At 40.6% G+C, this 143,695-nt stretch overlaps 7 protein-coding genes across 10 annotated transcripts; 3 read left to right on the forward strand and 4 right to left on the reverse strand.

Annotated features, from left to right (window-relative positions):
• Positions 1–2,695: 2,695 nt before the first annotated feature.
• On the forward strand, positions 2,696–50,414 carry crebbpa (CREB binding lysine acetyltransferase a). Of its 4 annotated transcripts, none has more exons than XM_026170303.2 (31): positions 2,696–3,616; positions 15,549–16,267; positions 27,022–27,198; positions 27,383–27,653; positions 31,453–31,566; positions 32,810–33,079; positions 33,192–33,291; positions 33,479–33,616; positions 33,763–33,880; positions 34,064–34,235; positions 35,342–35,404; positions 35,691–35,812; positions 35,975–36,187; positions 36,493–36,801; positions 37,161–37,340; positions 37,746–37,917; positions 38,361–38,479; positions 38,630–38,869; positions 39,199–39,287; positions 40,144–40,224; positions 40,784–40,840; positions 41,788–41,865; positions 41,971–42,038; positions 42,393–42,543; positions 43,179–43,325; positions 43,437–43,550; positions 43,685–43,850; positions 45,103–45,270; positions 45,621–45,782; positions 45,950–46,231; positions 46,436–50,414. In XM_026170303.2, the coding sequence occupies exons 1-31, from the start codon at positions 3,529–3,531 to the stop codon at positions 48,710–48,712; spliced, it is 7,425 nt and encodes a 2,474-aa protein (XP_026026088.2). In that variant the 5' UTR covers positions 2,696–3,528; the 3' UTR covers positions 48,713–50,414. The 4 variants fall into 4 exon arrangements, with proteins under 4 accessions (XP_026026088.2, XP_026026089.2, XP_026026090.2 ...); XM_026170304.2 differs by having other exon boundaries at positions 36,496–36,801; XM_026170305.2 differs by having other exon boundaries at positions 27,386–27,653.
• Positions 50,415–53,238: 2,824 nt separating this feature from the next.
• slx4 (SLX4 structure-specific endonuclease subunit homolog (S. cerevisiae)) lies at positions 53,239–67,116 on the forward strand. Its single transcript, XM_026170307.2, has 14 exons — positions 53,239–53,423; positions 53,643–54,154; positions 55,273–55,480; positions 55,927–56,157; positions 56,231–56,457; positions 57,164–57,459; positions 57,726–57,972; positions 58,328–58,497; positions 59,510–59,656; positions 60,038–60,207; positions 61,010–63,285; positions 64,351–64,450; positions 64,677–64,979; positions 66,473–67,116. Exons 2-14 carry the CDS (start codon positions 53,686–53,688, stop codon positions 66,810–66,812), a joined length of 5,184 nt encoding a protein of 1,727 aa, XP_026026092.2. The 5' UTR covers positions 53,239–53,423; positions 53,643–53,685; the 3' UTR covers positions 66,813–67,116.
• mcrip2 (MAPK regulated corepressor interacting protein 2) lies at positions 66,874–72,253 on the reverse strand. The gene is made up of 5 exons (XM_026170308.2): positions 71,665–72,253; positions 71,434–71,503; positions 70,508–70,641; positions 68,834–68,941; positions 66,874–68,148 (listed from the first exon to the last, which is right to left on the reverse strand). Exons 1-5 carry the CDS (start codon positions 71,717–71,719, stop codon positions 68,078–68,080), a joined length of 438 nt encoding a protein of 145 aa, XP_026026093.1. The 5' UTR covers positions 71,720–72,253; the 3' UTR covers positions 66,874–68,077.
• Positions 72,254–74,148: 1,895 nt separating this feature from the next.
• Positions 74,149–81,540, reverse strand: gde1 (glycerophosphodiester phosphodiesterase 1). Its single transcript, XM_026170311.2, has 7 exons — positions 81,406–81,540; positions 80,969–81,288; positions 80,054–80,229; positions 78,309–78,414; positions 77,452–77,544; positions 76,083–76,294; positions 74,149–75,761 (listed from the first exon to the last, which is right to left on the reverse strand). The coding sequence occupies exons 2-7, from the start codon at positions 81,236–81,238 to the stop codon at positions 75,614–75,616; spliced, it is 1,005 nt and encodes a 334-aa protein (XP_026026096.2). The 5' UTR covers positions 81,239–81,288; positions 81,406–81,540; the 3' UTR covers positions 74,149–75,613.
• A 101-nt stretch (positions 81,541–81,641) lies between these two features.
• Positions 81,642–83,729, forward strand: tmem186 (transmembrane protein 186). Its single transcript, XM_026170312.2, has 2 exons — positions 81,642–81,766; positions 82,515–83,729. Exons 1-2 carry the CDS (start codon positions 81,764–81,766, stop codon positions 83,178–83,180), a joined length of 669 nt encoding a protein of 222 aa, XP_026026097.2. The 5' UTR covers positions 81,642–81,763; the 3' UTR covers positions 83,181–83,729.
• Positions 83,730–85,414: 1,685 nt separating this feature from the next.
• hmox2a (heme oxygenase 2a) lies at positions 85,415–88,561 on the reverse strand. Its single transcript, XM_026169272.2, has 7 exons — positions 88,432–88,561; positions 87,769–87,880; positions 87,534–87,651; positions 86,976–87,143; positions 86,506–86,829; positions 86,260–86,392; positions 85,415–85,961 (listed from the first exon to the last, which is right to left on the reverse strand). The coding sequence occupies exons 2-7, from the start codon at positions 87,858–87,860 to the stop codon at positions 85,834–85,836; spliced, it is 963 nt and encodes a 320-aa protein (XP_026025057.1). The 5' UTR covers positions 87,861–87,880; positions 88,432–88,561; the 3' UTR covers positions 85,415–85,833.
• Positions 88,562–118,291: 29,730 nt separating this feature from the next.
• cxcl12b (chemokine (C-X-C motif) ligand 12b (stromal cell-derived factor 1)) lies at positions 118,292–137,829 on the reverse strand. The gene is made up of 8 exons (XM_080302208.1): positions 137,632–137,829; positions 135,019–135,136; positions 129,612–129,695; positions 127,388–127,409; positions 121,851–121,973; positions 119,830–120,095; positions 119,412–119,685; positions 118,292–119,284 (listed from the first exon to the last, which is right to left on the reverse strand). Exons 1-8 carry the CDS (start codon positions 137,696–137,698, stop codon positions 118,739–118,741), a joined length of 1,500 nt encoding a protein of 499 aa, XP_080158334.1. The 5' UTR covers positions 137,699–137,829; the 3' UTR covers positions 118,292–118,738.
• Between the last annotated feature and the right edge of the window lie 5,866 nt (positions 137,830–143,695).

Genomic DNA, 143,695 nt, shown 5'->3' on the forward strand with positions numbered 1-143,695 from the left:
TTTCTTTCATTTTTTTTTTACCAAGCTGTCATTACGCAGAGGATAGATTGTGATTGTATATTTGAGAAAATTAATGGTCATTGTGTGCAGGTTTTGTTTCTTTTTTGATAAATTCCAGATACTTTTTTTTGTGCTTCTTTCCAGTTCTTTCCTCCTGACACAGACCAGCCATCTGGAAAAGTGTGGTGGTGCTCCCATTAAATCGCTTGCTCGTTTTTCTCTTTCCTCACTTCGTGCTTTGTCTTTTCTCCTGAAAGTACGTGTTTCTCTCTTATATTTCCTAAGTGTGTGAGAAATATAAGGTTTTACGTCAACTCAATCATATAAAAAAGATCGAAATGGGGACAGTTTGCTATTGCCTTATCCATAGATTATTCATTTTCAGCTTTCACCACCACATGTTTAAAAAATTAGTCAGCAGTTGGGTTAGATGGACTTTCTCTGTTCACATGCAAAAATGACAAGAAGGATGAGTTATGTAGCTGTCGGGACCTGTAGCAAAACATGTTTATTTACCTCTTTCACTAAGCTCTCTGGACGTACACAGCCTGTGCCTTTTGAATGTGGAGTATGTTTAATCATAGCATCAACTTTCATAATCGTTGCAGCATTAATACCCTGAAAATCCAAAGAGGTTTCTCCAGAAGCCGTCACTGCAGACGCTGAAATAGTTAAACGAGTCCTGCTTTTGTTGCCCAGAATCATTACTTTTTGAAAGATTTACACTACTTGTACATTTTCTCCACTTGCTCTTGTTTGCCAAATCTAATGAAGCATAGCACACAATGTAACACAAATAAAGGAGAATATCGAGTATCAGCTGTGAAGGAAAGTTCACCGTCTTGTTGCCTTGCGTTGTTAGATGATCTATGGGATTTTCAGGCCATGTGCCTGCAGCCCTACCATGCACAGCAGTGACACTAACTAGCCATAGATCTGAGGTGGCGTAGGAAGAACTCCACAGGTTTGTGGGTACACATCCTCTCCAGTAGCACTAATCTGTACACACACATATGAATAAAATATTACACGCTGCTGACTTATGTGATCTGGGGTGCAGTAGGGGGAGATGTGTGTGAGTGAGACTTGTTTGCATGTGAGTAGTTTCCTTCTTTGCTAGTCTCTCTATTTTTTGTTTGATTCTGTACTATACTGTCATCCTATTTCATTTCAATGTCATTCTACATATATGTTAATTATTATGCATATATTTCCAGTATTCAGGAAATTCAAATCACTAAGCTTTGCTCATTACCTGAATACTGTCCTTCTTTGACAGTGTATTTATAAATGATTTGTTTCAGTTTTGGCAGAAGCTAGTTCTCCCGTTTTAAAAAAGGATAAGTTCATGGCATTCAGTCATCTCTTTTTTTTTTCTTTTCCTTTTGGAGAAGTGTGATTCTGCTTTATGACAGAAATAAGGGAAATACATAAAGGCATAGAGTGTCAGCACTTAAGCATCACATTGTCACTCATTTTAAATTATGTCAGCTGCACGTCTTTTCATTATAATTTGCAAGTAAATTCTACCCGTATGTGTTCTAAGTTACACTGGGACAGATTTTAAACAGTGTTGTTTGATTTGAAATGTATTTGTTTTATGTTCATGAATGAGATGTATAATGTACGTTTTGTGCACATTACCCATGTATCATTTATCAACACGTGATAGTAATCTGTACACATTTGCACAAAGCACTCAGTGTTTGTACATATGCAGTTATTTTGTCACATATGATTTTTTTTTATACATGTGCATGTGTCAGATTCTGTCCAAAAACAATGAATAAGAGACACGTATTATCAGATTGATTTTTGTGTGTGTGTTTGCTTATGTGTGAGTTATATGACTTTATTCCTCTTTTTTTTCAGTATGAGAGAAATAAATCTCCAAGCAGAAAGCTTGGACTGTCTAGCATACTGTAACGTGTAAAGTCACGTGGAGTTGAATTTCTGTGCATATAATGAGTGATGACAGACTGTACTGTCATTTAGTTTTGTATTATTAAAACTAAATAAGAGGTGAGGGAAGCAATTTAGAGATTCTCAAAAAGGCAACATGCAAATTAGCCAGGTTTTAGGGAGGATTAGGCCTAACCTAAAAGGTCTCAAAATTGGAGACAGGGTTGTGATCTTCATCAGCAGCCAGCTGATGACTGAAGTTGGGGCACAGTTTATATTAACCAAGTGCATTTTAACTGCAAGAAGGTATGTTTTAATAATTTGTTGCAAACTGTTAACAAATTTAAAAGAAGGTTAGTAAAACACGATTTCAAAAATGACAAATAAGTGGCTAGAAACTGACAACTTTTGAGTATTTTTTTTATTGTAGACGGAAAAACTCCTATATGATGCAGAGATTCATATTTTTCCAGTTATTAAAGGAAATTCAGATCCTTGAAATGTACATTTCATATCTAATTTCTTTTTTCCAGAAAAAATTACGTGAGTTTGTAAAAATAAGGTAAAATATTTAAGTTAACATCTTAAAAAAGATATTTTTTATTCATTAATGTATATATTTTGCCCCGAGTTTACAAAAAAAAGATGGGATCAAATGGGTTGTAAAGTGCATGTGTGAATCACTGGTTGTGCTGTAGCGCCCCCAGCGGTCAGCGGTGACGGTGTTTTCACGTAGGGCGTGAATGCGCGGCCCCTCCCCCTCTACAGCCGATCTGGAAAAGAAAAAAAAAACTTTTTTGTACCGAAGGAATCAACAGCCGCCATCTTGTCGTGGCTCGGAATTAGGATTTCGGTCCAACACTGGGTTTTACGTAGAAATCGAGCATCCTTCCCGTGATATGACAGCGGCCTTCTGCCGAAAACGAAATCGTAATATCGCTTCGGAGACATTTTGTGCGAAAAAACGGGAATTGGATTGGTGGTCGTCGGGCAGAAAAGCTCCGTATATCTGATTTCCCCTTCAGAGTGCGGTGATTCAGCCCCTGTCGCCGTTCGGGAGCAGTATTGTTTACCGTGGGCAAGCGGTGAGCAGATCGTGACTTTCGAAGAGATTTGCAAAAATACGGCATTTTTATGCAATTGTGCATTTTTGTGGAGCTTCGCGCGATTTTTGCATGAAGAAATTTGACGTCACGCAAAATGGGTACTTTGAACATCTAGAAATTACGACTTTTCTCCCGGAATGCAGCAATCCACCTGATTTAACTGGATCGTCAGTGTGAGGCTCGATTTTTACATGGGGAATATTTTATTTTGGGGTATTTAACGATAATAATGTGGGTGTTGGGTGTTGGATTATCATGGGGTGAATGGCGGTGGCGAAGCGGGGCGCTATTGCATCTCTTTTAAAAGACACTGACTCTCACGGCGAGGAGTAGCTAAACGCTAACAGTTACTTTAGCTGGTAGCAGGCAATTAGCTAGCTATTAGCCAGTTAGCCAATGTTAGCAGGCTGTCAGCTTGCTAACGTGCTAACCGGGAAGGTTTTTGGTGATTGAACAACTTTCTACTAATAAGCTAATCAGAATCATCAACTTAAGCGACCGGCCAGGCAAGATTTCAACTATGGCTGAAAACCTGCTGGACGCCGGACCTCCACTCTCTAAGCGGCCGAAGCTGAATTCACCTGCACTGTCAACGTCTGATGGACAAGGTAAAGGCCTCGACACTGTCGGCACACACAAACCCAAATGTAATGAACATTTGCACTGAAACTTCTCTTTTACTACTTGGCATTAAATCAACCAATGCCCGTGTAGCAACGTTACACGTTATCCAGTCGGTTGATTGTTCTTTCGGTAGCAGTTAATGTGGTTTTACCGCAGTGTTGTGGTTTCATTCTGAGGTGAGCATTTACTGCACCTACCCTTAATACGCTAATGCCAGTCTTTTGGTACACTCTCCTTAACTTCTGCAGCAAACCTTAACACAATACGATCAGCAGAATAACTAACTTGAGCGTCTAAAATGGTCATGGCTACAATAACTGTAACTTTTGTTATCTTCAGAGGTGTTGCATTAGCTTTGCATTGGTCTACTGTAACGCTTTCGTTAGTAAAGAGAATTTGATGGGTCATAGTTTAAAAATCAAAAGACTAAAATAATAATTATTTCTCGAATCAGGTGCAAAGTGGTATCTTTTGTGGTAGCCTGATACTGCATTAACAGCAGGTACACATGGCGTGATAGACTCACAGAGGCAACCTAGGCCCTAATTAGCTTAAATAATATTGTCTTCAAAATCACAAATCACATACGACTTAATGCCAATGTTTGTACACCTGTAAATTCTAAGTCTGACAATGTTTGCATCCATTTCCATTTATTTCAGGTACGATTTTTGGTGTGTGTAATCACCAGTCAGAGAAAACGGTAAATGTTAACATTTAGTAGTGCCCACCTGGTTCAGCTTGTGGCTATAAAACGAAGTGTTAATAGGCAAAAAAACAACAACCCAAAAACCTAGTCTCAATGGCCACTCCATCTATCCCTGAGCAAGCCTACATAGCCACACTCAGTCTCGATGGTGCTATTTTCCTTTAACTCACTGAATTCTTGCAGAGAGTGCAGATAGGGTTATAACGTCACACATCTCAGCAGACGTGTGCCCTGCTGAAAATAAACGTGTAGAAATGCAAGATAGAAATCTGTATGTGTGCTCTGAGTATTGGAATCTGAGTGATTAGGAAATGTCTGTCATATTTCTTGTAATTGGAAAGCAAAGATTGGGGATGCAAGTTCCCACTTGGCCCTTAAAAAGTTCATTTGTATTATAAAACAAGACTAGTGCTTATTTTAAATCAACTTTTTGACTTGTTCTTCCAAACTTTATAGCTGAAATTATAAAGTCATCTGGAGACTTAAAAAAATCCCTTGAGTAACATGTCTTTTTTCTTTCACCTGGTAGATTGTCCCTGCTTGTTTTTGTTCAGGTGGTTTGTGAGCCCTCAGTGAAAACCTGAGTTATTGCAGCACTCTTAACTGATCTGCTGTACTGTGTGGCAAAAGTGGAGTAGCTGAACTGCATTTCTGCAGCGCTCGCTGTTTCTGTGATGGGAAAATGCTGCTCCTGGTATGAAGATACAAAAATGAGTTGATTTCATATTTTCACCATAATTGGAAAGTAATGTATGCTTTACCTGCAGAAGCACCCCCAATTAGAGTTAAGCTACGGCTCAGCAATTAACCAAGTATAATTTCAATTCCAGTTTTTGTATTTCAGTGAAAACAAAGTGTTAGGGATAAAACTAATTTTGACTGCAAAGCTCTCTCTCTTATCTTTCTCCTGTGTGCTGTACATCAAGCACAGACCTTTCATTTATAGTGCATATTTTTGCTGTTTGGTTCACTTCACGCCACAGTGACATTTTAGCTGGAGTCCAGCGTTAACCAGATCTCTCTAGAGTAGTTAAAAATCTCATTGTTTCCATTGGTGAACTTGTTGAATGATCATTAGCAGTTACTTTTGTCACTGTATCACTCAAGGTCCTTCATCTGGTCTGTTTTCTGTGCAACAATTGCACTTCCAAACATCCCCTGGGGATTTTCCACAAATTTACAGGCTTTACAGTCAAAAATACCCATTAGTCTGGACCTAAAATGTATTATCAGACTCCCATGTGTCCTTTCTGCTCCCTTTACCCATTGTTTTGATTTTATTTATTTTTTTAATTTTAAACATATGAAAGGCTTCTGTGAAAATACACTGCATCCAAAATCTTTTTGATGTGGGTAGAAACTCTGGCTTACTGTATTAATCAAAGTCATCTTTATTATGATTTTTGCTGTAATCGAGGCACATTAGGTTCCGATGTAAAAAGTCCTATTTGTTTGGCTGGTGTCTTGTATGTTTGCTTTTTAACCAAGAACTGAAACTTTAGAGCCCAGAAAAGAAACATTAAACTAATGTGTTTTTCAACTGTATCGTTTACAGCGTGTGGCACATTAACGTCTTGAAAACAAAAGAAAGCTGTTTTTAGTGTAGATGCTATTAAGGGTAGCTGTTGGCCCTCTGTTAGTGAAGTGCTGCTGTTAAGCCTTGAGCGGAGCATTTTTGTTTTGACCACCTTTAGCGTTTTCGAGACCAGACTTGACTTGCAAGGAGCGAGTTTAACTGTCAATCTATGTGATTGATAAGTTGCTAACTAATGGGCATGTCCTGGATAATCCTTCTTTCTGACTCTTAGAGTGACCATAATTTACACAATGAAGTGACTGAGCCCTTAAAATGATCACTAATGTATGTTCACTGGGAAAGAAAGCCATGGGATTTCCTTTTTCTCTTCTGCCATATATAAGTGGACGTCTTTTGCAAGTTTGGGGTGTCCCTGCTAACCATTAAAAAGAATCAAGGCACTTTTGTGTTGGCTTTACTCTCACGGTTGCTCTTTTTTCCAGCTGTGGATTAGGGAAACGAGACCTAGGACAGCAATGTTTAAAGTTGGGACATGTGTGACTACAGATGTTGAAATGTGGTTACTACTGCTAGTTGGCTCCAGAAATATTAGCTGGGTTAAATGCCGTCTAGCCATTGAGTAGTGCTGCACATTTCTGCTGCTAACACAAGTAACAATAATCACAGTAGTTTAGAACCATATACAGTGCAGAATAGGTTCAATATAACGATATATATCGGATGACAATATGAAAACGCCTATCATTTCATATTACGCTATCGTTTGTTTCGTGGTGTTGCAAAATAAACTGTTTTCGGCAATATTGTTTTCATCGTTTTGATGGTCACTGTAGAAATTCTTAAAGTTCTCTCTTTTTTCTTCTATTTAATATAACCACACTACGGACGGACAAGCGACTGTTTTTATGCATTGCCGTTAGCAACAACGACGGTAAAACCATCGTGTGTCTCCACCGTCCGCTTGTTTATTTTCCACATAAACCTTTCACAATAAAGCTGAAGATCCTGTTGAGATTTTTCAAAATAAACTGAATCACGTGAAATAGTATGCAGAGTGTTTACGGACGAGAAGCTAAAAAGAGCCGTCAGGTGCTTAAAAAAAATAAACCTTAGAACAGGCTTTTCCCCGCAGCACACTGTGTAATAAATACTCCCAAAGAAAATTGCGGCTGGTTCAACTTCATGCACTTCATGCAAGTCGAGTTGCCCGAAATTCACAGAATTTACAGAAAATGTAAAATTTTTGTGATATTTATCGTTGTTGGGATGATAAATGTTTTATATCGACATGAGATTTTGGTCATATCGCACAACCCTAGTGCAAAAGATATTTTAAATTTCCTATGATAGGGATTTGTTCAAAGCGGAAATACTCATTGAGCAACAAAAGTATGTTTACTTTTGATTCTACATTTGTTTACACTGTCATTAAAGGCATTACATATATAAACTGCCAAAAAAGGTGTATGGCTTACTAAATTTGTGGTATTTATTATTTGCTGACTTTAAGCCCAGCCTCACAGTCTGCATGTAGCCAGAAAAAATAGTTTTCCTGTGTCTGTCATTTGCACATGTGCCTCATTGTGTTTGATTTTGTCAAGTCTTCAAGAAGACCTTTCAGGAACAATGGCAGTCACAACATCAGTGATTATAAATTACAAGAGCTATCACACATGACAGAGCCACCACATGTCTGTAATCCATCAATAAACCTGCCACACCCCCTCTTTATACTTTTTGCCAGTTGCAGTTGGGACTCAATGGACCCCCATGGGACAGCGCAGGGCAGCAGTAACATCAGCTGTAAATTACTGCAGATAAAGAGCTGGCTTTCCCTCTTTGATGACAGTCATGCCTGGAGCTTTATATGCAGCACCCATCTGCCCTAACATTTGGCCTTTCCTCTTTCCCTTTTCCTAACATATAGCCTGGCTTTTTGTATGAGAAAAATAGCCAAATTTTAAAACGAAATGAAAGCATTAACATACGTTGTTGTTCTCTTTGTGATGTCTGTATGCGTGAGCAGTCCTATTTAAACCTTTGTAGCAATGGGAATTGAGAACCAGTTCCAGCTGAGATCAGATTCCAAATTGTTCACTTAATTGCAATTATATGACGCCGTGTGTGTGTGTGTGTGTGTGTGTGTGTGTGTGTGTGTGTGTGTTTTTAATCACCGCTGGCATGTTTTCTGTCATACAGTGTAAAATTATGTCACAGTTATGGTGATGAGGCTTTTCCACACCTAAGATGAATGGTAGTAGTCTTTTTTTTTTTTTTTTTTTTTTTTTTCTCTCTCTCTCTCATGCAAAAAACTGGCTAAGATGAAAAGTCCAGCCTATAAGCAGAATTAGTAATGGTATTTGTATTGGCATTATCCACACCCTCAATAACGGCAGCTGGTAAGGAAACAAGACCAGAGTATCGCATGGTATGATTTAGTTTTGTTTCACAGCAGATAACAGGTCAGAAAGACAAATGAGTTAAAAATGGTTTTAATAAAGAAAAACATTTTTGCAGTTCAGTGAGAGGTAGAACATTACGAGTAGTCAAGTTTTTTTGTGCACTTGGGGAGTTTTTTTTTTTTTTTTTTTTTTTTCTCAAATTGGTGGGGCAGAACAAACATGAGCCCCTGTCTTTCTATTAAGGCCATCTGTTATCCTCCTCTTCTACCCCTTTTATTCACAAAAAAATGTGGTTTTGCATGCACTTTATGTGATCTAATCTTTTGACTATTTTTAATGAAAGAGCAGGGTTTTTTTTTTTTTAAATTTCATTGTTTAAGATTCATAGTCACCATGTTTGAATTTTTTAACTGTGCCCTGTGGATTCTCTCACATTCTCTCTATAAATATGTAGGTAGGTTGGGCCTCAGGATATCTGTGTCTGTCTTAGGTTAGAAAACCTGAAATTTGCGCTGAAACCTAAGAAAAATTAGTATTTGGTACTCGTTTGCGTCTTAGTTCTGTTTCAGTTGTCAGTCAAAGATTTGTCAGGGACCTCCCAACCCCCAGACGTCCAGTTTCTTGCTCACTCCTGCACAAATGGCACTTCTAATATCTAAAAGGACAGGCGGTAAGCTTGCAATGCAGCCACTGATTGAGGCATTTATGCCTGTGCCTTGGGGCAACCAGAGAAATCATGAGAGAAAGATGGCGAGGATCAGCAAAATGGTTAAAGGCAGATGAAGGGACTTATTACCACCAACCTACTGCTTTTAGCTGACTTAATAAGCATCAAAAAAATGGGCGACATGGTATTTTAAACGCCACTCATTTCTCATGTCTGTGCTTGTATTTAAGCTTAAACAGACCATTTGACTGTTCTATTTTTGCTCATTATACTTGGAACAACTTTAGCTTCATGAGGTAGAGAAGAGTTAGACTGAAGCTCAGTATGTGTTTTGTGTTTGCAGAAAACCTAGAAAACTAAACTAAATCCCCAAGAGGAAGTAGGAGTACTTGAGGAGCTCCACATGACTATAATTTTACCAATGGATGATGTTTCTGGTTGTATTTTCTTAAGAAAAACAAAATCCACAAAGTTTAAAGGTGAACAATACCATCTCTTCCTGCTGATTCAAGCAAGCCAAACTAAAGAATGTAGCTGTGTTAATGCGATGAGGAACACAAACAGTACAGATCACTGGATCATGTTGCAACCACAAACGAAATAATGAGAATGCATTTCTAAACTGGGTGCAGACTTCAAAAACTTGGTTTCCCCTGTTGTCATCAAATCTCCCCCAAAGCAACCCGCCTAGAGGAAACAAACCTGTGGGTCAGATGTCATGTATCCAGTTGCAGATTCCATGCAGGTGTAAATGGATCTTAACTGCTGTTGCTAAATTAGTCTGTTTAAAAAGGGTCTGTTCACCATAGATGAGATGATGGTATTTGTTAAAATGGGGAGGGAAGAGAAGTCTTCCTGTTACAGATCCACATTCACTCCCTACCAGAGACAAAGCTGAGTGTGCTTTAGATAGAAGTTCAGCATTGACCAATCATCACCTGCCGCTCTATATTAAAAAGCCAAAAAATAAAATGATATATTTCAGAGTTTTTCTGGCACCATTTGGCAAGGGAAGCAACATTAAAAGTCTGGTTGACTAGTTGCATGCACACTTATTGCTACTGCCTCTTGGGATAACTTGCTAGCTAGTTAATGCATTTGATTTAATAAAATGAAGTGTCATTATTACTCTTAAAATCGTCTTGGCTGTACTCTGCTGTTTTTTACTTTTCTCAGTATGTTTGTGCTTGCCTTCAATGTAGAACTGGTGATTTCAGCTACCAGCACATTTTCATATAAAGGAGGAAAGACACGTCAGATTTTGCTTTAAATGACAATTCTGATATGGCTGAGTACTAGTGGTGCAACGGATCAAAAATCTCACGGTTCGGATCGGATCACAGTTTTAACTCACGGATCGGACCAATTTTCGGATCAGCAAAAAAGACAAAATTTTAACATTTACTTATTAACTTTTTAAGTATTTTTTACCTATTAAAAACATTCAACTCAAGACTCATTCCACGCAATTATATAAAAACAAATTAAGGTGCAATATAGGGCAGTACAGGGCTTTATATCTACCACTCCGCTGTGATATAATGAGCGGTCACGGTCACGTAGCTTTCCTTTGACCTGGAGGTCCACCCGTTTTTAGTTGAGCAACAAAAGATGCGTAGGACAGTTCAGCCATAACTTTAAACTTTTCCTGCTCATGCATGCCTGGGTACGATCTCGTCACTGAAGTGGACGCGCAACGGGATATCATAGCGTGGCTCAAGCACGTTCATCATAGTTTAAACCCCTTGTTTTGCACAACGGAATACGGCCTCCCGTCTGCAGCTAAACACCCCAGTAGCTTTTGAAATAGCTTTAGCCCGGTCGGATTGGGGAACAAAGGGCTGCTTAAATGCCGCAAACTCCTCTGCTCCTCCACTTGGACCGCTAGCGCTGGCCATAACTATCGCTGGCCATAACTATCGCTTGACAAACTGACCACGCGCACCATACATATACTTTTTTTTCCCCTTCTTTTTCAAATCTTTGGATCACGTGCGTGCCGAACCGTGGAGTGGGATTGGTTCAGATTACGGATCAACCGTGATCTGTTGCACCACTACTGAGTACTAAATTCAGCAAACAGTTATTTTCATATTTTCTGTTTTTGATTTGGCACAGGCTCTCAAGGTGGACTGTAAACAAAGCTATTGCAGTTTAACTATTGTCTGTAATAGAAGTAGTCTTGTTGGATTTAAAAATGTTTTAAACTGAAGGTCTGTAACTTTTCTTGACTTTTTTTTTTTTGAGTGTCTCTGGCCACAATCAGTATTTATTTACTCAGTGAAGTAATTTTCCTCTGCTGTTCTTTCCAACTGTTGCAATGGCATACTTTCTTGGAGGATTTATTACTGCAGAAAGGAAACCTAAAATAAGAGTCCCTTTCCACTATTAAGTGGATTTGTTTTGCTATCCACCATATTATATTGAGCAACAATTAAAAGAATGCCAGTAGCAATGTTGCACCTGTCCCTCTGAGAGCAGACGCACATGGCTTTAGGGCAAGATGACAGAAATCTCCAGGCGGGATCACTGCTGGGGCTGCTTTTGTAGATATTTATAGCCATCACCTCAAGACAGTGGCCAAAGGGGGGCGGGGGAGAGAGTGATAAAGTCAGCTATGGGAGGGTGTAAAGGAGCTTTATGAACGACTATGTGAAAAGTTGACACACTGATTTGTGTGTATCCACTTTTGAGTAAATCACACATTGTTTCCCGAGTTACGTGTTTTTGTGTTCATATTTGCCCTCATGTAAGTGACCCTTCTTTACCTGTGGATGTTTTTCTTCTGCCTTTGAGACAGTGAAATGGTATGGAAAGTGAAATGTAATCGACGTTCCCATGTGAATTTTTCGATGAGAATTCTCCGGATGGTTATCACATCAATTCGCACACTGGTTCAACTTTATGCAGACTCTGTCCAAGGGAGCTTTTATTGTAAGGTCCGATTTAAACTTTCACATATGTCTGAAGAAAACTTCAGGGCTGCAGTGCATATGTTAAAACGGTTAATGCCCACCTTCCCCCCTCCTTACGGTTGGGGTTCCCCAGACTGCATGTGGCCATACCCAACCAAAACATTGCTTTGCATTTTTGGTATCCAGCCAACACGCTTAAGGGCAAGGTTACGGTGTGTTTAGATTTCCATTTTGAAATGAAAAATGCAATGCCAGGCCTTAGCGTATGTAGTTGAAGTGAATACAGCTGCTTGAAGAGCATCCATGTGCCTGCCTGATAGATGGCATGGGCTGAGAGGAGTGAGAGAGGAAAAGATGGATTGTCCCTTCAGCCTCAAACAAGCTTCCTCCACATGGAGCACCTGCGTGCCTGATGCTAGGGACAGACAGCGAGCTAGCAAGGGAGATCTGCAAGCCTGTGTTTACTCAGGGAAGTGTGTAGGCCAAGTGCCCTCATTAAAGTCGGGATCCTGACTGAATCTCAATGAAGACATCCAGCAGCAGTGCTCAGTCCTGTAGCATTAAGGTCTTGTTCGTCTTATACTGAAAAGTGATTTGCTTAACAGCGCCTTTCATACAGTGACATTTCTTGGCTTCATTACTTTCAGTTGCACAAATTCAGTAAATTTGCGCTTTTGTGGAAGAAATTGTCAGTTGCATACATTCCAGTTATGTCCTCCACTCTTTACAGAAGACCAACAAACCGCTCCACAACATGCTTTTGAAGAAACAAGTTAGCCAAATAAGATTTCAGGTAATATTTCTACTCTCGTCAGGCACGTTGTACTGAATAGGCAAGTTAATGTCACTTACAGAGGGGAAATGAAAACGGGAGAGCTGCAGTGTTCAAAGCTTGTTTCTTTGGTGATTTTGTGCCGTTAGGTGAACTCGTGATCAAGGCTGTGGAAAGTGATCTTGTTTCAGTTTGTCCAGAGAGTTGATTCTTCTTGGTGATTCAAAGCTGTAAGGCATGCACAGCTCCTGTGCTTTTGTCACCATCTTAATCACTAATTCTCAAACAAATCGTGGCTCCCTAGGCTCTCACCATTATGCTCACACCTCTGGATGGTGTGACACAAATATTCCTACGCCACCCAGCAGGAACCCCGAGTGCTGCTGGATTCTCTTGTCACACTGTGTTTGTCAGCCAGTAGCGATGCTTTATCACGCTTTATGCTTATTTTGTCTTGCACTGCAAGGGACAAGGCCACAGTGGGACAAGGCCAAGGCAGCAGCATTTAGCATGTTGGCTCATTAATATTTCATAATTAGAATGTTTGTGAACACTTGGACTGAGACCAAGGGTCAACTGAGGAGTAAGAGCCCTTTTTTTCTTTTTTCAAACACAGCAGGATTTTTCATGGCTCAGCCTTTGGGTGGTGACTACAGTCCATTAACTAAATGTATTGAATCTGTTATTTGATAAAAATCACGTCCCCCCCCCCCCCCCCCCCCCCCCCCCCCTTCTGATCATTTGATGAGCAAATGCCTCTAATTCTCATAAAAATGAAAACTATAACTGACAAAATTGGTTACAAAGTTTTATTACCATGCTGGTAGGGCTGCTCAATCGAATTTTAATCTCGATTACGATCTGGGCTTTCAGCGATCATTAAAAATGACTGAGCCGATTATTAGCCCCTCCCTCGTGCTTTACTCTCGCGCTGCTCCATGTGGCAAATCGAGCGCACCTCTCTGCATTTCGAACACGTGTCACAACAATTAAGAGCAGCGGTCCCCAACCTTTTTTGCGCCACGGACCGGTTTATGCCCGACAATATTTTCATGGACCGGCCTTTAAGGTGTCGCGGATAAATACAACAAAATAAAACTAGTACCGGTACCGGAAATTTTTTTTTATTCATAACACACGTGAAAAGACCAAAGAAAACAGAGTTAACGATAAAAACGATAACAAAATAACGCTGAAAACCGATAAAAACCCTGAAAACTACATTTCACACCTGAGCCTCAACTCTCGCGGCCCGGTACCAAACGACTCACGTACCGGTCCGAGGCCCGGGGGTTGGGGGGCCTACTGATTAAGAGGACCCGAGGGAAGCTCTGAAAGCTAAGCAGAAGTTATTAGGGCTGAACGATTTAAAGGCGTGAAATTGGACGGTCTAGCCTTCTGATTAGCGTCACCGCTGTCTCGGTGGAGTTTAATAAACTCGGCCGTCTGCTTCTTGCTATCTAAAATATAACCAGACACTGGTGTAAATTCTCGACTGTCTCATACTTCTGTTTAATAAGTTTTCTGTTTGACGTTTAGTCAGCTGTGTGAAAACCAAGGAGGAACCCACCCGGGGGATTAATAAAGTTTTATTTTATCTAATCTAATAACTTTAATCTCAGCCAAACCGATTTACTCACGAACAAACAAAACACTGAAAAAAGCCCAACAATAACATTTTTAGGTTGTCTAAGTGACTTATATATTACGTTTAACCCGAGCAGCGAAACTCCGCGGTGATCTGAAAATGATGTCCCGGGAGTTGTGCCGTTCTCGGCCGCATCAGTAACCCTCGAGCTCCCGGCTAGCTGTCGAGCTGGTGGGTAGCAGACGCCTCTGAAAACGTCGAAGCACTTTTGCAAATATGGGATATCTTGATAAACCGAGCAGATATTTGATGTTTACACAACTACTTTCTCGCCTGAAAATATGTTAAAAGTTTATTTTGTGACCCAGAAAGATTAGTATGAGTAATTTTAAAACTTAGTAGCGGCCGCCATTGCTGGAAACTGGAGTTTGGCTGGGCCGCGCTATGAATTCTGGGATATGGTAGGCCACGAAGGACACACCCGACCCATCCTTCAAATTCGGGGAAAAGGAGGACGCATTTGTCGACTACATTCGGAGGAGTCTATGAATTTGGACAGCCTTCGGCGCGTCGCTGTGACGTAATCGGTCTACAAATGAGGCCTCAGGAGGATGCAGCCCATGAATTTGGACATGTCCAGAGTATAATCGCAGCCTTTGCGGTTAGAAAATTGCACTTGATCATGTCGCGATATTATCGCAAATGCGATATATCGTTCAGCCCTAGAAATTATTTGGAGAGGAGAGTGACTTTATGGGTTCGCGGAGTCGGACGTGGATCAAGTAGACATAGTGTGTAAACTTTGCTACAGTGTCGTAGCTGTACCACAGAGCAACACTGCAAAGTTCACTAAACATAGATGTTTACATTTTTCATTTATTTTTTATATTGCAAACATTTGCACTTTTAGCAGTATTTGCACACTATTTTATATTATTTTTTGACAATCTTTAAAGTCATTATTCAATACATTGTTATTGTTAAATAAATGTCGTCAAATAATCGAGATCTCAATTTCAGTGAAAATAATCGTGATTATCATTTTTGCCATAATCGAGCAGCCCTACATGCTGGCTGTTTTTCTGCTGTGGTTGGAATGTTTATGGTGGGGACTCAAAACTGTTAAAAGGTAGAAAAAAAATCTTCCCACTGTCATGTGTTGCATTGTAGAATAAGTTGCTAGCAGTAGATAAGATCTAGATGCTCTGGTACTCAGTGATTTGAGTACAGGCTTATTTGAAGCAGAGGAGAATGAATGCTTGGCACTGAGTCACATGGTTGTATAAAACATTTTGTGACATTTTGCTTCTCTATCCCTTCTCATAGATCTTGGGTCACTCTCCTGGGACGATTTGGAGAATGACCTTCCAGATGAGTTGATCCCCAATGGAGGTGATATTAGCCTGATGGGCGGGATCCCTTCAAATGGTGGAGCAGCACCTGGAGCTGGCGGACCAGGAGGCACTCAGTCAGGACTTGGCGGTGGCAGTGCCTCTGCCGTCCCAGATGCAGCGGCCAAGCACAAGCAGCTCTCAGAGCTGCTTCGGGCTGGTACTACTTCTAATATAGGCACAGTTAGCTCTCAGCCAGGCAGCATGGGGCCACAGTTAGGAGCACCACTGGGTAAGAGCCCTCTTGGCCAGGGCTCCCCCAACAACCACCCGTCCCCTCAGGCCCAAAAAGCAGGAACCCCAACTGGAGTAGCAGGACAGAACAACAACAACAATACTGCAACTATGGGCTTAAACACAACTGGGTTCAGTCAGGCCATGATTAACAACAACCAGGGCCATACTGGACTCCTGAACCAGGGAGGGCAGCCGCAGCCTGGGCAAGTGATGAATGGTGGCCTTGTACCTGGAGCTGGGAGAGGACGTGGGGCAGGGGTAACAGGCATGCAGTACCAGGGACAGACAATGCAGGGAACTGCAACAGGACAAGGAGGATCAGGTAGTGCATTGGCAGAGACGCTCACACAGGGAGGGCAACAGATGGGAGCTCACACTACCCTCAGTACTGCTCAGCAAGCAGGCAACATGAACAAGGTGAGTGACACTTATTTTATTATTTTTGTTTGTTTTATATCAAGTGTTGGCACATGCAAATTGTGAGCCCCAAGTATTTTTTGGCACACACGGGATATTTCTCTGGCACTGATTTTTTTTTTGTTTGTTTTGTTTTGTTTTAAATTGCATTGAAGTATTCATTTTTGATTAAAGAAAAGGTGTGTTGGAACAACTTTAACACTGGACACAAACTAGGTGGTCACTCATTGTATAGGCGAAGTCGAAAAGCTTGTTAATGTGGCATTTTTGCATCTTGTCATTCTGGGCCCAGTTTATGCTGTGATCCTCTATTAATTGACGCTAACATTTAAGCCAGTAAATTATTTTGTAAAAATTTTAAACTATGCGGAGGCCGGATTTGTTGAGCCATGCACAAATGTTCGCACTTATTTGGGAGTGAAAGCAACATTATTGGAAAGCAACTAGAGCAGGGCGATATGGCCAAAAATATTTATCACGATATATATTTGAAAATCTGCGATAACGATATAACTGACGATATAATTGATGCGAGACAAAATACAACTCCACAACATTACTAGCGCAAAAAGACAACCTTCCATTTATTTTCACTTAAATAAGAAGCTGGTTTTTATGTACATTAAAGCTTTATAAAAATGTAACAGTGCAAATGCAAATTCCTTGCTGAAAGTTTAACCAAAAGGCATTTCCAGTAGAAATGGGCTGACATATCCTGAGCATAACCATGTATAATATCCACTGAAGTTAAAAAGAGGTTCTTTGCAACATTAAACTGCAGTGTGCAGTACGTATTTTTCGGACCATAAGGTGCACGGGATTATAACGCACATTAAGCGAAACAAAGCAGTCAGATAAATCAAACTTTATTAAACTCATTCTTATTGCTTCCTCCACTTCTGTACCATTGATTCATTAATGTTGAATTCTCTGGCAGCTGCTCTATTCCCATGTTGTTGCAGTATATTAATGACTAACCTCGTATTGTGGATGGATTATCTCAGTTGTTCTCCTGACTGAAGTTTGGTCCGTTTACAGCACCCTGCCATGCGATTGCATTTGTCTCTAATTATCAGGAACTTTAACGTTAACTTTTATAAGTGGAAAAGTGTTAGTGTTCGTCCTCCAGCTTCCCTGTTTATGTTATGCTAACATAGCTGTGTCGCTAGCGATTACGTAGCACATCATTATATACCAGCTAGCCCAACTTCAGTAACCCTACAAACGTCACTGCTGTTTAGTTTTCTGTCTTCATTTATGTTGGAAGTGATAGCAGAGCTGTACGTTTGATTTTTTTCAGAAATCTCTCAGTCAGAACATGCTATATCATGCTTAGGTAACTAGCGAGCTAACTTCCGCTAGCTTCCTGCTAACTTCTAACTCTGTTAAATGTAATAAATTTTGTTTTAATGGATGCCTGAAAGTTAAACTTCATAGTTACACCTGGTAAAGCAGCAATGCTGATCGTTTTATTAAAGATGAAAGAATTTAGACAGTTTTTAACGCTCAGTGATGCTGCAGTGTTCGTTTGAACTGAAGCATACGGAGTTTAGGACCCAGATTACTCCCAGATTTAAGAGCATCTTAGTCCGACAAATACGACAATAACGACGGCCGCTTGCATGTTCTGCAAAAAAATGTGCTTTGTCGTGTATCTGACGGACAAACACCAAACCAGTTCCACATCACTGAAGTTGCACCATTTTTACAAACCAATTCTGGTTCATCTGTTTCACTCAACAATCGGCCATGTGCGTATGAAAACAAAGGCACTGCGCATGCGCGTTTTACTCATATTCTATCGCGATATTTCATTTTCCTATCGTTGCCTAACATTATACCGGTATTACCGTGAATGGTATAATATGGCCCAGCCCTAAAAGCAACGTCCTTTTATGTGATCACCTGGCACAGCTTTAAAACTGTGCTCATGGAGTAAAAAAAATTTTTTTTTTTTTTTTTTAGCACTACAGTGACACAGCAGAAATTAAAACTGTTGTTTGAAGTTTATATTGTAAACAAACAAAGGTTTTGTTTCTCCCTAAATATGACATGTAAAGATCCACCACAAAACTATGTTAAATGTTCTGCTACCTCAGAAAACATCTGTTTTAAAGCATTTTACATGTTTGTGCCTTTCTCTTCAATTTTTTTGGCACATACTTAAGATCTATACTGTTAATTTTCATTAATAACCTTTTGGATAGAAATCATATTTAAAAACTCCTGAAACAGCTTTAATTAAATTGAATTGAAATTGCTGGGTTTTTTTTTCTTTAATTCCTTTTTTATATGTTTTTGCTAGTTATCAGTTTGACCTGTCAGTGCTAATTAGGGTGATTTTTATTTTTAGAATCTCATTCACAATTTATCTTGTGAAATATGGAGAATTGTTCAACTTTCCTAAAATTTGTGGCAGATCCTAACTGAAAAGGAACTAGCATTAAACGAGGTCTATGAAATCATGTTTTTATTGCATTATATTTCAGTTCATTTTTAATATGACAGCTTACATTTTCCTTATTGCCCAATCCCATTATAAATGTTGTTTTACTTTGCTTTGTGTAGCAACCTTTCATAAATGGCAAAGTTACAAATCTAGACTCGTGGAATTAACAGCTCGCAGTAGGACAGGGCAATATGGCCAAAAATATTCATAACGATATATATTTGAAAATTTGCGATAACGATATAATTGACTCGAGACAAAATACTTAACAACTCCACAACTTTATTAGTGCAACACCCCCCCATCAATGTATTTTCACTTAAACAAGCAGCTGTTTTTTTATGTGCATTAAAGTTATGTAAAAATTTAACAGTGCAAATGCAAATTCCTTGCTGACAGTTTAACCAAAAGGCCGACATATCCTCAGCATAACCATGTATAATATCCACAAAACTTCAAAAGAGCTTATAAACACGAATGGTTTGATATCCTCGTGTTGGTGTTGTTCCCAGACCATCATGAAAATGTTGTTCCAGGTTCAACATTGCAAGTGACCAATCACATTGTTGTGACGTTATTCCTTTGCGCGCCAAGCCATTCGCCGGTTTTTCCCGAAGTCGCAAAAGTATGACGTCACAACATCTGATTGGTCACTTGCAATGTTGATCCTGGAACAACATTTAGTATGATGATCTGGGAACAACACCAACACGAGGATATCAGATCAACCTTATAAACACACACAATGCGGTAATATTATGTTGAAGCACAGTACGTATCACTCCGCGAGGCTCCTGACTACGGTAGCCGTAATGCCCCAGCAATCCATCAAGTGGTGCGCCTTCGTAGCTTACCAAAGTCGTACTAAAACTTTTTTTTTATTTTTTATTTTTATAAAAGATTTTTGAGCGTCGCGTACCACATAAAATCGGTTCGGTAATAACGGCGGCCCGCTTGCATGCTCTAACAAAAAAAGTGCTTTGGTCTGCATCTGCCGGACAAAAGCCAAACCAGTTCCACACCACTGAAGTTACATCATGTTTACAAACCAATTCTGATTCATCTGTTTCATTCAACGATCCGCTTTCGCCCTTATTCTCCGTCGCCGCCATGCTTTTTCCACCATGTGTGTATGAAAACAAAGGCACTGCGCATGCACGTTTTACCCATATTCTATCGTGATATTTCATTTTCTTATCATTGCCTAACATTATACCAGTATTACCGTGAACAGGATGATATGGCCCAGCCCTAGCTCGCAGTTATTCTCAAATGATATAGGACACAGTTTGATTTGCATAGACAGTTATTTTGAAATGCTTTTTGTGCATCTGAAAAAATTACTAGAGCTTAGCTTTATATATAGCTTTTAATTGGCTGTGTAATGAGATGGAGATTCATCTCAAATGACTTTTTACATTCGCTATAGCAACACACCAAAGCTTTTGTTATCATTGATTAGGAGCTTAATTGAAGCCCCTCCTCAACACACACTCTGTGTGATGAAGGTAGGCACGAGTGCATCTGTATCTATACACTTCGCAAGTCACGTTTATGGTTCATCTAAACAGTTCTTTCTTCCAGTCCACTTGTTTATAGCACTCAAAAATGCATACTCCACTGTTGGCAGGGAACTGGTACACTGCTGTCAACTGTTCAGTTGTTGTTAAGATTAGTCTAGGGATGCATAATTATGTGTGTGTCTATGGGAGAGTGTCATTTGCGGCTTACACGTACACTTGTCACCAATGTGGTTTTGCAGGAAATCACTAGGAAGCCATCTATTTAACTGGCTGTGTCAAAGCCAAGACACCAAATTTGTTCTTAACCACAGCACACATACACAGAAGCTCCAGTCTTCTGAGAAGAGACTTACTGAGATAGTGAATGTGTGTCGAGTCATTCCCAGCGTCTGTAGACACGATTTAACCACAGAAACAATTAAAAGCTGATGTCGAAGTAACAGCGACGGGGCTGTCAGCATTTACAGAAACGGGCCTGTTTTTTGTGTGTATGCCTCTGTCAGGGATTTTTCCTGCACAGATTTTGGTGCCTCCCACAGCCAGTTAATGCCAAGAAAAACCAAAAGCGTCTAAATGATAGCAATTGAGACTAATGTAAGCCGGGCGTTGCTTCCAAGCTGTTTTCGAAACTGTTTAGCGTATCCCAGTTTTATAACTAAAGTCATCTGACAGAGTCACTATTCACATGTTAAAAAAAGCCTAGAATGATCTTTGATTTCATAATTTTGTTCTGAATCATTATTTTGCATGAGAATACAGATAAAGCTACATGTTGCTGAAGCTTCCCGTTAGCAGCTACACTGACAGTTTGTAGCCCTCAGGTCAAGAGCTGAGGTTACACAGTTAACTGCTTCATTTGTCAAATGCCAACTTTCTGGAAGGGGAAAACAGGAGCTAAAGTGGAGTGGTGTACACGGAGAGTCCACGGATATTCTGCAGGTTTAAATATAACCCAAAAAGGTGGTGGTTTTTTTTTGTTTTTTTGTTTTTTTTTGCTCTAGCTGCCCATCATAATTAAATTATGGGCCAATTCACTTTAAGTCAAACTACAGACCCCTACTTGGTGAAAATTGAAATTTTTTGTTGAAAATAAAGACTTTTAATTTAAAAAAGAAAGAAAGAAGGAAAACCTTATTTTTACCCCATGACTTACGGGCAAATATGAATCATAGCTCAGCGTGTCTAATCATATAGGGTTTGTGTTTAACCCTTTAAAACCGGTTGGAGAGGGCACACTCCGTTTTGCATAACTATTTTTAAATCTCTGTAGAACTGGAACCATGTAAGCTAGCGCAATAAAAAAAATTTTTTCGCATATGAAACCGGAGGAGTTATACTTACAACTTGTGCCATTAGCTTGTCCTAGGTCACAGTTTCCTTCCACATATAGCTTCCCAAAAATTGCATAAAAAGCACTTGCAGGAACAAAAATATAATATTCCAGAAAAATGCTTTGCTGATCCGATCAGCTGTTCGTAACACTTCCTACATTGGAATAGATGTCAGCGCGAACTATCGCGTGTCCGCCATTACCTGCCCGAAACCGGAAGTGACGTCATTTTCGTGGAAAATGTAGGTTTTTTTGTTTTTTTTTGCCTTCAGGGCCTTATAAGCCTGTACTGGTGTTTTTAAAAGTTATATTTGACTTTTATGCTTTTCTGTATTGTTTCTGGGATGCTTAGAACTCAAATTGCACTGCTGGAAATAATTTATTTTGATGCACATGCTTTTTTTTTTTTTTTTTTTTTTTTTTTTTTTTTTTGCAAATTTACATTATAATATTTATATTTGTTTTTCCTGCAGTATAAAAAAAAAAAAAAAAAAAGTATGGGTGGCTGTAGCTCAGGTGGCAGAGCAGGTCAGCCACTAATCAGAAGGTCGGTGGTTCGATCCCAGGCTGCATCCTGGCTGCATGCCAAATATCCTTGGGCAAGATACTAACCCCATGTTTGCCTACTGGTGGTGGTCAGAGGGCCCGGTGGCGCCAGTGTCCGGCAGCCTCGCCTCTGTCAGTGCGCCCCAGGGCAGCTGTGGCTACAATGTAGCTTGCTATCGCCAGTGTGTGAATGTGTGTGTGAATGAAAAAAAACGGGCAGCACGGTGGCACGGGCAGCACGGTGGCACGGTGGTTAGCACTGTTGCCTCACAGCAAGAAGGTCCTGAGTTCAATTCCACCATCAGGCCGGGGTCTTTCTGTGTGGAGTTTGCATGTTCTCCCCGTGTTTGCGTGGGTTCTCTCCGGGTACTCCGGCTTCCTCCCACCGTCCAAAGACATGCAGCTTGTGGGGATAGGTTAATTGGATAATCCAAATTGCCACTAGGTGTGAATGTGAGTGTGAATGGTTGTCTGTCCCTATGTGTTAGCCCTGCGACAGACTGGCGACCTGTCCAGGGTGTACCCCGCCTTTCGCCCTATGGCAGCTGGGATAGGCTCCAGCGCCCCCCGCGACCCTGAAAAGGATAAGCGGAAGCGAATGGATGGATGGATTTTCCTGCAGTATATAAAAATTGGCGTATCTCAAAAATAAAACTAGGAAGACACTCAAAATAAATTCCGCATGATTGGAAACTATTTTGTGCAACTTTTTTGTATTTACAGTTTTGAGGGATAAGCCTCTTACATTACTCTAACTAGAAATATATGTTTAAAAAAAACCCCAAACGATTTTCAATTTGTTTTTTGTAGTTTATTGCACTTTTTTTTTTGCAATTTATGTAGTTACTATGGACTTAATGCATACATATTATTAAAATTTGGGATATACCTGTTGTATTGATGTATAGCAATTTGAAATGCTCCCACAAATGGCACTACAGCATGTAAAAATATAAAGATAATCTCTGGCGGACTTGGTTCTATGGTAGGTCTTAAAGGGTTAATCTATTTACTTATAGTATTTGCTTATTAACAACTAAATGTATAGCTTTCATTCAAATAACACAACACAACACAGACTCATGGTGGGCTGATTGCATTTATGGCCATGCGTAGTCACCCACTCGAGGCCCGTTCTGAGCCAGGAGAAACCTTGTCCGTGTGCATGTTTTAGGCTCAGCTGGTCCTCTGTGATTATCATGTCACCAACTGCTCTGAAGGAGAAAACCACCAGACCCATTCTTTGTATGCAGCTTCCTCTATTGTCCTTTAATCGCAGGTTGTAAATCTCTTTCTGGGCATTTGTGTTGGTGAGAAGCTCCTTACCGCCACATGCTCCTTTTGTTACTGTATACGCATGAGCACTCGCCCAGCCTTCTCCAGCTTATTGGGTGGCTGCTTACCATTTCAGTGATGCAAAGAAAGACAGGTATTGTAAACCACTTAATAAGTTGAAATGACAGAGGCGGAGTACACTTGGGATGAAGGAGGGAGGCTAGCTCAGCTGAACAGTCTCGCCTGGCAGCAACGTGGTGAGATGATAGTTGGCAACTGTCCTGCCTGTCGATGTGTGGAGTGTGTCAGAGAGCGGGGGACTGAATGGAGAGAGTGAAACGAAGGGGGTGGGTGTGGGTGTGTGTCCGTCTGCTCAGCTGTGTTGAAAGCCTGCCAGTGTCTGGTCGTCTCAGCTGGGTCTTTTTTATCTGGTCTATTGGAGCGGTGTCAACAGCCTGAGGGGGATACAGCCTGGCCTGGCATGGCAGAGTCTGGTCTGGTCTCCCAGCAGCTCTCTGGATGAGAGAGCAGCAGCAAGTTAATCAGTGTATAATGCAAGGCACTAACAAGGATTTTATTCCCTCCAGCGGCACACATCTTAATGTATGCACTCAGACTTCTTGAGCGTGAGCGCTATTTTGGTTTGGATGTAGTTGGATAAACCCTTCAGTCAAACTTTGAAACTTACGACAGTCATGGCTGCTGTGCTGATTTGGTTTGTTGTGCTCTCTGTTTTAGGCTCTGCTGACAGCGGTTTGGTTTATCTAGCCCATTCAAGTAGATTAAGTTGTGAATGCACTAGAGCTCCAACGATTCGAGTAATCCAAAAATAAAAAATTCTCGACAAACATTCTTTGCTTTGATGCTTCGTTTAACACGTGGCTCTGTGTTATTTCACACACATTTGCGACTGAAAACAGACCTGCAATAGAAATGTATTTATGACAACATTAAGCCCACGCAGCCCCCAATTTTAAACAAAAACCAATAACACAACAGCAACAGGGATGATGACACTGGCACAGTTTAATGTGGAACTGTTTACACACCGCGAAGATGTACTCACCATTAAAACATTTAATGTGAGGGGGGGCATGTGGTGTACTAGACCAGATTAATTTAAAAGCTTTGGGAACATTTTTCAGATTAAAAGTGAAGTAATCAAAGATATTGTGTTCATTAAATTGTAATAATATGTAAAAACATAAAAATAAAAGTATTTTTCACAAGCCAATAAAAATGGACATGGACCAGTAAAGCTCTGGACGCTGAATTATTATTAATATTAATTAACATCTAAACCATTATGCATCTGTTTTCAGCTGCACAGAAACTTTGCGTCAGAGCGCTGGACAAACTTCAGAATGCTGATGTGCTCGCTTTTCTTCATTGCAGCCACCACATTCTCCTTTGAAGGCTTATAGATGCAAACTCACTTTTCGCTTGACTTCTTCACACTTGGACACACATGCACAACAACCCATAAACATGGACACACAACAAATCTGCCTCATCCAGGATATAAAACTCTGCCAGAGAGAACTTGAGTGTTTATATATTTTTGCATTCAAGACAATGTTTTCTTTAAAAAATAAAATTTAATATGGCATGTAAATACAATCAAAGGGTTTTTTGTTGGGGTTTTTTTTGTTTTTTTTGACAGATGTTATATGCAGTTAAACTTACAACATTGCAATTTCTAGTATGGAAACCACTTTATCTCTTATCCAATTACTCGATTAATCGGACGACTAATCAATAGATTATTCGATTACTAAAATAATTGATAGCTGCAGCCCACAATTAGACCAGTAGTTGTTTGAACTTTGCTGCCTGCTTCATTGTGCACTAGAAGAACAGGTTTACTAAATCCCTTATTTGTATTTTATAACTATACAATGATGGTTGCAGTTGATTTGATTCCAAACTTTTGTGCCCATTGAAGTTGCTTAATGTCATTAACATTTCGGTTGCTGTAACCAGAATGTTTTCCTGTTTGGATGTCTTTTAAGATGTTACACAGACAGTAAATGGCAGCAACTCTGTCTCTGTGATGGGAAGTGGTAAACAAGGAATGTGAGACAATCTTAAAAACCACAGAGCAATCTCTGGAGCGTAAAATAATGGCAGTATGGAAGTGTCAAAAACTGCAGTTTCTCTTGTAACCATTTGCGACTGGCTCCAAAAGCAAGGTATCCCCCTTAGACTCCTATGTTAAAATGCACAATATTACAGCATTAAAAAAGTGTATTTACAGTCTGGTACAAGCTAAGTTTTGGCATCTATGAAGGATTTTCTTCCTCTTAACGGCTCTGAGTCAGCTGAACTTTTTGTACAATTCAAATGCTTAGATAGGGGAGTTGGCTGCATTGTTGGATGGTTGTCCCAAATAGGAAGCTGGTGCTATCACTAGCGCTTGGAGAATTTTTAATGGTTCATCTGATTAAAGTTATGGCTTGTTGTATGATATATATGGTACATTTAGGCTTGAAAAACAAATATGCCGTATCACATCAAAAGTTGAGACTGTAGAGTCCAAAACCAATAGATGGCGTCAGAGCGGCAGTGTCCATCTTTTATACTGTCTGTGCTTAAAAACCTGTGCAAACTTGGAAGAGGAATGACTGTTTGCGGAGTTAAAGTGGCACGTAACCACCTTCTCCAAGGGTGTGTGGATGTTAACCTGCAGGTGAAATATGTTGGCATTAACACAAGCTGCCATTGGGCACACTGATGTGAAATTGTGTTTGATGCCACACATTTCCAATTTCAAATGGTGCTTAACCATGCCCTTTAGACTGTGGCATTGTTTTGTTTTAGTTGTTGAGGGAAATTAGTTGACAGGAACACCTCCAGTTTAAATAACAGGTGTACAACCCCCACCCACATATGTGATAAGAGTCGCATATGTAAGACTGCGAAACTGGGTCATAATCTCTTAAGATAAATTGTGTTCCTGACAATTTGTGCAGATTTGTTATTATACAAGCTTTTCTTAATAAAACTTAGTAACAATTTCTCCTACAACCCAAAAGGATCTTGAGAACACAATTTATGATTAACTACCTGTTGAAATGGCTAATTAAAGAAAAAAGCCAGAGTAGAAGAGCATTTTTCTGGTGACTCATGTTAATTGCTGCATTGTTAGTAAAGTTTTCAGTTGTGCCATGTCTACTAACTAGCTTAAGTAAAGAAGGGAGCAGGAGGAAAAATGACTCAGTAGTCAAGAAGTCTTTCCTGGCAATAGCTTGTGTCATGCTGAGTTGACAGGATGCCAGAGCATCACTGTGCTGCTTAGAACAGGACCAGGCACAATTATCCTGGCACAGCTACGCAAGTGCTTGTCTTGGCAGAGGGGGTCTTGTAATGACAAATTGGCATTGAAATTGAGGCAGAACCTTTTTTTGGCATGTTAAGGCTGTAAATGAGGAACTAACATAATCCCTCAGGTAAACATTTAACCACATTATATCAAATGTTTTAAACTTGTGAATGCTTTAATCAATCTGAGTCTGTTCCTTCAGGATTCTGGACTATAAGCAGTTTTGTTTTGGGGTCGTCGTCCCCCCCCCCCCCCACAACACTGCTCAATTACTGTGCTGACTTATTGGTCATTTGTCCGTATTTTCAGATGGGCCTGGGTAGTAATGGTCCGTTCGGGGCGCAGTCCTATGGTCAGGGAGCTACAGGACCTGGCCAGCAGCTAAACCCTCAGCAGCAGCTCCAGAACAAGTCTGCCCTTGCCAACAGCCTGCCACCCTTCCCTAATGAGCTCAAAGGAGCTGCTGTTACTAGCGTGCCAAACATGGTCAGTACTTTTTAGACATATTCAGATATTACTGTACACAAAACATTTATTTTTCTTGTTTTTCTTTATAAATACCATTTACAAATAAATTATCTCCTTTTTGGCACCATTTCTGAGTCACACTGTTGAATTGCTGATAACTTATCACAACTTTGACATTTATCTGCCTGTTTTGTCCGTGCAGCAGCTCCAGCAGCAGCCGCCTCAGCAGCAGGCAGCGATGCTCCCGCTGGCTGGCGGCGGAGGTGTGGCAGTGCCTTCGGCAGGCCCCACAGCCGACCCTGAGAAGCGCAAGCTGATCCAGCAGCAGCTGGTCCTGCTGCTCCACGCACATAAATGCCAGCGACGAGAACAGGCTAATGGGGAAGTGAGGGCCTGCGCCCTGCCTCACTGCCGCACTATGAAGAACGTCCTTAATCACATGACGCACTGCCAGGCTGGCAAATCCTGCCAGGGTGAGTAGAAGCATTTGAAATGAAGTGAAGGAAATGAACGATAATTTCCAGATGGACAGTTCATGGAAGTCGACCCCTTTTTACACTGATTGAGACATTAAAGGGTCAGAACACAAATAGCTTAGCTCTTAGTAAACACCCGCAGCTTTTTATTCAAGCTGCTTTTAACAAAATTTTTTTTATTTTATTTGTTTATTTTGCATTTTTTAAGGCCTCTACTGCCCTTAACAACAAAAAACATGGTCTATTTTATCTATAACTGTGTCTATTTAGTATTAACTTGTTTTTACCCCTCCTACCCATAAGAGTAGTAAAACAAATGACAAAACAACATACAAGCTAGAAATTAAAACATCATAACATCACTTTTTTAAGCCACAGGAATTTGAGCTACATAGACTGGACTTTCCCCAGGGAAAGAATCTGCACTGGGTGAGATTTCTTTGCTAAGATCCAATATTGGTAACTGAATCTAAGGTTTATTTAATTCAGGTTGCGTTGTGTTGACAGCTGAATTTGCAGATTCAGTTGCTGTGTTACCATTTCTGAAGGAAAAATAGTTTCTTGAATAGATTGGACAGATCACCGTGCTTTCTCTTATCCTTATCAGGGTCGCAGGGAGGGCTGGAGCCTATTCCAGCTGTCATAGGGCGAGAGACAGGGTACAGCCTGGGCGGGTCGCCAATTTGTCACAGGGCTAACGCATAGAGACAGATGATTCACACTCACATTCACACATATGGGCAATTTAGAATCATTAATTAACCTAACCTCACAAATTGCATGTCTTTGGACTGTGGGAGGAAGCCAGAGTACCTGGGGAGAACACACAAACACAGTGATAATTCTACTTATTTTACACACAAACCTGATCAGTAACTGCCTCAAGAAGAAAACTGCTGACATTTGAGCATGATAACGTTTTTTTTTAGCAGCAGCTTTCTTTTCATTTATTCTCGTATTGTGGCCATCTGTGTTGCTATTTTTGGTAGAAGTATGCCTTTCTGTCATCATCCTGAAACAGCGATTAGATTCATGGAATAAATTTAAAATCGGATTTCATTCACAAACATTTTCAGATGTATAAATCTCCATGTAGGAGCCCCTTTGGTAGGAACTGCTTCTTTGAACATCCTTCTTGGCCAAGTTTCCACAAGCTCTGTGCACCTTGATCTTGGCAGTTAAACTAAGAACACTCACAGAATTGTCCCAAAGCTACTCCAGTTGCATCTTGGCAGTATGCTTTGGGTTATTGTTGTGCTGAAAGGTGAATGGAACAGTAGAAGTGGGTTTTTGGTTACCAAAGCCGTTCTTGTTTTGTCCAAATTTAGAAATTCAGAAATTCCTGCCTTCATGCATCTCATGGTTTCTGAAGCTAGTGTGCTTCTAGAGACACCCAAAGGTTTTATGGTTCATGCCTCTCCATCATTTTTAAAGAGAGACACTGAACTTGATGTTTTGATTTTTGTCCTCTCTATTTGTTGGATCCATCCATCCATCCATTCGCTTCCGCTTATCCTTTTCAGGGTCGCGGGGGGCGCTGGAGCCTATCCCAGCTGTCATAGAGCGAGAGGCGGGGTACACCCTGGACAGGTCGCCAGTCTGTCGCAGGGCCAACACACAGGGACAGACAACCATTCGCGCTCTCATTCACTCGCACATTCACACCTAGTGACAATTTGGATTATCCAATTAACCTATCCCCACAAGGCAGCACAGTGGCATGGTGGTTAGCACTGTTGCCGCACAGCAAGAAGGTCCTGAGTTCAATTCCAACATCAGGCCGGGGTCTTTCTGTGTGGAATTTGCATGTTCTCCCCGTGTTTGCGTGGGTTCCCTCCGGGTACTCCGGCTTCCTCCCACTGTCCAAAGACATGCAGCTTGTGGGGTTATTTGTTGGATCATGAACATAAAATTGAGCTTCTCAACCCTGTCCCCCTTTGCCTCAGGTACTTTAGAATTTTAAAAATTCTACAATCGCCTACAGGTTAGGTTTTCTTCCTCTTTGTTCTGTATATGTTTGAAATGTATATTTTGTGATTAGGTTATTTGAGGTAAACTAATGGACGTGTCAGCTTTATCAATTTTGCAAGTTTGCAACACAGGGGAACAAACAGTAACAACATCTCCTAACTCAATATATCTTCATAAGTATTTTCATACATCTCTATTGTGTGGTTTGTTTGTTTGTTTGTTTGTTTTTTGTTATTCATAGATGATATATTAGTTATGATATATTTAAGTCCAATTTATGTCCATTTTTATCATATGCAAGTTTGATTGTTGCTGCAGGTCTATTTATCTTAACCAGACTTTGCACAAGGGGAACTCCCACACGTATCGTTGTTTGTGACCAAGTCTGCTCCTGCTCCTTCCAAAAGTTGATTTCACTCTGTTGGTGAATTTTTCCTTGTTTGTTTCTGTCTGCTCCTTTCTGTGTCGGCCCCAGCATTCCTACCATGAAAAATTCCCCCAAAGCTACTCTCATTTAAATTTGGCTCTGTGCCCTTTGCACAGCTTTTGGGCTTGAATGCTCAAGTTCAGTTGCAAGCCAAACACTCAAGGGGCCAAGGTGTGTTAAGTGTAAAGGAGTCTGTGTCTGCTCTCTCCATACCAGCTCATTTCCTTTTGGTTTGGATCCTTGCCTCTCAGCACCACTGAAATAACTGTGTAGTGAGATTTTGTTCCCCGACACACAGTTATCACTAACGTTATAGATTTATCTGAAGTCTGTTGGCTCCATTTATTCTCGAGTGAGAAACCCCAGAGTCTATAGTGTGAGCAGTTCGAGTCGTGCTTGGATTGGCAGTGGACTTAAATATGAGAGCCTTTCTTTGCATACTGAATTTATAAAAAGATACCAGTATGATAGCAGTACTTTGAGTCTTCGCCAGCTCTTTTGGCTTTCTTACAAAAATAATAAAACATAATTATGTTAATTTCTGCCTAGCCCTTGAATCCATGTAGCAGTTTAATGTGGACCAGCATTTACTTAGTGCCAAGGAGCAAGCAAGCGCCAGGTTGTGATTTCTTGTCAGATTAGCTCCTACTACATTAGCCTGGCCAGAGATGAAATGAAGTACCCCGGTTTGTTCAGTTTCCCATTAGCAAATGCAGTGTAGGTCCCCTCTCCACTAGGCTCAACCAGCAGCCTTTCAAGAGGGAAAATTACTGCAGTGGGCTGAAATGGTGAGCTAACTTCTTGGACTGTTCTCGAGTGTCTCTCATTTACTGTGTCAGTATGTTGTGATTTTCTTCTTTTTTTCTCAGAGGACAAGTAAACAAGAGTGTAAACAAGTTTTTGTGTGTTAGTGTTCTGTGTAGAATTTTCTTATGACCAGTTGTTATGCAGTTTGAGGAAGAAAAAAAAACTTTCCCAAAAGAGGCAAGCTTGAGGTTAGATGTGCAATTAGCCAGTACATTACAGAACCCAGTAACAACTGTGAATCATATGTTAAATGAATGATCCATCAAGAACGTCCAGTCTGAATTGTTCAACCTGGGTCTTTTGAAGTGATGTAATCTACCACAAGTGCCTTGTCTGTGATAGATGTTATTCAGATGAAGTAAAAACTGCAGCTGGGGATTCTTGGTAAACATAAAAAAGGAGGAGGAAAGAAGCGATGTTGGTTACAGGTTGACTAGTGTGGAATAAAATGAAATTAAATTTAATGTCGTCTTACTGGAATAAATGCAACAACCATAATGAGTTCAAGTTAGTCAGGTTGGATGTGACCAAATATGACAGATGGTATCACAGTTTTCAACCTTGTTCCTCTCTCGTCTTCTCTTCTTGCAGTGGCTCACTGTGCGTCGTCCAGACAGATCATCTCCCACTGGAAAAATTGCACTCGACACGACTGTCCCGTCTGCCTGCCGCTGAAGAATGCCAGCGACAAGCGCACCCAACAGCGTAAGTAGCTAAGTAGCGATCTCTGGCCCACCATCACCTAAGCATTGTCAGGACACTTATATCTGCAGAAATCAAAAACTAGGCTGAAATTGTTTTCAGAGATTGTTTTTGGTAAGCAAGATATTGAAACCTGGTGAGCTTTCTGTCAACGGCCTCAATTTGTATCTCAGTCATTACAGGATTGGTATATTGAGCTGTAATGGTCACAGTAGTAGTTTTTAGAAAGGCTCGCTTTCGAAAGTCAGGAATGTGTGTGTTGGAATTATGTATATCTTGGCATTCAGAGTCAGTCAGGCTATTTATTTCTAGGCCTTTGCTTCTCTGTGATGACTAAAAGCACTCGGCGAATAAGAGTGTGGTCCTGCTGGGCTTGTAATCTGACACACAGGAGGTATAGCAGTGTGATCGAGGGTGAGAGAGGATGCAGAGAGCGTGTGCTCATGGAGTCCGACAGAGCAATTGGCTGTTGGGTTATTTACTTCTTCTCTCTACCAGAACAGAGCTGAGTTTGATGCTCTTTCCAACACATACTGGAAGCTTCTGTTGTTCCTGTTTAGTGTTGATTCTCTCATGTACCTGCTATCATCTGGCTGGTTTGCTGTATTTTAGGTCCTATCATCTCATTCTTCTGCCTAGATTACTTGGATTTATTTTATTTTATTTTGGCACCTCATATTTCAACACTTAAAGCATTTTAGTCTTAGTCTTCCCCAGTTTGGCTTAAATGTTAAAAAACATGATGTTGGGGCTTGTGCTCCTGCCAATGCAGACGGTGTAGTTTTTCTTTGTTCTGCCTCATTTGATTTGAGTCTTTGCGCATACTAAGAGATTTGGTCTTTTAGCCCAACCAACACCTGAACCCGGAAAAATATGTGAACACTCTTCCCCTTAAAGGGATTTATAGATTTATTCAGTCCCTGGCTTTATAAAGCATTTAGCCTTACACTAATGTTCTGATTGTATCATGCTGCCGTGTTGTGACTTAATCTTGCCCGAAGTCAAAGCATGCAGATGTATGTGTGTTTTTGTTTTTATCTGTTGAAGTATTCTTTTTAAAATGATGACTGCATTTGAATTATTTCTATATTCAAAAAAATGGCTAGTAGTATTCACATGTGCATTTTGTGTACAGACTTAACTTGTTGCAGTATTAGTGTAGAGACAGTTTGCAGGTTGTTACCAATATAAAACAATATGATGTCATGTGGATGTTGTGGGCTGACTTTTTGATATCCCTCCCCAGCCATGCTAAGCTCCCCGAATACAGGCCTCCAGAACTCCATGTCCTCTGTAGGCGTGGGCCAGCCTAGTACTCCCACCATTAGTACCTCAGCCCCCATAGACCCCAGCTCAATGCAGAGAGCTTATGCGGCACTTGGGCTGCCCTACAGCAGTCAGGCCACTGGACAGGCTCCAACCCAGCAGGCTCCAGGCGCAGGACAGACAGCAGGTGCACCGAACACCCAGGCTCAACAACAACTTCCACAGCAGATGAGACCCATCAGTGCACTTGGTAAATTAATTTTTTATGCTTAAAAATGACAGTTCATACCCATATTTTATTCACTGAGTTTGATTTTTAAATCAAGGGAGTGCCGTTTGCTCACTGTATTCTGTATTCACAGGTAACCAGATGGCTCTTGGAAATGCAGCAATGGGTGTGCCCACTTCAGAACAGACAAACCTGCACACAGACTCCCTTCCCAACACACTCAACACTAACAAGTCAGTCTCTGTCAAGTATAATAAGAATAATTACATTCATTTATTAAAAATACTTGTTGGCCTGTTTGTTTGGTTTTTTTTTTTTTTTAAGGTTTCTTTTTAAATTATATATTTTTAAATTGAGTAACCACAGGAATAGATATCCATGGATGTGGGATTTCTAAATTTTCTTCATTTGCACCTGCAGTCAGCTGCTGTCAGATGGGTCAGCTGTGGGCTCAATGAGCAGCCTACCCACAGCAGCACCTGTCTCTGCCACAGGCTCCAGGAAAGCCTGGCATGAGCACGTCACTCAGGACTTGCGCAATCACCTCGTACACAAACTGTAAGTGTATACCTCATCTGGAGAGATCTTACCTGTTAGGCACCTTTTGATTTTGTTTGAAAGGCTGGATATTTAAGGCAATGGTTTGAAATTAAATAGAAGTTATCAGAAGTTCTATTTGCTTATCTTGTGCTTTCCTGCAACAGAGTACAAGCCATATTCCCTACCCCTGATCCGGCAGCTTTGAAGGACAGACGAATGGAGAACTTAGTGGCCTACGCCAGAAAGGTGGAAGGTGATATGTATGAGTCAGCTAACAGCCGGGTAAGTATCCTGAAAAACCGCATCAGGTTGTTGAATTGACTGACTTGAATTGCTCAACTTGACACATTCAACATCAAACGCTTTTCAAAGGCTTTTACCATAGTTCAAAATTTCACAGAACATGCCTTTTCCCTCAGTGTTTCATATTGCCTTTCTTCATCCCTCCAACCTTCTTCCTTTTAGGACGAGTACTATCACTTTTTGGCTGAGAAAATATACAAAATCCAAAAAGAGTTGGAGGAGAAGAGGCGTTCAAGGCTTCAGAAACAGATCATCAACCAGGCACCTATGGCTGCCCAGGGAACCCAGCAACCAGTCCTAGCCCAGCCCAATGCCTTGGGCCCACGACCACAGAGTAAGTGTAAGATTATATGAACGTGTTTTGGGTAAAATCACATTGTTTTCAAATTGATTTAATTACCCAGTTATGGTTATATAAAAATACCAGTGGTTCACCTGTACAGCCCTCTCAATTTGAAAGGCTTATGGCAGAATTATAAATTGTACTTTTAGTCATGTTTGTATGCCCAGAGGCTTTATCCATATTGCCCTATTATTAGGGCTGTTCGATATAACGATATATATCGGATGACGATATAAAAACGTCTATCGTTTCATTTTACGCTATCGTTTGTTTCGTGGTGTTGCAAAATAAACTGTTTACAGCAATATTTTTTCATCTTTTTGATGGTCACTGTAGTGGCTATATTCATTTCTTAAAGTTCTCTTTTTCTCTTATATTTAATATAACCACACTACGGATGGACAAGCACCTGTTTTTATGCGTTGTTGTCGTTAGCAACAACGACGGTAAAACTATCACGTGTCCGCTTGTTTATTTTCCACATACCTTTCACAATAAAGCTCAAGATCCTGTTGAGACTTTTCAAAATAAACTGAATCGCGTGAAAGAGTATGCAGAGTATTTATGGATGAGAAGCAAAAAAGAGCCGTCAGGTGCTTAAAAAAAACCAAAACCTTAGACTCAAACGTTAGAACAGGCTTTTCCCCGCAGCACGCCATGTAATAAATACTCCCAAAGAAAACGGCGGCCGTTACAACTTATGTCTAAAAATGTGTAGTTTCATGCATCGGTAAAACACTCGACTCCAGCTACACGACGCTCAGCTGGAAACACTTCAGCTACCAGAGATTCACAGAATTTACAGAAAATGTTAATTTTTGTGATTTATATCGTTATCGGACGATAGATGTTTTATATCGGGATATGAGATTTTGGTCATATCGCACAGCCCTACCTTATTATATATGTGCCTTAACAGGTCTAATCACTTTCAAAAGGTCGTTTCCCCCCCAGTCTAAAATTGAAAATGGATATATGAGCTGAGCTCAGTGAGCAGCCTATCAACAGCAGCATCTGTCTCTGATGTTGCAATGTATTTATTTTTAATTGTTATTGTTGTTTTCTTTTAACTGTACAAGTTTGTTTTGTTTTTGCAGATGGACCTATTCCTCTTCCCAACATGCCAAATCAGATCATGAGTCGCATGCAGGCTTCACAAGGTACATTTTTAATAATACATATGGGAGTTTCAGAGTGCACAAAAAGTGAAATAAAACAACTGGTAGAATAGACAGGATAGCCAGACATGCTTATTAACACTGCATAAAATGTATGGTACAGGAAATAATGAGCTGCATACAAGAGAGGCAAGAAGAAGAATGGGGAAGTTACAATTGAACTTAATCAGGAAAACATTTCTCTCTACCAGCTTGGCTTTGGGGCATATTTCTTTATTCCTATTTGTTGTGCCAATTTCTAAAGTGTCTGATTTACTCCTCTGTACAGGAATCAACCAGTTCAACCACATGACTCTACCCAATGCCCAGATGTCTCAAGCAACAATGGGACCCCGTGCTGCCTCACCCATGAATCACCCTCAACAGATGAACATAAACTCAGTCCCAGCGGTAAGGGGGCAGACCGCGGGCCACAAAAATCACACCCACACATGGGGCAGGCGTGTAACATGAGCTGGCACCCAGTTACACGCTCTCAAGTAATGCATAAGCTAACTTAGGTGTACAAATAAGATTACTGCACCTAGTAATATCTTCTTTCCTGCCTCGTAGATGGGAATGTCTCCCTCTAGGATGCCCCAGGCCCAGGGCATGATGACTGGACACAGTGGAGGAAACATGGTGGGTCAGACTGCCAACCAGGGTCAGTTTTTGCCTCAGAACCAGTTTCCTCCAGGATCTGCTCCAGCTGCTGCAACGGGTGCGATGAATGTCACAGTGGTGCCAGGCATGGGTCAGCCACAGGCACAGGCTGCTGTCACTCAGGTGAGACACGAATGAGGTGGCGCTGTAGTTACCTGAGCCGCATAATGGTTTTGGATTGGCTGATTTTGGTACAGTTGTTCAGAGTTCGCCTAATTGCAACTAGTTGCTGAAGAACTAAACTCAAATTACTTCACCATTCATACAACACACTAATTACTCTTAAATTGTTTTTACCAATCACAAGGTGCTTTCTAAACCCCAAATTGTGTGCTATGTTGTGTTTGTCTGTTTGACCTTATGACTGTATGTTTGTCTGCTTGTTGTGTGTGTGTGTCTGCCTGCTCTTTGTGTGTCCTTCTCTCCAGCAGCAGCAACAGCAGCAGAGTGCTAACATCCCCATGAATGCACTTGGCCCCTCGCTGGGCCCACAGCTAGCCTCTTCCCAAACCCCCTTGCACTCCACGCCTCCGCCTGCTGCCTCCTCTGCCTCTACGGCTGGGGGGGCCACTAACCTGCCGCTCCCCCAGCCCTCCAGCCGCAGCTCTACCCCCACCCTCCCTGCCCCAGCCCCAGCCCAGGGTGCCACCCCGCCCTGCCCCACCCAGTCCCAACCCCAGACGGAGCTCCCTGCAGCAGCACAGACGCAGCCCCCACCTCAGCCCCCTACCACGCCGGTGAGACTGAGTCTCTTCGCATGCCCTCCACTTTTGACTCCCTCCTCCCTCCCGTGCAAACTCCCATCCCTCTGCCTGCCATGTACCAAACCATCCCATCCACATCCACCTTTTCTATCTAATAACTTCATTTTCACCACTGTTTGTAAGCCCCCCCAATCACAATGGGAATATTACACCTCTCATCGTAAGGGAGCAATGATATGTATACGGGGAGGTGTGCATTCGTGTCATAGCCTCAGAGCCCTGCATGCAAAACAAAACAAACAAAAAAAAGTTGTTGCAAACACATGACTGTATTTTTTCTCCCTCTTTGCCCCTGTCCTTCCCTGTCCTTTTTTCCCTCTTTTGTGTTTCAGCTGTCTCAGCCAGGAGCCAGTCTGGATAATCGGGTGCCCACACCAGCCTCAGCCGCCAGCGCCGACCTGCACTCGCAGCATGTTGGAGCAGACCTGCCTACCCAAGAGGTCAAAACGGAGACGCACCATGATCAACAGGAATTTGAGGCTGCTGGTGGAAAAACTGAGCCCAAGATGGAGGTGAGCTGTGACTGCAATTTAAAATGAGTAAAGACCTAAACTATAACTTATTTATGCTTATAATTTTAATTAATCTTAATTAAGAGACACCTTATCTGATAGTTGTTCATTAGATCACGACCTGATTTGGATTCACTTTTTTTTTGTGAAGAAAACAACATGCCGCCTACACCATTGGCTGGTTGAAGCTAGTGAGCTGTCCTTGGCTGTCAGCATTAAAAAATGCCATATAAAGCATTTGGTCAACTTAGAATAACAAAGTCAAGGGATTCACAAATAATTGAGCTCATGAGGTTATAAACAAGAAAATCATTATTCTAAAGAGTATTACTGTCATGAGTAGATGGCTATTTCTATTGTTTACATGACTGTGGTATGAAATGTCTTTTACCTATATGTTTATAGACTGAAGATGAGTCTGCTTCAATGTTGGCCAAGAAGGAAGAGCCAGAGGAAAAGCCGGAGCCCATGGAGGTGGAGGAGAAGAAGCTGGAAATTAAGACGGAACCCAAAGAAGAGGAAGAGGGTGGAGCTAACAGCACAACCACCTCATCCCCATCTCAGTCACGGCGGAAAAGTGAGTCTAGGGCCAGGGAATGAAAAACTCTGCGTAAACTCTGACTGAGGTTTCCTCAGTAATCAGGGAGGGTTTTAGTTATTGCTGTTAATGTATACAATGATAAAGTCAAAATACCATCATTAGTTGCGCTGACAGAATTATGTCCAGATACTTTTGCGATACTTTGAACTTTAATAATAAACTTTGTAATATAGAAACCTACAAAGAGCAGAAGTGCTGGGAAATGTAAATGAAATTGTAGAACTCTGGTACAGTGGGGGAAAAATTGTTATGCTATTGGTTATAATTTGGAAAGAAGTAGTTTTCCCTTACAGGCAAAAAATGGGGGTAGTGTCAAGTAACTAAACGTACAATATAGAAACATTTTTGTGTCCTTTTTTTTCTCTTCACCTTTACCCAAAATTTCCCCTTACCTTGGCTTTCCATTGTATATTTTTCAGTTTTTAAACCCGAGGAGTTGCGCCAGGCTCTGATGCCAACTCTGGAGAGTCTGTACAGGCAGGACCCCGAGTCCCTGCCCTTTAGACAACCAGTAGACCCTATGCTCTTGGGTATCCCGGTATGTAGCAAACAACAGCTGGCTGCTTAAACACAGCAGCACTTGTAGGTGTTTCAAAGTGTTGCTTGTACTTCTGGTGTGAACAGATAATTGAGATGCACCATCTTAACTCTTAATCGTGTAAAACTTTCCTCTTTCTTCTCTCTTTAGGATTACTTTGACATTGTGAAGAATCCAATAGACTTGTCCACAATAAAGCGCAAGCTTGACACAGGCCAGTACCAGGAGCCCTGGCAATATGTGGATGATGTCTGGCTGATGTTCAACAACGCCTGGCTCTACAACCGCAAAACATCCCGTGTCTACAAGTACTGCTCTAAGCTGGCTGAGGTGTTTGAGTCCGAGATTGACCCTGTCATGCAGGGCCTGGGCTACTGCTGTGGGAGAAAGGTGAGATCGAGTGGGTGGACAATAGATTATTGAATGCCTGCAGTTTTATTTCAGGATAATATTCTTTGTCTTCTATAAATAACTGTTTGGATATTGTTTATATTATAAATGTAGTGTTAAACTCTGCTTCTGCTCTCGGTTTAAATTAATGTTTCATTAGGATGAGCCCAAGTTTTACCTGCCCACATTTTGAGTTCTCACTGAAATTTGGCAAAGATTTTCCAAACCAAAGCCCAAACTCTAAATTCTAATCTTCAGACTCACTTTTTTCTTGAACAGTTTTATTTGGACCTTCTTGACCTTTCTTGTTGTCTCACTTGTGTTTACAGTACGAGTTCTCCCCTCAAACCCTCTGTTGTTATGGCAAGCAGCTCTGCACCATACCTACTGGAGGCACATACTACAGTTACCAGAACAGGTACCTTTTTATGAATAAATGTACTTAAAGTGTGTGTTTTGTTCAACTAGGTCAAAAAACAAATGTTGGGTGAGCACATGCTTAATCTCACCGAGGAATCTCATTTGCATTGCACATTTGCATGCACAGTTTTGATGGACCAAAATTGCAGCTATTTGAACTGTTGCGCATCCCCTTTGAGCCCGGGTTCTGCTCATCTGTAGCTGTAGTGGGATCGCTGTCATACCAGTTACGGTTTTAATGGCTCTGCCTTCAAGTCCTGGCACAGTATGAGACTTCAAAATGGTTTTGCTCGCATTTATTAACTGTTAGGTTCCAGCGTCATACATTAGAAGAAACACCCAAATGACCATCAGACAAAAAGAAAAACAAGCCATGTGTTAATTGTTTTTTTTTCTCTCGGCATCTGTCAAGGGGACTATGTGAATTCATTGTCGCTGCCCCCTGTGTTGCGTGATGACTGAAAATATAACGCTTTAGTTTAGGCCACAAGCTGCCTTCCCCATCATTGACTTCTCTTCTCAGTAGAATTCAGCACATTGCTTTACACAGTGTACCTTGCACCCCCTCCTGTATAAACTGTGGAACTGCAGCGTTTTTGAGCAGCGCAGCAGCACGGCATGAGACTCCTGCAGCGCAGTCCATTTACACTCTCAATAGGAGTTCAGGGAATCCCCGCTCTATATAAAAATCTAGTGTTATTTTGTACAATTTGCCTGGGCACACTCAATCCTATAGCGTAACATCAACTTTTGCAATATGACTCACATTTGAATACAACGATAATCTTGTATCCTGGTATCTTTATCATTTTTAACGTGCTGAATTTGTGTTTGTTTGGTTTTTTTTCTTGCAGGTATCATTTCTGTGAAAAATGTTTCAATGAGATCCAGGGGGATAATGTGACGTTAGGAGATGATCCTGCACAACCACAGACGTAAGTAAAACACTGGCTTCTGCAGATCTTTAAAATCCTACAACACTAAATTCATTCTAATAGAAAAACAATCCCTTAAAATGTCTCTTAAAATACAGAAACTAAATCAACATCAAGATTTTGCTTCATGGTTGAAATCTGTACCAGACATGCATAAGAGGGAGATTTTGTCTGATGTTCAGTGTTTCCAACTTGGGAATCGGCACAGTGTAATCCCACATAATGTTTCCAGACTCCAATATTTCCTGTTTGGATACATCCAGTTTGTTGCACACACCTTGGTCAAACCACAGAAAACAACTGCAATCCAAGATCATAATATTTTTGCTCTCAAAATTAAAAAAAAGTGAAGTTAACAATTTGTTTCAGCAGAATTGCTTCATAGTTAAGATGCGAACATCCACTGAAATATTGACATCTCTAACTTTAAAACCATCTTAATGTGAACACATTGCTTGAAAAAAGATTTTACTATTCAATATCTGTGTTATTTATCTACTATTTTATAGTCACGGTATTACTTGGTTAACTTTTTCTGGTCGTTTTGCCCACACTTTAGGAGGATATCGAAAGACCAGTTTGAGCGGAAGAAGAACGATGTCCTCGACCCTGAACCGTAAGTCAACACAAACCACACACCCTTCAGTGAAAGGAACTCAGAATGGTCGGTCTTTGCTTCTTTTCCCAGAGTTAATCTCTGATGCCTTTTTCTGTTCATGTGTTGCTGATCACATCTTTAAACAGTTTTTTCCCCTGCCACCCACATCTGGCTTTGTTTTGGTGTGTTTTTTTTCTGCACAGTCTGCATATTTTCTCTCTGATCAATCTCTTTGGTTTCAGTGAAGCCCAAGGGCAGCTCAGCAGCACCACCTGCTGAGTGTAACTTGATGTCGAAGTTCTCTCTTTCTAGTGAGGGCTTGGATTAGAGAGCACAGGTCATAAAGTAGCTGTCTTTTAGATTGGTCACTGTGATTTTTAGATATGTTGCACAAATGTTATGCTAAACCTCCCACAAAGGCGCTCTTGTATTGGCTGGCTTGCACGAGCGTAACGACTGGAGGAACATTGACGTGAATGACGATCTCTGTTGCTTGCTGCCCGAGCAGTAAAGATATCAACATTCATACAAATGATAACCACGGGGAAACACGACTGGAATAGTGTGTATTTTGTAACGATGTGTGAGAACTGAGTGATATTTTAGTTCTGTTAAATTTTGTGTGCGTTTCTTTTTTTGTATTTGCATTTTCTTTGGTTTTAAATTTGAAAAGTGAAAGCATCCCATGCTAACTCCACACAGAGGGTTCTCTCTCTGTACTCTGGCTTCCTCCCAAAGTCCAAAGATATGTGTTGGGTTCGTTGGGGATGTGAAAGTGGTGATTCAGAATTAGCTGTCGATGAGAATCCACAAACGGTTTTCCATCTCTTTGTGATTCCCTGCAACAGACTAGTGATGTGTCCAGCGTTAAGCCCACCTTGTGCCCCGTGACAGCTGGAATAAGCTACAGCCCCACTGATGATGATGAATATTAACGATTTTTTTGTATGTTTTCTTTTTTTAAGGTTTGTTGAATGTAAAGATTGTGGACGGAAGATGCACCAAATATGCGTCTTACACTACGAGGTCATTTGGCCATCTGGGTGAGAATTTTGACCGCCATTGCTTTTTGTACATTTTTGCAAATTTGTATTTCCGCTAACAGTGTGTTTAACCTCCCTCTGTATGATATGTTGTTTTTTCCTCAGATTTATCTGTGACAACTGTTTGAAGAAAAGTGGAAAAACACGAAAGGAAAACAAGTTCTCAGCAAGAAGTTAGTACTCCTTCCTGTTTCAGATGTGAAGTCTTTGGTTCATCTTTCACGGCTATTTATTTGTGGATTTTTCAGAATGTGCCCATGGTCTGCATACATCTCAGTGTGGTGTTAGCCTTGTAGTTTAATTATCAGTTTAGGCCTGGAGGACCATATCTGACTTTGATGGAATATGTTGGTGACATATTGGTGATCTGAAGTTTTATAGTCTAACATAGACCATCGATAGTGTCCTAATGTTGTTGTTCTCTCCATGCTGCAGGTTGTGTACTTTTTCCTGGAAAAATGAAGCTCCTGCTTCAGGAAACAGATTTGACCCTTTTCAAACTTCTGCCTTGTGCTTGTCTGTTGTAGGGCTGCAAGCAACACGACTGGGAACGTACATAGAGGACCGTGTGAATAAATACTTGAAGCGACAAAACCACCCAGAGGCTGGGGAAGTGTTTGTACGAGTGGTGGCAAGCTCTGATAAAACGGTGGAGATTAAACCAGGCATGAAAGCTAGGTAAGACCATCATTAACAGAGGAGAAAGTGGGATAGGATGTTTGGATATTAGAATTTTAAAAACAATGTTTTCCATTGAAAGTAACATATTTTGTACTTGTCTACTAGGGTTGCCTTAGTCAAATAAATGAACAACCAAAGAGTCAACAGTTTGGGTGAGGGTAGCCAAACCTCCTTAATTTGTAGATAAGCTGGCAAGGCTTGTGTTTTTCCCTAGCTTATTTTAATTGCCATAAAGAATGCAATGTCCTCTATAAAGATTTTACACCCACTCAGCGTAATTGTGAAACATGCCTGTTTGATGAGATGTCGTGCACACCCTCCTAGGAGGCCTTACGGTGTTGTTAGATTCACCATGGGATCAAAGTCAACAATGCGTGTCCTATCTTTGTAGGGAGGAGTCCCTACTCCAAGAGCCTGTTATCTTAAAGTTAAATGATTTAAGGCTTTTAGCTTTTTATTGACTAAAGGCAACTTGACTTGAATCGTCCCATTGTGTTCTTCACATCTGCTGAAAGCTACTGGCTTTCCACGTCTGTCACTGATTTTAGCAGATGTGAAGAACACAGTGGGACGATTCAAGTCATATTTTCATGGCTATACATTTTAATATTTCCTTTTGTTGGTTTCAACAGGTTTGTAGATACAGGTGAAATGCCAGAGGCCTTTCCTTATAGAACCAAAGCACTTTTCGCATTTGAGGAAATTGATGGTGTAGACGTGTGCTTCTTCGGCATGCACGTACAGGAGTATGGCTCTGAGTGCCCATTCCCCAACACTAGGTCTGTGCATTCAATTATGTCACACAGCAATAAATAATATTAACTTTTCTTTGCGGTTTTCTGTGGTTCACGTAAGATTTAACTTGTCTTCTTTCTTTTTAACCTTTGCAGACGGGTCTACATATCATACCTTGACAGTATTCACTTCTTCAGACCTCGGATTCTACGAACAGCCGTTTACCATGAGATCCTTATTGGCTATCTAGAATATGTCAAGAAACTTGGGTAAGGCTCACTCTATTCTTTGTCTGTTCTTCCTGACGACTTGCACAACTGGCAAAAGCCTCAGTAGATCCAGGTCTCAGGGTAACGTCATCACTGTCTCTTTGGCCTGACTTACTGTTCACGTGTGTTCACAGATATGCCCAGGCCCACATCTGGGCATGTCCTCCCAGTGAAGGTGACGACTATATCTTTCACTGCCATCCTCCTGACCAGAAGATCCCCAAGCCTAAAAGACTGCAGGAGTGGTACAGGAAGATGTTGGACAAGGCTTTTGCTGAGAGGATCCTGCATGACTACAAGGTAACAAGGCAGAATGAAGGACTGCATATTATTACTAGAGATGTCATATATATATATATATATATATATATATATATATATATATATATATATATGTATGTTCTAAAACTCCCAGCAAAAATAATAATAAGGAACCACTCCCCACCTCATGATGCTTAATCAACGTAATCAACTTCAATTTGATGCAGTGTGAAAAAAATGCCCAGAAATTATTTTTCAAGAATAATTAACTAGATTCAACATCTTTCTTCTACAGAATTGCAGACTGCACAGATGGTATCTTCCCAAAGGAAAAAGTACTATAGCTTACTAGGGTATATTAGACTTAATAGTTACTATATACAGTAATGGACTTCTATACATTTTACATCAGATTAAAACTTTGGGTGTAAGATTCAGATAATTATTTATTAAAAGCTAGACATTTTAAATGAGAATAAGAAAGAAAAGTATGTCTTTGTGCCCCCTTTTCCCTGTTAATGCCCTATCGGCCCCCCCTGGCTAAACTTTGCTAGATCTGCCCCTGCACAGTTACCAGCTGTCAGCTGCGTAGAAAAAGATCCTGGTGTAGAAAGTAATAATAAATAAATTCTAACAACAGCTTATCAAGGTTAAACGTGCTGCTGTTGTTCAGCCACTGGTTTCTTCTTTCTGGTGCAAAGTGGGCCAAAAACAAAGAAGAGAGACGGACTCGCGACAAAATAGCCGATCAGCTGATCATTGATCAGTTTCACGATTGAAGTAGCAGCAGGAGAGGGAGAGAGGCAGTCGCTCCATATATCGGTTGTTAAGCTTAACGCGGGAATGCTTTACAAACATTCAGAGATGAACTTACACACTTGCTTTACTTCTCCCCGGGATAACTTCCTCTGAGATGAAATGCTGGCTTGGTAGCAAGGCTACAAATACACACAGCCGCTCTATCACGTGATGCATACTGCTGCGACGTGCTACGGTTATGAGCCGAGTTACGCCATGTTGCAAGTTTTGTGAGGTGCTTTTTTGATATTTAATGGATCGGGTTACATTTTTTATTTCTCTCCGATATCCGATCCAGTAATTTACGTCAGTATCGGACCGATACGTAATATCGGATCGGTCCATCTCTAATTATTACCACATAAAAGCTAAAGTGACCAAATTGTAAAGGGCAGATGATAATGTTATTGACTACTGAGGTCTTTGTTATATTAATCAGATGTCTCACTAGCTGTTGTTGGGATTAACCCAGTGTTTTCCATCCGTCTCTCAGGATATCTTCAAACAGGCAACTGAAGACCGACTGACCAGCGCCAATGAGCTGCCTTACTTTGAAGGTGACTTCTGGCCTAATGTGCTTGAAGAGAGCATCAAGGAGCTGGAGCAGGAGGAAGAAGAGCGGAAGAAGGAGGAGAACACAGCTGCCTCTGAAACTCCAGAGGTATGATTATTATATGAAGGTTTGATGTAGTAGAGCACCAGAAACTCCACTATCTTGTATTGTGTTACTATCTTTGTCTTTCCATTGCAGGTGAATGATTCGATATAAGGAGTTTAAAGAATTAAAAAATGTATTTTTATGTACTACTACCTTAAACATAGGGATATTTGAATCAAAATAATTTCAGTGGAATTTAATGAGATTAAGGTGACATCAAACCAAGGCAGAGAGTAACTAATGAACTGTGAAAATTTGTGCACTCTGTGCTAAGTTTTAGCACTGGAAACAGTGAGAATATATAATGATGGAATAATTCATACATAACATGTTTTCTTTAATATATTTTTTAGGGAACACCAAGTGACAGTAAAAACGCTAAGAAGAAGAACAACAAGAAGACCAATAAAAACAAGAGCAGCGTGAGCCGAGCCAATAAGAAGAAGCCTGGGATGCCAAATGTAGCTAATGATTTGTCTCAGAAGTTGTACGCCACCATGGAGAAGCATAAAGAGGTCAGACTTGTTTCTTGTTTTTTTTTTTTTGTGGTAGTGAAAATTGGGAGGTGATGAACAATAATTTTATGGATGTGATCAAAAGGTTAACTAGTGGGAAACAGTCCGAATAACGAAAGTAAGTCATACTTTATTTTGATTTTTTTCCCCCCTCTCCTTTGCTTAAGGTGTTCTTCGTGATTCACCTTCATTCTGGGCCCATGGTCAACACTTTGCCGCCCATCGTGGACCCCGACCCATTGCTCTCCTGTGACCTGATGGATGGCCGTGATGCCTTCCTGACTCTGGCAAGGGACAAGCACTGGGAGTTCAGCTCCCTCAGGAGGTGCAAGTGGAGCACCATGTGCATGCTCGTTGAACTGCACAACCAGGGACAGGATCGTTTTGTCTATACTTGTAACGAGTGCAAGCACCACGTGGAGACACGCTACCATTGCACTGTGTGCGAGGTTAGTTTCCACTGCACTGTTGTTTTTACACTCGATTATTTTGTGTCAGTTTGGAACTAGGGAGAGAGGAAAAAAAGGATGATTGGAAGTGGAAATCTGTCAGATACGTGGAATGACGTACATGAACTGAATAAACTTTTTAGTTTACCATCTTTGGTTGGACTTTAATTACTATGTCCCCTTTTCTTCTTTTTTCCCTCTTAGGACTTTGATCTTTGCATTAATTGCTACAACACAAAGGGCCATGAGCACCAGATGGTCAAGTGGGGTCTTGGCCTGGATGATGATAACAACAGCCAGAGTGGGGAGGCCTCCAAGAGCCCACAGGAGAGCCGGCGTTTAAGTATTCAACGGTGCATTCAGTCGCTGGTCCATGCTTGTCAGTGTCGCAATGCCAACTGCTCTCTGCCGTCCTGCCAGAAGATGAAGCGAGTGGTACAGCACACCAAGGGTTGCAAACGCAAAACCAACGGTGGCTGTCCTGTATGTAAGCAGCTTATTGCTTTATGCTGTTATCACGCAAAGCACTGCCAGGAGAACAAGTGTCCTGTCCCGTTCTGCCTGAACATCAAGCACAAGCTTCGCCAGCAGCAGCTGCAGCACAGGCTCCAGCAGGCCCAGTTGATGAGGAGAAGAATGGCCACCATGCAATGCAGAACCATGCCGCTACCATCCCCACCGCCATCAGCTGCCCCTAGCACTCCCACTTCCCACACTCAGCCCAGCACTCCCCAAACACCCCAGCAGCCTCTTTCCAACCAGCCGCAGACCCCCAACTCAGCAGGCGTCATGTCGCCGTCTTTCTCCAATGCACCTCGCACTGCCCAAGCTCAGGCACCGGTGTCTCAGGGCAAACCTGGGCCCCAGGCCTCCCCTCTACACCAGCAGCAGTCCCCTCTCCCTCAGCCCCCCCAACCATCACAGCAGCTATCTCAGCAGCCACCTCCCATCGCTGCAGTCAAGATGGCACAGCGCATCGAAATGATGGCGCAGGCCCAGCAGAACCAGCGGAACTACCGTGTCAATGTGAATGGTTTGCCCATGAATCCCCAGCAGCCACAACAGCGCATGACGGCACCAATGCAGCCAGCAATGCAGATGGTGCCTGGGCCCCGGGGACCACCAGTCATGCAACCTGGTATGGCCACTGGACAGTGGGGTGGAGCTTCAGGCCCCATCCAGCCAGGTCAAACTCAACAACCAGGTCTTGTTCCAGGCCAGTCCCCACAGCAGCCCATGACCATGCAGCGAGCCATGATGCCACCAGGGCAGCAACCCCAGCAAAGCCAGAGGATGCTGATACCACAGCAGCCCGGTGCCCGGCCACAGACTCCCCAGAGAGCTGGAGCTATACCTCCAAATGCTCTGCAGGACCTCCTCCGCACCCTAAAGTCTCCCAGCTCACCCCAGCAGCAGCAGCAAGTTCTAAACATCCTCAAATCAAACCCTCAGCTAATGGCTGCGTTCATTAAACAGCGAACAGCCAAGTACCATGCCAACCAGCCGCAGCAGCAACAACCGCAACAGCAGCAACAAGCAGGCCAACAACAGCAGCCTGGCATGCCAGCAATGCAGAATATGGCTATGTCTGGAGGGGCAGTGCAAAGGACGGGGATGCCACCACAGCAACCACAGCAGCCTCAAGTGCAGGGCATGGCTGCATTAGGGACTCAAGGGCAGCTGAACACCGCGCACAATGCAAACCCCCAGATCCAGGAGATTTTCCGCAGGCAACTCTTATTGCAGCAGCAACAACAGCAGCAGCAGCAGCAGCAGCAACAGCAGGGAGTGTTACCACAGAGCCACCCGGGTCAGTTTGCTGCTCAGTCGCAGGGTACAACACCCACCTACTCCCAGCTCCGAATGCAACAGCAACAACAGCAGCAAATGCAAATGCAGGCAGGGGCACCTGGGGGCCCCATGGGTCAGCTCCCACCAATGGCTCAGATGGCCCAGTCTGGCATGGGGATGGACTCGACCCAAAATTTACTGCATCAACGACTGCTTCAGCAGCAGCAGCAACTTCCCCAGCAGCAGGCTGTCCTAAAGCAGCAGATGGGCTCCCCTGGCCAACCAAGCCCCATGAGCCCTCAAACCCACCTCCTGGCTGGGCAGACTCAAGGCGGAGCCCACCTCCCCAGCCAACCTGCTTTAGCCAACGCCCTCAGCAACCAGGTCCGCTCCCCAGCACCAGTCCAGTCCCCTTGTCCACCCTCGCAGCAGCCCCCACATTCCAGTCCTTCGCCGCAGGTCCAGAACCAGCCCCAACCCTCACCTCAGCACCCACCCCACTCGGGTTCACCCCACACAGGGCTTGGGGGCCCACTGCAGTCGATGGAGCAAGGACACTTGGGGACACCAGAACAAAGCGCCATGCTACCGCAGCTTAATACGCCCAACAGAGGAGGGCTGAGCAATGACTTGGGGATGGTAGGAGATGCTACAGGGGACACTCTGGAGAAGTTTGTGGAGGGATTGTAGCATTTCTGCTGGGAACTAAAGAACATATTGTCACTCCCACGGACCTGTCCTCCCACTCCTCTTCCTCGTTTTCCCTCAAACTCTTTATTCCGTTAGAGGGCTTTGTTTGTTCTTTGTAAGGCTGACAACGGTTTTTGTACTGACATGTAAAAAGTTTCAAACGTTGCAACAAAACAAGAAAATTTGGTTCATTTAAAATAAAAAATAAAAAATTCAAAACCTTTAGGTAATGTAATTGTTTCCTAACCCTAAATGGTAGGTATTTCTTCCTTGGGATGTTGAGGGATTTGCAAGTTGCTTCTTAAAATGAAATTAAAGTCACAAAGAATATATTTTTTTGGTTGAGACCAAATGTGTTCAGTACTCATTTTTAAAAAAAAATTTTGTTTGTTTGATTTCTTGTTTTTTGGGGGGGGTTGTTTGTTTATGGGTTCATGCCTTTCTTTCTTTTTTCTTCTTTTTTTTTCTTCTTTTTTTTTTTACAAAAAATGTAAAGTTGCATTATATTATTCATATCTTTATTTTGTACCTTTTTGAGAATTTTTTTTTCTTTTTTTTTCTTTTTTTGGAAACTGTAAAATATTTTGTCTCTGAATTGGGCCAGGTTTTTGTTATCTTCACAAGCTGTCATTCCTGGCAATTGTAATCTAGTGTTGTACTATTACTGCAAGAAGATGCGTTCAGGGACAATGACCGCTCCCATTCTTTTTGTGTGTATGAAGAGCACTTATTTGTATTAAAGTAGGAAATGGCCTGCAGCAGTTTGTGTAAACAGGCATGTATGCAGGAGCACATGAAGACACTGACACAAACCCTCACCGTCACTAAAGCCGCGTTTCCACCACAGGAACTTTTACCAGGGACTAGGGACCATACTTTCAGTTACGTTTGGGGTAATTATTTAACCCCCCACCAAAAAGGTCCCTGCTTTGGGTGGTTTTGAAGCGCTGAACATTTCTGATTGGAGTACCCGTCTTTACCACCAACTCCAGGGTGTAAAAGCAGCCGTCTCTTTTTATTATGTCAGCGGATTTTTCTTTAAATTTTTTTCTTTTGCTTAATTTTCACGGGCCTTTTAAACATTTTTTATTTCCTTGGAAACAAAAATTTCTGTGACTACGACTTCCGGGTACTTTTGGGTGGACACGCGGCTTAAGAGATATACAGCTGATTGGTTCACCAATAAGGACTGCAGCCTACAACTCAGTGGCCTGGAATTTGGAAACGTCTTGCAGGTGTAGAAAGTTGTTGCTTTGACATTAAAAAGAATTTGTCATACTTTTTGTCATACAAATGTTGTAAAGTGTAAAGAGATTGTGAGAAAGAGACCAGCCCCCTAAGCTGAGGTGGAATGAGCAGTGGTTGTTTGTAGGCAATGTCTCTGATGCTGCCCAGTTCTCCAAATTTTACACTAAGTTGTGTGCTATCAGGGGATGAAGGGCACATTTGAGATTCACCTGGAGGAGAACTAAATGTCATCAACCCTCATTCCTCTCACAAAAAAAAACTTGAATTAGGGGGATTTACTTTTTCTCCTATTGTAAATCAAGTTAAGCAAAATACTATAGATATAAGGAAGAGCAAATGAAATCACTGTATAAACTGGTAAAAGACTCATTTCTTACTTATATACCATATTGTTAAATAAACTGTGTGCAACAGAAGAACTCCAGTACTCTGTTGACTAAATAATGAGGCATCACTTCCTCCTGTTGGTGTGTATTCATTTGTTTCCGGTGTTACATTACCAGCAACGACTGTTCGGTTTTCATGTCACCTAAAATAACATTTATTTTAACTTTAGTCCTCATCCTGAACTTTTAAAAAGATGGAGTTGAATTGTTGTGTTTAGTAAAATGATATGTATCGATGCAGCACTTTACAAATAGTGACCGTCCGATGCCTCTTTTCCACCCATGTGAATCTGGTGCCTGAGCTAGAACCGGATTCATGCATTTCCACCAAAGCCAGACTATTGTCAGCAAAAATTGGCACTTGGTTTTATTATTAGCAGGAATGTAAGACCCCCTTCTTTCAGTCGAAGTGCAAAGCATTAATAAGTAACCTGCTAGGCTCTACAAAAAGTCTAGTGAGAACCTGTGCGATTACAGAAAATACTCATTTTAACCACTATGTCAGGTACACATTTGCTAATTTTTTTAGTGTTTTAGATTGAACAAGTTGCTGGAAACATTCCTCAGAGACATTTGGTACATGACGGCATTGTGCAGCACATTCACAATGGTCTGTGAAACCTGTTAAGTACATTTTAGTGCACTAAAGTAATTGTCATTTAGAAGAAAATAGTCTCAAATTATAAGAGCTTTATAATGTGCATTAACCTGCTAAAATAGCCATTAGAAGACGGAAACACTGGTCATAAAGACATGGACATAACGAGCAACAGTAGTTCAGGTTGGCTGTACCATATAAATAATGGGTGATTGGTGCTTAGCAGTCCAATAAGACATACACCACACCATTCAACCACCATCAGCATCGAGAGTTGTTACAATGCCCATTAAAGGGGAATCCAGACACTGATTTTACCCATTTGTTTGTGTTTTGGCTACCACCTTATTTGTTCTTTGGAAACAGAAGTGGTGGAATGATGGATTGCAGGTGGGTGCAAATTAATACCCTAAAAGGCCAGTGCCGCTTAGTGGCTCAAAGTAATCATTAGTGGAGGAGTCAGACTTAATGGATATAGCTGTATGTGGCTACACCCATAATTTTAGATGTTAAACTTTTTAAAAAAGTAAGTTATTAAAAAAAAAAAACAGTCCTTATGAAAGAGTGTAGAAATCTGTAGGGTGCGATTTTGATATAAGGGGAACTGACTCACGATTGCAGTGTAGATGGCCTTGTGGCTGGTGGAGGAACTACAATTTTTGGCACTTCGTGTTTAGGTTAATTTTTCAGTCCCAGATGTGACCTTACAATCTGAATGTGGCAGCATCAAGACTCATCAGAGCAGGTAATGATTTAGCAGTTGTCTGTGTGTCTGCCGGTGCAGCATAATCACATCCACACAGCTGCACAAATATGAGTTCTGGTTCTTTCTCTTAAAAGACAGCTTGTTTGGCACTCCATACAAATGTTTCTGATCTTCTGGAGATCATCCTGGTTGCAAAAGTCTTGCACTGAGTCTCTGCCACTTGAATGGCTGTGGGAAATATGCTGTGATGCCCAGTTGGTGAAGTCACACTCATAAAGCAGCCAGTTAGAATCTGAATGTTCATTTACAAAATATATAAATTGCATTAAGAAGTGAAAGTGTAATGAAATTTTCAGTCAGGTAACATCATTTAGTCTCTGTCTCAAATTCAAGTCATGAGGTTTGGAAAGATCTTTTAAGTGTGTATTACTGGAGTCTTTTTCTTTAAAAAGTCTATGATGTCTGAGTCGGTGTCTGTCCCTCTGTGTAAACTACAGGCACAGAAGTACACTTAGACACAAAGAAGTAAACTATAAACTCCTCTGTGTATAGTAAATCTTACTGCAGATTTATAAGATGTATCTGAATTTGCTTGCTTCCTACATGCCTTCACATTCTAACAGTATTCATCAAAGCCTATCCACTCACCAGTCGCTTTATAAGTCATACCTTGCTAGTACCTGTTTTGACCCCTATGCCTTCAGAACTACCTTAATTCTTCCCAGCAGAGATTCCTTCGAGATTTAGGTCCATATTTATGATGACAGCATCGCACAGTAGCCGCCGATTTATCGGTTGCACATCCACGATGTGAATTTCTTGTTCCACCACATCCCCAAACTCTGGTGACTGTGGAGGCTATTTGAGTACAAAGAACTTATCCATCCGATATGGATAAAATCTTTACACTGTGGTCATAAAGTGATGGACATGATCAGCAACAGTGCTCAGGTAGGCTTTGTGAACTTCTCCATTAGCTAATCTGCTTCAAGGTGTCATGCGTGCAGAGATCCACTTCCCTCGGTTGCAACAGCTGTTTGAGTCATTGTTGCCTTCCTATCAGCTGGAACAGTCTGGCCATCCTCCGCTGACATCAACAAGTTCCAGAGAACTACCACTAACTGGATATTTTCTCTTTCTCGGCCCATTCTCTATAAACCATAGAGATGGTTGTTTTGGAAAATCTCAGCAGCTCAGCCGTTTCTACATACTCAGACCATTCCGTCTGGCGCTAGCAATCATGTCGCATGCCAAGTCACTTAAAATCACCTTTCTTTCCCATTGTGGTGGTATGGTTTGAGCTTCAGGTCATCTTGACCATGTTGACATGTGTAAATTCATTGAGTTGCTGCAGTGTGATTGCTTTAAGGAACATGTTGATCAAGCCTGGGTCTTAAACTGGTTTTTAAAAAATCATTATTTAGTTTAAAACAATTAAAAAAGTGTTGGAAATCTTTAATAAAGCGTTTATAAATGATTATATTAAACTGTTATTTACGGATTCCGTCCAAAGTCACTCGCTTTAGTCACATGACCTCGACAGCAGCCAGTTATTCGTTGCTTTCACCGTCACATGACCGGAAGTTTTAAATGAAGCGGTTTGGGGCGTAGCTTTGAAATGAAAACAAGTGTTGTTTGCTGTCTTCTACGCTTTTTAGTTAATAAAAAAACTCTATAGAATTACATATGGTTTTAAATGAATGAAAATAAACTCTTCGGCGGCCTCTGTAAACAATGAGGCAGAAAATTAAACAGTTAATTCTTCAAATATGGGTAAGTATAGAGGTGCTAGCATAAGTAGCTAGCTGTTGTCAAACATCTGTGCCACATATAACTATTTCCATTTGTCTCAGTGTGCATGTAATTATAGCATCGCTGTTTTTATTTGAATACAGAATTACCCGCGCAAAATTTACTTACATGCAAATTAAACCTTTTCCCTCCATCGTTTCACATCAGTGGATCCAGCTTAAACTAGTTGTCTTTTTGCAGGGTGATCGTAAAAGCCTCTTATTGCGAAAAAAAATACAGTATAATGGATGACTCGGACCAGGATTTTGAAGATTTCAGCTCGAAGCATCTAAGACGAGTCCGCAAGAAACCAGGTGAAGCCAGACAGGCGAGGAAAGCAGATAAGCAGACCTCCAGTCAAGCAAGCGAAGAGGATAAGAGAAGGAGAAATAACAAAAAAGCTCTTAACTCTATCAAAAGGCTATCTTGGACGCAGCCTGCTTCTGCTGCTGGTGCTGGCGATGATGGTGGAGGAGAAACGCGTGTGGTCAATGGAGAGGCTGGATATCAGTCAGGGGATGCTTGGCCATCAGCTGAGCCTTTAAAGGAAGCAGGGCCAAGTCCTCAAAGCGGCCTAAGAGCGAAAGACAAAGTGCTCCTGAGGATGAAGCAGTTCAAGAGAGATAGTCCACAGAAGATGGTGCACAAAACTCACATCCAACCAGCAAACCACGAGAACAACTCTACTCCTTTTACACAGCAAAAAAATCAGGGTGAGATGACAGAATCCTCTCCAGTCTACTGCATCCCTTACTTTGATGTGCTCTCTTTTCCTGCTCAGTTTTTGTTTTTTCATTAGTTTTGTTTGTGTTGTGTTTGTGTTCAATTTAGGTTCAGGCAGTTTAGAGTGGTTTAGTTTTTATAGTTAAAATGTTTAGCTTTGGTTTTTATTATATTCAGTTTTCCTTTGTTATCTAATGGGTGGTATTTGTCAGGGGCAAGAATTGCCAGGCTCAGAACTGCACAGTAGAGAAATACAACAATATAAAAATATGAATCTCTGCTCTCTGGATTAACAGATGCACAAGAGTCTGATCAAACTGACTGCAATAACAAATTTGATCAAACTGACAAAATCTAAAGACATTTGCTTTACATTCTTATTTTATTTTACTTAGTTTAGATTTTATTTTTATATTACATAATTAAAAGTTTTTTTGCACACCAAGTTTTAGCTTTTAGTTCAGTTTAGTTTAGTTTACTTAACTATAATAAGCATACACCTTCTTTCTTATGCTTATCCAGTTCAGGTTTATAGGGTTGAAGCTGTTTCCAGCTGTTATAGGGTGAGAGACGGGCTACACCTTGAACAGTAGAGGTAGTAATGGTGAATGAGTTTAAATACCTGAGTTCAACCATTAAAAGCAATGAGCAGTGCACAAAAGAGCTGAAGAAGACAGTGTTGACAGGATGGAGTGTTTGATGGTGAGTGTCAGGGGTGATTTGTGACACAAGGATAGTATTAATCTGCCTGACAGTCTAAACATGGCAAAAGCAGCAACATTATGAAGACAAAGGTAGACCTTATAAACACTGTAATATTTTATGTAGGGTTTTCTGTGTCTGTATTGATCCGAGACATATTTTTTCCCAAATTTTACACTTTAAATTTGCATCATTATATTTCAGTATATGCCACATAGAATTTACCTTGACTGTTGACAAACTACTAACAACCTGTTACCCAGGGACTGAGTTCTATCGTTGAAAAATAGGAAATGTGGCCCATACCTTTTCCTTATTTTGAAATCCTGTTTTCTGAAATGTTGCTGTGTTATTCTTGCTATCCCTCACTTTAACCCGTATATTTCTGTCTCCGGGCTGTTCGCAGATACTCCAGATACCTTCAGCTCTGCTCTTCCTCCAGAGCCTCAAGACAACGATGAGGCTCTTGCTCTGCAGCTGCAGCAGGAGCTGGACAGAGAGGCAGCGCAGGCCCAGATTGTGGACTTGGAGGATGGAGGGCTTTTCTTCTGTCAGATTTGCCACAGAGACTTAACACACATGACAGCAGAGGGTCGCACACAGCATCTTAACAGGTCTGAGGATTTTGATTGCATTTTAGATGATAGCTTTACATACTAGTGGACACACAGGGAGGCTAAATGACATTAAAAAGTTTGTCTTCACTGTTACAGCACTGTAAGAGAGTGTTTATTGGACAAGTAGCCTCCATGTGGAGTTCAAGGATTCCACTCATTGAGTGCACCAAGTTGCATTTAAATGATTTGTTGGAAAATAAAACAATACCTTTTCTAATTTTCAGGTCATAACTTCATAAAGTATAATGACAAACATCTGATTAAAATAATGAAATCCTGGGGTTATAAGAGTTTTCCACAAATAAAAAAAAATCATCCTCAGTTTCTGTGTTTTACAAAATGTTTGATTTCTTTGCAGATACATGAACTCTTACCTAAAGTGTCTCTCTGAATAATCAGAATATATATATTTTTTCATTTTTGTCAAAAATCTCTCTGTACAGGTGTTTGGATGAGAGTGAAAAGAGTGGCCCTGCGGCTCCTGCACCTCCTCCTCCACCACCTTCTGGTGTTCCTGATTGTCCCATCTGTGGTAAGAAGTTCAAGTCCCAGAAGAGCCGCTCGGTCCACTTGAAGCGCTGTTCTTCAGATATGGACGTCTCACCGGCTGTGCTGATACAGGCTCTGCAGAGACAAGCTGAGGAAACCCAGAGTGCTGCCACTGCTAATTTACTGTAAGTCAGACGATAACTTTGTTGCATAACTAAAAGATAGATGACATCTAACTCTAGCCATTTTCTTCTTCAGCATTCAAGCTGTGGGCACCAAAAGGAAAGGCCCAACCAAGCCAGGCCTGCAGGCACGGAAGAAGCCCAAGAAAAAGCCCGAAGCCCTGGATGAAGAGACCATGGTGGCTTTGGCTCTGTCCTCCTCCCTGCTGGAACAAAAGAAAGAGGAAGAGAGGCAGTATCACACAAAGACTGGCACTTCTCACACGTCAGTGACTCAAGATCTGAAGTGGAGGCCAGACGCAGGTATCTGTGTTTTTCAAAAAGCAGGGAGAGGGGAGAAGATAAATAAAGATAGATAAAACTCGAGTACCAAATTCAAATCTTCTCCTACAACAATTTCTTGTTCCAGCTTCTTATTCTGTCACACCTCAGAAACCTGCAGCTCCAGAGACAGAAATGCCTGCATTAAGCAAGGTCACAGTAGGAAAAGCCCAAAGTACAGAAGAGATAAAACACATTTACATTTACTGAATTCCCAACTCAGTTTTCAAAGTCAGAAACTTAGGTGTGGTTTATTAATTTGACATTTGAGCTTTAGTTTAATATTTAATTATCAACACACCCTGCAGCCAGGATACCCTGCCTTTGATCTTGGTTTAGCTTTGTCTCTAATAATGATAGCTGATCAGGACCGGTCATTTCTCAGTTATCAAACCAAGTCAGAATAAATACCAGTAACAGCTCAAGAGCAAACGTGAGCAAAGAAAAGGTTTAACAAGGAAGGTTTTCGTCCTGTTTTTGTCAATGAGTAACAAATATTTAACAGTACAGTTGGTAGATTGTGGGTTTGCATACCTGTTGCTGTTTTAAAGCCCTGCAGCAGTGTATATGTGACTGTCTATTAGATATTTAATAACTAAAAGGTTACATTAAGTTGTTTTTTACTCAAATTTAATGAGGAAGTTTTCAAATATCGGCAGGACCTAAATCCTCTGCTCCCCTCGTGCAGGTAAAGGGCGTGGAAAGAGAAAAAAAGGAGTCGCCCCTCGCCCTGCTCCATTACTTCTCATTCAGGATGCTGAGGGGGCACTGAGGAGGTTGCAGGAACGTGTTTCTGCTCTTCTCCTGCGCAGCCCTCCAGACTGTCCCCCAACCCCGCCTCGCAGCCCCAGCACTCTGCATAGCTGGAGCGGTGCTGCCCCCCTCTGGGAGAAAAGCCGACTGCTTGACGGAGACTCCAGCTGTCTGTCTGATTTCTACGTTCCGGAGCTCAGGGAGTTCTTCTCACCCTGGGTATCAGCAATGGTGAGTGAGACCTAAGACATGTTTATTTTTTATTGTGTTATTGCGTCAGTTTTCAACTAAATGGAGGATTTAATCAATTCGATTGAATGGAAGCACCTCTTTTGATCATTTGTTTTAATCAGATGCAACTTTAAGCACAGATAAAACTGTTGAGAGAAAAATGTTGTGTTTTGGAATCACTAATGGGTCCCAGTGGATCTTCATACTGAGAAGAGTGTGATCTTGCATGTCTTACAATATCTGACCAAAAACTCCTCCACTTCTAGACTGATGCAGCCTCAGAAGGCTCCAGCGACAAGCCCGAGTCTTGTGTTCAACCTGTGGCCAAAGGAACTCCCACCACTGGGTTCAGGACCTCCATCCTACCATCCTCTGCCAAGACGGCTTCCTGCTCCCCGGCTCCCTCCACGCCCGGTACAGGGCAGCTCTCAGTGAGCAGTCAGGTTCTTCAAGACCTGATGGACCTGGCTGACGAAGGCATGACACTCACACAGTATGGATACACAGCCAAAGGTAAAACACGCGGACAGAAATTATGTCCTAAAACATTTTTTTATTTAAAGTGGAGCAGCATTAAAGCCTTACCTAATGTGAAAATTGTACCAATAAGTTAACTGACAGTTTGACATTTTATATGATATAAAATTATGATGTTATTACCTGTAGAGTTTAATTTGAACATTTAAATAAAAGGCAAAGCGCCTAAAATATGGTGAACACATCACATACACACCTTTGTTCACTGTCTTCTGTTCTTGCTGTGTATGTTGAAGAAAAACTAAAACTGTGGGTGTTGGTTATATAAGTTTTATAAACATTTTAACATCGTGCTAAACATGAGGCTAAACTATTTAACCTTTTTTTGCAGACAACGCCAGCGAGAGCGGCTTCATCCAGGAGGAATCAGAGGAGCAGGCTGACCTCTGTGCCAGTGGCTTCCTGCCAGAAAGGGCCCACACTCATGCTGAGGAAAGACATAGTCAAGCGATGACAGCAGCTGAGCAACCAAGGGAAAAAGTTGGAGACAGCCACCTATCAGTAAGATGTTTCTTAACATTTCCATTATGTTCATTAATTTCATCTATCCAAATCTTTTAAGTACTATTTTTGTAGGACCGCTTTATTTTCTTTCAGTTAGATCTGTAGTAAGGTCCCTAGATGTTTTCAGGCCAAGTTTAATCTGGCCCTCTTGTTCTGGAGTATAAACAAGGGTTTGTTGTAAAAAGCTGCCAAATATAAAGAGTCGCCTCCAGATATTTTATTTGAGTGAACAGTCATACGGCTACTTGTCAGTAAGTTGTCCAATAAAGATACCTCATACGCTGGTACGAGCCGCTGTGCTGGTGAAGAGCAGCCACACGACCTGGGCACCTTGCAGTCATTGATTTGACCATAAACTCATCTGAATAACAAAGTATTTGTAGAGTCAAATTTGAGCCCACCTCTCTCGCTCAAACTGGGTCATGCAGCAGGACAGTGATGCAAATCTGCTAAAAAAAAAAAAAAAATAGAGTCAAGGTGTTGCAGTTGGCCCAAAATTCTAATCTCAACCTGATTTAAGTGCTGTGGCGGGAACTTGCCAACTAATTCCCACAAACCTTAATGAACAGAAGCAATGTTGTAAAGAAAAGTGGGACAAAATTCCTCCACAGTGATGCGAGACAGAGACACTGATACAGTCACACATATAAAAGAATTATTTCAGTTGATCACTGGTAGATATGCTTCTACAGCCTACTGAGTCATGGGGTGTAATTCGTTTTTTCATATGGTTGCACAGAGTCCTATAACATGACTCATGATGTCATGTTTATAAACGATGTCATCTTTTATAAGCTTTCCAGCAATGCACAGTTTGGCTCAACATCCATCTGCCCAGCTGTGATGCAAACCGTTCTGCATGCTGCAGGCTAACTTTGTGATGACACAGTTTCTAAATCACCTTAATTCATTGTGTTCTTTTAAAGCAATAATTATAATAAAATAAATATCAGGACCTAAATAACATGTTAACATACGTCATTGTATTGTGATGGTTTTCCCCCTGTAGCTAGCGCTGTCCACATTGGCGTCAGACCTGAGCAGCATGGTGAACAACCCTCAGCTCAGTGATGTCCAGCTCCAGGTGGACAGTGGAGAAGTCTTCTTTGCACATTCCTTCATGGTGTATGCTCGCTGCCCCCTGCTGGCAGAAATGGTAAATCAGTTATTACTGTGTTGCACATCAAAGCTCTGCTGATGTGCAACACCAGGGATGCATTATTATGCATATTGTTCTGTCATGTTTTGCAAGTATGAAATATAATCTAATTAGTGTAAAAATTGACGCAAGTAGTATAAATAATAATAGTATGATTGTAAGAGGTAATTAAAGGTCTACACTGATGCATACTGTAGTGTGCGATGCTCCAGGTTGAGATTTCATTTTGCTTGAAAGAATAAGCCGTGTGAATGTGATTTTATTTCAATGCTTTAAAAACAAATTGGGAATTTTGTTTTGTTTAAAGTTGTTTCTTTAGTTTCTTATGAATTAATTCAGCTTTTTCAGAGTCGATTTGCTCTTCTGCTCGCGTCACAGATGCATGAAAGTGGTTTTGGGGTGCAGGAGGAAGGCGTGCCTCCTGCTCAGAGGGTGTTGATCAGCGACGTCCCGGCCCAAGCAGTGTTTGCTCTTCTACAGTATCTCTACACAGCCCACTTCTCCTTACCGGCATCGCTGCAGCCTCATGTGCTGGAGCTGGCACAAAGGTACTAGGAGATGGAGGATGTAAAGTCCAAAGCACAAAATACAAAGCAAAAGTTTATGCGTGCAGCAGTGGCATAAATACATGCAGACTGAAAATGAGAGAGAAACAAAACAAAAAAAAGAATGCCGCTCGGAGTTCCCCTAGTAGCCCGGGGCAATAGTGTCACAACGATGGGGCGGTTCAGGGTCACCTGAACCAGCAATTACAGTATGTCTTATTAAAGAGGGAAGTTTTAATGGCAAAACCTAAAACTAGAGTGGATGTCTGCTCCCACCAAAAAGCTCAAATGCCTTAAACAGTCGATATTTCATCCTATAAACCAGGATCTTGTTTGTTGTCTAGCTTTGTTCTTTATTAAACAGAGCTGGTTCTCGTAATTGCACTTAAATTAGAAGCCCAGATGTTTTTAAACATATACACATGGGAAACATCTGGAGAATGCAGTCAGGATGTGGTTCGCAGTTATTCTTTCTCACATGTAGGACACACGAGGAGACGGCGTACATGTGAGAGAGCGTGTTGGAAGCTGGCAGGTTTGACTGTGATGTGACTGAGTCAGATAATTGACTTCTCTCATACAGCTGCTTTAGATAAGCTGAGAAAGGTTCAGGGCTCTAATGCATGTGTCAAAAGAACTTCTGTTAAGAGTTTCCATTTTTTTAAATAAAACATTAAAATCATATAAAAAACAATACTTAAAAAAGTATTATTCTTTTTGATATTTTCTGAATTTCATGTAAGAACTCTTAAAATTTGACGCTGTTGTGAAAGCTTCTTTCTTTCGTTTCTCTTTCCTGTTTCAGGTTTGACTTGCAGGAGCTACAACAGCTTTGTCATCTTGGGCAAGAGGAGACTCTGAGAGACGAGGGCAACTACTTAACCCAGGAGGAGGAAACAGACCAGGCCTTCATCGAGCTCCTCCGCTCCATGTGGAACGAAGACGATGCTGACGGTGACGACGGGGAAGATTCAGACAGAGGAAGAGATGAAGGCCTGGAAGTGGATCATCAAGCTGATGAGGTCACGTCAGGCGATAGAGAGATTCACGAAGAGAAAGTGAATGAGGAAGAGTTGGAGGAGATCTATGAGTTTGCGTCCACGCAGAGAAAGAGGGAGGAGGAGGAGGAGGAGGCGCTAGATGAAGAAGAAGATGGAGAAACTAAAAAAAGCTTAAGTGACAAAAAGCTGCAACCTGACTTTCAACGTGAGCCCGACCCCAGCCTGGATCGCAGCTACAGCCGTCTCTTTTCAGATTCGTGGGGGGTGTACGAGGAAGCAGAGCCTTCCTCCTTAGCTTCTACCTCTGGTCTGCCAAAGGTGCACCTTTCTCAGCAGTCCCCTTGTAAACCATCATATGAATTTTCAGGGAGAGCTTTGCTTCAGTCTTCAGCAAGTGTAGTTAGTGATCCTTCCATCAGTCCTCCACCAGGGACATCCAACTTGCCAGTTCCAGGTGTGTCCCCTGGACAAGTAGGTGACATGGGTGGCAGTGGAGACAAGGGAAAAAATCCAGTTGAATTGAAAATGCCCAAGAAAGATCTATTGGAAGAGATGAAGCGAGAAAGCCAAGGTCCTTATAGTATTTGCACCCCTCATTCTCCTGATTCAGCCCAGAAAAAAGACGAACCTGAGCTCATAGTTTTGTCAGACTCCAGTGAGGAGCTTGAGGGGGATGTTGCTGTTCTTAGTTCCCGTAGCCCCTTACCACGTTCTCCCGGTTATACAGAAATCAAATCCAGGCACAACTCAGCACCCAATGAACCAGCTTTGAATAAAGAGGCCAGTAGTTTGGGGCACAGTGCTGGTGATCAATTAGACTGTTCTCCAGAAGTTTCCTGGCTGATCCCGTCCACACCTGTCCGTCCTGGCAGCGGCACCAGGAGCAGCTCCACTCAGACCAGAAGCAGCATGTGCAGGACGCAGCTGTTTCGGAGAAGTCAAACATCCCCATCATCACCCTCTGTTTTTTCTTCTCCTACTCTTAAGAGCACCCTTCACCCCTCCAACAGTGAAACCAAGGATTCTGCCGACACCGACCAAATGAAGGGCAGTGTCTCCAGGTTGAAGATAGAAAGGAACTTCAGCTTTTCTCCAAAAAGAGAGAATAGTGATGATTCAAGGAACGATGGAGAGCGATTCAAAGTTCCCCTGCCTCAGCCTAAACTGTCAAATCTCTCAAGCTCGACTCACCTTGATTCTCTCCAAGCTTCTTCAAAGCGTGATATTCCTCTTCAGCGCCACCCCCAACCTTACAGCAGTACTCCCTTACAAACGGAGCTCCACCATTCCCCTATGCGTCTTGCTTCCTCCCTGCTTCACACTCATCCCAGTAAGCAGAACTCAATGGGTCAGAAAAGGGAGAGAGCACCATCAGATAGCCCAGAGAAAACAGACCTGGGGAGCTTTCACCTCTCCCCTTTGTCTGACCCTTCAGGCCCACGCGCTTCGTCTTCTCATAGTTTAGAAAGTTCGCCGAGGCTCACCGTGTCTTCTAGTCAGAGTCGATGTTCTCTTAATTCCAGCATTTATGAAAAGAGGTTAAGGAATGAGAAGGAAGGAAGAGAGGCAGATTCCGATCATACTGAAGAAATGTTCAATGAAGGACAGGAGGGAGAAATAAAAATAGAGGCAGATGTTGAAGAATCTAGTTTTCAGCAGAGTTTCATGGCCATGGATGAGCCTCCCATAGCGTTCAATGATTCATGGGGACTCGATGTGTGTGTAGACGCTGATCCAGGATGCTTCAGTCTGAGGCTGGAGGACAGCGGGCAGCGAGAAACAGCCCAGTCGTTAACCTCTCCCACCAGTCGACCTGAATCGTCCAGACACAGCAGCGAGTCTTTAAACCGCTGTGGTGGCGTGACTACCCCTTCCACACCTAAATGTCACAGCTCTCAGGTGCACGCAGGTCCCTCCATCACCACGTCCCCACCTAAAGCCAAATTGCTGACCACACCAGAGATTGACAACGGCCTCCTGGACTCCAAAATATGGGACAGCTGGGAAGAAGAAGAAGAGGAGGAGGAACACCTTCCTCTCTCTAAGAGGGTGAACCCCTCAACCTATCATAAGACCCCAGGTAAGTATTTCTATTGTGTAATTTGCCAGCATAAATATAAACTGCATATTACTAAATAATATTTGTTTTAGCCTAAATTATAAAAACCATCCCAATATGTATCAACAGGTCTTAATTTTTATTAAATATCAAGAAGTATTTTTCCTCTAATACATAATTTATACTAGAGTTGCTTCAAAATCTAATCAGATTCTTCACTCTACCAGACAACCTGTGCCTGAAGTAGAAAGTTATTGTCTGTATTCACAGGGTTGTACATGCTGTACCTTTGTGGTTGGGACGACAAGCCTGCACAGGGCTACACATACTATAAAAATCGAGTGACAGGCTTAAAAACATGCTCTTCTCCACCAAGACAGAAAGAATAGAATAGAATAGAATAGAATAAACCTTTATTATCCCCAAAATTAGAAATTTTAGTGTTACACAGCTCTTATAGCAAGAGAAATATAGACAAAGTAGTGCTATATACATAAGCAACCGACACATTCCAGAGCAATAAAATCACAAAAAGACAGATAATTATTATTATCGACCACAAGTTCTCAAACAGCCTCCACAATTAATTCAGTTTGTTTTTATTTAAAAAGCACCAAACAAAAAAAATAGGCATCTCAAGGCACTTTATATTTTAAAGTCGAGACTCTGCAACATTAATTAATGTTGTGCTCGTTAACTTTAATAAGCACGAACTTGTTAATTGTGAAAGAATGTTATATCTGAGCCTCATTTCAAGGTTAAAACCAAATTGACTGGTAAAAGTTTGAAGTATTGATTAAATTCAAGTGGAAAACAAGGAATAATGTGTTGTTTGGGGGCTTATTGCTTTATCAGGTTCATTTTATCTATATTGTTTAATATCACCAATTCATTCAAATGCTTTACAATTAGTATAACTTAAGATATGATTGCGGGCTATTACAGATATATTGCTTAATTTCTGTTGAATAAATAATTAGTTGGGATTTTTTAAAGGACTGCACGCACTTGTCTTCTATTTATGAACTTCTAGTGTAGAAATTAGACTTTGTGCCTAAACAGTGTCTTCTTCTTGTGTTTCATCAGTGTCGTCTCACAGCAAAAGGCAGCGCACCTTGGTGCCCATCACTCCCATGCCCCACTACTCTGACATGGACACGCCGGAGCTCAAGAACAAGCTCAACAGGTCAGTTGGTTCACTCTCATCCTCTCGTTAAAGATTAGATACAAGGCCAAGTTTTTTTTTTCTAACTAATCACAGCGATTAAGTGAGGTATCTATCCGATTAGCTCCCCTGGTGTCACTGTCAATGCAGTCTGTCTGGCTCTGCTCGCTGTCAGGCTGTTTTCCTTCTGTCCATCTGTTAGTCCGTCTGTGCCTCGCAAATGCCTTTAACTTTCGCCTCTGTGCAGGTTTGGCGTTCGGCCTTTACCGAAGCGCCAGATGATCCTAAAACTGAAGGAGATCCACCAATACACACACCAGCTGGTCAGCTCAGACTCTGAGGATGAGGCCTCAGTCTCAGGAGCCACAGCTCAGATGAAGCCCCCTGCCAGCAGGCCAGTGTCCTGCGCCCAGACTGTGAAGTTTAAAGAACCCCGAGCACCTGCTGATGTGTGCCCTGTGAAGCACAACGGTGATGAGGTGGCGGAGCCTCTGTCCAACTCACAGGGCTCCAACACCTCCTCAGCTGGAGCCAGTGAAGAATCGGAAAGGTACTCCGCAGCGTGTAGATCATCTTAGGTGTTACATAACAGAGCGCTTGACTATAGACTCAGTCAGTGGCCTGTGTTCTCCAGGAGCCATGTTTCTGATGGATTCAGAGTTGCTCGCCTGTGTGCACCTGTACTAGTGTTGGTAACAAATCAAATGACATCAAAGGTTCACACCAAGTCATCTCTTGGCAGTCGTGAACATTCAGAAGATAATGTCTTAGTTTAAAGATGTGAAGTCCATCAAGAGTCGACACAATGCATGAGGATTGTGAAGAGGAGGATGTTAGACACCATTGCCCTCCTTCACAGCTGAATAGCACCAGTTTGTAACCTGCTATGGTCATTGTGTGTAATTTGCTGTGCTGTTGCCTCAGAATGACACCAAAGTGTTCACCTGTGTACATCACAACCCACAGCTATACAGAGGGTGCTTACATTTTTAGTGTTTTTATTAATTGAGCTCTAGAATGTTGTTTTTTGTTCCTACCTGGGAAAACAACAATGAATTTAGTCAGTAGTGACTGCACAGCTATAAAGTCAAGATAAACAACCTTTATGAATGAGATTCTTTGGGGGAAATTTGAAATGTATAAAAATGCCATTTTGTGATTTAAAATACTTCATCTAATTATGTCCACTATCTAAAATTACATTAACAGAGTGGAGATAACAGCCATATAACGATGAGTCAAAGACTTGTGATGTTAGTGCTCCTGAGAGAAAGAGCTTAAAATGCACAGAATGGGGAAAAAGTTCAAAATGATGCTGATTATATGTGATATAAACTTTATCAGCAAATGTGTTGAACGCTACTGTAAATTGCTTTTATATACTATGAAGCATTAATTCAAATTCACACACAGATATTCTGTATCATGAGCTGATGGCGCTGATATGAACTAGAATTTAAGGTAACTTGCCTGAATGCTGTTTTTGTAACAGGTAACAGATCGGTGTGTAGAAAAGCACCACTACTCACCCGCTCAGTTCTCCTGGAAAATGGGATTACTGTAGTGACGCTTGGTGGTTGGATTAGCAGGGCAATAGTATTCAGGGACCTTTGGCTTCTTTTAACACAATTACAGTGTTGCACAGAAAGAACAGCAGCAGCTCCAGTAATGCAGGACAGAGAGAGAAAACAATCTGCACACATCCATCAACTGAGTTTCTGGATCAGATAATTTAGCCAATATCAGGAGTTGCTTTTAGCCCATTTTACAGGTACAATTCCTCATATTTGGGAGGTTAAAACTTGATTTCATTCATGTTTTGTGATTGATCATTTGGTGCCAACATGACCCCTTACACGACCACACAACTACTGACATGTGGCTGATTGGAGACATTTTGGAACCATTGAAGTAGCTTTCCAGTTCCAGCTGTTGCTTAGTGTGTGCACGTTTGACCCTCAGATATACAAGTTAGATACCAGACACTCATTTTAAAAATCAGACACTTAGAGTCTATAAAATTAACCGCTTCCTTCTCATCAGGTCCAATCCAGAATTATGCATCTCGTCCGACGGCGACTCCGACAGCGATGGCGGGATTTCTGCCTCTCAAGCAGCGTCCCGGCTCCAGGATCGACTCAAAGCCGTGCGCTCCTTCATCTTGTCCGACTCCAAGCTGTACAGTCAGATCCTCCAGTATAAGCCTCTGGTTCTGTCTCAGCTTCAGGAGCAACTCAAAGCAGCGGGGATACGCCTGGGGGCCGCCAAGCTCATGGACTACCTGGACTCTCAGTGCATCACCTTCACCACAGCCAAGCCAGGCCGCGCCGCACCGAGCCGCAGGCGGGTCAAGAGGACAGGCAAGGCGGGCAAAAGTAGGTGAAAGAGAGGCAAGCGAGGAAGGAGGCATTACAGTCGCACTTTTAAACTCACTGCAAGAATGATTTTATGTAGAAACTTAAAGATAGCAGATTTTATTTCTGTGCTTGGAACGTTTGTCTGATAACTGAAAAGGCCACAAGAAAATCTAAGTGATCAAGACAAAGACTGATTATTCCCAGGTGAGAAAATCTTTAGTAAAAACATGTAATTATTGACACCGTTTTTCCAGGACCGGGTGTATTTTAACTGTTTTTTTTTTCCCCCCAATGTTGCATTTATTAAGAAAATAAATCAGATTAATGACGGCTGTAGTGTGGGGTTGACAAATGGCTGCTTTAGCCCCCTTCAGACATGCACTCCTGTTGCACCTTACAAGGTGTCCGAAATGAGCACCTGGGTCACTTTTTCCATAAAAGTCATGACAGGAATTTTAAGAAAGAGTAACATTTACACATCAGCCCAAAGAAGAACAGCCTGAACAGCACAACATGTCACGTACACCCTGCTCTTTGTTCTCCTCTCCATTGTCACTAACATTAAAAAGTTGCCATCCACTAAGTTTATACTGATTATAGTCAGTCTTTCCAATACTGTCACATGTCTGTCTGAATGACCAAACTGTCACTTTAACAGCCAGTAAAGTTATATCTGAAAAGGGCTTTTGATTTAAAAATTTCAAAACAGCAAAACCACTTGATGTAATAAAGTTGATATTACACTTTGTCCGCCCAGTGATACAAAGTTAATCTTCAGTGTGTTGTATTGCACAACAGTCAGGTGTTATGTGTTGCAACAACAAAATATGAGCCAGTTAAGCGCAAAGAAATGCAATCTCACAGAAGTTGTTGAAAAGGCATTTTGTGTGTTTTTTTTGTTTTTCCTTATCCAAAGATTAACCAAGATGCTCGCAGAGCTGAACACACTTGAGAAAGGAAGCAGGTTGTTGAACAAGGGGAAGATCTCATAGCTTCTGATACATCATTCAAGTAGAGAGAGAGAGGGGGAGAGAGAGAGAGAGATCCGTTAGAGCAGCACAACATAAAGTCAATGCTGTCAAGAGTTCCCAGTCAGGTCGCTGTGTTTGCATCGTTGTGCACTCAGGTTTCTCGACAGCAGTTGTGAAGCACGAGGCATCAAATCACATTCCAAATTAGACACAACGCTACAGATCCCAAAGACGGGCTCGCCTCCTTTCCACCCGTGTGGCAAGTTCTGGATGCATCAGCGCGGTGCATCTCCTCGTCCCGGCTCGATGCCTCATCACAGTCATGAGAGGTTGGCAATGTTGGCAAGGAAGCGCTGAGCCCACCACTCCTCCAGGTCTATGGGCACAAAGTCTGCACAGAGGGGAGGACGGCAGGAGAGACAAGAGACGAAAGCTTAACTTCAGATTGAATCAAATGAGCAAGTACGTTTTCTACACGTGAACAAAATGTTACATTAACAGCTGAAGAATTCCAGCCTGCCTCTTTAATCGATTCATTGTCCTTCACTTGAATGGAGAGCTCCTTTTGTCATGTTGTTAATTTCTCAGATTTGAAAAGCTTTCGGTCTTCTTAAAAATAAAAAATATATAATAATATTTTTTTCTTCACATTCTAAAGAATTCAGGATTAGAAACCGGTTTGGTTTAAGCTTTTCGGGGTAGCGATACACAAAGGAAAGCGGAAGAGGCAGGTAGGTGTGTGCTCTACATTTGGTCGTCACGGCTGGTTTATCTGGAATAGCCAGGTTCTCAAATTAAAGGAGGTTAAAAATTAAAGCAATACTATTACAACAGTTGCCCTCTGCCTTGCATGCTGTTCATTCAGAGAGATGAAAATAGCCAATCGGTTCAGGGGTTTAAAGGCCCAGACATAATAAATGCATAGATTACAGGTTCAAAAGCTGAGCAGCTTAATGAGTAGGAAGAGGTTTATCTGTTAGGATGCCATAAAGACATACGGTAAGATTACATTAAATGAGTGTGGTCACGTTAGTTTCTAAATGACTGGAGGCATTTTAAAAGTCATGGGAACTTACTCTTCATCGCAGCACTCGGGGTCTTCTCGGAGTACTGAACGGGCCCTTGGCTGCCAGCCAGCTCCCCTCTGCCGCCGTCCTCCAGCTTCTGCTCCACCTCCTGCCACACTGCAAACAGTCACACACGCGTGGAGTTGTAATTACCATTTGGATGTTGGATGGATACACTGGTGTATTTTTTCCTGTAATCTTTGAACTCATACAAAAAGACACTAAAAATAAAAATAAATCTTCAACCAGCAGCTGAGCTCAAGGGCACATCTACACAGCTCTGACCACTATTTATCTAAATTCATTTGAAGGCTGCAAACCTTGAGAGGACTGGTCTGGTAGGCGGATTGTGTTTATCAGCTGAGGGTGAAGGTTTTTCCATTTAATAATCAAGATAAATCTCAAGGTTTAGTTTCTGTGGACATGTCTTCTGCTTACTTGGAGCTCCAATAGTCAGCCAAACATTTAATGTCTAACGGCTTTAAGGATGTTAAACAATAAACCAGTTGAACGTGTGCATGCGGGTGCATAAAACGCTTTCTAATCATGTCTGCAGGTTACATTTGTTACAATTTTTATCTTTTTTGTGTGAACATGTTCAACTGGAATAAACCGCAGGAGGTTTTCTCTCTTCGAACAACTCGACAGAGCGTGAGAGCGGTTCCTCCTTGTGTCTGAGCAGAGAACAAAAGTGAAGCGCTGAACTTTGTGGTCACAAAAGGACGCCACAGAGCAGTCTTTACTGGCAGCAGCCCAAGAGTAACACAGATAGCTGGCTCATGCCGATTCAGCTCCACAAATCATTCAATCCGAGCACGGCATGAAATACTGGCCGGCGCTGAGGTATGCTGGACAATCTTCCAAGACGGGGGTGAATGTTGCAGGGCCTGGACTTAACTCATTGTTAGGGTTTACTGACTAGAAGCAGCACTCGTCTGAGACCTACTGACAACTAGTTGAATTTTTTGCAGTAGTCCAGGTATTTGTCATTAAAAAAAAAAAAAAAAAAGGGTTATTAGTTTGCAAAACAACACCCAACATTACTGAAAACTACCTTAGGATATAAAAGGATATAAATTCTGAACCTAAGCATATGAAGAGAAATTTACCAACACGGTAAAAATACAAACAGTAAATATTACAATTTTGCACATCTGTATATCCAAAGCTTCTTATGCAGAGGAGGACGTGTATTGCAGAAGATCATCTGATTTCCAAATTATCATCAGCCTATTAAAGACGCTTATTAAAGATGACCAAAGTGTCAAAAAAGTGAGATCACTGATTGTACAAGTACCAAAAAGCTTGGGCTCTAAACTGCTTGGTTTCAGACAGAGTGGAAAGCCCCAGTATGATCCCCTCAGGCAGACAGCTCTGCCTCTGAGCACCGCAGGTCCACCACTTGCTGTGCAAACTTTTGTGAGAGGCCGCCAATAGGAAGTATTAAGAGGTCTTAAAAAGAAGAGGAACTGGAGCTACAATGGTTTAAGAGATGAACTGAAGGGCTACACTAGTACCCAGAACAGGTTGAAAAGGCTCATTATAAACTATGAATCATGTAAAGCTACTCTAGTAACTAATACCACCTCCCCTTTCAGATAAAGATCTGACTTTTTGTCTTGGAGGGCTCACTTTGCACTCTGACTTACATCACCACCCATCTATTGGTCCCCTTATCCTCACCTTCGTATACAAATCGGACATTCTCCTCGTGTGCAGGAGTGAATCCCTCCACTGGGCTTTCAGACTTCTGTGCGGCCGCACTGTGGTACCGTTTCCCGTTGAGGCGATTGAACACGATCTTTGGAGGAGGAGAGCTAAGGAGAAAACACAAGAGCTAATTGCAGAGGAGCGGCTTTTTGGATGAAGACAGTCACAGGAGTCACGTTACAAAGTGAGAGTAAAAGTCTTATGTTCATTTAGCAGCTTGGATTACTTGGTGAAGGTGTGGCCACTTTGATTATGACAGGACAGACTGACTTGGTTCTTCATGGGCAGGGTGAACATGAGCTGAAAAGGGCATCCATTACCTACTTGGTGTTTTCTTGAAGGTGGGGTGTTATATATTAGTGCAAATCTAAGTGTAAATCTAAGTCTTGCACACTTTCACACAAGAAGGTTTTCTTAGAGTGGTCAATTTTTTCCTGGACATTTTGGAGACTGCAGCTTTGTATTGGTTAGTCCACCTTAACTATCTCAGTACATTAAGTTAGTTTTGCCATTTGTAAGTTTCAATCAAGGCTAGATTTAGGCTTTTCTTTATATTATTTTCTTTATATTATTTTCTTTATATTTCTACACCTTAATAAATCACAGCAGGCGAGGTGGGTTGGCCCCTCAGGTAGCAGAGCTCTCGGCTACACCATGCAGTGTCACACCTCAACTAATGGCGCCTCTGATTGGCCCGAGAAACTGACGGGCCGCCAGAGAAGTTGTGTCCGATAATGGAACCAAGCCACGCCTACGTGTTATATGATCGCGCTCGCGGTCCACGTGGAAAGTATTTTGAGCTCGCGCTGCTCAAACAGCAGCACGCCCAAAGCAACCCTCAAAAAAAAAAAAAAAAAAAAGGTAAACATTAAATAAAAACACAAAGTAAACATACTCACTTTGACGTGATCCAGGACGTCGGCTTCAGTTTCAAGTCGCCGAACTTGCTCTCGACCTGCTGAGTGTTACCTGGGGCAAAAACGGAAAAATTACGCGTTTGTAGACTCGATGTAACCCAGCACTCAAACATGTCACCTTACGAAACAACCCCGAAACTTTCGCTTTCTTGAGCCAAAAGCAGCCTGACGTTACATTGCATCACGCGTTAGGTAATGGCCACATTCACTCACCTGTCCTCCGTTGTGTAACGAGTTTGCTGGGACCTCTGGTGATTGTGTACATCATGTGAACGCCGATACCCTCGAGAAATTCTGCACTGCCCCTTCTCCTTAATTGTCGGCCTCAAGCATTGAACGCTGACTCTGAAACTTGTAGCTCTTGTCCGGTCCTTCTGAGGCTGCCCCCCGAAATGATTGTTGTCCAGGTCAGCTGCTCCACAGTCAGCTCGAGGCCTGCCAGAGACTCGCTTCGACTTGTTGCCCGCTGTGTAGACCGCCCGCTGCAGCTCCTCTCCGGCAGGTGGTTCAACTGAGATGAAACGACGTCCAGGACTCGTGCAATAGGTTGTGTGTAGGTCATTCAAGGAGAACGCAGTTCCACATGCCGGGGATCATTAATGGGAGCCGGGGGCAAGCTTCCTGACGTCCCTGAATTGTGACACTCTAAGCCGGACACTCCTACCCTCTCTCATCTGCTGGTGCTCCGGAACCGACTGTACCACCTCTGATTTCTGACAGGTTACAAGGGCACTGCACACTTTATTCTCTTCAGGACTGAAAGCGAGCATGCTGGGCTAGCGTCAAGCAAGTCCAAATGCAGAACAGGGCTTCCGCCTGAACATTTCAAAATAAAACTAATTTTGGAGTATACAAGCCTACAGCTACTTTAAACTGAAGCACCATTTAAAATATGATAAGCACAATCTTGAGGTGACACCATATGTACTTTTATATCACATTAAAAACTACACAGTTATATACTATTGATTATCATGCAGCTACAAATACTATGCACTTAAACACTGATTAGCCACAACATTAAAAACCCAGCCTAATGTTGTAAAGATCTGGACCAAACAGAGCATGGACTTCTAGGGATATACTCCTCTAGTGTCTGACTTCTTGTGGTCATTGGGCTTCTTGTCATGTTCCATAAGCAGTTGTTTTCAAGTGTTTCTGTTTGCGTTTTGTCTTCTTCTCATCAAACATCCCTCTAGAATTGGTTATTCACTGAAAATGAGTCAAGGAGGTGCCACTATCCAAAGAAAAGATCTAAAAAAGCCCCGAGAAGTATTGCTCAGGACCACAAAAGAAAAAGAAAAAAGACACAAATTGTAAATAATAATTACAAGAAAACCTGGGTCCTTGGAAGTAAAATAAAGTTTTGCACAGCACTGTATTTTATTTTAGATTTTCCATTTAATTATTCTCTTTTGTATTACTTTAACAAAATGAATAAAACGTATCATAGTTTAAATTAATTAATAGTTTTAATTAAGTTGGAATTAGTTATAATAACAACATAAATTATACATAGTTAAGATTTACACACAACAACACCTTTCCATTATTTTTATTATTCACTTTTTTATTACATAGTCCATTATTATTTAATGGTGAATTTAGAGTTTAAATGTACATGTATATTAGACTTTTACTATACTTATTATACTTATACTTTATTCTTTAGTATACTTTTACTTTATTGTATAGTTATTTCAGATTAGGTTTGACCTTTTTAAGATTTATTTTTCATTGTTTTCTAGTTCACTGAGCTTCATGCTATTTTAAGTATATTTTTGTTGTGTTAAACTTAATATTTACATACTGTTTCCTAACCTTGCGATTAATTAATTGCATTTATTTCTAGGGATCTTAAAATTTTTCCACACTTTGAAAAGCCTTTTATTTTGAAGTCGGAGCTGCTGTGTTTCCGGTCGCGTTGTTTCTATTTACTTCTGGTTAGTCCGCCTGTGCGTGACGTCACTAAACGCCCCTCAGGCCGGGTTTTAGGAGCCGCGAAGCGCTCACCTTTCACCTATTAAACCAAATTCGCAGATCTCCAGGCGCTTTGACAGTAATAAAGAAAGCTGACAGGAAACTTACATTTTGGTGCAGTTTGAAGGTTTGGTTACACACTTCAAAAATATTTATTAGACAATTATTACGAATGTTTGACCAATTGTGAGCATTAAAAAAAACCTCTATTAACAAGGATAGGGCTTTAGTTTTTAAATCAGCTTTTGGCACTCACCATAATCTCTCTGGGGACTTATCGTCATTGTTATCCTTTGATAATTTCTACCTGAAATCTAACATTTCTTTCTTTTTCTTTTTTTTTAAACACGCAGGTAAACTGATTCTTTTGCTCAGATAAAAATTAGCTGAGTGCCTCCAAACTGCCTGAGCTGAAATTCTGCATTTAGCAACTGAAGATCAGCCGGGACAAGAAGCGGCTCAGACAGGCTTAACCAGGGTGATATCCAACACTACACTTCTCACTCAACCCCCATTCATCTGCGCTATCTGGGTCAATCGTCTGACTCTGCAGGCCCAAAAGCTAATAATCAACAGTCCCCACTACACAAGCTTAGCATTAACAGCAGGGCCAAACAGTGAATGCATGAGCTTTTACACTACACCTGAACAGTTTTATGTTCTCCTGAGACAGTATGTCCAGGTTTTTGTGTTTACTGAATGATGCGATGCAAGATATCAGCTCAAACCGTTCACCTTTATTGATCCATTTTAGTGTCCAGAGCCGTCACATAACGACACAGAACATGACAGACCAACATTTTCAGTCTGCCAAGCAGCTCTACATTCCCACAACTATTACAAAGAAATAAAAATAAAAAATCAAGTAGTTATTCACAAGAGAGTCCGTGTCACCTTACTTTAAACTGTTGATGCATTTTCCTGTTATTTGGAGCAATTTGATTAGTAAAAATAGATTTTATGGTTGAGTAAAAATTTTATATCTATTTTACCTCCAAAACCGTTCCAGTTTCTAATATGTCCACCTAGGAAAATTAATTGTCCACCTCTGTTGTACAGTAATATCTACAGTGTATAGATATAATGATATCATCAGATACTAGAATGTGGTGACCACCAAAATCTGGCAGTCATTAGCCCCAAAAATCTAGAATCAGTCAGGCTTATTAAAGTCATTTAAAGCCTTACGGCAACACCAAATTGTGTAATTTACATTTTGAAATTCTACACTCAAGTTTAGGGATGAAAAAAAGTAAAGCCAGCTTACTTTACATTCAGCATATATGAAATGCAAAAGCACGAGGTTGATTTTCCAGACAAACAGCAACATCAAGCAACGTCTAACTTTAGTTTTTACCCATTCAAGTAAAGCAGTTACAAAACTGTCATACTGCTAAAAAATGGTTTACTCTTTAAAAACAGGCACTGTGTTATTGGTAACACTCGAGCCTTACACAAAGCCATGCATTAACTCCATTCGTGTATTTGTGCCACAATTGATCCCTCATAAATGTCCTTGTGGTTTCATATACAGTACAGTACAAAAGTTTGTTTTCTCCATACATTAACAACATAAGTAATCACCAAGCCTACTTATTATTAGTTTGTCTATGCTGCTCTATAAAGCATTTATGTATGTTTCTTTAATAAGTAGTATTCACATGTCATAAATGACAAAAAAAAAAAAAAAAAAAAATCATCTCAAGGTAGATTTCTTCAGATTTTAGTGAGTAAAAAGTGCACACAGTGCTCTGCATTATCTGAAAGACTGTATAAACACAACTAACATGACAAACATACAAAAAACAAACAAACAAACAAACAAACAAACAAACCCCCCCCCCAAAACCCCCAATGTAGTCCTGAGTGGATGAATACATCATGTTGCTGCAGGTCTATTATAGACACATATTACCAGCACCTTGCATTAACAAGTCTGTAAATATAACAGGCGAGTTCATCATTATTCATTATTAAAGTGATTTAGTCGTAATAAAATCTGTTACTTTGTATTTTGTTATGGCGCCCAGTTAAAATTCTTCAGGAAACATACACCCATAGAAAAACAGTCTTCTTGGAAATAAAAGGAGTATATGATCTCTTGCTTGAGCTTACATATGGGTGACAGTTTCTTTTATCTTTAATAAATGCCAACATTTTGTGGAGTGGATTTATGTGTACGTCAGTAATGAGGGTCACAGTCTTCCACCATGCTGTCTGTGATGTAGTTGACTTTTAGCACCTCCTGGTAATACTCCTTCTCTACTTGTGTGTTGACGGTCCAGGCTACAACCTCGACACCCCTCTGGGCCCAGTACTGCACATAGTCCCTGCAGACAGGACACACAATCGGTGAGTGATGTTCATCTGGTCTGAATGACCCAAAAAGAACTTTTTAAGGATGAGTACAAAGCAACGATAACTTTTTTGGTATAACTTAAAAAAAATAAATGTAAAAGTGAGATACTTAATATATACAAATATATGTAATGTTTAGATTTCCTCCTATTGATGATCCACAACAATAAACCCGAGCATGGAATAAGACAGTTAGCAGTGCCATTGAAATGTACCTCTAACACATCTGTATTCTAATGAAATCTAACGCATATATAGAATATATCACTGTATGTTCCAGCTACAAAACTCACTGTGAGACAAAGTTCTTCTGTATCAGGAACGCCGAAACGCCACAGAGCTTCCACAAAACATTATGGTGTGCCCAGTCCAACAAGATGTCCATGACAGTCATCCAGTGATGTTTCCACAGCGATGAAAAACGTGGGGCACCGTCCCCGAACCGGCTCAGGCTCCAAGGCCGGTGGGTCAGTGCCGTGACCACATCTGGGTCACTCTGTCTCATCTAGACACAAAGTGTTGGTGAACATTAGCATGCTGTTTTGTTAGAAAGCAATTTGTGTATTTGTTTCCCCACTCTTTCTGAGTCAACACTATTTATTACAATACGTTTTTAACTTAACTCTTAGACTGTGCAAAAATAACTACAATTAAAACTGTAAACTACTTTGAGCCACATGTCAGCTGATGTCAGGTCATCTTAGCGTTCACTTTAATTGGTAACAAATGAATGAAAATAGGAACCAAGAGCTAAGGCACTAAGAGCTGTGTGCTCATACTGTTTAATTAGTCTTGCAATCCATCACCTAAATGTGTCTCGGAGGTGCAAAGTGTAACACACAGATATCCGCTTATCCTACTCAGGGTTGCGGAGCGGCTGGAGCCTGTAACGGCTGCCACCCTGCACACCCTGGACAGGTCTCCAGCCTGTCGCACTGTTAACACAGAGGCATACTTACATCCACACCTACGGCCAATTTAGAATCAGCAATTAACCTACCCCAAAAACTATGGTAGGAAGCCAGAGTACTCAGAGAGAACCCACAGAGACATGGGAAGAAAATGCCAACTCCACACAGAAAGGCCCGGGCCAAATGCTTGATTTGGACCCAGGACCTTCATACTATGAGGCAACAGCGTTAACCACGTTGCCAATGTGCTGCAAGTTTAAAAAAAATAAAATAAAATAAAAGTTCTGAAAGTGGTCAGGGTTCATAATCATGCATAGAGAACTTTGAACTTCTAGTTTATAGCAGAAGTTAATTAATGTAGGATAAATAAGATAAGCTGACCCACACAAACTTGTTTCTACATTTCTTCTTGTGTTTTTTTTGTTTCACTGTGTGCAGCCAAACTGTCTGAACTTTGTGCATCTTTATCTTTTGTACTTTTTAAGGGTGTGTAATTGCAGCGTTGAAATTACCCCTTTGGGAACAAACGGTGCTACGTGACCTGACAGTCACCAGAAACTCTTCATGTCTGGAATTTGATTCTTTATACTACATATTAGTTTACCTCGGTGTATTTTCTTCTAAATTGTAATTTTCCTCTAGTTGGACTAGATCGTATGAAGAAAACCACAGAGAAAAATCCCCCCTGAAAAAATAGTGTGTTTACTGACATGAACTAAGCTTTAAACTCTTCAGATATGAGCCGTCTTACCCTGTAGATGACTTTGGGCTCGAAGGAGCAGACAATGCTGCTGTTGTAGAGGACCGGATATTTCTTATACAATTCCTTTAGAGCTGCGGCTGCCTGAGTAGGAAGAAGAAACAAATGGTTATCGTAGGTCATTCAGCTGTTTGCAGATTTAATGTTTTTGCTTGTGGGTGTTCCTCTCCGACCACTAGGTGGTAACTAGCAGCTGTGTATGCACAGGCATACGGGCCCGCAAATCATAAATGTCAGTACGTGAGCCTCCAACCACAACTGCAGCTTTCCCTTCCTTAAAAACGTGCAAATGCTGCACTTAAGGAGTTGAGTGAATACCCTAACTTTAAGCTAAGAGACTACTGCCCCTGGCTCAGTTTTTATGTTGCCAACACAAACAAAGTTACATTTGGTTGTTAAAGAGCAAACAAACAAGGAACGTCTAACAGCATGCACAATGTTACCACACAAACAAAACATTGCTTATCAGTGGTGCTGTCCTCAATCTGTGAGAAGCTGTGTGTGTGTCCGTGTGCGTTTTAGGGGTTTGTTATTTGTTTGAGTACAGACAAACCTGGAACATGTGTTCTGGACGTCTTAAAGTGCATCAGCGTTAGTAGTGTTTCTCTTCTCTGGATATTCCCCGGTATGACTCTGGCTTGCCACAACTAATTTTAATGATTAGTTTTGTGTAACTAATAGAGTGGTGACATGTATTATAGTGCCATTCTATTGGTAATGAATAAAAAAGTAGAAATGGCGGACTTGTGATCAGTTTGTATCAAGCCATCACTAAAATCAACACGGGCAAACTGTGACGATGATGATGTGCAATCTCTCAGTTATGCAGGCAGTTTTGTTGGCGTTACCTCATCTGGATGACCTTTGACATCAAAGTAGATGGTTAGCTGCAGTTTGATGCATTCCTCCACTGCCTCCTCCAGGGTGGGGATCTTCTCTCCTGCAAACTTGTCCCTGGTGGAAATAAAACAAGTAAGGCTCGTTTTAACTGGATTTCTTTTTATATTGTGCCAGTGATCTTTCATACGTCTCACTACACAGTTTGCCAAAGTCACTTATATACTCGTTCACTCTTATCTAGCATAAGTTTCCGGTTCTCCGCCGTTTACCTGCTCCGATATTTCCCTGGGCTATATCTTTCAGTTAGATATTTGATCCTTGGCACATCCAATCTACATGCCGTCCTCGGGCAAAATAGTGTTTATCTAACACAGCACAATCAAACTGTCGTAGAGAAAGTATTATTTGAACATGTGTGTAAATGGGTTAATTTGGGGTTTGTGTAAGCAAAAACCTATGAACTTCTTGTTAAGAGTCTGAAATTATTCGTTTAAAACGCTTATACATAAGCATGAATTATTCAGATGTGTAACCACTTTGCCAAGGTCTGGACAAAGACACACACAGTCCATCTTAGATGAGAGGAAATAACCCAGGAACCACTGAGGCTCAAACCTGTCATGAACTGGAAACTGCTGGAATACCAGTGTCACAGTGAAGCATAGACTGAGAGGGAGCTGACTAAGAAAGAAGACACTGCTCCAAAATTGACACCTTCAAGCTCAACTGCAATTTGCAGCTGTCCACATGGATAAACCAAAAGCCTTCAAAACAAAAGTTTTATGGTCTGATTAGACAAAGATTGAGCTCTTTGGTTACAATGCCAAGAGATGTGTTTGTAGGAGTGACGGAGAAGCTTTCAAACCTAAGAACACTGTACTATCTGTCAAGCATGGTGGTAGGTAGCATCATGCTCCGGGGGTGTTTTGCTGCCAGTGGTACAGTGCACAAATTGGTTGGAATAGTGAGCATTGTTAATATGGTAGTATATAATTTTTATATTTCTGTGTTATTGTAAAGTCATTTAAGTTAAAGTTTAAAAAATGCATACGCCCCCCAGTGACTAATATATTACTTTAAACGTTGGATATGATCCAGTAGAAACTGAAATATTTTCTTATTTGTGTGACCCTGACTTTTGACCTTGAAACATTACACACTAGAATCTGTGTATTTTGTTATCTTTACCCATATGATTGGAGCAGAACTGGCTGAAAGCTTTGGCATTGATAAGCTGTAACAACTTTAAGATAAGATATAATCATCCAGTGTGTGATTTTGCAAAACTTTATGCCGTCATTGTGACATCATATGGCGTCACATTGAAAAAAAAAAAACTGTGTTGTACAGCTCTCTCCATGCGCAGTGAAGGCCAAGGTGAAATGCTCGACCACCTAGGTACTCATTTCTAACAATGCCTTGTATATTGCTTTAAAGTTTAAAGACAGATTATAAATTGTGGATAACAAAGTTTTTACTGAATTTCACATTTGGTGTAACCTTGTAACCTCAAATTGATCAAAATAAAATTAAAAATTAAATCTTGTGTTGTGGCTTCTGTGTACGCTAGACCGCTAACAAACAGACAAACTGAGCGGATTACATACGTCCTCCCTTCGAGGGGAAAATTACCTTATTTCAGTGGATGTTTAAACCTGCTAGTATATTAGTGTGGAAGAACCTGTATCACATTAAAGCACCTCACTACCGTGTGCTTTGTTTGCGCCTTCCTGACTATAAGCTTCTTTCTTACCTGAGTCGATGTTTAGCAGCTGCATCCAGTTTAGCCAGCTCTGACATTTTCATCTTGCTGAGGAATCCTGACCCACTGGTGGTTCGGTCCACAGTCTCATCATGCATCAGTATTGGGACGCCATCTGCTGAGAACTCCAGGTCCAATTCCACACCAGTCGCCCCATTCTTACTGGCCTACAACAGAACAGACAATTTTTCAGCACTTGATGTTTTTTCAGATGGAGTTGGTGATCACAAATCTGCCCTAAAACCCAAAAGTCATTCCTACCTTCCTTATGAACTTTGCAGCTTAATTTGCAACTACTATACAACAAAATTAGCCATAAAGCCATGATCCATCTGAAGAAAATTTTACTTGACTAGCAAACTGAGTATATCTGTTCTCTATGTGTTGACCTATAAATGGGGGTATATCACAGTTAAGAAATACTCTTCGAAAGTGTACACCATTGCAACAAAGTCTGTACACTAAAAAGCACTAGCAGGTGTATTTTTGACTTGCAAATTTCTGGCTCAGAACACTCGCACCTCATATACACCTGATATAAGCATGTGGTCTGTATTCGGTATCTTTATTTGTATAAATTAAAACCAATACATGGGACTACTCATATCCAGATGCTATTAGATTAATTATTACTCACACATCTTTACTTTATCTCAACATGCAGATTAGTTAAACGAGGCTGGCTAGTTGGGAACTGGCTGATAACATTGTGATACAAGGTGCTGCTGGAAGAGTGGTGGCCTTAAAATGCATGTTCTCTGTGCTGGTAAGTTGTCCAGATACAAACTGGGCGTGAATACCAGAAGTTAAAGACGTCGCAGTAGTTCCCCTTGCAACCACGGCCATAACAAAAAAGGGCAAATGAAGGATAATCGCTCCAAAACCCTCCCCACCTCATTCTCTCACCTCTAAGATAGATGCTATCGTGTTCTCCGGTGCATCGTGCCCGCCGCCCCGGTGAGCGATCACCGACACCTTGCCCGTGCCCGCCGTGCCCTTGACTGGGTGGAGTACCTTCTGGGTTCGGCTGGACGGTACCTGTGGGAAGCGGAACATTGCTAGAAAGAGATAGAGGGAGGCGGTGATGATCACTGTCCACACCGGGCTTCGGGTCCCCAGCAGGATCCCCACGAAGATAAGGGAGTACAGCGTGGCTTCATCTCCTAGCTGGAGCATCGTTGTCCTCTTTTTGTCTTCTCCACCTGTCCCACAGCAGAAGATAGCACCTGGCAGGAAATGTTCCGCATTTAATGTTTTGGACGTTTACTGTCCTAATTTTAGTTTCTTTAAACGACCTAAATGAGATAAGAACATGTTTTGCCCGGCGATAAAACACTCATTACCGAGAGACAGTCCCCGTGACTCGAAGAGAACTGCTGATTTACGCTTCCCGGTGGATGCTTCCGCATTTAAGCTAACATCCTCAAAATGAATTTGATGTATTCAAAATTATAATAAAATTGTAATTATTATTCTTACTGAGCTGTCACAGAGCGATGATTGACAGCTTTCTCACAGGATGTCTCGGAACAACATAAAAAAAAAAGTTAAATAAACATTAACAAAAAAAACCCGAGACGTTAAAGGTGAGCACATCCGGGTTGCACCGCATAACTGCTTCCTGTTAGCTCCCATTCATATCATTTGGTGATCCATCTTTCTTGTTTTTGCATTTTTCTTTCATTTAGCCGGTCTCTGATCATGGTAAGCCTCGTTTTATATCCAAACTCTTATCCAGCATTGACTTTTATTATCAGTAAGATTAATTTTTAGCCACAGAAGGTCATTAGTGCTGTGCCAGGGCTGTGTGTTTTCTACAGTCATTGGTGACAGCTCAGTCAAGACATGTGCACCTTCAGGTTGTTTTATTCCACACAGCGGCTACACAACAGCTGCTGTACATATACTGCAAGTGTTCGTCTGGGTATACCACTTGTATTTTTTTAAGCAACTGCACAATATTATATTTTGTATATTACTGCAATAACAACGTACAGTGCACAAAATAAGTGAAGTAGAGAGTACAGACAGGGTGGAGTGGGTGGAGATGAAGGCCAGAGGTGATATATGACGGGAGGATAGCAGCAAGAGTGACGGGGAAGGTTTGCAAGATCAAAGCCAGCTTTATTGTTAAAGACCATATGTACAGTATTGATGAACTATGTTAGGAAATACTGACAGAGAATTTGCAGTTTTTTTTAAAGTTATTTTGTTAACGGGGATCTAGTCTAAGGTGTTTGTGTACGTTTTGTCTTGGTTTGTGTTAAAGTTAATTTTTGATGCATCAGTTGGCTGATCCAGGAGTTATTTTATTAAGTGGTGTAGTCAGTTTGTTCTCATAGATGTTAGCTAATCAAATATTCTATATTCTATATCATCAACATAATAACAGTTTTGTCTCCAAACATGTCATGTTGAATTTATCTGTTTGATGTCATTTATCTTTCTACAGATCAGGTCACTTCTCCGGTGCAGATTAACTCCCCACGTCCTGTCCTTCACCAGAGGATCAAGTCTGCCCGCAGCTCGAACACCTTCCAGTTTGCAGCCTTGTTCACCAAGTCTCAGGCCAATTCAGCAACACCTACATGGACCTGTTATCCCCAAAATCACAGCCTTTGTTAAATACTCGGATGTGTCCACAGAGAAGTACACTATGATTTACACCCTGCCATACATTAAGCTCCTTAGAGCTGTGTCCAGGCTCAAACTCCTCCAAACTGCAATAACTGTGGTCATCTTGCCCCCGGTGTACGTCCTCTACTTTCAGGGAGCTGCCTCCACCTTTCTTGTCAGCTACACGACAGGGATAGCTCTGTTTGCTGGTGCTATGCTGTATACTGCCAGTTACTTCTTCAGAAGGGTGGTGGGAATGATGTATCTGGATCCGTCTCAGACCACCCTCAAAGTGTCCCACCTCACTTTCTGGGGAAAGCGCCACGATATGTACCTGCCGGTGTCAGATGTCATGACCATTGGAGACACAGGGGACTCCGTAAATGAGACCATACTGAAATTTAAGAGATACAGCAGTCAGGAGACTCTGTATTTCTCTACTCATTTTGGACGTGTGGTGGATGAACAGGCTTTTAAAAAGGTGTTTGGAAGTTTAAAATGATTATTTGTTTAGAAAAAAAAAAGTGAAGTATTCTGAATAGTATTATGAAAACATAACATATTAAGAGATGCATCTATTGTCCATGAACAATATTCTAAATGAAAACACATTATACAGTGGAGGACGCTTGCTGTTATATTTTATATCTAAGATATTTTAGCTGACATAGATCTGAATCATCCACAGTTGATAAATTACTGGTTTATTATTATTATTATTTTTTTAATCTTAATTAAGGTTGAGAACTAAGATTGCATTAAAAAAAAAATCTGGACTGTGGTAGGTTAACAGTTGTTTACTAAATGGTGACTATGTATGCAGCTGAAATAAAAGATCAGGTGAGATTGGCCTAACATTGTCCGAATAGTCATGTTGCATCATCAGACCATGATAGGATAGCTCCACAGGTCAGACACCACATGTCCTTTTTGCTGCAAGCTCCAAAGAATTTGTCCCCTCCTGATGTTGATTTTTTTTGTGTGTTAGGTTAAAGTGTAAACCTAAAAACTCTGTTATTGTGTAAAATGCATTAAAGAATGTATTCTTCAACATTGTTTTTGACTGGGCTAGGGTTGGGGCATCCTGGCTGTAGAAACAGGGAATTATTCACACATTTTGCCTCAGGTTTGGTTCAAAGAAATGTCACTTTGGGACCAGTTTCTCTTGCTGAGTTTTTAAGAACCTGTGAGTTTTCAGTTCTATCTTGGTTAAGATGTTTTCTGACATCCAGAAATAGAAGTAGAGCGGGTTAACTACCAGCTGGTGATTTGATCCAGGTTTCTTGGCTCATGTCAAAGTGATTTGCAAATATGAAGGCGTGTGTATCATAGATAAAGAGCTTTTATAAATGTTTTCCGAGTTCTCAGAAACAGTAGAAAAGCACTGCACAAACATGTATCATGGACATATTGCCACATATGGCCACAGCTTCACAAAGCTTTTTATTTCCTCTTTGAAAAAGACAAAACAAAAAACATGTGACTCTACGTGTCTCATGAAAGAACAGCTTTCACGCTGTTATTATGGACCTGGACCGATTTTAGTTTGTCTAGAAGTTCAAAATTGCAGCGTTAGCAGAGCTAGCCACATGTGGAGGTCTGTGAATGTAACGTTGGTTAACCACTTCGGTCCAGACTGACATATCTTGACAGTTCCAGATTGATTGGATTATTTTTTGTACTGTGACAAAAATTAAACAATCATGAAATTTGCAAATCATTTGGATAACGATTGTATTCATAATATTAGAACAGAGCAGAAGAGAGGCACGGTTTGTCTGGTGAATGTGATGGTGGATGAAAAACACGACATGTTTTGTGTTTCAGAAGGACTAAATGTAGACAAAGTAAATGGATATTGGTGAAAAGCAGACCAATCTGCTTCAGTCTCAGGGTGAAATGAAATGACAAAAATGCAATCCTTTAAAATCGCTGACTTCAGAAAAGTTTGGAGAAGTGTGTCTCGTGCTTGCAAGAACTCAAGATCTTTAATGAAAACTGAAATAATGCATATGCTGAATTCATTTCTCATTGTGTAAGGGGGAAACAAATTTCCAAAAACGGTTTAAAAATTCATGGTGTGTGCAAAATGAATTGTTTGAACTTTAGGGATCTTTTTGCATCAAAAACCTTCAAAACTCCAAAAACATTCCCGTCAGTTTGACCATGACGATTGAGCTCAAAGCTTAGTTACATCCTGCTTAATGAAGGCTTCTTGTGCACCTGATACACAGTTAGTGAACGCTCCACAAAAGCTGTTAAGTGTGTGGAGATCGTTTTGACAACAGGTGTTTCAGGTAAAAAAAACATGAACATTAAAATTTGTGTCCACTTCAAATCCAAATGTCTTCAGTTACACTCATTTGTAAGAACTTTCTCAGCCTAAAACTCTGCAGAGATGTTTCCAGTGAATTCTACACATCAGCAGCAATCCTATCAACTCAATAGAAACACTCGCAATACGTGATTTATAAGCACTCACTCAGTTTAATCTGACTCATCAGTATGTGCCTTTGGGGTGGATTGTTGGCTTTCTCTTGCTTTTATACATTTGTTTGTTTGTTTGTTTCTCTTCCTTCATGTTTTTCATGTCACAGAACATGATTTGAAATTGATCCATACAAAGTATTGGTGAATTTTAACATAGCAGATGCAAATGTTGAAGAAACGATTTATATTAGAAAGTAAAAAATCTTTAAACATTTCAATTGACCAATAAAAAGTCAAAGAACAGAATTAGTTCACAAAATATTTTAATGTTGAGTTGCTTCAGAAGGAATTCAAACAGATTTTTCTTCCTTTGTCTTTGCACACCTTACTGTATTTATCTTTAAATGTATACAATAAAAACTCCACCATAACAAAGTGGAAACATGTTTTTAGAATCTATTGCATATTTACAGTCCTCCCTGACCAAGGTCCTCTCTTGGTTGGTTACTTTGCCTCAAGTGTTCAACTCTCATAAGAGTCCTTAACACTAAAACTGTTCAAAAACATTTTAATAACATAACAGAAGAGTATGCATTTAATATTTCTACATCCATAAAGTGTCGCTTAACTCAAAGTGCATGCATCATAAAATAGCTTTTCAAACAACTGCATCACTGCAAAAGCTCTTTCACCGACATAAGCTGTTTCTGAAGTAGAAAGCTGTGTCACATAAAGTACCAGGCAGTAAACCCAGCCAGGGCGGCCATCCAGGCAGCCAGAACCACCTGGCAGGGCGGATGTCTGAGAAGTGTCATGGCTAACTGGCATGCATGCGTAGGATTTCCACTAACAGCTGTTCAGAGGAGACATGAAGATGAGAACACAGAAAAAAGGAGGGAAAAAAACAGGATAATTGAATTAGGTACTTCATGTAACTTTGTAGCTATGAATGGTCTGACACTTTGCACTCAGACATCCCACAGTTAAAAGGATCCCTTTTAACTGAAGTCCATGATGACACTGTCCAATCTTTTAAAGGCAAGTCTATAAACTATTATCAAACTGAGCACCAAATTTTTAACTTTCTATCTGCAGAATGAAATGCAAGAAACAAAATTTCATAAATACAGTAAAGGGGATGCATTTCTTACCCATTTTAGCTGCATAATATGGACACTTGTTGATATCTCCACCCTCCATCATCTCTGCATGACTGTGTCCAAACCCTGCATCTTGGACCTCCTCTTTGATAGTCTTTCCAAGCTCTTCAAGTTCTGTGAATACCTTTTTGTAAATAATAAAATTAAATATTTATTAACTTTAAATTTATCTTTCAAACAATGCACCTTTTTGCAAATTGCTGTACATTGTATAATTCCTATAAGCAGTTTCCTCACCATCATGTTGAAGCCAAAAGCCTGATTAGATTCTTCCACAATCCTGTCTTTGGTCTCAGCGTCCAGTTCCAGCTCATTCATCCTGCTTCGGTAAAGCTGCTTGAAGCCTTTGTGACTGTGGATTCCCTCAAACTGGTAGAAATTGAGACCTTCTCCTGTTGAGGGGAGCTTTAAAGCCCTCTGTGCCACTTTCTTAAGGATCTGTCCACCTGAGAGATCACCCATGTAGCGGGTGTAGGAGTGGGCCACTAACAACACTGGGTCCTTCTCCCCCACCTCATGGATGCGGTCCACATAAGGCTTGGTGCCTGCAGAGAGGCTAATCTGAAGAGAGAGAACAACTGTGAAAGTCCAGTTGATTAAATACAGCTTTTGGGATGATGATACCTGTATAATCATAACTTAAGTGCCAGAAAAGACCAGCATTCTCTGGGACTGACATATTTATCCTCCATATGCTTCCTACTGACCTGGTTTTCCCAGTCTTCTCCATAGAAATACTCAAGGTCCTGGGCCAGGGCCTCACGCCGGTGCAGCTCTACGGGGAAATAGATTGGAGCGATATGATGATGGTCTTTGTTCTTCTCAATCTCCTCCTCCATAGCCGAGTAGACAAAATATAGAGCTGCTGTGCCTCTCTGACAGCAGAGGGAGGAAAGAGGGGAGAATAAGTGGGTCAGAGTCAGACATAAAGTGTTTCATCTAGCAGAAACTGTTAGACATAATATACAGTTAAATGGTGAAATATGATTTTATTTGATAAACTGATGTTCCAGACAGCTCACATTTTGCCAGTTTCTTTGGCAGCATTTTTCTGATCATGCCTTAGAACCAAGGCAAAGCATAGATCGAGACTTTATCACACTGACAACACCAAATGTAGGCCTATGTCTCTAAGCACTTTCAATATACAGGGTCAAACTGAAGACCTTTGTGTGACGCTCTCCTGTGTACAGTAGTTCATTACTTTCACTGGTTCACAACTTTAGCTGCCTTAATTCTTGCCTTTATATAGTGAAAAATCAAACCTTAAACAGCTCTCTTTTAATGCGTCCCCTGAGGAAATCTTTTACAAACTGGCAGTTCTCTGCTCTGTCGTGGGCCTCCTTGGTCCCCTCGGCCAACAGCTCAGACAGGTCTGTTGGACTTGGTGAAGCAGAAACGGACAGGAAGGGCAACACAAAAGAACACTTAGCCGTTTATCTGAATGACAAAATAGCAGCAAAGATAAATTGCTGCTTATTTACTTTGTTTTCTTCATACCTGAGAACTTCATCATCATTGTCATCGTCCAAAGCAATCATTGCCCTTCCTTTTTTGGCACTGTTGGGCTCTGGTGGGAATTCGTTTTCCATTATACTGGTTATATTTTGCCCTTAATAAGAAAAGGCAGATATTTAAAGAAAAATGTACAGGAAAAACAAATACGAGCAGGAAATAAAAGAAAAGATTTAAATCATCAAAATAAACAACTTGTCACCAGTTAAAATTATTTATTTAAAGTAAAAAATATATATGCTTGTGTAGCCTAATACGGTTACGGTTAAACAGCCTGTTTACAAGGTTACAATATCACTTTCTAACGTGACAGCAAAAGCAGTTTGTGTCCTTTAATGCACCACATTTCCCTGTTAGCTGATCAAGCGCCAGGTGAAGGAATTACTGTGTTATCCCTTTAACGCATCTTCTTAAAAACCTTAGTTTTGGGAGAAATATTTCACAGACAGAGGCCGATAGCCACAGCTGACATCTGAAGGGAACAGTTACAAAACTGACGCTGCACGTACGTGTGTTTCGTAAGTAGCTACCGTTATAGTTACACTGTGCTGCTCACACGTTAAAGACCCGCTCTGTGTGTGTGAACACAAACACAAACAGCGTGTTATTACAATGTTTTAGGGATACGACAATGAAAAGCTAACTCACCTTGTCACAACACCGCCTGCACTGCTCGTCCCCAAACAGCAGGATTCAACGTTCACGGGGCACGCGTGACAACAAACCAATCGGTGGGTTCCCTTTAGTTGAGGTGCATTCTGATTGGTTAAGTCCTCAGCTTATACACCAATCAAAGGTTCGTTTGTTGTTTTGATACTCTTGATTGGTATTTATCCTTATTGATGTACAACGGCTTAAATTTAGTCACGTATTAGTCACGTATTTCGGTTATTTGTTTGTTTAGCTCCTGTGGGTTGTGGTTTAATTGAAGATAGGTGTATATGATGGCACTTACACTCTAGCCTACTTATACACTGTTCAAAAATGCATACAGTCAATTAAACCTCTGTGATACTCATCTGGTCAGCTAAATAGCAGACTAGCAGTTTCAGCTGCTTTGGTGTTAATGAAATTCAAAGCAGATGCATTAGAGCAGCAACAAACAGACAATGCCCAAAACAGGAATGGTTTGACAAGTGGAGGTCACTGACATTTTTTTTCTTTACCGTCTTCATCTGTAACTACTGGTAGCATAAGGCGATACTTGGAATTGCAAAGGTTGCACAGGTAGTCCAACTCCTCCAGGATGACACATTAATATGACACGTTCCAGAAGGTTCGCTGTGTCTTCCAGTGCAGTCTCAAGAGCCTGAGCCTGATTGGAATTTGCCATAGAATAGTGGGATTGTTAGATCCACCACTGGCACCACTGTGCTTTTCACAGATGACAGCAGGTACACCCTGAGCACCTGTGAAAGATGTGAAAGCATCTGGACAAGCTGTGGAGAACGTCATCTGCCTCGAGGCAGATGATCCATCGTCTTGTAAATCTTCCTTGTCACATATCAGCCCTGACATTTATTTCCACCCAAACCACCGTGGTTGCACTCTCCTCCTTACTTGTGGACAAGTAATCCCACTCCCACCTTGAACCCATTTCTCAGTCCTACCACACACCTCATTAGTGTCTTGTTGTTCTCTTACATGGCCTGCACCACCCTCAAATATGTCTCTGCCACTCCTGACTTCGTCATACAGTACCACAATCCCTCCTTTGTCACAATATCTTTGATATCTAGATTTGTAGTGAAACTCCTGACTTGGAGCAAACTCCTGTACTTCCCCATCAACACTCTTAAACAAACATCACATCTGTTGTGTTCTTTGCAAGCCTCTGTTATCAGCAAAGTCCTTAACAACTTTATCCCTTTGTAATTCCTACAGCACATCACCCTTGTTCTTGAAAATCAGCACCACACTTCACTCCATTATAAAGCCAGCTGCCCTCTCTCCTAGACATCTCCCATACCTCTATAGTTCTGTCATCTGTACCAACAAGTTTTCCTCTCTTCATCCTCATAGCTCTTCTTAGCTGCCCTCATTTCCTCCGTGGTAATTCTCTGTACTTCCAGATTCCAGACTCCAGCTGTCCTCCATCCATCCTCCTCTCTTTCTTTTTCTTTGTTAATACAGAACACACAAAGAACACCTGTTCAATCAGTAAAATCAATTTCATCTTCATATGGCGACAAATTGAAGCAGTTTCCACATCTCCTTTATTAAACTATATTAACAGCGATGTTTGAATGTATAAATTTGAAGTTTCAGAGCTGCAATGTGCAGCAATCTCCTTAAAATAAACAACAGCATTGAGAATAACATAATTTGAATTAAACTGTTTATTTTACCCCTCGGTAAATCCAAAGATTAAGTATTTTAGGCAGCATTAATCTTTTTCTGCCCCAATGAAAAAAAAAAATGCAACAGAAAGTCTTTCTTAACAGAGAAAGTTCATAACGGTGATACCGTATCTCCAACTGGACTTCGAAGTTTTGTCGAGCCAGTTTAGGCAAAGAAAACCTGGCTGTGCAAAGGTTCCTTCATAGCATAACCCCTCTGCTAAGAGCACATGTAACTCCACTTACCACTAGCCTTTTGTGTAGTGTAGTGTATTGTCTACACCGCCAGGTGTCACTAGACTCCATGTGACGCCTCTCTGGTGTTCCCGGAAATGAATTAAGCAGCTCTGTACTGATAGAACAGCTCGGTGTGATCTTTTAATCAAGTTGTGTTCTTTTGAAATAAATCAATTAAGATTAAGATTCACTTTAGAAGAACATGATTTAAAATAAATGTCCTATTGTCTCTGGGCGGCTAATCAAGAAAAAACTAGAGAATGCCAAAAGACGCTCCTAAAACAGCACAATATGTCGAAATCCATCAGTGAAAAACTATGAATGTAAACACTATAATTCAATTTAGTATATCTAACCCCAGTGTTAGTTTTATGCTTTATACTATTTAATATTCTATTTACTTATTTTATTGCTTCTTCAGGATTTGAGAGATGCAAAGTCATAAACACATCTCTTGCATCACCCGACATTCCATGGGAAATGTATTGTTAACATGCTTTTGTCATATTCCTCTTCTGGCTGGGTTAATTTGCTGTTTTGATAATCTATACATGTGTCTAAGATGGGAACTACCTTTTGTGGTTGCAGTCACACCCTGGATAAAGAACACCCTCAGTTCACCTATGGGCTCCCAGAAGAACACTTGAGAACATGAACAAAGGAACAAAGGTATACTCGATTGGAATTTTTTCCTTTGCAAAAACCTCAGGGTATTGAAAAGGATTCTGGCAGCTCGAAGCGCTTGTTTCATGTTTTGAAGCAGGCCCCGGAGCTCCACTCGATTGTAGGAAAGCCCCACTTGTACTTGTTGCTGTCCTGATCCGAAGCGTCCAACTGCAGACCCACCTCTGTTTGTTTGGTCATTGTTAACACTCTGAGACGAGCTTCCTATGATCAACAATATTACACTGACCTCGACTCCATTGCCTCCCAAGTGATTTTGTTGTTAGATTGAATACAATTTCCTGTGTTTATGAATATTTTGGCTGCTTTTCTCTGATTCGTTAGTCATTAACAATATATAGGAAGGCATGCACAGCTTTTTTGAACTGATGTGTAATACGCCTGAGTATGCCAAATGGGGCTTGTGTTGTGCCAGGCAGGCATTTACCACAGTGCAACCTGGATACTATCGTGTTTGTACAACTCCCTGTAGGTGCTAAACTAAGCCCATCGCTCCCTGGGGTTTGCATGACTCTACTATGATGAACTTCCAGCCACGCCAAGACCCCGTAGTCACACGTGTGTCATGCGGGTAGTGCGTGCCCCTATATTGTTTACCACATTCCAGATTGTTTTTGGCATAACATTTTGGATCTTTATTACACAAAAGGGAAACCTTCCTGTCTCTGAAGGATTTCCTCTTATTTTGAATAATGAAAAGACTCAAGCTAAAATAATCCAGAGCTGGATTCATTTTGGCTTGAATCACATTTTAGATGTTGTTTATTTCAAATACTGTTTGGGGATAACAACAACAACAGTCCCTTGACATTTTCTGACTAACACAAACTGGCATTCCTTCCTGCTGTTGTGACATTCCTCTAAATACAATTCTGTGCAAATGTCTTGAGTAACCCCTCAACCTTTATATCTCGCTAGGAAAACTGGAAATAGGTGCAATGCTTTATTGGATTATATATTCAACCATGCATGGAAACACAGTATATAAGGCAAAACCAGAAAGTCAGTATTTGGTTAGACCAACTATTCTTCACTAAAGTCTTAACTCTATCAGGTAGCTTTCTTGTGATTTCTTGAAGTAGTCTTCAGAAATAGTTCTCCAAGTTTCTTGAAGGACATTTTAGCTCTTCTTTGAATATTTCTATTGCACCCTTCTACGTCAATACGATTCATGACTGGCCAATCCATGACTGATGGTGTTTCATTGTCTGTTTTTCTATCCAGGTATGTTTTTACTGGCAGTGTGTTTGGGGTTATTGTCAGGCTGAAAAATGAAGCTTTTGCCAGCCTCACTTTTTCCAAACCGTAACATATGGTGGATCAAAATCTGACGGTCCTTTTCTGTGTTCATAGTTCCATCAACTCTAACAAGATCCTGAAAGCCACTGGCTGAAATTCAGCCCCAAACCATGACAGAGGGAATCAAGTCTTTTGCACAGTACTGTACTTTTTAAATTTTGCACAACATTCATGTTGAAAAGCACTGCACTGATATTTTTGCCAGATGCTTTTAAGTATGTAGTTCCTCATTTTGGGAAATACACATATTTGCTTTCTGACCAACAGTCGGATAAAGTCTCAGGTCTGTTTATTATGGAGAGCTCAAAGTGATTAGCTCAGAAAAACATGGTATGGTTTGTCTGTTTAGTCCTTTTTTAACAAATACTTTCTTGGGTTTCTTCATTAGTGTGAGTTGACCAGTCAAAACATATTTGCTGAAATATTTTTTCATGAATGTACCATCCTTGGCCAGAAAACTAGTTAGTAAAATAATTAAATTTAATTTACAAGTAATGAAACATTTGCATGGCCTTAACCAAATACCTTAATCTTACCATTAGAAAGGAAATAAAACCACTCCACCTTGTTTTTAGCACATTTCCAACTAGCAAACAGTAACTGCCATTCAAAGTGCATTCCTGGCCTCCCTGCAATGGCCTATTAAGAAACATTTTGCGCTCACACTTAGACAGGTTAAGTTTATATTTGAGAAGCCAACACAAATACGAAAGTGACGCACACGTCTAACTAGATTTGTAGCCTTAGATTTATTTTCTCCCCGTGTGAACGACACAGCAACAGATCAGCTTCACTGCTTGGTTTCTGGGGTGAGAGCCCAAACGTTGGCACCATAAATCCTGGTTACTGTGGTGGCCAGCAGAGAGTGTGTTTAACCTGAGATCAAGTTTATAATTAGAAACATACATCCCTCTGTTTGGCTGCAGGAAACAGCCCAGGCCTCCATATGTGCGTGAGGCTGTGGGCTAACAAAGAGAGGAAAGTGTACACATGGGGCAAGCATGCAATGTGATCACAGTCTGGTATTTAAGTGCTGTGATCACCTCATTAGAATGTGCAGGTGGATGAGAGGGCAGGATGGAGAAAGCCTATGAGACAAGGGAAGCAAACAGTCATTCTTCTACTGTATGTTTCAAATAGTCATCAATGAACTGTGAGGTTATGCTACAGACAAAGCTCTGCAGCTTGACTCACATAATAGTAGTAGTCATAAAACAAAGGCTGCACTGTTGCACATCTGTGAGTTTAGTGCAGGAGAAGAACAGATGATACCCCACCCCCCCAAGAAAAAAGAAAAGAACTGAATGAGAGTTTAGATGTGCCTCTATAATCACAACAGAAGCATTTTTTTAATAACCCACAAAGAATCTTGCTCTGCAAATCTGGGATATTTGCCTTTTTTTAGCCTCCTAGATTTACTGATCCTGTGTACATCCTAGTCCACCATGTCGCCAAGGAAATCTAAAGCATATGGTGATGACCTTAAGTCTGATTAGAAACATTATATATTAGTGATGGAAATCCCATTTTGTAATTGAAAACAGTTACATTTGGTTGAAAGCCACAAAAAACAGGAGATCCAACTGATCCCTGCTAACAAGAGGTACATCCAGGGCTTTCTGATATCATATCATATCAGCCCTGTGCAAACTGAATCTACTGCTTGTATTCAGTTTGCAAACATTTGTCTATGTTATTAGGAAATCAAAAGTAAACGCAGATATATTAGGATTCAGTATATATTATTTAACATTAACATTTTCTAAACATGACATTATATAAATATATATTCAACCAGTGGCAAATAAAAGAATCAACAGGAAAGAAAGGGAAAAAAGGCAAAGTAAGAGGAGACATTCTCTGCACAGCCTCTGTTGTACTGGCAAGCTAACTGACAGGCTTTGTGCCATCTTCTCTTTTATCAGTTCTTTTTACGAAGCCTTGAGTGTCACCACCCTGCCAATGCAGACCAAAGCCAGACAAAGGACTTGCTGGAGGGATGTGTATGAAAACAAAAAAGTTACAGATTCTCTGGTTCACTCCATGTTTTTTCCAGTAATAGTCAAATGGATGTGTTGTTGGGTAACACAGGGTGAAGCTGGGGGAATATGACAATAGACAATGGGTAATACGCATCACAACACCTATTGTGTACTCGGGTAAAATGTCTCCTAGTTTAATTCGTGGAGTCCAAATATTTCCCACTTTGAGCTGGACCCAAAATTGTTTTTCTTTCTTTTCTGATAACATGGCAGCATTCTTTCACCAGGGAATTCACAACAAAAATGTTCTATTTCTGTGTGTGAATCTTCAGACAGTACCAGAGGTAAAAATGAATTTCTTTTAAGGATAAATTGAAAATGTGCAGAGATGGAGACTCTTTATTCTGCATGTAGTATTCCCAAATGGCATTGGATTGGCTATATGCTCCAGCTGTCCTTATAAGGTTAATTAGGTACTCACAATGCATATGGTACAAGACCTGCACGAAACACTGCACCACCCTGCAGGAAGCCCAGCAGAGTTCGTGGGTTAAATGTACATCATTAACTGTTAACAGCCATTAGGCGCTTGGGTCGGCGGTTCCCTTCTTTGGGCTGAATCTTTTCTATACACTTTCCCTCCCTCAAAAAACACATTGAAGCCAACTTGCAGGCCCCGTTCTCACACCCGACCTACAGAGAAAAGAATTGTGGGTCACGCTGTACATTTGAATTCTTTGAAAGCAATGCCTCACCCAGTGGGGGGTTCCTGCTGAAAAGAGGAGAGCGACTCAAGCTCGGCCTCAGAGACTAATACAGGATGGAGGGAGGAAGACTACTCTGCTCCCAACATTACGTCCCCAGTGTTCCCAGTGCCAGTTCCAGTCTTAGTTTTGCATTCCTGAATTCTGATGGGGACTAAGAGCCTAAATCCACATTAGGAAGGTGTCACACGGGCATAAAGATGACCGATTTGGTTGATTAACTCTGTTTACCTTGGCAGCACATGTCAGACTGACAGTCTCCACTTCAGAGCTAAGCGGGATTTCCTCAAGGTCAATCTCATCAATAATGAACAATGCCACATTACTGGATGAGGAAAGGAGGTAGCAGGAGGGTGTGAGGGTGGGGTGAGGTGGGGTGTCGAGTGCCCTTTGGGTGCTGAGTGATGTAATCTGGTCACTTATTGTAGCGTTGCCACTCGTGGCTTCAATTACTTACATTGAATACAGCACAATGTGCAAGAGAGGAAGTCCGGGTTTTGGTGTATATCAATGGTTGGCAGGTTTATAGCTTAAGTACTGTTATCAGCAGCTCCATTGTGTAGACTGTAGTTTATGAGATGAAGCATAGAGTATTGATATATATACACAGAAAGAATAGAATGGGAATTATTATAGATGTAGATATAGGCAATAAAGAACTTAGCATGCAAATGATGCAAAAAAAACATGTATCATGCATTTTAAGCAGAAGGCTGCTGTAAGTAACCCCAAAAATGTCCACGCTGCATAAAGGGTGGCTGTCCCTTTTCATAAGTTTGAAGAACTTTTAGTGGCATTAGTAATTTGTTTGAATGAATTCAAACATAATGCATATAGAGAATAAAAAATGTATTAAATCTCAGTGTCATTGACCTTTTTATTGGGTTCTGGCAAGAGTCCTGGATCCTTGGTTTACATGCGTGTGCATAAGAGTAAACAGTCAGATGAGGTTGTTGTACAGTTGCATTGCTCATTTTAGTTCTGTTGAGTGCACTGCACTTGCGTGGCATGCAAAAAAATGAGAGTCCTCAGAAAAGTAAACAGATGGCAAACAGCATTAACTTTATCTCCAAAAGTTGATTCTGTTCATCCGGACGCAGCATTTTCAGTGGGAGAAATGTTTCGTCACTCATCAAAGTGACTTCTTCAGTCTCAGCTGACTGCAGGTTTCCCCAATCTTATAAACAGTACATTTGTATAATGACTGAAGCTAGTCCACTGAAGGAACAATGGGCTGGGAGGTCAGTTCCTTGATCATTAATACACAAATTCTCATGATCATTGATCAAAGCCCACTGATCAAAGGCCATGAGTACCATTCACAGCGAGTTGGGGAATGCCTGCAATCACAACATTGTATGGTGGTGAAAGATGCACCCTTGGTCCCCTCCTCGATTCAGGGATGGTCTTTCCCTTTTCACGTAAATGGCCTCCTTGACTCCGCGCTCAAACCAGCGTTCCTCCCTGTCCAGGATGTTACATCCTCATCATTGAAAGAGTGTCCACTGGCCTGTAGGTGTAAATAGACTGCAGAGTCCTGGCCTGACGAGGTAGCTCTTCTGTGTTGTGCCATCCGCTTAGCCAGAGGTTGTTTGGTTTCCCCGATGTATAAATCCTGGCAATCCTCATGGCACTTCTCCCGTAACTTTACTTTTATACCATATTATTGTGCACTTTCTCTTGGCTTCACTCATTCTGAAGATTCATAACAGAACCTAGCTCATTAAATTGGCTCATCCATTTTTAAAATATTCATTCTATGGCAAATTGACACTTTTATGACTCATTCTGGTGCAATATCGTGTTAAATTCATTTGTTGAAAAAAAATGCATTAAAATATTTGCTCAGCCTTGCTGTAGTGTGTGGCTTTCATGTTAAAACATTTGGTGCACTTTCCTGTAATCAGTGGATTGTTTTTATGCAACAGCCTCTCATAGTGTCCTCTACCTACACCTCGGCTTATCTCGATCACCCACCTCTGTCGCACCAACCCTCTGCATGTCCAAATTTACTGCATCCATTGACCTCCTTTGTGGTCTTCCACTTTTGTCTGGTTGCTCTATATTCAGTATCATTTGTCCAGCGTGTCCGCTGCACGTCCTCTGCACATGTCCAAACCATCCCAGCCTTGTTTCTCTAACTTTGTCCCCAAACCGCTCAACATGAGTTGTCCCTCCATTGTACTCATTTCTAACCCTGTCCATTATGGCCATTCCCAATGAAAAGCTTAACATCTTCACCTCCACCACAGCCTCCTATGTTTTTGTCCGTTCCACTGTTTCAAATTCACACATCATAGCAGGTCTTGTAAACCTCCCCTTTCACTCGTCCTGCTATCCTTCTGTCACTCATCACCCTGCATTCTCTTCTTCACCTCTCTTGTGCACTATCCTTTACTTTGGATGGTTGACTCTTAAGTTTTTAAACTCTTTTTTTTTTCACCGCCTGTGCTTCTCGCAGCTTCAACTTTTCAGTCACACATAGACTCTGTCTTGCTCCCTTTGAGAGTCCAAGACATTGGCATCGTTTTTCTGCAGCAGAATCATATCAATGCCTTTTTCTGTAAAAGTCTATTAGAGCTGACCTTTTGAGAAAAAGAAGAAGAAGAAGAAAATTTTGTGTTTTTAAGTGACCAGGAAACCGATTCTGACCGGAATGCAAATGTTCACTGTCAGATGATGGATGATGAGCCACTGTTTACGAATGAAGTTTGTACACAAGCTCACTGAGGAAGATCTTTCCTCTTGTGTTAAGCGTCGATCTCTTCTATATATTCGTGTCTTACGTATTGCTGTGCTGTCAGATTCACTTCATTCACATTTTCCTGGTCTAATACCTGTCTGACTTCTGGGGGTCACCCTTCTTTTCAGGCTGTCTGTTGTACAACTCTCCTCCTTTCCACCTCTACTACATCCAGGTTGTCCAGGCAGGTCCCCTCAGTTATGTCACAATCTGAAAGCAGGGACCCAAGCGCAGAACAGGTTGACGTTTCAGAGCACCATTTATTTACACACCAGTGTGATAATATATACAGTGACGGGGAAAAATCCAGGGTTCCAAGGGATTAGGGGAAGGCTCTCTCTCTCACGCTCGCTCACGTCCTCACATCCAACTCACACACTTTCGTACAGCTGGGAGGTCACAGGTTCGGGAAGGTAAACTGGAACAAGAAAGGGAAAAATCACTCACAAGTCATGAAGGTAGGGCGTAAAGGTACAAGACCACGGGAGCTGGGAAGAGAGACTAACGTTAGTAGCACAATCATCCAGCGATGAGAAGATCTGTGGCCCAGCCTCAAATAGTAGTCGGGAAATCAGCTGACCGCCAACAGGTGTGTGAGCCAAGGGCGGGAGCCAGCAGTGAGCTCTGCCCAGGCAGAGAGGTAGGGGAGAGAGAGAGAAAAAGCAAAAACACAAGTGTAGCCTTGTGAGGCCGGCTGGGCAGGCACGGGGACCATGACAAGTTACCTCCTACCTCTATGATTTTACATTTTTTAAATGTTCCATTTTCTTTTTTCACTACTGAAATAAAGATCTGTCTCATTGTCCGGCATGAATCTGTCTTTTAGCTTTAGCTTGAGTTCAGTTTCAGTGCATGCACTTTTGTACACTGCACTTACTGTTAGTCATGTGACACGCACAGAGAGAAATCTAAATCTCTGCCAGAAAATCATTCCTCAAAAGCATGTTAGCTTTCCCAGAACCTACTCTTAATGACACAGCGCAGCTGAAAGGACCAAATGGAAAAATTTAATCCTTCTCATTATTTTGTTTAAGACAACAACTAAACTTTTAGTCCCTTTCCTCTTAAACTCAAGAGAAGGTGCTGACAAATGAGCCATGGCTTCAGGAACGAAGACTATCAAGGTGATACAGAGATGATTAATTTAGGGCTCCAACATGGCTTCATAATGTTGCATGTGTGATTAATTAGTCTCAGGGTGGGGTGCTATTTAGATCTCTGGGTTAAGAAGGCTCCCCATGTGCTGTGAGGCTAATGCAATGGTCAGGATTTGAATCCACATTTAGGTGTAATTTCATAACATATTTCATAGGTATAAAATCATTCTAATGCCTACATGCACCTCATATATAGCTGAGAAAATGTTTACTATTTTCTGTATAGTGTAATAACAGGATATTATTAGATTCTAATGGAAACTTAAATTTTTATTATTTCCTTAGAATCAATAATGCCTTTTATTATTATGGTTCAGAGGAAAATTCACAGTTATTAATAAGCGAACTTCAACTGCAGTGTTTTATGATGAACTGAATATTTTACTTTGTCTAAGTCGAGAAAAAAGTTGTGTGGAGTGGATTTATTTTCAGGGGATCAGATAAAATCTTTTAGTTCAAATTCTTGGGCCATTTCAAGAATGCCCACGCCCTTATTTAACTATCAGCTGGAGGCTGTTATCGTTATTTCTACTATGAACTGATTGAATGGGCTGGTATTTCCATGTGCCACCATATAAACACACACATCTGTGTGAGGCCCACACACACACAGACACTCAACTTTTAGCTAAGAATGGACTAATGGAAACAAGACAAAATTGAGGAAATTGAGGAAATGGCTGATATTATGTCCGACTTCCTCAATAATTAGTTCTACGTTTGTGTGTGTAATAAAGATTTTGGGAGGAAAGTCCTTTGCTGCAAACAAGTTAGCTTAGAAGTCACGTTAGGTGTGTTCTAATGGTCAGGTAGTTATCTGTAGGTAAGAAGCGGGCATAAACACAGCTTGGATATTTGTCCTCACAGTAACTCTACAGACCTAATTATGATTCATATACTTGATAAACAGTATTTAACTTTGACATATTCCAATAAGATGTTATGAATACTCCTTATTACTTTATATGGGGAAACATTAGAACATTGGTGTGTTAACAGCCTAATCCAGTAGTATTTAGGTCAAATCATCTCTGATGGATGTGTTTGTCTCATTTGTGAATTGAGCTTCTGAATTCTTCCGCAAGGTACATAAGCTCAAAAGAAAAAAGACCATCATTGTGTCCTAAAATATCCCTGTGCTATTCCCTACGACTCTGTGGCGCTCGGAGCGTCTCCCTTAGGGACCACTGGCTAATAACAGCATACAATCAACAAGTGCATCACTTTTTTGTCATATTAGGGCATATCAAGAAAAGCCGAGAGAGACGAAGCGAGCCAGAGACAGTTCCTCCCCCAGATTCTCAGGCCTCGGCAGGTCTGTCTCAGTGGCAGAATGGACGGTTCCTGTGTTTGTGCCTGTTCCTGTCTCCCGCTGTCACTGTGAGGCGCGTCGCCATTGTTTCCGCAGCGAGCGCCGGAGGTCAGGGCTGCTCCCTCTCTCGCTCAGGCTCTTTCTCGCTCGACCTTGCGGCCCGGCTAGGAGAGCCGGGAGAGAGCAGGAGGCCAGGCTCCAAACAAAGCTGGTCACACCTAAATGAACTGGAGATACAGTTGGAGAATGGGCTGCTGAGCTCAAGTGTTGCTTCTAATCGTGCATGTAGTACACACACAGTAACAAACACTGCTCACTCACACATTTACACGTCCACCTTTTGTTGTGCAGCAGGGGGATTCCAGGTTTCTTGTAAACACTGCGCAGGTAAACAGACTCCCTGTCTGGCACATTGAGATTAGAAGTGGGTGGGGTTTTTTCTACTGTATTATTCTGGGCTGAACTCACAATGCACTTCACCTGATTTTATTGAACTCCGTACCACTCGGGTCACTTTTTTGCTTTTCTGTTTTCCGATTCGTTCTACTACTTTTCTTAACCACTGACTGGCTTCTTTTTCTATACACTGCTCTGTATCATATTTAATACCCAGACTTTTGGAACATGTCTGGAACATCTGCATTCTTTAAATGACAGCAGATCTCATGCATTAACAGCACTGTGCTGCACTAGTGTTACAATCATCTCGTGTCCCTCTTTACAATGATGTAGCTGCCGAGTCCAAATTACACCAGAGCTCGACAGACCAAAGTTTATTATCTTTTTGCTCTGCATTCAGCTGTTTTCATCATCTATGAAATGTCAGCTGCACTATCATTGTAATCTGCAGATCATTACACAATAGAAATATATGAAGCCTGACAAGAATTATATCTGGGCAAAATCCAGCACTGATTTTTCAATAAATATGGACCTGACTGAGCGGCTGTGTCTTGGCACATCTGTAGGACTCAAAAATGCATGTTTATACAGTCCTCTCACCTCACAGAAAGCATAAATTGGGGGAATTTTCTCATCAAATCGCCGTATTTGTTCTGGCGCATAAATCCAATGTTTTCAGTGTGGTAGTCCGATGGGTCATGATATATTGTTTTTTAAAGAAATCATCCCGATAAGTTTGTTAATTGAGCGTTAAGGGCCTGTCATGATTGCAAAATTCATCTCTGCTGTGTGTCATTATGACAGCGGCATCACTGAGGCCTTCTGAGCTGGGATCAACTTACATAAAATATGTCATAAATTACATTTTAAACATTTGTTTATGCAAGGAAGCTACTCTGACCACATTGTTTCAGTTTACATGCTCACATCTGGGAGCTGCCAATTTAACTGCAGTCTACGGCATTACATGTGTGGCCATGAAGCAGGCGATTACTGGCTTTTTATTGGAGAAATGGTAGAACATTACATTAATGTATTCAGTGCATAATATTTTGCTTGTTTAATCTTGCAGTGTAACACTTACATGATTGCAAAAGTTCAAGGATTTACATGCGTGATGAGCGCAGAACCCATGTGTCACTGAAAAATCACAGCAGAAATATCCCATTTAGAATATTGATATTGATCAACTGTGGGATTTACTGTATAACCAATAATATACCTTGTGGTGCTGCATGTGCAGAGGTCATAAATTTGATCTGCTCAATTTTACCTTCAATAATTGTTCCTGCAAAAGAACGTGCACTCAGCAAGCAGTCATATAATAACAGATTGTGCTCAGCTTTCATGAAAGGCTCTCGCCTCTTTAAACACGACAGCGTTCACAAAGTCAGGCCAGTAAAGAAATACGCAGTTATGTGTGAAAACCTTAACCGAACAGTAAAAACCTATGCTTTTAAACCATTAAACACCTCTGGGGTGAACTGGAACAATGACTGCCAGCTTGGTCTTATCACCCGAAATCAGCGCCTCGCTAATCTCACTAATGGTGTTGCAGCTGGGGTTGAAGTTCAGCCAGGTTACAAAATCTTGTGGAAAGCCATCCCAGAGGACTTTGATGATGAATGGCCATGACTCTGAAATGTTCAATGCTTTTAAGCTGGCGTGATGTTCAGGTGTCCACAGACCTGCATCTGTGTAATGTACACAAATTATATTGTGTACCACTCACTCTTTTATCCATGTGTTTCTCCCAAAGCAAACAATGAATATAAATGTCCTTTATCTCCCTCCACATCCTCTGTGTTTTCTGTCCTGACCCTGCTTTTCTCCTGCGGAGTTATTTGCTCAGCTGGTAGCCGACGCCTTGACTTCCAAGTCCCTGGTGTATTAATAAGTTCTCCTGATTGACATGTTAACGGCTTTGTTGTTGCTACTTTTCAAATTTTATATTTTCTTTCAGCCCCTTAACACGCATAGGCTCATTTTAACTTGCCAAATAAATGCAGAAGAGTAACAAATGAAAGCAAATCCACCATAAAGTGTCTCAGTAAGGTGTTGGAGCACCACAGAACAGCTTCAGAGCACATTGGCATTGCTTCTAGTGTCTGGAGCTCTTGTTCTCAGACTAAACATTATTAGAAAGACATTTGTGCTGTCAAACAAGCTGGTCCAAAATCCTCCATAGGTGTTCAGCTGGATTATGTATGAAATTACTAAAATTTTCATACATTTAAAATCCTTCAGTGACCCTCGTTGTGTCCTGTGAGTGGGGAAGAGACTAGTTCTATTGGAAGGGAAAGGTTTCTATCACTTTTTATTAGTTTGCACTAACTACACAGCATCATATCCACTACTGTGGTGTGTCAGGAGTTCATGTTTTTCCTTTAATTTTTCACCCACCTACAGATATATCCATCCTGTCCCACAGTTAAACTAAGGTTAAATCACATAATGCTAAAGGTTTACTTCCACAGTGCCGTGTTCTTAATGTATAAATATGGTGTGTCTAAATAAACAGCCTAAGCTTCAGGGAAAATGGTCACAAAGATAATTAATAGCACTACTATAAACACTTTAGGGCATTTAGCTATTTTCTATTTTCCCTAACGGTGTAAAAAGCATCTGTGTCACATTGGCATCGACTGCAGGTAGCTGAGTCACACAGAGCATTGGCTTTGACCGCGAAATCCAACATTTTCCAGCTGAGATCAAATTCTTAACTAATGGCTAGTGCCATCTGGTCCTGATGAGGAAAAGAAACACACCGTAAGCCTTACGTAAAGCCGGTTATTTCACTATTCTCAGGTTCTGAGTTTCTCCAAAGTGTTAGTGATAGATTCCAGTCATGATAAGGTGGCTTGTTTTTACTAAGACATTAGAAATCTCCTGATCTCAAAGCAGACATGAGCAACTCATCTCAGTTTTAGGGAGAGGGATTTGCTCTTCAGTGAACAGCGCTGTGAGTGTTATTAATCTTAAAATATACAAAGATATTTTTTTACAGCTTTCGACTGTGCAAAAATGTACCAGATGCAAAGTGCCAATAAAAATTAGACTGAATAAGTGACCGGTTACACCAGTTACCTTTTTTGATACCTTTGAAATGTATAACCATATGATTATAAGGACATCTATTTAATTCTGTTATACTTTTCTGTAAAAAAACAAACAAAACACAGACCAACACTATATCTGACATCAGACCTGAACTTCATTAACAGCGACTTCAGCTTAGTTAACGCTCTGCTGTCTGTCTTGAGGCTGACAGTGAACAGGACTATTGCCTGAGGTCTCACACCCTGCAGCAGTGAGGCTCGAGTGACCTCGGATCAGTCACCTTAATCAAGAAAAATCACAAATACAGCTCAGATGAATGCATGTCAAACAAATGATGGATTACTTACAAAGGCTCTCATTATAAATGAAGACAAATACACATTTCCGTAGTGCATGTGTTGTAGACTTTCAGGAGAATAATTCCCATAAAACTCCTATGAATTTAATTTCTAACAGCTTGAAATTGCTTCTTCGAGGTCCAGAATGGCCTAACAGGGACCTGAACTCTTTGCTTTTGGCAGATTTTAGTCTTTGTTTGAGTAAAGAGGTTTTGAATTATCAGCAGGGTGCAGCACTCCCATGGGACATAGGAACAAAGGCTGCTGTGTAGGGAGGCTGTTTTTGTAAACCTGACTGTTTTAGGATCGTGGAAAGAAAGTCAAGGTTGTGCTTGTGATATTTTACCATTATTTGAAGTGGATCATTTAACTGTAATAGACTGTGCTTGTCATCCTTGTGTGTTGGTACAGTAAATGTAACTCTATAGGCTTTGAATAACATGACACTAAGTGAATGGGCATTTTCTCATTTACCATTGTTCCAAAATACTTAGTAGTAATTTTGTATGTTGTCACTATGCAATGTTTGCTTTTGTCAGGGTCATATCACATCACGTAATCTAAACGAACAACACCGTAACCCTGAAACTGATTCTACCCCATTTAGTGTCTCACTTAATGCTTAAAAGGACAAGTGAAAAGCTTAAAATGCAAACGTACGACACGTGAAATGTGGTGTGAAATTTATATATAATCCCATGATATCACATTGCTCTGCCATCATTTTGGATCAATTTTGAAATGTAATAACCCTGTAGTATAAAGCTATTACTCACCCAGAAACTGTAAATACAGCTGTGTTGCTTTGAGAGAGATTTGACCGCAGTCCATGTTTTGTCTTTTGTTGAAGCCTATCCCAGTTGTCAAAGGGGAGAACTGGGGTAGATTCTAGGCTTTTTACCAGTCTGCTGCAGCATCACACAACCGTTTACCATTATATTCCCACCTACTGCAAGTTTAGACTCACTAATTAACCTAATCAATGCATTATTTTGGACTGTGGGAGGATACTGGATGACTCACACAAGTATGAGAAGGACATGCAAACTATTATACAGTTAAGCTTAATTTATACTCCTGTATGGAATCTGTTAAGAATCTGGAAATTGGAATCTGTTGACAGACTCTCTACCAAAATATTTTTAAAAAATGGTGGAAAAGTCAAAGACTGAATGGGCCAAACACAGGGGCTCAGGGTTGTGTTGGAGAAGTTCCACATTAAGGGGTGAAGCCATACAGCTCAGAAGGGTTTGCTGGTATGAAATAACTATGGCTTAGATTTAATACAGATATTAAAAATCCCCTTTTAAGTAATGTATTACCATCAAAAATACACCAGATATGTCTGTGTCGGTTTCTAAGTCTGACAAAATCAGAGGGTTTGATTGTGCCCGCTCAAGACAGTGCTTTGGATGTCTACAGGAGGCATCGCAGCGGCATCCCAGAATCAACTCTTTGCTTAGCCATGTTTAAAATACTGCCATGACTGTTTATTATAGGCTGTACACAACAGGTGAGGAGGGCAGGAATTCAGACACAGCAACTTCAAATTTCAAAATAAAAGATCCTGTGCAGATTAATGATCTGTTTCTGAAATGCTCCCGGTGAGATTTGAAGCTGTGAAAAGGACAGAAATGCGTCAGATGCAAAGATGCTGCATGTCTAAACAATTCCTTCGAGAAGGTCAGAATATCAGGACAAAAGTGACTAAAAATGACTTTTAAGTTACAAGGGCTTAAAGGAAATACCTGTAACTGCTTATTATAGCTGTTGTTTACTATTAAGGGAGAAATTGCAAAATAGTTGCCAGGGAATATTTGGGCTATAAGCACCAGATTCTTTCTGAGAAAACTCAGGTTATGTCAAAATGTATTCAGCAATTATCCCATAGCTCTTACTCTATTTGCACTTCTATTTGATACTATGTAAAGCAAAGGAATATATTAAAACATCCATACTGCTGTATTTAGTAATAGAAAAATAATTTATCTTTCCTTGTCAACATTGTAATTGGCTTGAATTGGCTTCCTGGACTATTTCTTTGAAATGCCTGTGTCAAGAGCGCACATTTACTTTGGCACGGCACTATGGCATGACCTCTGTGGGTACAAAATTGAACAAATAGTCAATTAACTTGTCTTGTGTCTTTTTGTGGACTTTGGGGGCCTCATTGTCCAATTTCATTTGAATCTTTGCTTACATTGTTGGTCTTTGATTTGCCTTTCGTCTAAAGTGTTCCTTTAATTTGTCAGCCAAACACTCCCACACATGGAAACATTATTGTGCTGAGAAAAGACTTGCATGAGAAAACTACAGTTATTATCTCTATCTGATTGCTTTTTTTTTGTGTGCATAAAATTAAGTCACACAGCTGTTTTTCTTTCTTAATAATGTCCATTATGGTCACCACCAACCTTACTCTGTGTTTTCTCTCTGTTTTTCCTCTTCATCCACTTTTTAGTTATTTTCATTCCTTACTTTAATATTTAGAGCCAATTAGATTCAACAAAACAGATACCTCAAAGTCTAACTCATCTTCTCATTTTGCCTGGTTTTAGATAGCTAGCCTGTGTGTACTTTGCTGAGGCTTCTAGCTTTGTTGATTTATGAGGTCAACACCTGCAAATTACAAATATATCAAATCAAGACTAATGACTTTTTAAAACTCAGGGGCTTCTCTTTAGGGGTGACCACCCCCTTCTCAGTCAACAGATAAAATGCGGCATCAGTGACAGAAGGGTCGACAGACAGACTGAAGCCTGGGCAGACACCCAACATTTAGCTAAATTTCCTGTCAAACTAGCAGTGACATGCTTAACACATGTACTATACCAGACACAACATGAAGACATAACTGTGTAATTGGCCTGGGAATCAGCAATGGACAAAACAAGTATGACAGCTCAGCGATCTGCAGCTTGGAAGGACTGAAATAAGATTTGCATTCTTACACCTGTCTGAGGTTAGACTATCACAACAAAAGAACTTTGCCTATAGAGAGAGACAGATTGTCATCTCAAATGTTGCCTTTTTTTTTTAGCCATGTTTAGTAACAATTAATTATACTAATAAAGGTTTTAACAACGTCCCAGACTTGGATGTCCTGTGTATAGATTCCCAGTGCTTCAGCTTTATATTTGACCCGTTCCATCCAGCACTGGATTTACAATTTGATGCTTCCCAGATACCATAATTCAGTTTGTGACTGTAGCCTGGCAACACAAGCTGATAGAATCATCAGAAAAATATTTGCAATATAATCTCAATATTCTCATGGAAGTGAAGGATTTATGATTGCAATCAGATGAGTACCATACTGCCCCACAAGTCTTCTTTTAGAAAAAGACCCCCAGACCTGTCTTTGCTCACCATACACAATCACTTTTCAGTCTGATGCACTTTGTACATGTCAAAACACTTTTTCTCAAAACAAAGAATGCGTTGTTTTCATGACTGTCACAGCTGTGACCTTTCACATTTCTCATTCAGATTTCCATCTCTATTTGCTGCTCGCAACCTGCTCTGGTCCTCCCTTGAATTTATTGAAGTGCTTTTCCTGTGGTAGCGGCAGGCAACATCTGAAATGCCGTCTCTGTCTAGCCCCAGCGACGGCTTGTGATTAAAGTTATGTATCTACCAGCTGTTTACAAGTGACCATCTATTGAGGACTGCACAAGGGCTGAAGGGTTGGGGAAAACACCAGCAGTCTTTATTTTGGTTTAGTGGCCTCCTGTGGCCTTCTGAAATCCCCTTTAGGCCAACCTTACCCTGCTTGCAGAGTCCCCCCCCCCCCTTCATGTCTATTCAATATCTGAGAGATGGTCTGATAATTGTTCTGTTTATGTCCCGTGTTCTCTAAAAAGTACTTTGTTTTGTGCTGTATTGTTAAAAGTGCTTTATAAATACATCCAACCGCTCAGTTTACTCACGTACACAGTCATGCTGTAAATACAAACCATACACAACACACACACTACAAATTAATTGCATGCATTCATACATTAACTGGGAACTTTATGTACCCAGAAATGTTTCAAATAATCCACGTTAGAACAACCTAGGTCAAGCATTGATAGTGGTGTTGTTATTATTGCACACTGCAGTGGTATTTTACTTATAAAATGAGGGTCTCTGTGTCAAGGACCCAAAGTTACTATTGGCCTTATTATTAGGCATTTGTGAAGCTTTTTCAACCTGCATTCACTTGGATTCCAACTTTAAAAACACAAGCGAGAACTAAAAGGAATCAAAAACTGTAAAAATAATTCTGCATTGCAGACCCAGGACCATTACAAAGCCTGTGTATAGTCATTATGAGCTTTGTCTTTTTTAAAGATATAGCCCCACACGTAGGGGTACCTCAGGGAAGCCTTTCGGTGGATTCGAAGCCCCGACATTCTGATCATGGGGTGCCCGCTCTAAATACTGAGCTATTCCTGCCCTCTAGGAGAAATTTAGGATGTTGGTTGACTAAAATCAAGTGACAGGTTCCACAAATACCCTTTTCCACAGATGTGATTTTTATATAATGGAGGATTTATAAGTAATACACACAAAGCTTCAATAATCAGGAATGTTCATCAGCTTCCTCCACAGATCAACTTTGGCTTTATTTGGATGCTTATTGATGAGCATCCACAAGGCTGCACAAAAAAACAAAACAAAACAAAAAACTCTTTTGGACAATTTTCAGTGTGATTTGATTGGGTGTCGCCTGCACTGGCATTTGGAAAGTTGAACTTTTGTCAAATCCACATTCCAAACCATCCAATTCAAAGTGAATGAGAGATGAGAGTTGAAACCTGTCACTCATGCACCCTAAGGAATCCACGCTAAGGAATTCTGTGCTTTTCCTTGGATGAGATGTGTATATTATTGTAGGGTCCTTCCCTTATAAAGTGCCTGTTGTTGTGATTTGGAGCTATATGAATAAAATAAAATTGTACTGAACTGGAAAAAAGGAAGATGAATGCTGAACATCCATCTAGCCTACCTTCAGTATCCTAATGAACTATTTTTTTCTTCACCAGGAGACATCAATCAAATCAAAAGCAGAGTAAAATGAACAGCGGTTAGGACTGAAGTTTCTATGTTTTCCATGTGCCTGTGTGGGCTCCTTCCAACAGTCCAAAAACATACTTATTAATTCGTGAATGTCCAGACTGTACCCCACCCATCACCCTGTAGTATCTGGCACGTCCTCCAGCTCCCCAACAACCCTAATTTGGATATTTGGTCAAGGAAATGGATGGATGGATGGATGTAGGGATGGATAGTGAGTAAAATAAGTGGAAAACGAGTAATAAAAATGTCAGACATATAAAATGAGTTTTTAACTAGATTCACACCGGCAAGAACATTCCTTGAATTTCTCCCATGGCTATGGTTGCCTAAACCACCATCTGCCCCTACCTCTGCAACTACAAATTCATCATAAAAATCTCTCACCAGCTTTTTCCCAGTGCACACTGATGTTCAGCAGGGGAATAGTGTGTAGATTTGAGGTCGCAGTGGTGTACTGAGAGGTCAGTGTGCGTTTATCTATCTATTCTAGGTCTCCTTACGGCTTCCCGCGGGATGATTTTGCAGAGAAAAGCAAAAAAAAAAATATGCCCCCAAGGCTGTTCCACAACCCCTGACCTATATGACATCCCTCTCTTTTTGTCAAATTCTGTGTCTAATCTAACCAGAGTAGGTAGTCACATCTAAGCCTATTTTCATAGAGCAAATCAAGTTATTTACCTACTGGCTGCAGGTTGCTAAACTCTGCACCATAAAATAGTAGTAACACAGTATTTATGTTGATACATTTCACGTGCATATACAGTGTGTGGTCATCTCTGTGTTATAATCAGTGTTTCTCATGAGAAGAGGGATTTATATGTTATGAATCAACTTTGACCATCAGACCCAGAGGTCTGTATTTCACTTCATGTCAGCTTAATGTCGCTAATGTAAAACTGTCAAGCCATCAGTCATGAGAAAATTTCTCATGACTGATGGCTGAAGAGGGGGAAGAGCCCCCTTCGTATTTATAGTCAACGTTTCATGGATGCCTTGTAAGGAGGTGCCCCACCATTGTTGCTGCAAAGCCCAAAGTCAACATCTTTGCCTGAGATTATTTAGAAAGAGATTTAACCCTCTGAAGCTGTAGGTTGTAAATAGACCCTACACAATGGGAATCATCATCTTTTATGTATACTGAACTGAAGTTGAGATGTTTGACTTTAGAGAGTTTAAAATGACGGTTTAAAAAAAATGAAGGTTTATGGTGAGATTAATGGTCTGGTATGGTTAAGTTTAAGGGTTTAGTTTATGTTCTGGTTAAAATAAATGGTCCGATAACCTCTGGAGAACCTGCTCATAGGGAAATTATTTTCTGTTCAAAGATGATGCTTCTTTTCTCTAATTATCAGATCCAATTAGTTCCAAATAGCTAGGAGAAATTAGACATGCATTGGCTTTACAAACATGTGTTTGAAAAGTTATTGTACTGACAGTTTCCAGGTGTTAAGTAGAAGTATCCAAGTTCCCAAGATTAGATTTGATGACTTTAGTAACTGAAAAAGACGTCTCTGGGCGGTAATCCCAAATGTAGCATTTCAAAAAATATCATGTGAAACAAGAGCTGCTCATATGACTGTTTCTATGTCTTTTGAGTTACCTGCCTGCAGCTAAAGTCCTTGGTTTATTAAGTGTGTAGGCTGAGGGTGGAGCTAGCTAAAAAAAAAACAAGTTATGGGAGAAGGGAAAGGAAGGGTGGGAAGAAGTTTATTTGTAATACATTTAGTAATTGTCCTGTTGTTTTGCATTTATAATGGTTTGCTTTGCTAACATATAGGCTACATTCTCTCCTTTTTGGTTAGGTCAGCATGGTGGCAAAGCAGGTGATGTGGTGTCTAGTACTGTTTCCTCACTGCAAGGTCCAGGGTTTGAATTTGCATGTTGGATATTCTCTCAGAGCGCTCCAGCTTCCTCCCACGGTCCAAGGACATGCTGTTAGTGGGGTTAGGTTAATGATGATTCTAAAATTTCCCACAGGTGTGGATATGAGTGTGAATGACTGTCTGTCTCTCTATGTTTCCCCATGACACACTAATGACCTGTCCAGGGTGTAGGCCGCCTTTGACCCTATGGCAGCTTGAATAGTCTCCGGCCTTACCGTGACCTGGAATCGGATACGTGGAAGAAAACGGATGTTTACATTAGACTGTTGAGCTAACTTCTTGTATTGATAAGCTGTGTTTTGAGTGGTTTTCAGTTCAGTTTGCCCCTTTTTATCTTTATTTCTTTATTTCATCAAAAGTTCCTATTTATCTTTGAAACTTTGTTTCCAGAAAAGTTCAAAACTGCAATAAAAACAAAAATCTGCAATTTAGAAATGAACTTGAATAATTATTTAACAGATAAAAGGAGAAACTAAAGATTTTAAGTGTTTGTTTTATTTGTTAAACATAAACACATTTAGAAATTGATTCCTGCAACACACTCCAAAGAAGTTGGAGCGTCCACCAAGGGTTCAGTCTTTGGAAGCAAAGATGGTTCATAGCTCAGCTGTGTGCTGAACTATGTGACAAAATCAACAACCAGTATAAAAAGCAGTTTTTCTCAATGTGAGACAACCAGAGATGGGCAGTAAGTAACGCGTTACTGTAATCTGATTACTTTTTTCAAGTAACGAGTAAAGTAAGGGATTACATTGCAAAAACAGTAATTAGATTACCGTTACTTTCCTGTAGTAACGCTGCGTTACTGCGTTACTAAAACCGTGATATTTTGCGAGAATGTCTCACGACAGTGACATAAGCGAGTGCGCCGTTAGTGACAACAGCTGTCTGCAGATCAACAATGGATCACATATCGATTGTGGGAGAGAGTATGAGCGTGCAGCGTTTAAAGCGTGGAAGTACTGACCTTACTTTGAGTTTGATTCCATAAAAAGTGACAAAAACATTAGAGTCCGTTGTGCGTGGGAAGAAAACTTCTTTTTACAGCGAAAAAAACCCCAAAACTTCAAAGCAAGCACCGAGTGCGCAACGACGTAATGGGAAACGCAGAGAAACTCGCGGATTCTTCCACTGACCGCGGCACACCTGCACCAGGGTAAACCTCCGCCTACCGCAGTCCTGCTTTACAGGTAAAATAGAGCAACAGGACCGCTGAGTCTTTGACTTTATTTATTTTCTGCTGTGTTTTACTTGCATCTATTTGAAAGAGTGAGTGTAAACACAAAAAATATTTTATTTTATGTGCTGGAATGTGCAGAAAATAGGTTTAAATGTTAAACTAATTTATTCAAGTCAGAGAATGTTGCATATAATAAAATTTTTTGCTTGATGCATAAAGTTAAAAGATTAAAACTGATAAAACAAGTTAAAAAAAGAGACTTTTCCATTTGATTACATTCTGTATGATGGATTATGTAGAAAAAGTAGAATTGGGCTGAAAGATCTATCGCTTTATCACCTCTTCAGGTTGTAAATCGTGTTTTTAAAAAGTAACTAAGTAACTAAGTAATTAATTACTTTTGAAAATAAGTAATCAGTAAAGTAATGGGATTACTTTTTTGGGGAGTAATCAGTAATTAGTTACTGATTACTTTTTTCAAGTAACTTGACCAACACTGGAGACAACAAAGAGTTTAGGCCCATCATCATCGTCATCTACGATATATAAAATTGTGAGGAGATTCAGGAAGACAGACAGAAGAAATCACTGTGCCTAAAGGAAACCACTGCTGAGTGTGCGTAAATATCAAGAAATGCATCCTAAAGCTGTACCATGCAAAGAGGAAACCATGTATCAATTTTGTGCAGAAACGTTAGAATCAGCGAGGTTTTTTTTTTTTGTTCCAAGCTCACCTGAGATGGAACGAGTGACAATATAAATATAGTATCAATTTCTAAATGTGTTTGTTTATAAAATAGAACAAACAATTAATAAATAGAGTTTATTGAAAACACTGATAATTCTTTGTTCATTTGCCTGTTAAATGAAAGTCAAAGTGATTTACCAAATCAGGGGTATTTACTAAAAACACTTTTAAGCAACTGTTAAAAATGACAGTTTTGTGTTTTTATCGTATTTTTAGAAAGTGTCCCAACTTTTTTGAAAATCAGGTTACTAATTTTTGTGATATTTTTGGTGTAATATAAAACACACTACAGCTGTGCCTGTGTGTACATACCCAATAGTACTTTCATATGAGATATGTTATAATGGCGTCTTTGTCATGCTGGATTTTTGCCTCAGACGTGGGTGTTTTTTACAGTGTGATCCCTACAGCTTCAGTCAGTCTCTATTGGAAACACCAACAGTACATTCAAGACATTTGCAAATCACAAGCTTAGACAGTACAGGAAGACCCACCCTTACTATTTGCATACGTTGCCTGGTTATTTGTGGTCTGTTTCTCTGAGTTTGGAAATATTTTATTCAGTGCAACACAACACCACCATCATGAATAGTCAACAATGTAAAGGTTTCTTACATTTTAGGAAATTGTTTTTGATGCCTTCATCATTATTTTTTCAGCACATGCACACCTGGCTGCCTTCCTTTACGACACACACACTGGCTCCCGACCAGCTGTGCTGTAATAGATGGGGGTTAAAAGTATTGTTGATGAGGTAATGGAGAAGTGTCTGTGTGTTTTCCACCCACATTTCTCTGGGGAATTTGAACTGGTGACCTTCCAGTTAACAAACCTGCATCTCTAAATATGATGCTCCTGCTACAGCTCTGATTAGATCAGCTCAAACCAGAGCAGTAATATGAGATGAAAAGACAAAGTATTTGTGCGTTTGCAAACTAAAGGTTCAAGTTTTTTAGAAAACACTTTGCGAGCCTGGTTTTGTTTTGCAGTTTCTGCAACATGATAAAATTCGAAGTCGTCATGTAAAAAGCGATTATAACAATTTAATCAGTGTGGAATTCCATGTGTTGAACTTTGATTTGATTAAATAACTGGTAGGTCTCCAGTGGCAGCTTTGTTATATGTGTTTACATCTGGTCACTTCCTTTGGTATCTGCGACCTGCCCAGGAGTCCATACACTGTATTTAACATCACACCTACAAAATGAGGCCATGTGAGACCTAAACTTATGGAACACATGTCAGGATTTCACTTTGCCCTTTTCCCAAGTATAGCAAGTTCACAGTCAGAGCTCCATACCGGGTATGAGAAAAGCCTAACCTCTCAAGGGTCAGCCAAAGAAGTCCAGTCCAATATAATCTGATGTCGCACTCCAACAACCACACTGAGAATAAGATGCTGGGGCCTTGTTTATGTTCCAAAGCCTTAGAAAACTGCAGGAAAAATCAAGCTTGTCGTTACACTGCTCCGATTTCTGGTTTTACAGGAATTGGCACATTCAGTAACATTAACATTCATTTAACTTGGCTTTAAACCAGATCTAACTCAAGTCCAAGCCACTTAAAGGTTTACCTCTACAACACATTTCAAAATAGCAGTTACCGATTACTTAAGAAGGGGAATTACATTAAGTCTTGTACAACATTTCTTTCCATGCATTTTAAACATTTCAGCCTCAAGAAAAGGAAAAAGAATAAAGAAAATCTGTCTTTCAGCCAACTGCAGCGTCCACAGCATCTGATGAGGAGCTGCAGAGCTTCTTAAAGCACCACAGACAAAATTGACATCATATCTGACGCTGTCAGAAAGTTGCAATCCTGTTAGAAACTCGATAGCACAACAGATTGTGAGTTAAATAATACAAAAAGAGTGATGATAAACAAGGAGTCTCAGAAAAAGCAGCGGCTGTGTTGTTTAAGACCTGGAGCAAATTATGATGTGCTTCTGAGAAATGTTGGCAGTCTTGCTTGAACTCTGTTCTCAGTGGTTCATCAGACTTCAGAGAAAGTTTGCTCCCAAAAGCTTGGATCTGAAATGTTCTTGTGCATTTACACTGCAAGAAATTGCTTTTTTTAGTCGAAAAAATGTGATGTTCATCTTTTATCACATTCTCGGGATTTAGGATTGGAAAAGATTAAGAGTTTCAACTACGAATAAAGTGAAAATAAAGTGACCATTTTCTTTTCTTTTCTTTTCTTTTCTTTTCTTTTCTTTTCTTTTCTTTTCTTTTCTTTTCTTTTCTTTTCTTTTCTGCAAACACAAATAATGAGCAAAGAAATCATATTTTATTCACACGGGTGAGTTTTCATTTAAAATAATAATAGCAATTTAAAACCAGATTTGTCAGATTCCATGATGATTCCCGTTCCACCACATCCAAAGGACTGGGATCTGATGACTGTGGAGGCCAATCAATTACACTTTTTACACTGAGAATTACATGAGTCACTGTCATGATCAAGAAACCAGTTTGCGATAACCTAAGCTTTGTGACATACTGCATATTTCTGCTGGAAGTAGCCATCAGAACAAGGTCATAAAGGATGGTTATGGCCAGCAACACAATTCAGGTCAGCTGTGGTGTTGAAATGATGCTCAACTAGTGCTGAGGAGTCTAAAGCGTGCCAAAAAATACCCCACAAACCACTACACACATCTGTGCTTTTGTACCTGATCCATTGATACTAGGCAGGACGGAGCCAAGGTTTCCAGCTGTTAATGCCAAATTCAGCTCTCTAACATCTGAATCTAAAAACATAACGAAATCAAGACTTACCAGACCAGGTAATGTTTTTCCAATTTCCTATTGTCCAATTTTGGTGATCTGTAAAGTAAAATGAACAGCGTACTACTTCCACTTAAATCATATTGGAATGTAAAGTATTGACATATCTTGTTATTATAACATACACTATAAATAACATTTGTTACTGTTGCCATCTGATGAAAATGTGAATGTGTTTGCTCATTATTTGCAGGGTTAAAACAAACAATGAGCTCAAAAATGGGCCAAAAAGAACGCTTTATATTCTTAAACTATGAATGACACTTTCAAATGCATGTAAACGCTAAGCAAGTTTATGTCTCAGACGTCGACTAAATCGTGGAACTGTTTGCATCCTTTTGCAGTGAAATCAGTGGTGGTTCAGTAGTAATTGCCTGCAGGGCATTTCTGCCTTCCAAAAGGAAATAGCTGAGAAGTCAGCTCTTCACTCCGTTAATGATGCTTGTCTGCTGAATGCCAGAAGAGGAGTCTGATAACCAGGCAACAAAGACACAGTCTGCATAGTCCTGCATCACAGTGAAACGACTCATTTAACAGGGGTCATTGTGAGCCTTTTGTACGTGATGTCTTCCAAAATGAGCCATGAATGATGACATCCTTTTTTTCTCTTTTGGGGCTGTTTTTTTCCAGAGTATGCTAATAAACAAAGATGTATCACATCCCTTTCTTTGCTGTGGAACAATTGGAAGTCATTGCTGACAAATAATGATTATATTCTTCTCGTTTCTCCTCTTCTTCCTCTGCTTTCCTTTGTCTCTCATAAGGGATGTCCCTGTATGGAAAGAGTGATCAACCTGTTTCTGCAAGTGATGCCGGTGACCTTTTTCTTCCCTGTAAGGTTAAAGAAACACTGAGAACTCAGCCATGATGGATTTGAGGACATTCCAGAATCCCCTCGAGCTGTTTACACTAATGCCTTTCGAATTGATAGTGAAGAAATGCCTTGTGGGATATGTGGTTTCTGTGGCAGGAGGAATGGTGGACTCTTTCATCCTTATTGCTCTCCCTACACAATGGCACTGTCAGTTGCTCAAACACTCAAACATCGTCCGTCTTTTGGAGGCAGTGCTTGTTGGTTCTTGTGCATTTTAGGCCTGGAGCTGATTGTCTGTAGGGGGTAACTAAGGCTTGCGCGACGTCGAGGGGGTCGCGACACAATCAGTTACTCGAGGCAGTCAAGCACAGGTTACCAAGGAATCACATGAGTGTGCGGTGTACTGTTGCTTTGCATGGAATGATGTATATTTAATGCTAAACTTTTTTTTTTTAAAATAAAAAACATTTTCTGATGAAGACTGATTTAGATACAGTCATGAGAAAACCTGACTGCTTAACTGTAAGCCTTCCTCATCACTCTAAGGAACCGTCGCATCTACAAATCACATCATTCAGCACTTTAACATCAGGTTTTGATGTTGATTAGTTGTGGTTGAAAGCTGTTGATGTTTTGCAAAATGCTACAGCTAATGTGATTTTCCGAGACGACAGTTGGGATGCATAGTAACAGGGTGGAAGGAGGAAAGAACCATCTAAAAAACATCTATAAAAAACACCTATGACGCTAACGGGGCTCCACTGGTTTCCTTTCGAGTCAAAGATGATAACAAGACTAATATTAGTCACTGCACCTGTCCAGCACATAGCTTCCAATAAAATAAAATAAACTTTTGAATGTGAATGCAGCCAAGTTTCCTCCGATTGCTAACTTCACACTAAGCCCAATTACGCTAACTGTCCCCCTCAGTTTTCCATTTATCACACAGATACCAGAGAAGCATTTTTTATTTATATACTTTTAAGTTTAACTACTGAGAAGAAAGTGAAAAGCACATTTATATATTTCTATGGTCACTATATTTAGTTACATTTGCACATCAAAGCGCACACATTCATGTTTGTGTTTATTTGGATGTATATTGCATTTAGCCTCTAAATGTGCTAATTAGTCAGTGCTGCATGTTTACTGGATCTTTCAGCACGACGTCCATGACGTCTCATTTTCATACAGCAGCACATGCACACACACACACACACACACACACACACACAAACACACACACACACACACACACACACACACACACACACACTCTAGTGGATTTATAGCCAACGTGTTTCCTATTAACTCCAGCTTGGCTGGTTGGGTATTAAGTTGTTCAAAGATGAATAGATGAGAACCTCAAATCACGCTGGATTACCTGCAACCTCCGAAACCAAATCAGCCGAGCAATTTGTTGTCGAGCCTGGTTATGTTTTCTGTCTGAGGTGATTTGAGTTGAAGGCTGTTGTATGCTGGGTGCTGTTTTTAATGTGCTTGCTGCTGTGCGAGGGTCGTGATATTTACAGAAGACAATATTTTACATTTTAGGTGTTTCACTGAACATCATATTTACTGCAAATGCAGTAAAGGAATAGAAGCATACGTCAGCATTATCAAAAACAAACAGCAGTGTCGGATTACAGTTTTTCTCGATTGCTAAAACACATTTCTTGAAACTACGCCTCATATCCTCACAACTGTAAACACAAATCCATAACATCTCACTCAATTTCCCAAACATCCTATTTCCAGGTCAAAATGAAGCTCTACACCCAAAACTATTCACTCCTGCTGAAAAACCAAACTTTGCCCTCAGACATCAAACACAAGCCCTCAAAAACACACACACTACAACAGAGTTTTGCACACTGGTACAATTAATTCAAAACAATAGTTCCAAAACAAATAGGTTGCTTATGGTTCTCCCCTTCAAAACCCTTGTCACATGATAAACACAAAAGACGCAACCAATGTATGTACAGTGGCACATTGTCATTCATGTACTATACAGTACAACACACACCAGAAACATTATCCCACCTCAGCATCTTGTCTTTGGTCTGGGTCAGGCCAGAGAATCTCATCCACATCACAGGCTATATTGGCCCCAGCCAGGCAGCGGGGGTAAAATCCTCTTGCATGCCTGATCCACCCCTGTCATGCATCTACTGATATGTCTAGGCAGGCCTCTTCCATGGCCTGAAGGAGGTGAACACGGACATAAGGTTCTCGGCCATACACTTTCCACCGCCATGCCGAAAATAACTCCTCTATCGGGTTTAGAAAGGGAGAGTATGCAGGCAGAAAGATATTAGAAAACCTTGGGTTATTGGTAAACCAGTCATGAACCAGAGCAGCGCGATGGAAGCTGACGTTATCCCACACAACAACGTAGTGAGGCTGCTCTGGCTGTGCTGGTTCCCTGTAGTCCAGCTGGAACATATGTTGTCTTAAACCATCAAGAAAAGCAAGGAGAAGCATAGTGTTATAGGGTCCTAGTACGGCATGGCGGTGGAGTACCCCTCGTTGGCTGATGGCTGCGCACATAGTGACATTCCCCCCACGCTGACCAGGGACATTTACAATAGCCCGATGGCCAATTATGTTCCTCCCCCTTTTCCTTCTTTTGGTCAGGTTAAAACCTGCCTCATCCACAAAGATTATTTCATGGGGAACAGGCCGTCCTTCAATCTCAAAGATTCTCTGCAAAACACATAACACAGTAGAGTCAATCGGTACCCTGAACCACAGTTCAAGAGTGCTGAAATGGCAGCATAAACTGCCATGCTGTGATGGTACACAATACTTTATACAGTATCAAAACTCATACCTGAACATATTCCACACGTTGGTTTTTCACTCTGTCAGAGTTTCGTTCGAAAGGGACTCGGTATGCCTGTTTCATCCGGAATTGATTCTTTCGGTCAATTGTGGAGAGGCTGATGGCATTTATGCCTCGAAAAAGATGATCATCCTCAATCACTCTCCTTTGAATCTCTTGCAGGGGGATTACATTATTTGCAATTACCATGTTTACAAGTTCCCTCTCTTGCTCCTCCGACAAAAGCCTTAACCTGCCTCCACCAGGTGGTCGTCTCTGTGTCCTACAAAAATAGAAGCACTCATTACTGTAACTGTCACACATTCATTTTACAGGCAAATAATGGAAACATACTGAAACTCAAGACACATAAGTTCAGTAACTTAAACGTTACTGTACAAAGCAGTCTTACTGCAAGTACACCTACCTGTTTTCCTCCCTGAAGGTTCTGATGATGGAGGCAACAGTGAAGCGACTCAAATTTGGTTGTACTCGTTGCCCAGCCTCCCTCATAGTCATCCCATGGACAAGGACATGGTCAACTAAAGTGGCTCGAATTTCATCCGAGACTGACTGTCTTCTTGCCCTTGCTCTTCCCCTTCCTTGTCGCCGTCGTTCTCCACCTCCTTCACCACGTCCTCTTTCTCCACCACGTCCTCTTCCTTTGCATCTCTTTGGATCCATTGTTTCAAACCTGAATGAGCTGACTTTGGCCCTTTTATCTATCTATCGCAGGTTCTGATTGGTGTGTGCTAAATTTTGACTCCTAGTGTTTCCACCTGGTTAATTGTGTGCTAATTGAGCTCAAGCTATGCTGACTTAAGTTAACATTATTGCATGCTAGTGCTTTCTAAATGACTACATGGTGTAAGCACTGTAAAATGTAGGGATTTGTGTGTAGAGTTTTGCAGTAACAGTTCACCAAATTTGAGTCATGTGTCAAAGCAGGGAATAGTGTTTATAGTTCAGGGAAATGGGTGAGCTTTTTGAACAGTAGCGTTACGGTTTTGAAATTTTAGTTTAGAGGCCTGGTTATAGTGTTTAAGCAATCGAGAAAAACTGTAATATCCCTCCACAAGGTGCAGTGAAACAAGAGAATGGTAGAGAAGCAGGTACAAATAAGTGCAAAAATCTTTTGTCCTCACTTTCAAAATGTTCATGAACTCGAGTCAAAACAGTTCCTACAGATGTTATATACAGTTTTAATTGGTTTAAATGGTTCGTCGTGTCTTGTTCACTATGTCAAAAAATCCTACAGTGCCTCCTTGAACTGTATGTGAGGTCCACTTTTCCCTGAACCATTTGAGTCAACATTTACTCTACTGCTTCATCTGTTGCTATGTCTCTCCATCAATCTGTGCTTTTATTGTTCTTGGTTGGACAACGCATGTCTGATTCAGAATTTAATTATCCCACTGGACACATTTTATGAGTCACAACTGGCTACTAATGTTTTATCTAACTTTATTAAAAATATCTCACACGCTGACCTGAGGCCGCTTAACGTTTAGTTAGATTTTTTTTCTTGGTGTAAAAACCCTGTCAAATTCTTTAGCTGGGTTGAATGAGACCAATACATCTTTATAAAAAACTCTGTTTATATGTCAACCACCTCCATTGTGCCAGGGTCTCAGCTGAGTAAGCACAGTATAAAAATCCCATAATCATTTCTGAATGTGCCCAAAAGGCCCAAACATGTAACTATGACCCTCTAAACTGCTTGGTCCATGTCCAAACCATGTCTCATGTTCCTCATGTGTATCTACGCAGAGGTCAGAGGCGAGAGCTGCACCGTGAAATTAATCCGCTCTACGTGGTTCCACTTTATTAGCGCTGACAGCTTTTTAAAGTTACACGGGCTCCCTGGTGCTGCAAACGAGTTATGAACCAGCACAAAAGAATACTTCTGAAACCTCAGGTATTAAAATATCAGACCGGGATGCTAATGGGCATTACATGCGCCGTGTTCCTCTTTATTGCTATCCAAATTTGCAGAGCATTTTTCAGTTGTAAGGTGGAAAATGCTAAATGATAGTCCCTTTGCATTATTCATTGAGACTAAAAGTGGTTGTTCTAGGCAATGCAAGGCTGTTTGTGTGCCGTTCTGGTTTTGCTTTTCCATTTGAGCGGGTTAAATTGTGGACCTGCAACAGGAAGCCTGGTCTCTAGAGTTCATTTTTTCCACTGAGAGATGATTTACGTGGTCTGTGGTTCATCTTATTCCACCTGTCTCAGGTGTGGTGCTGCCGTTTAATATTAGCATCAAACAGGGTAAGTAACTACTTATGACAGTTGTTGAGAAGAGGCAGGACAGGTTGCCAGATGCAGGACTCGGTAAATTTTATTCAGTTCAATTTATTGTATTTATATAATACCTAATCACAGCAACAGCCACCTTAAGGTGCTTTATGTTAAAAGGTAAAGATCCTACAATAGCACAGAGCAAACCCCAACAATCAGACAACCCCCTGTGAGAAAGCACTTGGTGACAGTGGGAAGGAAAAACTCCTGTTTAACAGCATGAAACCTCAGGCGAACCAGACTCAGAGAGGGGCGGCCATCTGCCACGCCCTGTTGGGATGAAGAGGGAAAGGCAGGACTTAAAATCTTTAAAATAATGTGGTATATTACTTAAATACTCGCCGGAGAAAGCAATTTGTTACTCTACTCGTTCCATTACTCCATAAAATGACTTGAAATGCACTGTCTCATAATTACCAGTTAACAATACAGTTAATACACACAACACAAGAGGGGTCCTAAAAGCCGAAGTCTCTGCCTCCCTTTCTACTTTTAAATACTCTAAGAACAACAAGTAATATGTATTTTTAATTTGTTAGTCAACTAGGTTTAGACATATGGAGAAGGGCAAATGTGAACGCCTGCAATTACATCTCAGTCAGAACCTATTTTCCTGACATACTTCAGATACTTTAGACATTTAAAGCAACTGAAAATGGAGCATCGTCAGCCATCAGACAGCCACGCTAATGCCTGATTTAGACTTCTGCAGGAAGTCTACCTCTTAAGTAACAGGGTAACTAGAAATCCATTTGGACCTTACGCCGTAACCTTCCACTTAACCTGAGATGCACCTCAGAAGAAATGTAACTACACGTTGGGTTACCGCAGCCAGCTATTTTGATTGGCCTGCTCAGTGCTGTCGATCACTCCTGTGCATTTGCAGCTACTTTTCCACTTACTTTCACTTACTTTTTAATTTATCTGTGAAAGAATAACGATCCTCGCCTCATCATAAAGATTAATAATCACTGCGTAAATGTAAGAATTCACAAATGTCAGCAGCTTCCCGGAGGCACATTGTAGCAACTACCAAACTGGATGTGAGGGAATGTATGAAGAAGTGGAAAAACCTGAGGGACAAATATGTTTGCCTACAAAAAAACAACAAAAACAAACAAAAACTGACCATAGCAAAGAGTGAGGGCGTCAGGAGGGGAAAAGAGATGTCCCAGCATTTCAGTTTATCTGCTTATGAAACCTCGGTACATGACCACACTATTTAACAACCACATGGAAGTATAACTCTGGGTAATGACATTGGCTACTTATCTGGGGTATGTCACAAACTCTTCAAAGGCTCCCTGCAGAAGTCTAAATCGGGCATAAGAGAAAAGTGGAGTATAACTGGTTCTGACCTTCTACCGATTAAGTTAATGTATCTAATGCACACATTCAACCAGTCAGCAAAATTAAAAATTAACCCAACAACTTCTTTATCTCCTGCCCGCTGGAAATTGACACCATTAGATTAAAATGAGATTTTACAGGACTAAACTCAGACTGTATTTGTTTGCACTGCAATAATGTCACACTGTTGTTGGGGTTTTTGCACAGTATATGTTTTCATAATGTTTTATGTTGCTATGATTACTTATATTGTCTATTTAAAACAGAGAAACAGAAATGCTTCATAGTTTGTAGGCAACATCTACAAAATTAGTCATGTGTTCAGAGGTTAAACAACTTTTCAGTAGACTCATGGATAATCATCATACATAATTTAACTGCAAACATTTGATCTTTTTGGTTATGATATCTGTTTTTTCACATCATTGTGTTTTCCCATTTTACACTGGAGTTTCTGATTATCATTCGGTTTTTAAACCCTAACTGTATTGAAGTGACATTCATTTATTTACTCTACAACTCCAAGCTCTTTGTTCTTTTGTAAACCTCCATCCTGAAGCAACCATGTAATAATATTTTTTGTTGAAATAACTTTCATATTTTACTTTGCTCGTTCATTTTGCACCAGACAAAAACATCACAGCGCTGGTTCTGGCTGAATTGTTTTCAGATCCATCAGAGGTCTTGCTGGTGACTAGTGTGGTGAGACCTGTCACACCAGCTGTCCCTTTCATACAGACATCAGTTCAGCTCTGCAGGCTTAAAGCTGCAACAACAATGCCCCGCAATCCATCTCAGTACTTTTAACAGAGGTGGATTGTTGGGTGAGGCAGAAGAGCAGTGCATCAGTCCCGCATTGAACAAGATGCCTAATAGAGGTGAAACAGCCTAAAAGACGAGTGAATGCCAAGCTTTATCTGTGGGGACACAATCTCAGCTCTAATATGGCTCCAGCTCCACCTCACCATTGTTCAGAAATGACATAATGCAGCTTTAAATGAACAATAAATACAAAGAATCACTGTTGATGAGAAATACACGTATAACAGCACTTTAGTTTATATAGGTTTATTGAAAAAAAGGGTTGATATAAAAGCTAAAATACTGCCTCTTGGTTTACAATCAGTGAAAATACAGAGTAATACTCTAATACGTCTTGTGTATAGAAGAACATGTGTCAGAAGCTGCCTCAAAAGAAATGAAGTCATTTCACATTGTCTTGGGGACCTAATTGAAACACACTTCAGTTATTTTAGTAACACACTAATGGCAAGTAAATGTGACCCTGAATATATATTTGGTCTAAATACAAAGAAACAAAAACCTTCTTTGAAAAATATAATTGCACAGTGATGACTGTGTTGGAACACAGCTTTGCCTGATATATATTTGATCCCACAAATTACGCTCTGTTGATGGGTTAGCGAGAGTGGCTCTGACACTGCACAGGTGTCAAGTTTCCACAGGGGCCACGGGACTAACTTAACAGCACTTAAAGTCTATTTAATATAACTAAATACTTATTACATTACATGAATCTTAATAAGGTAAATCGTGAGTGACGTAGAGCATATGCTGTTGAAAGTTTGTTTAACATATTTCTTATTAGTTTAACAAAGTTAGTCCTGCTATTTAGATAATAATCACATTATAAATGAAAAATCTGGACTTTTTTTTTTACAGAAATATTTAATCTACTAATTATGGACTGGGTTGTGGTTTAACACACTAACCTTTATCTTTTCATATCAGTGTGTTTGGAAAACAGCACAGTTTTATTGAGCAATGGTGTTTACGCAAATTAGTATAATTATACAAGATTCTTGGCCATTAGAGTAATGAGAAATGAATTACACTTACAGGATTGTTGCACCATTAGCTCCAAATTGATAAGATTACCACCAGTAACCTGTCAGTCAGTAAATAGACCATAAAACACAAAAGATGATAGACGATAACAATGACCACAAGCACTTGGACTTCCATAGCAATTTGTGGGGGGGGGGGGGGGGGGGGGACGGACCCAAAACAAAACAAAACAAAGCAATTTTGCGGCATGGGAGCAGTCGAGTGAACCTGAAAAGAAAGCCTGTGGGGTGCTGGGAGTGTCCAGATTGAAAGCACATGCTGGCTGATCTAAACTCTTAGTCTTTATTCTGTTTTGGCTCAGCAGTTCTTTTGACACATCATATATCAACTTAAGTAAAACTATAAAAAACTAAATCATGAGGCTGATGGGGACAAATGGTGGGCTGAGCTGAATAGTTTCCTGACTTGTGGCTTTTGTTTTCTATCACTGCAGGCTGGATTGGGTTTTATTCCGCTCACGCGCTCTGCAGCTGATAAGCAAACAATATCAATAAACTCAAGACAGCAACATTTAAGTTGCTCAGCATTTCTGTATTCTAAAAAAAATGCAAGCAATATTAATATATGTGTCGCATACTGTGCATAACATACTTACAGACTTTTACATATATGTGAAATATTGAATGAATCCTCAAAAATGAAGTCAGATACTGTTTCTAGCACTTTAATGAACGGCCTTCATTTAGTAGCTTCTGCCTGTTGTACATTTCATTAAAAAAAACATTTTGTAAGATTATCTTCAATATAAAAATAAAACAATTACATTAAAAAAAACATAAAGTGGTTCACATATATATAAAATAACTGATAATTAAAAATGTTCTTTTGCCACCGTGAGCATTCCTTTTCAGGCATTTATCTTTCAGCTATTTGGACAATGTAGTAGCTTTTCATTCCTACTAAGGACAGGTGCTGGTATGAAAACACTGCATCTAACTTCTTCTGTTGGTCCTTTTTACAAAGTGTAAAACTATCCTGAATTGTAACGACGTCCTACCTATTTTACCTAAAATCCATGAAATTGAATTCATCTGCTTCTTGGTGGTGCATAAATATTTGGTCTCTCTTAACCAATAAGATCAGTTGGCTAAAAAACAAAAAGCTGCACTGATTGGTGTTTTCATCCATGCTCGGTCATCCAGATAAGGAAATCCCAAAAAGTTGAGTCTGTTCATCTGTTTTCAGTGGGGGAAACGTTTCGTCACTCACCCAAGTGACTTCTTCAGACGTCCAGATGAACAGGACCAACTTTTTGGGATGCACTGATTAGTGTTTTATTTCTTTACAGTCTTTATCAGTACAGTGTGGCCTTAACGTCAGCTTAGAATCGACTTCATTTTCATTTTTCACTTCCAACAACAGTCCTTTGAGCCTTTATTTCAAAACATATTGCATTCCATTTAAGACACCGAGAGTCTCGACATCCCATCTTGCATAAAATCATCACTAAAAACACAGTTATGTCAATGGCTCTGACTCCTTAAACTGAACATATAGCACCATTGGATCAGTGCGTGCTTTTTAGTAGTTTCTGTGAGCTTCCTCTCTATTCCTGCACCAAGCTCAAAACCAACTAGACCTGTGCTAGCGAGCTCTGCGTGTTACAGTTAACAAAAGCTTGTGGATGGTTTCCCCCAATTGCCAGCCCCTGAATATATCCCATGAGCCTTCACTCTCAGAGTAATGCCACTTTCACTTCAAATCACAACAAGCCTTCTACATTTATGTGTGGAAAGCCTACATCCAAAATTCTTCTTTGAGTAATGTATATATTAAAACTAGAATAATAAATCATATCATTCTGAGCAGAAGGATATGATATCAATTTGATGTGGAAACATTTCTTTTGATGTTTTCAAATTTGACACGTCTGCATTTTTCCAAACCACATTTTCTGATATAAAAGGGCAGGAACTGGCAACAAAGTCCCAACAGCATTTTTTCCAAGGAAGCTGATGTGAATGTTTTTTCCTCAGTCAGCAGCTTTTATTAAAAATTAATCTGACTTGAAATGATGGTGGCATTACTCACAAAGCCTTGCACGAGACAGAAAGGTAGAATTGTTCCTCTATAGCTGTGTGAAGCAAGAAAATATTATATACAGGCACACAATCAGAGTTCATGTATGCAACATTCAAACACACACACACTCTCCCATGCCATTCACTCAGTACTCAGCACATATTTTTGACATCAACATGTGTCCGTCAAGGTGAGATTGCACTTGGTGCTAAGATTTGTTGCCGGATAAGGTGAATGTGAAACAACTGGACGTCCCGAGGGATCGGTGGATGGTGCTGGGGATGGAGTGCAGCTTCTGCAAGCTGTCCAGAGAGTTGGACGGGTACATACAGCGTGTGTGCATACATCCATAGCAGTGACAGGGAGGTACAGAGGTTCAGCCTGGGAATACCAGGCTGGATGACATACAGGACTCCCTTTGTGTTTTAGTTGATCTTATTAGCGCGTCTTCTAGATTTCTTCACCCTGGAGAAAGATTCAGAAGTTATTAAGATGAGTTTATGTAACTGAAAACAACTTCGTTTTAGCTGTCACAGTTATATTTACATATTTACATTTAAAAATCCATGAGAACAAATAACGGGTTATTGTTGAGCCACAGGTTAAAAACATGTTATCTAGTTTTATGTGACTTTAGTCATTTGAAATTCATCTTCTCTTGGAATGAGCTGTGCATCACTGGTATAAAGGAAGAGCGAGTTGTTTTTGACCTTTTTCAGAGAGCATGATATATGAATGTAAGTTTTGTAACTAAACATTATATCTTCAATTTGTTTAATATAGGCTCTTGAAAGGAGATCAATTTTTGGTTTCATTTTATGGGGATATATGAACAAATGCGCTCATACAAGGCACATTCGTATAAGCACAGAATTTCTTATATCTAACTCACTTTATGTTCTTTCAGCTTAAATCTTTTGGCTGTTTCTGGTGTTTGTAAGAACACATTAGTATAAAAAAGGATTTTTCCATTCATTATTGCCTATTTTGAGAACCTCTAGAATAAAATAACACTTAACACGACTCTCATGCCTCGTGTGCACTTCTGGTCATTTTCATATAAAAGTGCATATGAGGGAAATGTAATTATGTCCGATGAGAGAAGACAGATCAGGAAGTTTGTAAAACCTTCTGGTGCAGTATTATATATGCCTAACTATAATCATAGATCTTTCACTTGTCTTTTATAAGCTTGTGTTTGCCATGCTTAAATTACGGTGTCTGGGAAGCATCACTTGCAAATCCAGAGGCAGTTTGCATTGGCTAAAGGTGAAGTTGGAACAATGGGAGACCATTTACAAAACTTTTGGCTTTACTGGATTGACCGGTTAATCATTAAATGAATCATTCATAAATCATTTATGTTTTTTTGTTTAATGAAATGCTTAGATTGGAGTTCAGAGGCTCATTTTTAGCATCAAACACGGTGATCTAATGGCACATTTTGCTCCCCACTGCAAAATTTGTTAAAAGACTAATTGATCATTAGAAATATGTGGTTTTAATTATGTAAGCTGAGCTGAACGCTGTTCTTCTGATTAAGAAATATACTTGGCTACTGATGTGCTTTAAGTTCCTGAATATAGTATAAAAATGCCTATAAAAGTAAAACAGAACCCATAACAGTGGTGGATGTAAAATGTCAATTGTCAGCTGGTGGAAAAAAGCTATAATATCATAGGTTTTTAAGCCAACAAGTGGAAAGTTTCGTTTGACAGTTATGATGTGTGATGCATATTCAACTCTTAACCTCTCGTACTTCCACCAGCTGGATTAGGATGCATTTAGATACATGTTAAAGAAGCATAGCTACATTTTGTTTTTATAGGTTATTAAAAATAAGGATGTCGCTGGCATTAACGCCAAGCCTAAGAGAAGATCTGGTGCGTGTTAAGAGGTTAACATGCAGAAGCCCATGAGCGACACTAGTCTAAATATGAAAGGCTGATATTTGGTGATATTTGTTGTGTATGACAGATTATTTGCTGCTGCGCCACATGCCAGCTTCAGTGAACTACGACAATGCCTAAATCTGCAGTCACAGAAGTCCTTCGCTACAATAATAAACAATGTCTTGTAACCCCTCAGATATTCCTTTATTGTTTGTTTTCACATTGTGCACTTTAAGTGTTTATACTGTTTAAAGACGCAGGCATGCAGCCTGGCAATAATCACCACCAGACATGTTGGGAACAGTTTTTTTCCTTTTATGTGAAAGGCACATATTTACTGCATAGCCCATTAAAAAGTGAAACAGCTACTGCAGTTTTTATGAATAGTTTTTAATCCCCAGCCAGAAGCGTTCTTTTACAGATGTGCAATTTGTGATGATAATGTGTAAAGTTTTAATGTTAACGTAAGTGCTCTGATTTGGCTGACTATCTCAGATGTGCTTATGAGAAAATAGGAAGCAGACATACCAGTGGTGGATTTATCTCTGGTCTTACTTGAAGCTCATTATTTCACAGATAATAACTCACTGGCTTACATCAACCATGTCACCAATTTCAGAGACTAATTGTCAGTAGGAAACTGAGAAATTGACTTTTTTTTTAACATTGGTTTATTTGCAAGCTCTAAACTTAGAGGAGAAGGGAACCATATTTCATTTCTGCCTTTGTCAGTGATGCTCGTGCCATTCGTAGATAGATAGAGGGGGTTTCTTACTTGTTAATGGCATTCTTTAAGTACTGCTGCAGCCATTTGGTCTCAGGGTTGATGCAAACTTCCCTGTTGCTCTTCAGCTTTGCACTGTGGAAGAAAAAAAAGCATGAATTGATTTGGTTACATGACACATTCTACCAAAATGAAGCAATCTTGAAAACAAAGCTGTTTTGACAAGCTGACTTTAAGCCTCGTTTTCTGACTGCACCAGTTGGAAAAATGCAGAGCAGATTTGTTCACCCAGAAGCTCAATGTGTAGATTTTAGGTGGGATGTGGGAAGATTTCCACCAATGAAAACAAGAAGGAAGGAAGCACAGGAATGACCTAGAAACACAGTAATTTTACTCAGTGAGGCAACAGTGCTGATCTCATTCAGCAGCAACACAGCCTCTTTAGGCATGTTGATAACTAAGACTGTTGCTGCTAGTTTGCTAACTACATAAAGCAAACTCTGTATACACTTTGCTGTATATATCTAAATACTATATACTGTCAAGTTCCTGTGTTTATACTGTACATTTAATAACCAGTTCTCCATCCTTTATTTATTCTGTAATTTATTCCAGCAGTGTTGCACTCTGCACCATTGTATCACCAACACGGTGTTATTGTCTGTGTCATGTTGCTGTTGTATGTACTGTCTGTTTGTCTATTCTGTTTATACTGAGAGCGAAGAAAGAACTGAGCCCAGCTCTTTGTATGTGTACACGTCCAATAAAGCCAAATCTGATTCTAATCTTAAGGAAATGTTGCGTGACCTTCTTGTTTTCAGACAAACTCAATAACACTGCTGATTCCTTAAAAGCATCACAGATATGTCTGACGTTGTTTGAATGTGCACAAAGGTTGGAATATGGGGGGGAAGATATCTGTGTGAGCTATTATAAACAGGGGTTTATAAACTAAAACAAAGGAATTTATCACTTGTGCCACCTTTAATCAGATTAAAGACAGAGGATAGATGTGTGTAATGTCAGGAAGGATAATATTAAATGATAAAAGTTACGTTATTTGAAAGCAGCACAGAATGCATCTGAGTCTTATTGCGTTTTGTTGCATTATATGTTGAACAACTACCAGAAACACCTCCACCAGAAACTGATGCAAAAATGTGTACAAATTAGTGCCACAAAATTCACCAGAATCCAGGAAATAAGGTTTCTGATACTCAAGATTTCCTGAGAGAGGAACCAAACACCCCTTAATGTGTCTACCTATGCACATGCTGGTAGCTAGCTGCCCGAGGAAGTGAAAAAGGCAAAAAAAGGAGAGCCATAGAAACTATTTAAGCTAAAGAACAGCTTAAAAACAACAATAATTTGGCATTAACTCTACTACTTTAGCAAGTAAAAAAAAACTACTCATTGCCAGAATTTAAAATGAAAAAAAAAAACCCAAATCCCCCAAACTGTCTTGTCCCAACTTTAGTTTTTCAAAGTGGGGTGCAGACGAGTGCGATGGGTTTTTATTGCCACATTCTCCCGCATGTTTACATTTGCTTCTGCAGTACATTTTTTTTCCACACTCATCCTGGTTTCCACATAAAAGAGGAGTAACAGAGATAATGAGGAATCAAAGTGTTTAAGCCCAAAGCAAACTCAGAGGCAATAAATCACTTTCAAGGACATGTAAGGGTTGCAGTTTTAAATTTGGCCCTCTTGTGTAGCTTGACATCCTGCAGTGTTGTACAGTACAGAGGCTTTATCTTCTTCTTCGGCTGTGCGGTTAACCAAACTGTAACAAGACCTCTCAGTAACCTCAACAAAGTGTGACCGGCATTTTAATGGATGCCTGAAGAAGCTCATCCAGCCTCCTTTTCTGCTTCTCTTGTGTTCAGGGTACGGTCCTTGCGCAATGACAACAAATCAAGCATTATTATTCAGTGGGATGCACAACCTAACATCCTTGCTTATAGCATTTATTCTGATTGTGGCTCAAGAGTTGGGAGTTCGCCTTGTAATCGGAAGGTTGCCGGTTCAAGCCCCGGCTCCAACAGTCTCGGTCGTTGTGTCCTTGGGCAAGACACTTCACCCGCTGCCTACTGGTGGTGGTCAGAGGGCCTGGTGGCGCCAGTGTCCGGCAGCCTCGCCTCTGTCAGTGCGCCCCAGGGTGGCTGTGGCTACAATGTAGCTTGCCATCACCAGTGTGTGAATGTGTGTGTGAATGGGTGGATGACTGGATGTGTAAAGCGCTTTGGGGTCCTTAGGGACTAGTAAAGCGCTATATAAATACAGGCCATTTTTACCATTTACCATAGCATTTAAATAGGTGCTCCTTGGCTGTACTACTTAATATTAGTGATTTATGACTAATATAGATTAAGAGCAATGTATATACCTTTAGTTTGTCTCTTGGAAATAAATCAGTAAATGTAAGTTTTTTACTAAAGCTACAAAACTCTTAAAGCATTTTTAAAAGCTAAACAGCACTTTTTTAACCATAATGGGAACAAAAACAGCCCCTCGCTGTTTATGGTTTATCGGCTGTTAAATAAATCAGAAGTGAAATGAGCAAAACATGCCAGGATTAAAAGGTCTACGGGGGTTGAGCTCAGATACACCTCAGATAAGCTCTAAAAATCTCTGCACATCTAAAAACACATCCAAGCTCCAAACTGGAGGATTACTACGCATAACAGGCTGTCAGCATCTGCTCAGCGGTGAAAAATCACAGCTCGCTGTTTCTGCTCAAGGACGGCTGAAGGGGGGAGGCTGATATCGCAGATCACACCGCACTGTATGACTTGTAAAGCTGTCTCTGCACGGCATGCTAAACATCTTCACACATAGTCTGACACAAACTTTACACGTGGGAAGTCCTTTTGATCAGGCTGGTTTCATGTAAAACTTTTAAAAGGTGCAACATCAGAGGCTTGTTTAAGTAATCAGTCACGTTCGCTACCACTCTTAAATCCTTTTTGGTAGTATAGGGTGAAATTTACAGTATAAGTCTATATTTTTAAATCCCACTACTGTTTAAGTCTGATTTGGTTATTTATTTGATTTGTGTTTCTGTTTTTTGTCTGTAATTCACTGATTACGCTCCTCTTGAAAACAGAGTTTTTAAATATTAGTCTTTTTTGGCAAGGCAGATGTCAATGTGTGTAACTTAAAAAAGAAAAATGTTGCTTTAAATTTTTATTCCTGGTACTTTGTTGGGTGCACATGTTAACACGTCTTTTTTGTGGAGGGTTTTTAAACATATTTTTAAAATGAGTTTAGATTTAAATAAACTAGAAGTCACTAAAAATTAGCCTGAACAGAAACTGAAACATTGCTTCACCCTCAACACTTTATGTTAGGTAAAATATACAACTGTAATACTCAGAAAAACAGACATTTTTCTTCTTTCATACTCCAAAATATTGAATTTTCCTTCCCCCTCAGGATTCAGGGGTGCTGCAGGGCGGTCACAGAGAGTGTGCTGATGTCTGGTCTGTTATTAGAGAGCTAAGCCAGACATTTAGGAGAGGATTTGTTCTGTTGTCAGTCACTGACTCTGGGTGAGTTTCAGACCCAATGGGGTGATTGCAGGGGCACGCAACAGGGTCTTACCCTGCTCCAAACATGTGGATATCACACCTCAGTGGCAAAAGGTCATGTATGAGAGTTAACAGCTCAGAGGTGTAGCGTCTCGCTGCTCCCCGTTCTCCTCCCTCCATCTCATGTCACACATCTCTGTAAGTTAAACACTGCTTTCATATTCAATTCGTGCCCCCTCTCTTGCTTGCCCCTCTGATATACCACCTCCCTTATTCCTCACTGCATTTAGAGGCAGATGAGCAAATGGCCCCTCAAACTTAAAAGAGCAATTCGGGAGCACCAGCCTGATCCCGAATCCTTCAAATGTCAGGAGGCCAAACAGCTCCGTAACTGGATCTGTGTTTGCTTTTTCTCATGGGGTCGCCCCCCTTCCTACGCACACACACAGACACACACACACTTTTTGTTTTATTAGAGGTTGCCAGCTCATCAGCTCGGAAGCTCTCTGTTATTTTGATGTTTCTCACTTCATCCTGTTTATCTGTCTGCCTGTCTGGATGACCAACTGAGAACCTAAACCCTAATTGACTTGGCAGGAATTTGGGGGCCGGAGTTCCACAAGCAGCAGGTAGTAATTACTTCACAGCAAGTTAATACCAACAGCGTGGCGGCCTGGTTTGGAGGGGTTGTCGTCAAGCTAGGGTGAAGGGATGAGGGCACACAGTGGGAGAAGGGGGGGGGAGGGGGAGTTTCTTGTGGGGTGAAAGAGGGTGTTATGTTACCGACTTTCTTTCATGCTCCTCAATAGAGATATCGGAGCGCCGCTCTGCGGGCTCCTTGTCTGAATGACTTCTTGACTCCTCTGGCAGTTTTCTGGAGGGAGGTTAGAGGGAGTTTGTAGCCTAGCCACAGGACTGGTAGTCCTTCCTGACCTTTTGCCATTCAGTTACCCCTTCCAACCATCACCAGCCCCCTCCTTTCTTTGTGGAAGAAGCCTCCAGTCCTTTAGCCTTTTGGCCTTGAGGCTTCTGCCGTCCAGATTTTCAATAGCTAACAAATTAAGGAAGGTTCTTTTTTGTTAATGTGTTCCAGACCAGTGAAATTATTCTCAACGTTGCTGACCAGATTCAGGCGGGAAATGAAAAAAGAAAAAGTAGATGAGGGACACAAGGGGTCAGCAGAAATACAAAGGTAATCACTTTGACCCTTAATTATTGCTTCCTTTGCCAAACACAAATGGCCCCCTCGAGCTCTGAGCGTTAGCGCTTTCCTCTCTCTGAGTGGATTGTGTTGTTTTAAAGTCAGCCCGCTCACTCAGGAAAGCCTAGAAGGATATTAACACCATACCTCACACATACCTCACACATCAGCAGTGTATTACATTTATTTCTGTTTCCTCTTGTTAAAGAAGACTATTGGCTTAGATAGACCCCCAAAAATAGCCTACGCTTCAAACACAGCCCTTTTGTAGTTTGTACTCACTGATATGAACTGGTCTTGAATGATATGTGTGCCCTGTTATTACTGGCATTACACTAATACAGTCATAAATGAATCTGTAGTGTTCATTAAACAGAGAAGGTAATGCATGCCAGTGTCATTTTACATTTTTATTGTGTTCCTATATTGTTTTTTTGTTTTCCCACATCTGGTTATTGTGACTGTATGTCTGGGAGTTTGAGGAGAACAGTTCACTTGCAAAAGCTCAGCACAGATATCAAGTACAATCTAATCTATCACAAAATGGTTACTTTACACGATTCTGCTTTTTTAAAACCTAAAAAATGAACCTTGACACACTGAAAAGAATCCACTTAAACAGGCCACACGAGTGACAGACTCATTCAAACAGTCATCAGATAATTACACCAGGAAACACATTTCTTGAAGTTAATCACCCCCTGCAACATGAGACTCATCTACTTACATGACTTGGAAGGGGCAGTTGGGCGTGTGGAGAAACTTGAGCTCTTTGATGGAGCGCTGGGGAACCGTGTTGAGAGTGGATCGACACCAGCAGCGCTCAACCAGACTGATGGGCTTTGCTACAAACAGTGGACAAGGAAGATTACAAATTAGCATGAAGCTTAGAAAATGCAACAAAATCTCAAGAGACCAGGCTGTTAAAAAGCTTAACAAGTACTGACTGTTCCAATTCTGCAACACTGCACTCTTAAGCTCTGGCATTCACACAGCTATATATTTAGGAAGGAGTTAGGAAGAGGAATTTGAAAACTGAAAAATTTGCTTTGGGATCCAAAGATAAATCCACAGACAAAGCTGCACCTGCCTTATTTCAATATGTAAGAGCAAGAAAAGCCTAACAAGCTTTTTGTGAACAAAGGAGAAATCAGCCAACACAGAGACACATTCAGCATTACTTATGTGGAGCTCTGCAGGGCAGTAAAATGTGGCAGACGTTGGACTTTAAGATAAATGATTCCGTTAACTTGCCAAAGAAAACTTATTCAGATCACAGTGGATGAAATGAGCAGCGGTGTCTAATATTTCGTTTCATTGCCCGTTAACAAAAGAAAGGGTCATTTTGGTTCAAGTGAGGATTTAAATACCTACATCAACTCAAATCAAATCCAAGCACAGCAGTTTCTGATTCATTTGGATTGCGATTAAACGTACCTTTCACCTCGTTGGACAAATTAAAGGCATGTTTAATCTACTGTAACAAATCTTAACAAAGCATGGGAATGTATAAGTTTACCTGCTATGTCTGTGAACAACATCCTCATTAAAAAGAGATTAGCCCTTTCTGACCACCCGCTCGTTCACACTCTCACACACACACACATGCAGAAGTTTAGCTTTTCACTCCTGGAGCATTCAGCCAAGCCACTCTAAAGGAGAAGGGTCCTCAACATTCAATTTCCAATATTCACCTCTTTTATGAAAGCACTCTGCAGCTCAGACGGCCTCAGCAGCCTCTATGAGGTACATTCTTAAAATGATTACAATGTGAGTTTGTGTAGGCTTGTCGGTGCCCCCGAGGACTACAGATGCACAGTAATAAGACTAAATGCTTCCTTAAAAGTTTTCAAATGAAAGAAACGATGAGGGTTGTTAAAAAAATGAGGGAAAGGATGAAGGAAAACCTGGCTGGCAATAAAAGTTAAAAAGAAACCAGCCGAATAGCCTTTAATTGCATCATTATAGAGGGCTTTGAATGGGAATAAAATGCATTGAAAACTGAAGCTTAAAGTGTGCTTTAAGAAATTACAAAATTTCACAGAGCTGATTCTGTACATCAGCCATGCCCTGCCTGTACAAATGTAAATGTCCAGATTACTCAAACCATACAATATAAAGCAAATGCTGTTGTGATTTGGCAACATATAATTAAATGTAATTGAAATCTTAAAATCAGGTGCATCAATAATAAAGCTCTTTTTTTTTTTTTACAAGGTTCAATGTATTCTTTTTTTTCATAAAGAAACAGCAAATGTCCTGTCACAAATGCCCAAATCCTCAGTAATATCGCTCTAATGATTCGCACCCATTCAGGGTCTTTTCTCATGCAAACTAAGGGATCATTATGCAGCATGCAGCACTGGAGCCAGAAGCATGTGTCCACCACTGATTTATCCCTAATTAGAAACTAATTATAAGGATGCAGTGAGAAAAGGCAAATACACATGTCTAGGTCTAACTCTTGAATATTCAATCTGAGCTCTTAGTGGAGCAGAAACAATACGCTTAGGATAAATCCTGCTAGGAAACTCAACACCCCGTCTTGTTCCTACCAAGGTTAAACGTGGGAGGTAAATGTGGGGTCAATGCGGTGGCAGGAATCCACCTATATAAGATAAGATATTTGCCCAAAATCTGAAACAAATGCTTATAAACATTTTGTTTAAAAAGGCTTTTTCTGTTTTTTAGATTTTGATTAATATCAGTATATTCTCTACTTATTCTCTTCTAGCGCCCCACATAAGAACTTGCAGTGGGGAAATATTTTCATTCAAGTTTAATTTTCTAATTATGTATAAAAATATATGTTTGTTTCCACAAACCCAAATACAAACTGCAAAATAATAATAATTTTAAAAAACTAGCAAAGCAAAACGCAATAATTCGGCACCTGTCCGAAAAAACAATAACCGAGAAGCTTCTATTTTGTACTTCATTTACTCTCCATGAGTTTAAGTTATACTGTAGCTATTTAATTAATGTATTAAAAAAAATTCTAATAACATTTCAATCTGTTACCCAATTTTCTGTCTAGAAATTTATCGATGTAGAAGGAAAGCAGGTGATCGAAGAACTGGAATTTCACAGTCTTGTAATAAGGGATTTACCACGACGGCAACCGATCAATCATAAACAATTAAAATTAATGCTGACATAACCTAACAAACATAAACTTAATCCAGAAAAATGCTGTTCTAAATAGCCAATAAGAAAAATATAAATGTCGGAAGCTCCAGAATCTTAAACGTTTAAATTAGCCAAAACCTGTCTAAATGATGTTGTCAGTAATGTTCCTGAAGCGTTTAAATTAAAGGGGCTGCTGTCCCTCTGGACTCACCGTTGGAGGTCGGAACATGTGTGGCCACGGCCAGCAGAGCCAGCAGTGCCATCAGTTTGACGTCCATGGTGGTGGGCTTGCAGGCTGCAGGAGGGCTTGCGCTCTTTCTCTGTTACAATCCAGGGCACGACTGTGGCCGCCAGCTTCGCTCTGCGCTGTGTTAAATCTTCAGACGGGCGAGAGAAAGTGAGCAGGGAGACGGAGTCCCACTTTCTATAGAGGGAGGGGGGAAGGGGGGGGGGTCCCAGCGTGAGAGGAGAGGGATGGGAAGCCAGGGCAGGAGAAGGAGGGAGCGGCAGCCAGTCAGTAGAAACTTCCTCGATTGTAAATGCGTTTGGCTGCGAGTCAAGGAGAAAGTCTGAGGGCTATTCTCTTCGCCTCTTCACTAATTTTGCCTATTTTTTTCCGCCTTTCTCGCTTTCATTGCTTCATTGTGTCTATTTAATCTTCTTTGTTGTACTTTTCCTTCCCCCTCTTCCATTTTTCAGTGTATTCTCTTCACCTTTACTTGCCATCTGCCACACACATGCATACAGAGTTCAAGCATTTCTCACCAGTCACTGCAGATTATTGCTGGAAGCAGCTCTCTCTGCATTTGGACTAATATTGTTTTATATGTCAGCTGCCTGTTGTGTATTTGTTTGCTGGTATACAGGCTGCACCCTCTCCGCCTTTTTTTCTCCATGCATCACTTTGGCTGTCGTTCTTTCTCCTTTTCCCTCTTGCTGACTCCCTGTCATCTGGCTGGGCTCCTGTCCATGACGTCTGCTTCATGTCTTTATTGGGACTTTCATTGTTTTCTCCATGAAGAAACCATTAGCTGACTTCATGTTTGTACAGTTGTTAGGACAGAGGAAAACCTGGTTTAAGAAAAATTGTAGATCCATTAAGTGATGAACTTCTGTGAGTCTTTTGCTGTTTTTAATTAAAATGTAGTCAAGGATAGGAAATTCTATTGTAAGTAGATTATCATCATCAACTACAAAAAAACGACCACATATATCGCCAAGAAACAAATGTTCTTTTGGTTGTTTTATTCACTAAATCATTGGGTGATAAATTATGACTGCAGTGTGCACGAGTGGGTCAAGATCTGCTCCTTCTCACCGAGGAGTTTCTTGAACGCTTTCTCAGAATTTACAGATGTTGATCAAAGATTTGGGTTTGATTCTGGGAACGAACTGCAATCAGCATGTTGTTTATGGAAATGCTAAACCAACACAGTCATCAGTAACTGGAATGAGTTTCATCTTACAATAATACAAAGCACTAGATCAATATCATAGATAAGAAGCTTTCAGTAGATTTGAATATTTTTCATTTTTTGATGATCAAAGTTAACCGTGCCAGTTTCTTTCTTCACGTGAATTTTTCTCCTCTTCATTTATTTATTTTTAAACTTTTGGGGTAAAAATATAATCCATATCATTTTTTTCAGAATAGCTTACTTTTTTAATTACATACTCATAGGTGAAACACATTAACAACCCTAGTGGCAGGAATCCTGCAGCAAAGTGAGCAAATAAAGCTCAGACACATGTTTCTGAAAAACTTTGATGATCTGATGGAGGGTTTCCAGCTTCATCTGGAGGAAATCGGCTACGAGTGTAGCATGTATGTAGCATGTAATAGGGGTGCAGATGCTATGAAGTTAGTCTGTGCGTTACGTGTGTCTGTATGTGTGTAAGCATCCATGTGATTATACATGTTTTTGTCTCCTTTCCTGTATTGAATCCAGGAGCAGGTAAACTGAAACTGGCCTTCATGCCAGAACGTAACACCTTTTCTGTCAGACGAGTTGGACATGGTTCAAAAACTCCCACCCGCCCTCATGTGCAGTCTTCGACCACCATTAGCGGTAATAAAACCATGCACAGCTACAGACTGCCTGTCAATTCATACCCTGAAATCTCTCCCCCGCAGTTTACAGGCCTTTACCACTGCGGCCGGCTGAGAAAGTGCTCGCAGGACTGCGGCCTGCTGGAAGCTATAAACCTGAGAGAGTGTTTACAGAGTCACTCTATACAACTGCCGTTACCAGCAGGGAGATGAAACCGAGCTGTGAAGAGACAAACATATAATTACCTCAGAGGAATTTACTTATCTTTGAAAGCACAAACAACACATTTCTTTTATTGTTTTATGACCCAAGTGACACAAAATTCAGTTACAAGCTTTCAGTCATAGAGAGAGAGATGCCTGTTTTATTATTTATATGGATGCTCTGCCTTAATCACACAATTACTAAAGCTATTTTATAATTAGGCTATAAAAGTTTTTCTAAGATGAATAGTTTTTTATTTTTGTTCCAACAGCATTAAAAACATCCTGATCATTAGCAAAAATCCTTCAGAAACAGTGACACGGTCGCTTATTTTAACTCATTTACAAACCACATAATATTAACAAGTATAATATAATGCATACGAATCTTCCACCTGTTAATCTTGATATGGAACAAAACAGAGCGTTGAGTTGCCTGGTTGGAGTTAACATAGGAGAGTTAGCTCTAACTATGTCTGTTTGGTTTTTGTGCCTTCTTGCTAATAAATAGTTTCTATTCAGGGATAAAGCAGCAGTGGATACGTGGGCTGTTATATATTAAGGAGAAAAATGAGACTTGCTTTTATTATCACATTTTGCAAAAAGGCTGCAAAGTTGTAACGTCTGGGGAAAAACAACTGACCAAGAGCAATGTTGATAGATTTTTTAATGCATTTAGAGAATGTATGATTTTTGTGAGAATAAAACATGAACAAATATAGGAAAATATAGACAAAGAAGAAATTAGTGGCCACTAATACTTTTACATTACATGTGTAAAAACTTGCACAGTGTGAAAAAAAAATTATATGTTTACAAAAACTTATGAGTAACACATTATTTGCTGAATTTGTTTATTTATTTGTTCTGTCTCAACCCAAATCGTTTGATTTGATCAATCTTTGAAGCTCAGTGTTGTTATGTGCTCCACCTCTTTAACTATCTTAAATTTCTAAAACTGCCGATTTGAGGATGCAGTAGCATTTTTTTTGTAGCATAGTATTAAGAATAATAAATATATTATGTTTCTGGCTATCATTAACATTTACAAGTTAGCTTAGTTACACCCCGCCCCCCCACAAACTAAATCCTGTTAATACTTTCATCACAACACAGAGACTTGTATTTAGTGAGTCACAAAAACAAATGACAGAAGTGTTTTAGCCGCTCGAGTGCTAACATGCCACAGGAGTGCTGCTGCAGAGGAGACTGGGAATGCGATTGGCACGTTTACTGCTGACCTGTGGGACAACACTGTCACTTGTATCACACGTGGGATCAAAGGTCAACGTTTCATGTCCCTGTATAGGGTTACAAGAGGTAGAGCTGCAAGGTCTTTGTTCTGATAGACGAGCTTGCCTGAATGGCTGCCACGATGAGGGATGTGACGGGGAGCAGATGAGTATTTGGTCTTGGTGGATGGTCTCCATCAGGCCCACACATGCCATACATGCGAGCCCGTCCTATTTGAACAGGTCCAAATAAAGATTATTAGGTGCAATAAACTTTTCCTTTTGCACTGTAAATGCGATTGTAAAACTCTGCCAGGATGGGAGGATGTGGTTATTTAAGAGCCAATGGGGTTTTTAGCAAGAGCAGAAAAACATCAAAATATCTTTTTGCTCTCTGTCAAAGCTTACTGGTTTCCTGCCGTACTTCCATTTGTGGTTTGTAGTGGATTTGCAGGATAACACAGTCTTAGAAGAAAAAAATAAACAGTAATTAAAATCTTATTAGGAATAAAAGTAGAACCACAGAGAATAATATACATATATCGTCCTATTTTAGCACCAGACTTTAAAGTGGTTCAGAGGGAAAAATTAATCATCTATCATCACCAGGTGTGTCATAGCACTTAAAGCAGACTCATGCAAATATGTTATTAATGTCTTTCATGCCTTTCCATGTAAAAATGAAGCTAAATAAACACAGACTAATCTTTGCACTAATCTCCAGTGTGACGGCAGATCCCGACTTTCCTGTTAGGATCTATGTTAGGAGATTCCTTTGTGGTCGAGAGTTTATTGTGTTTGTCCAGCAGTTTGAGTCTAGTGCTGAGTTTGATTTTATTGTGGCAGCGCAGATGAAAGGTTTTCCTCCAATAGACTTAGATAAACAGTAGATCACAATCACAGCTGCGGCGCTATGAGCGCTCAAAATGTGCCACGTAAACACACATTCATCAACATGGGGAAAGATTCTCAAGAGCATAAATATAATATCAGCTGCTGGATAAAAAGGGAGCGTTGAGTAAAGACTATTTGTAGTTAGCTTACAGTATATTCTGATTTACAGGATCGTGACTTTGGATCAGATTTGTATTTTTTAAAAACTTTTATGTATACTGGATTTGTACGTGTGTGTCCCGTGTGCGTGTTTATGCTGGTGGCGTGAAACTGTGGGCTCTGTAAACAGGATAAAATGGAGGTTTAAGGTGTTTGGGGGCTAGAGGCGGGAAGGGGGGGGGATGGGTGTGATTTTTTTGGGGAGGGGGTTCTTGGATCAGTTAGCACATTTCTGCCTTGAGCTTCAGCAGCTGGCTCCTTAGGAGGAACAAACACGCACATACACACACAGACACAGGCACACACACACCTCTTGCTGAGGACTGATTAAACAAGATGACGTTTTCATTAATCAGTGATACAAATATTCTTACAAGCGGCTGAAATAATCCTTTAATAAAACAGCGGATTAGCGCACAACATTGCAGACAGCTGAACTATGGGACTTATGACAGCACAGAAATGAAGTGGAACTATGTATATGGGTGGAAAACTACTCAAACCTAAAGCATGTCACTTGCTAGATAAAAGTAAAATTTGTAATAATTTGTATTAAAATAATCTAAACACGTGGAAATAAAAGCATAAATGATAGTGTTAGGGATAGTGATAATGATAGCAAGCCTGGCTGACTGTGTTTATGCATTTTATCACAAAGCTCTTGTCTTTCCATAAAGCAAAAAGATTAAAAGCAATTAGACTATGCAATTTCTGAAGAAACTGTGGCGGGATTATTGTAGGTGTAGCTAAAAGTTGCTAAAAGGTAGAAGGTAAAGAGGTTGGCTGATATAGTTGAAGGGAGATGGCTCAAAAACACATGGGAAGGTATCTTAATAGGCCACAAGTGTACCTGAGATAACAGCTACCTGGTGCAAAATAGAATTGCTCTGAGTGGTTGTAATAATTTCTGTCATACAAATGTTTGGGGACGTTCAGAGACATTTACCTTGTTGTTGTAAAGTTGTCCCCTCACTTAGACGACATAAAAATAGAAATTTATTGCACTTAAATGGCTCAGATAGGATTGATTTTGAATTTAAACCAAGATAAAGACTAATAACATCCCTGTCAGCCTCAGATGTACAATATTTTATTAATGATCATGTTTAGTGTTGTATATTGACGAGAGAAATTCATTTATCTAGATAGCAAGGTATTGCTAAGAAACTCAGAAACCATTTACATACATGTACTCTGGGCATCATCAGATGAATCAGGATGGGACAGCGTCCAAAGTTAAACTTTCCCACACATAGTGCAGAACAGGAGCTGGTCAGCTTCAGATGAATTTCATTTCTGGAAATTCCACATTTGGTTACAGAGAAGGAGCTGTATGGTTAGAGTGGGCCAGAGACTGGGAAGAGAAAACGGGTGCTGAGTTAACTGGACAGTTACTTGACATATTCTCACATGTGCACAATCAGACACCACACAGACTTTGTGCAAAGGAAGTCGAAGGGTAAAAAATTGTGTAATGTACAGGTTAAATGCATTGTTACATGCTACGCCATTGGGGAATATATGAAAACATTTCTCGGCTGACGTATATGTATAAAACTTAAGCACAGATTTTGATTTAGAGATTTAAATTTTGGATTTATTATTAAGTACTTGCAAAAAGCAGAGACTAGAACTAAAATCACTCTGAAAACAAAGCACAGTTAAGTTTTTGATCATACGAAACGGTATTTTCTCAGGGATACATAAGAAAAATTAGATATTTGAAATGTAAGTTT

Source organism: Astatotilapia calliptera, chromosome 6, assembly GCF_964374335.1.
Source record: "Astatotilapia calliptera chromosome 6, fAstCal68.1, whole genome shotgun sequence".
In the NCBI taxonomy this organism is placed as follows: domain Eukaryota; kingdom Metazoa; phylum Chordata; class Actinopteri; order Cichliformes; family Cichlidae; genus Astatotilapia; species Astatotilapia calliptera.

Bases quoted from the DNA above. Each gene is read 5' to 3' on its own strand.
- crebbpa (XM_026170303.2), top strand. From the start codon at position 3,529: ATGGCTGAAAACCTGCTGGACGCCGGACCTCCACTCTCTAAGCGGCCG. The intron at 38,870-39,198 runs GTGAGATCGAGT...TTGTGTTTACAG, and splicing joins GCTACTGCTGTGGGAGAAAG to TACGAGTTCTCCCCTCAAAC. The intron at 42,544-43,178 runs GTAAGACCATCA...TGGTTTCAACAG, and splicing joins AAACCAGGCATGAAAGCTAG to GTTTGTAGATACAGGTGAAA.
- slx4 (XM_026170307.2), top strand. From the start codon at position 53,686: ATGGATGACTCGGACCAGGATTTTGAAGATTTCAGCTCGAAGCATCTA. The intron at 56,458-57,163 runs GTATCTGTGTTT...CCCCTCGTGCAG, and splicing joins GAAGTGGAGGCCAGACGCAG to GTAAAGGGCGTGGAAAGAGA. The intron at 58,498-59,509 runs GTAAGATGTTTC...TTCCCCCTGTAG, and splicing joins TTGGAGACAGCCACCTATCA to CTAGCGCTGTCCACATTGGC.
- mcrip2 (XM_026170308.2), bottom strand. From the start codon at position 71,719: ATGATGTACACAATCACCAGAGGTCCCAGCAAACTCGTTACACAACGG. The intron at 71,504-71,664 runs GTGAGTGAATGT...TTTTTGCCCCAG, and splicing joins CGTTACACAACGGAGGACAG to GTAACACTCAGCAGGTCGAG. The intron at 68,149-68,833 runs GTAAGTTCCCAT...CCCTCTGTGCAG, and splicing joins CCCGAGTGCTGCGATGAAGA to ACTTTGTGCCCATAGACCTG.
- gde1 (XM_026170311.2), bottom strand. From the start codon at position 81,238: ATGCTCCAGCTAGGAGATGAAGCCACGCTGTACTCCCTTATCTTCGTG. The intron at 77,545-78,308 runs GTAACGCCAACA...CTTCCTACTCAG, and splicing joins TCAAAGGTCATCCAGATGAG to GCAGCCGCAGCTCTAAAGGA. The intron at 75,762-76,082 runs GTGAGTTTTGTA...TCCTGTCTGCAG, and splicing joins CAGAAGAACTTTGTCTCACA to GGACTATGTGCAGTACTGGG.
- hmox2a (XM_026169272.2), bottom strand. From the start codon at position 87,860: ATGGAAAACGAATTCCCACCAGAGCCCAACAGTGCCAAAAAAGGAAGG. The intron at 87,144-87,533 runs GTTTGATTTTTC...CTCTGCTGTCAG, and splicing joins TTAAAAGAGAGCTGTTTAAG to AGAGGCACAGCAGCTCTATA. The intron at 86,393-86,505 runs GTGAGGAAACTG...ATTTACAAAAAG, and splicing joins CTTTTGGCTTCAACATGATG to GTATTCACAGAACTTGAAGA.
- cxcl12b (XM_080302208.1), bottom strand. From the start codon at position 137,698: ATGGACGTCAAACTGATGGCACTGCTGGCTCTGCTGGCCGTGGCCACA. The intron at 121,974-127,387 runs GCTAATAAGATC...TCATCCCAACAG, and splicing joins TGAAGAAATCTAGAAGACGC to GGCGTGGCAGATGGCCGCCC. The intron at 119,285-119,411 runs GTATGAGTTTTG...TGTGTTTTGCAG, and splicing joins AACGTGTGGAATATGTTCAG to AGAATCTTTGAGATTGAAGG.